The sequence below is a fragment of the Dipteris shenzhenensis genome, chromosome 29 (genome assembly GCF_047967505.1).
Source record: "Dipteris shenzhenensis isolate YYH24624 ecotype China chromosome 29, Dip_SZ_1.0, whole genome shotgun sequence".
NCBI lineage: Eukaryota > Viridiplantae > Streptophyta > Polypodiopsida > Gleicheniales > Dipteridaceae > Dipteris > Dipteris shenzhenensis.
In genome coordinates this window covers 49062421-49191518 of record NC_141624.1, presented here as the reverse complement: position 1 = coordinate 49191518, position 129098 = coordinate 49062421, and the positions used below count along the sequence as shown (strand labels likewise).

Here is a 129098-nt window from a genome sequence, read left to right as displayed (position 1 = left end):
AAAAGTGGTGGTGACAACTCCCTTCTGTACTAGCCTAGAGTCAGAAGCAACATATTAAATGATCCTTTAGCGAGGGCGAGGTAGCTAAAGACACAGTGCGTTTATCAGGAATCATCAAACTCACCTGTTTGTCCATGATAACACAAACAATAACTCTCCTTTATCTTGCGAGGGCACCTCCACTAAACGGCATTGGATGCATATATGCCGGCGCTCGTCATTAGGAAAGGCTAGCACTCAAAACAAAAAAAAGAATTCATGAGTTGAAAACGAATGAAACATGGCTACTAATGTTGAATCACCCAAATCAATGGACTACAATACTTACATGTCCTTATCTCGGTCATCCACCATGTGTGGCGATGGTTCCCTTCCCAAATATAAAATAAGAATTTTGACAAGAACGCCCACTCTCTGTTGAACCGCACTGCATGGATGGTCGGTCCATAGCACACCCATTGCCAAGAAATTGAGTTAGAGAATGTTGACTGTGTCTCTTTGATTGCGTGTTATAATCTTCTCTCGTTTGGTGTAGGAAAAATGAACAACAACATTCTAGCTATTGGAATGTCTGCTACTGGGTTGGGAACCTTAGCCTATTTCTTTTGCAAAAGGTTCCCCATTCTTTTGAAGCAATGTGAATGTGTGGCGTACTACATGATAGCGGGGCCCGAAATGACGAGACTCTTTTTCCACATGGGCATGCAATAGATGGTAGTCACAATAAAAAAAAGTCTCAAGTGCCCTCCTTCATGGCCCAGGCATCTTCCTTACGGGGATAATGAGTTGATGGCAATGGTTGAGGAGTTGGAGCCTCTTGTCCAAAGGCACAGGTAAACCATACAGGGCCAACCCAATGGCAATTACATACAAATGTGTTTTCTTTACATTCTTAGAAGCAACATAATGCTTAGTCGAATGGACAACTTGGCTTAGGTTCAAGCACATGGTACATGGTGCTCGCACTAAAAGTGATGAAGGAATGGAGTCCAGGTTCTTGAAGCTGAAGCAAATATGAGCTTACAAATTTTTCCATGGGAGCCTCTTCCCCGATCAAGCGGTCGATGATGAAAGCAGATGCTTTATCTTCAAGATGTCAACAACAGGGCCTGCTTCGGGGTAAGATCTGGTGAACCACATGCACCGCACTAGTGGTGAAGATCTACAAAATAGCTGGATATGTTTTGACCATGTATGGCACATATGCGGGTGGACAATGATGACTGCTCACGTATATGATCCGAGGTAAGGCAAATGCTAGTATTCTTACATTCCCTCCAGCACCGAAAGGATGATGCTTATGCCTAACTTTAGTTGTATGATGCAGCTATTGGAGCACTGAAAGGAAAGAGTAGAGTTGACACAAAATCAGAATACTTGCTTATAGAATGAAGAAGAAAGAGGTCCTTAAGTAGGCACCTCATACGAGGTCACTGACATCACTGATGACCTCAAAGCTCCACAATCATCTCCTCAATCTGCTCCTAGATTCACTTAATCATCCTATGTGGCTTTTCCACCACCTAACTGTGCTTGTGGGCACCTAACTGTGCCTCTAGTACTCACACATAGAAACATAAGAAACATAAGGTGTGCCTGAGGCATACACCTTGAGATATCCCAACAAACCTCCCCTCAAGGAAATGCCTCAGGCTATGTCAAGGATACATCTAGTCTCATAGTTTCTCATGCCATCTCATGGTGGTCAAGGATAAATCTATGGCTAGGTTCTCATGCTAGCAAGGGTTCCCTTGGGTGTAAGGTAAACAAAAAAGGGATACAAAAAGACCTTCCAATGGTTATCTCCCTTGCATGTACATGCACACAATGTCTGCAGGAGGTACCATGGAACAAAACATACACATGGCCTACATCATAAGGTGACCAGAGGTGTTTACAAAACACACAACACACAATAGTTTATTTTCATTCATTTTGGAGGACTATCCAGGCTGAGTACCTTGACATAAAAAGAGAGATCTGGAGCATACATAGAGATGATTTAAAATGCATAATCTTCAAAGGATGCCTCATCTTGTGGAGGCTCATTAACTGTAAGTAGATTTGCATTTTCTGTCTTTGCTTTGGCTCTGCAAAACTTCTCATGATGGTTGTTCTTGCCACAGTGCTTGCATGGATTAACTTTGAAACAGTCCTTTGAAAGGTGATTTGTCTTTCCACAGTGATTGCAAGGAGTATACTTGCCCTTCTGGAATTTCATAACATAAGCAGTGTCATTGCCTTTCCTTAGCTCCATATGTCTTTCTTCTTCTTGGAGAGCTGAGATAATGCCTTCAAGGTTAGGATTGGGAAGATTCTTCAAAGTGCTAACAATGTGATCAAAACTTTCAGGCATACTCTTAAGTAAGACTGCCATAGCATCATCAGGGGTGATAGGAGAGTTGATAGAAGCTAATTGAGTCATAAGACTCCGCATATAGTTGACATGAGCAGCTAAAGTAGTATCACTTGCCATCTTTAATTCAAAGAAAGAGATTTTAAGTGATAGTTTAGATATGTGAGAGCTTGCACCAAAAATCAAGTCTAGCTTCTGCCAAGCTTCTGCCAAGCTTCTGATGGGGACTCCAAGTCAGAGATATGATGTATGTAATCATCACCCAAAGCTAAAGCAATTATACCATATGCTTTTTCTTCTCTTGCTGGATCCCTTGCCGGTCGTGTCGGAGTTGAAGATTGTCCAGCATTTGGGGCCGTAGAAGAAGCGGTAGGAGTAGGTTTGACAAGTCCCCATAAGTTCTCCCGCATCAATGCAAATTTTACCTTCATTTGCCATGTATGGAAGCCCTTTCCATTGAACTTCTCAAGATTATATAAGGTAGCCATGAGAGGGTCTAACCCAGATATTGGGCAGTGTCTATCTCTCTTACAAGGCAAAAAAAAAAAACTGAAATACTTCCAAAGGATGAGCACTTGATGTAGCAAATAGTAGTGACTAGATTTTAAACAATGATGCTTCCTTTTACATGCTTCATAAAAGTGGATGAAATAAACACTTTCCAATCATAACCACGTCTAGCAAGTCAAAACAAAACTGAAGCAACACTTGTAGTGAAGTTATTGAAAACTTCAAAAGACCAGAAATGCTAGAGTAGCATTTTATGTAGCATCATTTTCAAAAGCATGTCAAAACTGTCAAAACTAGAGAGCTGAACTTGGAGGGCTCATAGCACACTCTTCAAAGCAAAAGAAAGGGGGCTTTCTGAGGCAAAAGAAAGCTGGTATACCACAGTAGATCCTCTGGGAAGAAGAGGCGAAAATATGCGTCAGGTCGCCTTCACCTTCTTGAACAAAGTCGACTGGTTTTTCTCTGTTTTCTCCTGTAATATGCAGCCATTGCTGCTCAGATTTCAGCACAAGGTAGCCCTAGGTATGGAGAAGCTTGCCCTAAAAGGAATTAGACAAAGACGGAGCAAGCGTAGAGAAATCGCAGGAAGAAGAATCGACGACTTTCGTGCAATGGCGACCAGCAGAGTGCATAGTTCTTCAATTGCTTACAGCCCGAAATTCGCCCCAACAAGAGGGATCTCCAGCAGAAAGGGCGTGGGAAATGGGTGAGAATCGGAGGAGAACAAGCTCAAGCAAATTTTTGGAAAAAGAGGGAGAGATGGTGAAGAAGAAGAAGAGGAAGAAGATGATGATGTGGCAGAAATGGGCTCAAGGGGGATCAAATGGCTCTGATACCTTGTTGGAGCACTGAAAGGAAAGAGTAGAGTTGACACAAAATCAGAATACTTGCTTATAGAATGAAGAAGAAAGAGGTCCTTAAGTAGGCACCTCATACAAGGTCACTGACATCACTGATGACCTCAAAGCTCCACAATCATCTCCTCAATCTGCTCCTAGATTCACTCAATCATCCTATGTGGCTTTTCCACCACCTAACTGTGCTTGTGGGCACCTAACTGTGCCTCTAGCACTCACACATAGAAACATAAGAAACATAAGGTGTGCCTGAGGCATACACCTTGAGATATCCCAACAGCAGCGTCCAAGAGTTGATGATTGTTGTCATGTGTGAGATGAAAGAGGACACTAAGGCTCATATCATATTCTGTTCGAAGCTAAATTATGTCATGGAGAAGTGTGGGCACCCCATTGCGGACTTTAAAGGCTTCATGGCAAACAAGGCTGGCACGAACTGGAGGGAAGTATGAACAATGTTCAATAATGGACCAAAGAACGTGATGCATGGCCAGGAAAGGTCTTGCCTTTTCCATTGGGAGCAAAGCCTATAAATCCACACCTCCCAGTACATGCATAGGAGCTTCCAACAGGAGCACAAATTCTTGTGCTGATTGTGGAGGTGTGCATCGACAGAGGAGGATGCAACACAGTAAAGGTACATTCGGGCTGGGTGGGCCACAGGAAAGGTTCTAATTCGAACATCCCTATGATGGATTGTTGGCTAAGCTAGTGGCATGTTTGATATCTGCGTTGGCGGAAGCACTTTGTTGGTGTGAGTATCCATTCACAAATACAAAAGTTTATTTTCCCATCAAATTTTGCAAAAGAACCATTCACTGTACTTCACTCTTGATAGGACGCGGACATATCGCACGTGCCCATGACAAATCCTTCTGAGTCTGTACATGCAAGTTGGTTGGCTATTGAAGGATTCAAGAGGACGTTGAATCTATATGATGCATGTGTCAGTGACTTGGCCAATGCGTTGTTGCAAAGCACCAAGAGACACACATTCATTGAAGGGAAGTACCATGATGGCGGCCCTAGTGCAGAGAACCTTGCAAGGCGAGCTTAGCAAGGGAAAAGCCCAACCCCTGTAGCAATGTCGAGGATGGTGGAGGGTGTCATGAGCGGCACTCCTATGCATCAAGAGCCTGAATTTAGGGGCGACAACATTATAGTGGCTCGTAAGCATAAAAGCATCAATAAGGTGACAACAGAGGAGAAAAATGCCACTCATAGGCCAGAATTTGTGGCAATAAACTAGCCTCGGACGAGAGGAGCAAGACAACTCAACTTTGAAAGCGCAGCAAAACAAGTGGAAACAGAGCCCACGATGGTCGATACATCTTTAGAGACGGTGGTGGAGATTGAAGTTCACAATACCATATGGGCAATTAGAAGGATTCCACCACGCAGCAGAGTGCAATGTCAAGGACGGCTAGGGGCACGATAGAGGAAGTGCAAGAAAAATATCAAGAACACATCAGTAGGAGTGCCAGCTCCATCCTTTTGCGGGATGATTGAGTGGTCCACCTCGCAAGGGCAACCAAGCAATCAAGCGGGCTCGCAAAGGCAATACATGTGGTTCTACAATGACCACATGGACTATAGTTGGAATATATGCTCCTGGATCAAAACTTTCCCGCCTAGAGTTCCGCAAGTATGGCCAGTAGCTCGTGGAACAAATCTCACTGAGAATGAGATAAAGTCCCTAGAGACGAGAGGATTTGTTCTACACAAGGCACCGATAGAGTGTCATTCGAATGCATCTACATCAAGATATCGACCGAGAGTCTTGGAAGCTGCATCTACAAGGATCGATTCCGCCCTTGCTCTAAAAGCAACAGTACAAGACCATACAGTATTGAAAGCCTTGAAACATGAAGTTTTCAAGATAGAGATTGAAAACTCTAGAGTGATGGGGGGAAGTTATAATGTCGACTTTGCCAAGAGCCCATGTAGTTGTTGGGATTTCATGGATCGAGTGACAGAGGGAAGGCATTCCTTGCATGCAAGCATTTGTATTTTGTGTACCTCCGTGTGTTTGGGATGGATGCTAATGCGAACATGTTCATACACCAACCCATGCTTTCATATGACAATTTGCAAGTCATTTTCAGCAACAGGAAAACATTTCCCGAAACCCCAAATATGTAGCAAAAGTATTTATTTTCTTTTTTCCTTGGAACATAATTCCAGGGGCAATTATGTATCATACACCAATATGGTGAGAAATTTAGAGTATTGTGTCCTTTGTAATGTTACCAAAAAAATGTGTGATGAGCATGGAATTGAATGCATTGCTTGTTCTTCTTTTGTAGAAGTATTGTTGTTCTTAATGGTTTCTTCTTCATACACAAATCTGGAGTAGAAACCTTAAACTTATCACAGGACACATTATGGAGAGACTACGTAGAGTATATCAGGCAAGGTCTGGGCTATAGAGGCTTCCGGATAGGTTATGTTGTGGAGTAGAAGCGCAACCAGTCCACCACCTAGAAGCATGCCAAGTGTGTTTGTAGGACAGCAGAGACGGAAATAAACCCGTTTGAAGCAAAACTCATAAGAGGTCACCGTAAATGCATGCAGGGTTGAACATCGATGCTTCATACCGGGGGTTACTTGTGGCTCGAGCTTGTATATTGCTAATCAAGGCCGCAGCAAGAGCATCAGAAGCCAAGGAGCGAAGGACTACACCTACGTGAGAATCCATGGAACGAGCAAAGGGAACACCATGTAGGCAACACACGATGAAGGCCATGCAACAAAGGGATGTGCAGCACCGAAGGGCCATGTACGAGTAGCAAGATCTAGCAAGGCTACGCCTGAGAAGGCTCAGTTACCACCGCATCTGTTTTATTGTGCACACGTAAAGGACTTGGACTATGTAAAAACAACCGTACCTGACAGGCCGCCATCGTGTCGATTGAATTCCCGGTGGAGGAGGGGAGTATGCCGAGCAGCAAAGGTTTTTTCTTTCTGGAGAGTAACCTGGCCAGGCAGAAACAGAAACTCTCATTGCTGATGTTCTTTTATCAAGAGTAGACTAGGATGGAGAGGCTTGCCAACACCGAGAGACCAGTTAGAGGGCAGGGAAAGTAGGTCACCAGGAAGAAGAGAAGGCAACCAACTCGCCACCATTCTAGGTAGAGCTCCACCAAAAAATGTTAATGCCGAATCTTATCACCTGATCGACTTATTCTATTCATACCATGTCATTCCGGTAGTAACATTAGCATTCGGTTGCATCATGTATAAAAATTACCAGACCATACTAAAAGAGTCGAGGCATTAGATTATATATTCAGAGCAAGTAACTTCCAAACAATTGTATATACGATCGAGTACACAAAGCTAGACAATTAATTATGAATTTAAAATATATACTCTAGAATTGTAAAGCATAGTACCAAGTGAGGAGGTCATCATAATAGTATTATTTGGGAGATCCCCAATTGTATCCTCAAATATCCCATGAAGAGTCCCCAAGGAAAATTGCAGTAGTTGAAATGAAACCAAGGATGACTTTTAATACATATGAAGTCCATCATATAGGTAGAGAGACCATAATGACTTTTTTTGCTTAAATGCTCATGAGCACTACCTCAAAGATTTATTACAATTTAAGACCCACACCCAAATTAAGTAATGAAAACACAATGAAACCAAGGATGACTTTGAATACATATGAAGTCCATCATACACGTAGAGAGACCATAATGATTTTTTTGGCTTAAATGTTCATGAGTACTACCTCAAAGATTTATTACAATTCAAAACCCACACCCAAATTAAGTAATGAAAACACACCACTCAACCATAGAATGTCACAACACTACGTCAGAAAGAGACAATCCATACTAAACCAAAGTAAATGTGATAATTTTCCTTACATAAGTCATGTAGACGGCAACCCTTCTTCATGTATGATCTCTCATTAGATCATTCTTCCCCCAAATTAGTGGTACCCTACATTAACCATAGAATGAACACCATGCTATAAGTGTGAGTATGAGTCATCAGTACGCATATTACAAATAAGGGGCTACAAGCATTGTATAAATGAATTATATAGGTATTAGCAAGCAGTGCCAGTGTGAAGATGATGTGTGTGTGTGTGTGAGAGAGAGAGAGAGAGAGAGTGTGTGTATGTGCATGCGTGCATATGTGAGTGAGTGTGTGTGTGTGTGAGTAAGTGTGAGTATGTAAAAGCATGTGTGTACATGTATGTGTGTGAGCATGTGTATGTAAGGGTACACATAGATGTTAATCGGGAGCTTCAAACAATTATGGAAAGACATGAAGAAATCATTAGTATCAAATAGTTTACCAGCACAAGGGATAGGGAGGAAAGGGTTTAAGACTCATGAAAAACTTTTAAGACTAAAACCAAACAACCAACCAAAAAAAACCTTAACAAGCAAAGCAATAAAAATTACACTGAAAAGAATTAGAACAAGGAAAAGAAATGTTAAATTAGCGAACACCGACCATAACGGGTAGATACACTAATTAGTAAAAAGGCTCAACAGAGGACAGGAGGCTCAAAAAGCACTTAATGACCAAGGTCAACCAAATGGTTGACTCTTAGAAAAAACGGATGGTCACAAGGTAAGTAAAAGTAGCATAAGGTGCTAACCAATCTACAAACTATGAAGTAGAGAGAGAATGAAACCGTGCACATTATCAAGTACAGTGACGTCCGAGTAGCTAAAGTCCAAGCAATGGATCATTTATGAAAATTTAACATAAAAAGGAGAGCTATCGAAACTTGGAATGAAGAAGGTCGCTAAAACAGAGCTCGTTGTCATCAATTAAGGGTAGACAAAAAGTAGGTGTAGCCCAAGCAACTAAAAGCGATGCGAAAGTCAGTGCCAAGGTCTCTAAAACTAATTACTCTGAAGCACGACATAGCTTATATTAAGGAAATGTAGCACAAAAGCCAGCAATGCACAATAAAAGGTGTGTCAACCAGTCCCAATTAATAACCGTGAATGCGAAGGGATGTGGAATATGAGTAGCTACAATGAGCCAAGAAGAAAAGCAAGAGGACTATCATCACTCAGACCCATAACTAAGTACGACAACAATATGTAGCAAAGGGGAGAGTATGTCTTAGTTTAGAAGGAGGGAGCAGGTACAAATCTTAAAGTACTGACTAGGGAGGTCGTAGAAGCCATTGCACAGTGAGGAAAAGAGGGATATGAAGCAAGCGAGGAGGAGACCAACAAACACCACGAAGGGGAAGAGAGGCACGACAATATGAGCAAAATAAGCAAGCCATGTGAATATAAGAAGGTTGCAGGACAAGAAAGAAGTGGCAAACATGGGCGATAAATCTAGAGAAATGGTTCTAAGGTAAGGGACCAGGCTGTTAAATGCAAGGTAACGTTGAATTAGAAGGGAGGTATGGTTTATGGGGAAAATGAGTTAGTGAGTGTAATAGTTTAAGCTAAATATTCTCCTTAGTTACAAGCGAGCTAGTTAGTAGCTTACCGTAATGAGGTACAAAGAAACTTACATGTAAGTATTAAGTCATAAACCAATAGGAACAAAGTTTGAGTGAAAATTTTATAAAAAATATGCTAGTTTTTTTTAAATATTAGTAGCTAAATGGGAATATTATAGGGGAGAAGTCCATAGTGTATAACTAAATAACTATATCAATAAATGGCATTAAAAAAAAGGGGGGAAACCAAAAGTATTATAAAAAAAAAACATGGTTAACTTATGTTATAAGGGGGAAAAAAAGAAAACACTGAAAGCTTGTTGTCGAATTACATCTATAATACCATGGGTCCTAGCAGAATTGCGTAATAATTGTCCTAAAAAACTATATCTTAGAGAGGACCAATAAATAGAAAATTAAAGGTTAACTAAAGAAAAATTGTATGTATAAAACAAGACAATTAAGTTAGGAAAGCACCTAAACAAGGGAGACATACCAAGAAAGGTCAATTATTTATTTATTTATCCAAGATAAATAATTCTTAAACAAAGGGAACTCGAGCAATTATTATAACACATAAGAAAGGCAAGGGGATAAGACTATTTATATTAGTGCAATGTCCAAGGTAATGCAAAAATAGTTATGTAAGCCACTAAGTTTAAAACAAAAACTGAAGCATCTATAAGAATTGATCACACTCAAAAAATTGGATCCATGTATAAGCTTTCAATCTTCCATCAAAGTTTAAGTTCCCATAATCACGAACAAAGCAGAATCCATGATCTTGATAGCTATAAGAACTCAATCATCCATCAGAGAGATAGTTCCCTGCACACATAACCAGAACCGGTTGAGAAGAAATTGTTAAAAGGTTTTGTGGACAATGTGTTTATGCACCAAATGCTTGTGCAAGTGTGTGTGTTTGTGTGAAGAGCACTAAATTTGTGTGTGTGTGTGTGTGTGTGTGTGTGTGTGATTTCAAGACAAACATTATCCATCTTAGACTTATCAATCAAGACAATTTGTGATAAGATAATCTCTACAACGAAAGTTTATGAAAAAATCATGTAATTTTGCTCAATTATTAATACCGAATGATATTGAAGGAGCTCCACTCACCTGCATCCATCCACAACAGGGACGAGTTAGAACAAGAACCCTTATTTGTTGTGGGACTATAGGCTTCAATGCACAGCTCCACTTGTTATCGATGTCACAATATCATAGGTTATTCTAATATAGCAAAATTGAATCAACCTTGGATGGTGGTGCACTCTGCGGCACCTCAATATTTGAGTCACAGGCATCTAGATGCTCCATGTGTATGGTGTGAGCTTTTCACACTTTCTGAAACACATTTTTACAAATTACCCCAGGAAAAGGGTTGGAAGAAATTTTAGTCTTGACTGATATCAAGAAAGTTTTATCTCCATTGAAGCTACAAACAAGATTCTTATAGAGACCAAGGATTTAGTCATATAGATTACCACTTAATGACATCTAGTAATATACATCCAGTGGTACCGATTCATGTCTATAGGAATATGACAATAATATGCCTAGTGAAAAAATCATCATACCTTTAGAATATTAGACAACAAGGCTAGCCCCTCAGGCCAGAAGTAAAGTATGACTTTCTTGAGTCTCCACCAACTCACGTTTGGGATCCAAGTGAATCCCTGATTATTTTCCATTTTTGGAACAAGAAAATGTCATTTATGTATATACACATGAAAAAATGGTATATGTTTAGGAACTATATTGGCATTATACTCACTATTACCATGTTTTAAGTGGTGTAAAGCATTGAGTGTTCCACCCTATCATTAGTGTAAAAATTCATGCTATTTGAGATGGTAGTTACCTCTTACTGGCTTGAGTGCTCCGACCAAGGTTTGAAAATCCAATTATAGTAAGCGTACTTGTCATGTGAGCATCAATTTTGACCACCAACTAGCCCTTATAAAGCTTCACCAGGGTCCAAACAGTAATGATAATCGACAGTAGGTCATTAGATTATTAGATCATGAGATCACATACAACCATAAAAGAGTTAAGTATAGATTTGAAAAGGAACTCCTATTGGTCTCTAGATTACCCCTTATAGTCAGTCAACAATTGTGTTGATAAGCATGCATAGATCATCATATCTTGGAGCGCAGATCATGATAACTGGCGTTGGTAGCACAGATCGTCATATCTTGGAGTGGTGATTGGGCACAAAGTAGTTGGTTGTGATTGTGTACTCCTCGTGACTCTGAAACGTAACTTTGTAGATGCTTGGAGTATCTTTGCACACCCACCTTTCATGTTGAAGACTCTAGTGGCCAACTCTTGAGATCGTATGTGATACCTCTTATGTGTAGCTATCATGCTTAAACTGTAGCAAGGGAGCATCAATATGACTCACATATGGCTTCTATGCATTAACTAGCTTGCAAGCTTCTTTAAAATATGACAATTAGTGTGCCACTTCTCTCAGATCATGCACATTTTTACAAGGTAGACAACCAGTAAGAATACATGTTCCTGGCATAGCTTTTTGGGTGTCAATCAATGTATACCTGGCTTGCTTCCATCGTAGAAACCTTCCATCAACAACATGTAGTCTTCAGGCCTTTAGATGCGCCGCTAGATCTTTCCATGCTTTTGTAGTAAACTGGCACACAATTTGATCGTTCAGCCACCTTCTTATCCTATCCCTATGCAAAGCAGGATAGCATGATTTCTACGTACACGGCTCAAGGCAGAGTTACTTTCAACATCGAATATGTCTTCGTGCAATGAAGATAAGATAACTACCAGCTAAGATCAGAGAGCGTATATGAGCCGTGTCTCATCCCTGGATTGTGTCAGGATCAGAGCCTCCCTACGCTCATAAGAGCTAAGAGGTCTCATGGATGTCTACATCAGCAGCTCTTTGCCTTACAATGAGTATACGTAGCTTGCCTCTTCTGTTATGAATGAATAAGAGTACTGGAGGTAGTATAGCTCAGAAGCTATCATATGAGAGAGTGAAACGACCAAGCATTGTGCTCTATCCCAGGGTATTAAAGTTGCACCTTGAGTCGCTATGGTTTGAGTGGGAGGCTTACATAGCCATCGATGCATTCAGGCCGACCCAGTCGGTCTATATTCATGCAACGTTTTATCTCCCATGCGCATTTCCATGCAAAGTCCCACGAGTAATTATTAAAAAACATTATCTTTTAATAGCAGTTTCTCAAGGACTAGCCGATGTTTGAACAAGGAAAGATTAAAGTCATGGTCTAGCTTTGATGGTAAGTCCAGGATTTAATATTTCTAAAAAAGCATACACGTGTGTGTGTGTGTGTGTGTGTGCACGTGCACGCATGCATTTGCACTATGTGTGTGTGTGTGTTCCATACAATCTATTTTTTCCTTCTGTCTACTCTTTACATGACAATCCATCATAAAAATGACTAAGTCAAATATAGTGCATAGTAAACAAATCAACTCTTTTGTAGGAGTTATGTAACCATGCAACAAGTCATGTCTATATTATTCCTCTAATGCAATTAATTCATTCCTTACACTTCATTGACCACCAAGTGTATACATCATTGTCTTAGTTCGCAAAGTTGGGAGGACTGATCCTTCTTAATTCATGCTATGGTTTTTCTCATTGCTTGTGGTCCAAATTTTAGTCATGTTGTGTCAATCTTCTAGAGAATATCCCCTCTACATATAAACACCACCTTAAAACTTGCAATAATCAAAAAATACAAAAACACCATCATATTACAGCTCAAAACAACGTCAAGGTTTCCCCTAGTTGCACATAGCCCATATAGTAAAATGTTAAATAGGAAATGTACTATAATCATATTGTTAATGTCCTTGAAAGAGCTTGCGAGTCTATGAGAGAGAGAGAGAGAGAGAGAGAGAGAGAGAGGGGGGGAAGAGAGAGAGAAAGAGAGAGAGAGAGAGAGAGAGAGAGAGAGAGAGAGAGAGAGAGAGAGAGGGAGATGGCAAAAACAATGAGAGAGAGAGAGAGAGAGAGAGAGAGAGAGAGAGAGAGAGAGAGAAACAATTTCCAAAGTAAAAACAATAAATATAAAAATATTTAAATTAAAAGCATTTTTAAGGGCAATGCCCATTTTGTAAAGTACACTTCTAAGGTCATTTTTACATTTTCAGTTTCCCACTTTTGAGTAACCTTGCATTCCATAGCCTCCTCTTTCATCTTCTTGAGCATCCTCCTACACTCATGGCTTCCCCTAGAGAGGCTTTTGATCAGTGATTTCATTCGTTGATCATGGAGCACTAACTAGCACTTAAGGAATAGTTTATAGTACTTCTAGACCACATAGAAGTACTTAAGGACCACTTAATAGTATTTTTAGACCACATAGTAGTACTTAAGGACCACTTAATAGCATTACGAGACCACTAAGTAGTACACTTAAGGACTCATTTCTAAACCACCTATAAGTGATTAAGGACCACTTAGTAGTACTTCTAGACCCTGCACTTAACAGTACTTCTGTATAGGATAGATAGATAGGGAATGGGATAGCATTCAACTGAAGATCATAAGTCATGAAAACCACAGTGCCTTCCAAAGTTGAATGATGATGTCATGGAAGGGATGCTTTCTTTTTGTTTCTTTGAATCCTCTTTAGCTTGATGTTGTAGTGACAAATGATCTTTAGTTGGAATATGAGACTTGAATTTTTATGGGATATGGGACCTAAAGTACCTCATGGCTTTTGCAAAGTCCTTTAGGATTAGATATATGTACTTCAGACCACATTGTAGAACTTCAAGGTCACCTTGAAAATCATACATGTCGATGTAGAGGCTAATGTGCATGTAAGAAGTGGATTTGTATCGCTGAGGCTCAAAATTGTATGATACTTGCATCAAAATGTGTGTGTGATATGAGAGCACATAGGCCATGAAAAATCAAGCGTTTTTCCTCTTTGGAGCACCCTCAAATTCTTCCTAGATCAAGAGATACGGCTTGATATAGGTGGAGGGGCAAAAAGGATGCAAATGATGATGTGGCAAGGTGATGTGGCCACTATGTTCACATGGAGAAGTGTGCTTGCCAAGGGGAGTGCCAAGGGAACCTTGATGAGGTGTCACTTGTGTGCACATGCAATGCTTGGCAAGAGGTAAGTGTGCGTCCCAAGGGACAGTGTGCCACATGGCAGGTGAGGTGGTAATCTCATGTGGTAGATGACATGGCTACGTATGTGGCAATGGTGGCGTGTTACTATGACTTGTCAATTGATGGTGTGGATGATGTGGTTGCTGATGTGGTAGGTGGCTACCACGTGGCAGTTAGTGATTACATGATGGCAACCAGGTCAGAGTGCTGACGTGGCATCGGTGCCTTAGACAAAGTGACATGGCAAGATAAGGTTGCCATGCATTAAGAACTTAACCAACCCTACCATGTGGATACCAATCTACCAACTATCACAAGATAGACCAACCTTCCAAGGTTTCGTTGACCAATCCTATCCTCAAGAGATGATGCCACGTGTTAGAAGGAGATGCTCCAAAATCTTTTGCAGATGCTAATGGAATCTTTCAGATTTTGTTGTCTTTTCCTTCCTCACCAATGCTTCTATTTGAGGTCTCGCCTCTTATAGCAGACTTTGGAGTCATTGAAGGTAGGTCCATGTCATGATGTTGCTTGCAATTTGCTTGCTTGTTGTGGTCAATGGTGGCTACTTGGCATCGTTTGCAGCTTGTTTGCTTTGTTGCTTTGCTTGCATCATGTGGTTGGGTCGCTACTATGTGCATTGTGTGGCTTTTTCCTAAGTTCACTTTTGCTGCATGTGTTTCTGTCGAGTAGATGTTGTAGAGCCACTTGTTGTTGCTAGGTGCTTGTTGTAATGATTGTGTTTGGCATTGTCAGTTGTTGCTTGCTATGCTGATTGTGTTTGGTGCTGTCAGTTGTTGCTTGCTATGTTGATTGTCACATTGCTTGCTAGGAGTCTTGCTTTTGGTCATTTGCATAGGTGCTTGTTGTTGCTGCAGTCATCTATGATGTGTTTGTCCATCATTGAAACTATAGTTATAGATTCTACTCTGCAAAGTCACGTTTGCTAGGTGAGAGTGTAGATTGCTTGTAGACAAATGCATGTAGAGTAGTTTCTCATAAGTTGTTTTCTTGTCTGAGTCACGAACACCTGTGAATTGTTGTTGCTTTGTAGTTGTAGGATTCTATGCAAAGTCCCCTCTTATCTTGTTGTAGAGTGGAGTCGAATAGCAACTCTCAAAATGGATAGGATAGTAGAGAACATCTCTCTTTGCACAAGGAGAAGAACTTCTCTAAGATATCTCTTAATAAACTAAGGAACACACAAAGGTCTCTCTCTCACACGAGGGATCTATCTCTCACAAGGGATCTCAAAGAAAAAATCTCTCTCACACAAGGGATCTATCTCTCACAAGGGATCTCAAATCTCTCTCTCTCTCTCTCATAAGGGATCTCAAAGCAGAAATCTCTCAAGGGAATACAGAGAATGAACAAAAATCTCTCAAAAGAAATAATGAACGTCACGTAGTATTCTCAAAGAATGAAAAATGATGGATGAAAATCTCTCTCAAATGGGCAAAAATCCTTCACTCAACAGAAGTGAACAGAATGAAAGAATATCTCTCAATCAACAAGGATCGTGATGCCTCAGTGGAAGGCAACAGTGCTCTGATACCATGAACAAATATGGAGAGAGGAGAGGAGAAGAGAAATTGAGGAGAACGAACCTCCTGAACCTCCTCCATGACCATAAAGAAACCTATGGGTTTGGTCTAGTTGATATGTGCTCTAGATGCCTCTCAATAAATGGTGAGATCCTCCCTGACCACCTAAAGGCTCGCTTTGGTCCCTCTACAAATAGAGTTGTTTCGTTCACAGACTCTGCATCTAGTAGCTCATCCTCCTATCAGATCGAGAGCTGCATGCCTGAAATGCCTACAGCCTGGGAGTGTAGAAAATAACCCATGGCCTCTGCCACAAAGAGGAAAAGAAATGGGGCAAGAGGGAAACCCTCTTCAACCAAGTAGGATCGAGGAAATGCCTCTCCTATGGGGAAACCAATCGTCACCTAAGTGGAACTCCCTTTATAGAGGGCTAAGGCCTCTCGGGTCCATCTCTCTGAAAAGTCAGACATCTCTAAACCTATGATTTTGATGGGGGATTAGAGGGAGAGTAGTCAATGTCAGTGTGCCTATGAACTAGAGTCGCAACACCCACCTTCTGAGCCCACTGCATCATAAAGGAAAAGTATGCCCCAAATGCCTTCGCGCACTACTGTAGCATCCAACGCTGCTACATCAGATGAATCTTCAAGTGGGACAACCAAATCACCCCTACTACCAGCAGACCGAGAGCCTGGCCACTTTAGAATGAAACCAAGCTTAAAGAAAGGTAATAAGTTGTAGGTGAGCCACAGGTCCAAACCATACGGCCCCATCCATTCATCCATCATACGAGATTGCTGCTCCTCTATCATGTCATTGAACATATCCGACATCCACTTCTCCTCTCTTGTGGAGGCAAATTAGATGAAGCCAATCATACTGAATGAACCCCTCTTTTGGCGAGGCTGCAAAATGAGGACAGTCAGCTCAAGAGACATAGGATAAGAGTCCAGAATCACAAGATAGTTCCCAACCGCCCAAACTCCCTTAGCAAGGGACATCTAGTTCAAAGCTTTGGGTCCAAAGCTTGAGTAGAAGACCTATTGTCCGTTGACTCTTGTCATGAGTCTCGGGTCCTTTGAGGGGGGATCCCACCTGCTACTCCAGAGGAGGAGCTGGGTTCAAAGCCAAGCCCTTGCCCTTGCTCGAGGCTGAGGGGCAAGAGGGATTTGGGAAGAGGAGGGGCCAGCTAACTCAGTTGTAGAGGGTGGAGCAAGGGACAAGGACAGAGGGAAGTGGGGGGGGGAAGGGGGGAAGGGGAAAGGGGGGCAAGGATCTAGAGGCTGGGGAGCACAGGGGGAAGGCTCCACTGAAGAAGATGAGGATGCATGTTGCTATGCTAGGGCCTACTCTATCGGCATTGTTGCTCCCTCCTCAATCTCCTAGGAGGGTCTCTCTTGGGGAGCCTCTATTATCAAAAAATTTGATGCATGCTGTTGTGGTGTGGGCTGTGGCTACCTAGATGCTCAACGCTCAAAGGGTCCATCATTGCTGGAGTAGGAACCCTCGCTGTCACCCCTGACGGGGAGGGATGCCTTGTGGGTGGGTCCGCTGACTATTACTCCTCTATCTGCTCCCTTGTCCTATGTCTGGCCCTCTATCTCTGATTCGTCCACGTCTACTTGCTCACCTTCTTCTTTCCTTTTACCAGGATCCACCTACCCTCCAAGGGCATCACCCATGATGTGCTAGTCCCTCTCCTCACATGTCTTGTGCTACTGACTTTGTCAAACCTATGAAGGGGAGGGTGACAAAGTGAGGGGTCAAGGAGGATCATAACACCATGAGAGAGACATAAGGTAGACAACAATCGATCTATTGCAATCTCTATCATCAACAATACATAATAGGCTTCTTTATATAGAGAGAACCCTTTGAATAGTCAACACATGTGGGATCCTCTAATCCACATCTCTCCTTGTGGATATCCTCAATCCACATCTCCACATCATGTAGTCCACATCCTAGGGTGGCTACTTTGATTCTTTCCTTAGCACCTACCTTAGCCTCTAATTATGTGCTCATGGCACCACAACTCTCAACAGAGGGAGGGGGTTGTGCTTGGCCTCTAGGGTAGTCTTGGGCTAGGTACCCCAGCTGCCTGCACCACCAAAGGCACTGTCCAAGGAGCCGAGAGATCTCTACCCTCTATTGAAGTGTGCCCCCATCCAGGGTCTTGAGAAGAATCTCTGGATGGAGCTCCAAGTTCTCCACAACTATGTTGAGCCTGGGAACCACATCATCAACTACTACTAAAGCTATTGTCCCTAGAGGGGACTCCAACACCATGCCAAAGTCCCCCCCTATCGAAGAAAGAATGGGCATGTACTCCCTCGAGAGCCTCAAAAAGCACAGCATCATCAAGAAGCGGGGGACATGATGTGTCGTATCCATACCCTCCACTATAAAACTGTGGTACCAAGCGATAAGGTAAACCAAGTGCAGTCCCATGGAGATCAAACTCTACTCCACAAGGGGTTGTGATGTGGCTGGGACAACTCAGCTATAGAACAAAAACACCCCTACCATAGATAGTAACCTCCTAAATATGATCACCATCTAGTGCTAAAACTCACCTAAAGCCACTTTCAAATCTGCCTCCTCAAAGGTGTCAGACCCATGATCTATCCTACCACTGCTTAGCCTTGAAGAGATTGCACTACATACTAAACCTATTGCTTGTCTGAGGGGGAGAGGCATATCTTAAACACTTTGGGAGTCAAGGATGCTACCATGGGAGCTCCTTTGGCAAGACTGAGAGGTCACCATCAAGACTCTTCTCCCCAAAAAACAAACACTAATGCTCTGCTACCAAAGGAAGGAGGGAAGGAATGACCAAAGTAGACCAACTTGCCAGAGGAATGCAAGCTGCAGTCCAAAAAAATAGAAGTTTTAGCCTGGCTTTAGGGAAAGACCAATGATCTGGTTTTTGTCTCACTGATGTGAGCTTGGAGTGATCTCTTCGTGCAAAACACACAATGTTGGTTCCTACTGAGGGCTAGGAGCCCTTACCAATGCTATCACAGTCGAAAGACCCATGGGGGGGGGGCTACTCCTTTCCCTTTCAATTGTTCGGATAGCAAAGAGAGAGATCTATATGCTGCACTTCCCTTCTTGGCTAGTAAAGAGGCCTGCCATGCCAAACCTATGCCATCATATGACCAGCTAGGAGCAAGGGTTGGTTTGCACCTAGTTGCTTGAGATTCCAACACGAGATGAGGAGCCTGTGGCTCCTCACAGCCTTTGTTGTGAGCTTTAGGCTACGAGCTAAGGTGCCACTTTGGGACAAGGGCCCTACAGACTACATGGATGCACACTGAATGCTGGTGGGAGAGTATGGGTGACTTCACTGAGCTAGAAACAAGCTGAGCAATAGCCGAGACAGGGAAGGTCTGCAACGTGAAGTTTAGGGAGATAGAGGGTATGAGTGGCACTAGAGATGATGAGAAGAAGAGAATGTGTGAAGGGGTGGGGCTATGAAAACAATTTGCCACAAGCATCAACATGCATTTGTTCAAAGTGACAAGGTGTCGGGGGCATTAAATGTTTATATAATTCATGTTATGGTGTTGTTCTTGTTCAAAAAAAAAAAATCACAAGCATCAACATGAATTTGTTCAAAGTGACCTCATGTGTATGTTTGGATTCTACATGTATAGATGTGCATTTGTATGGAAATTAGGTGGACCATAATTGTGTGTCTTTTAAATGTGGACTTATGTGTGTCTAGCTTTAAGCATGCAAAGTATTTGCATCTTGCATCCTACATCACATAGAAGTAACAAGTATTAATTTCATGGATGCATAATCTTTGCCATGGGGATCTTTGCAACCTCACATCCTTGCCTCTTTATCCATAAGCATGTCATAAGAAGAGCAACCTCTACATCTGCGTGGAGAGGGACAAAAGGTCTAGGAAGTAGCAAGGGTCTATTGACACAAGAGAAGGTGCCTAAGAAGGAGATATGTGCCATGCAAGCACCATTAAGAAGGCAATTGAGAACGAAAGATGTGATGAAAAAACACACCATAATTCAAAGAAATGCAAAGAGTTGCAACTACAAATCCTAAAATATACCAAAATTTCATTAGTCACACATTTGAATATGCAAATCCTTTAGGTTTACAATTTAGCTTGCATAATTTATTCAATTTCATAATTAATTATTTTGTCAAATGGAGAGCTTACTCTATGAGTATTGACTTGTCAAGTATGCATTAGAAGGATGTCAACAAACTTGTTACAAAGTAAGAGCTATTAGTGATATGGCCTTTAGAGCTTGAGCATGATGAAACAAGAAGCCAAAGTGGCCTTAAAGAAAAAGAAGACTTCAAAGGGATGAGAGGGAGCAAGGCTTACCCTCAAGCCAATCAATGTTTGAACAGAGGATAGTACATTTCATTAAGGGCATCTGTCTAGACTACTCCTGGAATAAGGGTTTGCCCAAAGGTGACTATCAATCAATCACATTTATCATAGAGAAATTGAATGGAGCATGAGGATCTCTAAAGTAATAAGTAGCCTAGCTGCAAGCCACAAAATACAAAATGACTGAAGTAGAGATAATGCTTTCAAGGTAGGGTTGACCGTTATGCACAAAGAACAATTATTGCACATAAGATGTAGCCAATGACACTACATGGATTGAATGCATGATTGTGACAAGAGGACCTTGACATACATGTAGCATTGATCTAGGATTGGGTCCAAATATGGACCTAGAAATGTGTTGGCACCGCTTAGCATGACCTCATGTAGTTCAACCCATTGTGTTAGAGAGCTTGGATAGCTTGCAGGTGCTCAATGCCTAATTTACTAGTGCCTTTTTCTAACATTGTAATTATTATGCCTTGCCATGCCACCATAGATTCCATATTTATCTCTTATTTTGGTTACTTGCATAGGACCTATATATGCTCCATTTATAGATATTTGATTATGGAAGCAATATATATGGTCTTGGCTTAAGAGAAATATACCTTAGCCTTTGAGCTTATTGACACGGACCATGTAAGCTCTAGTACTAAACTATAGGAGCTTTATTTATTGCCATGGCCATTGAGCTTTTGCATTTATGTATTTAATTTTTTACATGCCTTATGTTGATGTTAATTTAATTCTATAAATATCAATTTGAATGCAATCATGCAATAGAAATTAACAAATAAAGCAACATAGCAACAACATCATATATCAACATAGAAAAAATGCAAAGGACATAAAGTGAGCTATTAAAATAAATCAACATAGAATGGAAGCACTTAAAGCAAATTAAATCTATACATTAATGATAACAAATGAAGATTAAAAGTAAATGTTGAAACACACAACAATTTAAAGAAATAATTACTTTTCTAGAATACTTGATTGAACATGAACAATTTCTTTTTTGCAACACTTAATTAAATAGTCAATTACTTTCTTAACAACCAATATTGGATAAACATTCCAACCATGCTTTCATAAACATTCTAACAATTACTTTCTTGCACTATTTAGAATTGCTAACCAACATTTAATTAATATAACCAAATGACACACTATCATACTATTGGCTACAAGTATCCAACATTAAGCAAATGAATAATTGACCATGAAACCAAGAGGGAAGCTATGATGGGACATTTGACTTATACAAATGGATGGGCTATTGAATCCTTTGTCCAAATTTTAATATAAAAGTCATTAATTACTCCACCTTATGAGTCCCCAACTCCTTAACCCAGGAGAATAATGCATGCATTTTCTAGCTCAAATTTGTACCTTCAAGTAGATATTCGAAACATCCAAATTTGATCCAAGTAAAATAATGTAGTACAACTGTTGATTTGAGGAGATGATGTACAAAATCTTATGATTCTTGCATTTGAGAAATGAAAAATTCATTGTATATGCATGAGATGGTGCTTCTCAACTAGATCTTCACCCTAGGGCCTAAATGATGTTTGATTTTTTTTTTTTAAAAGTTAAATCATAGGAGTTTCCTAACAATCTGGATCAAAAGATGATCATTTCATCCCAAGGCATGTGAGAACACCAATTTTTCAAACTCTTGGATGAGCCTTCCTACATATTAGGTCTCCTCTTTCATATGCACAAGATGTACATCATTTACACTTTAGTTCATTTAACCTATAACATGATAAAATTGGGTTTAGAATATATACGTGTTTGTCGATAAATCTTGCTACTTTGTTTCCAAAAAAAGAGGGCGGTAAGTGTTTAATAATTTCAAATTTTTTCTCTTTAAAAGTGCTTATTCTAAAAGCATATGTAACAAATAGAATTTTGCTTGTGACATTTGTCATAGCAATTCTACTTTTTCATATCTTAAGAAGTAAAAAGAACTAGTCTTGCTTTTTATCATACTATAGCACATCAATACAATATAAGCTATCTTACTCACAATGGTAAATTTTCTATGCTAGCAAGACCAAAATGTACAACAAAAGCAACACTTACAACGTGTCCAAGTCCAACAGTACTAGAGAAATATTCTAGAGCTTCACATTACAAGTAATGCATTTCCCTTGCATGTAATATTATGTTCTAATGTATACTAAATTAACTTTAGAGAGATAATACATGCAACTTGAACCACAAAACAAGCATAACAACAAAGAACTAGACTAGATTAGAGATAACACATGAAACTTGGAACACAAAACCAACATGCTGGACTAGACTAGATCACATATCCGAACTATGTGGACTAGAGGGAGGGATCCTTAAACAGTCATATTGTATATATACTCAATTTATCTTTATTTCAATGTGGTATATATGTTGGCTATGTGTGTGCACCTCTCTATCGCTCTTTCCCTATCTTCTAGCATGGTTTCAAAGCAATCTCCAAATTTTTTAAATGAATCCAATCTACCTTGTGTGAGGCATATTCGTATCTGTATCAAGTCATTTGTGCAGCTCAGGTTTTAAACTTTGAACCAATTTAGATAGTCCTTGGTTTTGAGCTTCATAGCTCAAGTCATGCCTTCAGGAGAATGAAGTGCTTTTGAGTTTATTGAGAGAGTTCATGCTCAGAGAGATAGAGAGAGAGAGAGAGAGAGAGAGAGAGAGAGAGGAGGGGGGGGGATGGAGGGAGGGAGAGAGAGAGAGAGAGAGAGAGAGAGAGAGAGAGAGAGGGGGGGGGGAGGGAGAGAGAGAGAGAGAGAGAGAGAGAAGAAGAAGAAGAAGAAGAAGAAAGAGGAAGAGAATTTGTAAAGGTCAAGGTAGATTTCAATCGTGTACTTCATCATAGATTTTAAAACTAAAAGCTCTCCACCCTCTATACTTTGCCTTTTCAGGGTACATTTTCCACTCAATTGCTCCTATATGTCATTCAAAGCTCTTGTTATAGCTCTCCAATCTCCTTTGTGGTCCTCATCAGTCAACATTAGCAAGATAATTTTACAGCCATGCAAGTTATTGGTAATTTCAAAAGTAGATTTTCACAATTAGTTAGAAAAGATATGAGAAGGACAACAAGGTGACCATTTTCCTTTGGACTAGAAACTAAAAGCAGAACATCATAATGAACTTGTTCTCCATGTACATTCTTCTCACATATTCATTATGCTCAGACACAAGCTACTCTAAATTTTCCTTTTCCAACCTTTCTCATTCCAAGAAATCCTTTAAAAAGTTATAAAGCACCTCTATTTGCCTAGTGGAATTTATGGAGGGTGTAAATCTCTACATGGTTTACATGTCCCAAGTGGGCCAACTTGACTTCTTTGTAACCTAGTATCAGGCTTTCAATGCAATTTCATTCCCATATAGCAAAAAAGCTTGAGCTAACTATGCAAATCAAAGATCACAGAAGTGATCTTACAAAATTTAAGACACATAAACGTAGACGTGAACGTAAAACTTGAATAGATCTAGGGAGAGCAGAAAAATGGAATCACCCCCCAGGCAGAAGGTAGGCATTAACTAACTTCAGCAACATTTGTAAACCTGCCTGATGCATATCATCAGCAGATATCCTCATGCCTAATAAATTACACAAAAGCAAAGGATCTTCATATTCAAATTACATGCAATGTTAAATAACTGCACCCTCCAAACTACCTATAACCATAACCATTCTAGATATAGTCCAGCTCATAAAGTAAGGCAGCTGATCAAAACCATACATTAAGAATCCTGACATTGTCAATGCACCCCAACAGCAAGCAACAACCAGAAAATTGTGTTCTAAGCTGCTATCAGCGGCGGCGTAGACCACGCACAACCATTGGATCAGATGGGCAATCCATCGCGATATGCCCACGCCCCCCACAGATATTGCATATAATTACTTGCAAACAGTCTCTCTTGGTGTGACCAGGTTGATTACAATTGCGGCAAAAGAGGTCAGGAAAATTCCCACCAGGTCGGCCTAGGGGAACAAGCCGCGGGCAATCTCGCGCCAAATGACCAGGCTCGCTACAATTATTGCAGACTGGGCTGTTCATACAGTCACGAGCCAGATGGCCAGACTGGCGGCAATTGTTACATGCCTTCTCATTTGGGCAATCAGCAGCCAAGTGCCCAGACCTATAGCAATTGTTACAGAGGCTGGATTTTGGCAGCCCTATTTCCCGTGCCATGCATGACTTTGCAAGGTGACCAGGCTTCCCACACAGATTACAAACAGGTTCATTGCGACAGTCACTTGCCACATGCCCTGGCTTTTTGCACTTCCGGCACAAAGGCTCTGTTGGACAAGCTGCTGCAATGTGTCTGTAAAAATGAAGCCATTATTATCAAATGGAGAACCAATGGTATTGTTTGACATACAAAAAACAGTAAAACTTGAAAAATATTAGCCTTACCCAGCCACCCCACAGTTGTTGCAGACTGCAGCATTTGGACAATCTCGAGCATAGTGTCCGGTTCGTCTACAGTTGTTGCACAGCTCTAAGGGTCTGATGCAAAACACAACAAAAATCATAAACTTCCTGAAAATGCTTAGCAGATTGACCAAACCATTAAGAAACGGTTCTAAAAGATGATTGAAACGAGTAAATAGAGGGCTCATCTCCATACAGCGAATGGTCTGGAAACCACCAGATAGATACGCAAATAGGACCAGTAGTGAGACCCCTCTATATGATTCAATGATACAGGTACAAAAGAAGCAAGAGGACTCATAATCCATACATTGGGTCCATAAAAAGGTTTCTTGAGCATATGTAAAATGAATTAGTTGACAAGTCCAGACAATTCAAGGAAAAAGAAACACCATCACCAATTGAACAATGAAGCAAGAGGGTGTAAATCAGCAAATAGGCGTGCATGCCCTTATCAACACATGAGCAAACTCAGTTACTCACAAACCTCTCCACAAAATTCAAGAGATAAAGGGTTAACTAAGACATGATGAAGGCTTGCTTAGCTAAGCTAATCACAATTTGGTTCAGGTTCTCTTTTTAGAATGTTTAGCATCTTGTAAAAACAATTCCCACTGTCCCCCCCCCCCTCTCCTCTCTCTCTCTCTCTCCACACCAGAACGAGTGACATTATGGCCATTTAGAGAAAGGGAGTTTTGTTCCGTAATTATCTAGATCTTAAGGTTGAAACTGACAAAAGGAAGAGCAAGAATTGAGAAAAACTGATTTGCAGGAGGAAACAGCTCATGTACTGATTTATTGCAACAACTAGGTGCACACCAGAAGCAACTTTGATATCCATCACCCCTGACTTCTAAATCTCTATAATCTTAATTGGCAATAATAGACATGCCAGCTATCTTCTGTTCACAAGTCTGCCAATGTTTAACTGAGGGCTAACTGTACAAAATCTCACGTGTGATGAGCGCAAAATCACACGAATACACACCTGGGAACGAGGGTACAAGCACACATGACTGGGAACAACCAGCCCCCCTCTGTAGAGTACTTCTGAATAGCTGAGCCAAAATGAAGAATAGTTACGACTGCCCATAGGCTGACTGCTCCTTCTAGAGAGGATGAAGGCACTGGCTTAAGTGGACAGAGGCAGATTGCTCCTCCTCTCATACTCCCTGCTCATACTGCTTGAGGGATGGGATTGAGCTGCAGCTGATCATGGATGATATGACTCAGGGGTGAGGGCCCTTTTTATAGGCTCCCCTCCTTGCTCCAGACCGACTTTGGAACAGACTGCTGGTCTGTCTCAGCCACACTTGAGGCAGACTAAGGCCCTGCCTGCACGGCAGCTCTACGCAAACTGCCTCGCTGGCTTGGGCACTTATGCTCTGCTGTGGCTATGCCTTGGCCTTGTTGGAGTGGTTGGATCACTGCCCCACCTGTGAGCCCCCATGTGAGTATGGAAAGGAAGGGGGGCAGGACATCTGCATCGGATATTGTGTCAGAGAGGCTACCATGTGGGTACACTATATTGGTGACACAGGCAAATCTAGGAGGAAAGAACAATGGCCTGTCGTGTGGGTAGCATATGGATCAGCCACATGAGCTATTTATGAAGCTATATGCTTGGCCCAGCAAGAAGGGCCAGTAGGCATGCATAAAGACAGCCCTGGAGCAGTTGGCCACGCTAATAGTGGTAAGAGAGCCCAGTCGTGCTAATAGTGGTAAGAGACCACACACTGCTTAGTCCTGCTAGATCTGGCAAATCTCCCACCAAGACTGAAGGATGAGGGGGAATCGTGGAGAGGTTATGTAACGTAGAAGACACCCAAGGTGTCCTACTTTCTATGCCCTACCCCCTACTTCATCTCACAAACTTTATGCTAGCTAACATAAATTGACGGTTTGATAGCATAACATGAATTGTCATAAGATAGTTGCTCTGAGACTCTATGCTAGCTACTAGCTTTATGTTAGACACTTGGTAATCACCAATGGACCACTCAATACACTGGAAGCTTCCCTCAATGAAGGGGAGGGAGTACAACATCTAGATTCTCAAAGAGGAGAGACTAGAACTGACTATGCAGGCGAGGGTTTATTGCTCATGATGGAATCTGGCTATAGCTCATGGCTGAAAAGTCCCTCCATATAAGCACCAGATATGTAGAGGCCATGGCGGCTCAAGGGGCTGTTGGAGAGGGGCTGATCGCAGTTGAGGCTGCTTGCCGAAGTGCTGCACTAGATGATGCTAGAAGAATGACGCTTTCGCCTACATTTAAAGCCCTTGAAGGCTCTTGTAACTGTAACTTCACAGACTGCTATGTAACTGCCGTTCACAGACTATCAAGCCCAAAGGATTGCAGCCTCAATATCTATAATCCATGTTCCTACCCTCCTCAAATGATAAGGTTCCTAGTCTCATGCCTCTTCATTTGCGTGAAGGTGTCTCCATGTCCCAAAAGACCTATATGGGCTACTGCCTCGTTAATGAGGGTTTGTCTACCATGTTAACCAATCATATCAATACAACGTTTCATCTAAACTACATCTGCAAGATGGGAAACAAAGCAAGCAGATTGGGCATTAAGCGGTACAAAATTAAAATGGGTAGTTGACTCAAACATGTCAATACGGTACTAAATAGAAACATAGCAAAAAGAACAAACCCTGCCTTCTCCCCCACCCTGCTCACCTTCCCCCATCTCCTCCTCCGCCTCTCCCTGCCTTCTCCCCCACTCACGCTTTCCCCGTCTTCTCCTCTGCCTCTCCCCACCTTCTCATCTGCCTCTCCATGCCTTCTTGTCCGCTCTACACATATTCTCCTCCGCCTTCTCCTCCACCACCTCCTCCGGCCTCTGCTCCACCTCCCCCGCCTTCTATCTGTGTTCTCTGTCTCTGCTCCGCCTCCCCCCCTGTGCCTCCCCTCTGTTTGCTGCTGTGCTGCTTCACGGCAGTCATCTTGGCAGCTGCAGCCCCCCCAGCCTGGGTTGCACTATAGCCTGGTCACAAGGGGTTTTTTCACCCCCTCCTGCCAGCAAAGTTCCTCGTGGCTGCTGCTTTTCAGGCTTCGGATGTTCTTTTTGTGGCCCTGCTGGTCCCACGTCAGCCCCTCCTTTATCCCCCTCCCCCGCCTTTTCCCTCTCTTTTCTCCTCTTTCTTCCCTTCACCACCTCTCCTTCCTCCTGCTAGCAAGCTTAGCGCTTATTTTTCTTGATCCAAGGTAACGTAATCACCGATTGGTGGTGATCGTTTGGTCTGGCAAGAGGGGCTCACATGGCAGCTCCCTCGACTCCCACAGCCGTTTGGATTGCACTTTCCCCAAAGAATATGCAAGATATGCCCAATAGGTAAAGTGAAAACAAACCACATGAGACTGTCCCTGATTGCACTCCCTGCTAGCCCCCCCCCCCTCCTCCTCCTCTGCCCCTGCTCGCCTTCCCCCATCTCCTCCTCCACCTCTCCCTCCCTTCTCCCCCACACCCGCTTTCTCCCATCTTCTCCTCTGCCTCTCCACCCCTTCTCATCCACTCTACACATATTCACCTCCGCCTTCTCCTCCACCTCCTCCAGCTTCTGCACCGCCTCCCCCGCCTTCTATCTGTGTTCTCTGTCTCTGTCTCTGCTCCGCCTCCCCCCCTGTCTCCCCTCTGTTTGCTGCTGTGCTGCTTCACGGCAGTCCTCTTGGCAGCTGCACACAGCAGCTGCAGCCCCCCCAGCCTGGGTTGCACTATAGCCTGGTCACAGGGGGGTTTTCCACCCCCTGCCTGCCAGCAAAGCTCCTCTTGGCTGCTGCTTTTTGTGCTTCGGATGTTCTTTTTGTGGCCCTGCTGGTCGCACGTCAGCCCCTCCTTTCCCCCCTTCCTTGCCTTTTCCCTCTCTTTTCTCCTCTTTCTTCCCTTTTTCACCACCTCTCCTTCCTCTTGCTAGCAAGCTTAGCGTTTTTGTTTCTTGATCCAAGGGAACGTAATCGCCGATTGGTGGTGATCATTTCGTCTGGCAAGAGGGGCTCACATGGCAGCTCCCTCGACTCCCACAGCCATTTGGATTAATCATTACACTTTCCCTGAAGGACAGGCAACGGACGAAGATTGCATTTCTGACACGACCCTAGCACTCCTAAAACCTCTGCTCTGCAAGCAAACACAAGGACACACCAAACATGAGGAATCTGAGCAGGCTGCTCACAAGTCACCACCCAACCATGACATCTATGAGATGCGATCCCGAATCAAGAGATGTCCCCTTCGAGCCACGAGCTGAGCTAATGGCACGAACTCCCAACCAGATCCTAACCAGCCCGGTGCCCCATAACACCAAGTGGCACCTAGAGGCTTGGGATCTGCTGTTGGGCCTTGGGCTACACTAAGATGCAGGCGCACATCCGCGACTCAATCTAGGATCAGACCTAGCACCTGGGAACGAGACTTGCTCCCATCGGCTCTCTGAGAATTGAACCTCTGGGTCCCTTATATAGACTCGGTCCCAATGCACCAAAAATAGCGAAGACCTCTAACTGATTCGTATCCTTGCCACTCAACCCGAGAATCAAGCCTGCCTAGCCCTAAGCCTCCCTAGGCTACCTAAGCTAGTCTTGTGTACCCAGTACACGTCAAATACCAATCCATGCACATGACACTTTCAATTCCTCCAAGACAAAGAATTGGTGGGCCGTATTGTTGGTCTCATTCCTGAAAGGAGATAGGTTCGTGATTGGATCCAATCTTGCTTGGCCTTAGGGTGACCATTTTCGCGATGCCTCCATCTATGGGAGAGGTGTCTTTCTTCTCTAGCTGAGCTCCCCCCCGTCACCACCCAGGCCTTGGTGGAGCAGAGTCCCATTTTTCTCACACTGCATCTAGTGTTCGTATACCGTGGTATTGTGGGTTTACAATTGACGACATGGACATGACGCACCACGTGCCACGATTCCTTGCTTCTCTGGGCTCCTACACGAGTATCATTCCATAAAGTCCTCCATCGGATATTGCATTGATGTAATGCTGGAGTCCCCACCCACTAATGTAGCCTTGGTTCTTACATATGACGGGGTTCTGCAACTCACCATGATCACAAAGTACTCGAAAATCCTATCAAGGAGATGAGACTAGAATGGGGGGAGCTTTGACAAAGGGTCAAGGTCTCTAGCCTCGCAAGACACTGTCAATTGTTGCAAGCAAATGGGACACTTGGCGAGGGCTCGCCATCTTGGGGTAGCTCAGACCCCACCCACCAATAGCTCGCCTGAGCCAACAAGTGACAACAAGGCCGGGACAACAATAGAGACAACCGAGAAAGAGGGCAAAGCTCGAGCATACAAACAGGTGGTGAGAAACAAAAAGATATTATCTTTTAAAAGTAAGCAACAACTCGAAAGTTTCAAGTTGCTAAAACAAAACCCCATGAAGTTTTTTCAAAAATTACATGGCAACACACCTCAAGAGAGGAAAGCAAGATGCGAAATTATGATACCATTTTTTTTCAAAGACTTCTATGAAAGGGGGGAAGAGAAAGCAAATCACGACTTCTCCATCAAGGTAGCAAATAACATCATAACAGAAGAGGACGAAAGGAAAGGGATGAAAAGGCTAGCAAATGGGAAGGCTCCAAACACACAAGGGCTAGTAGCGGAGATGCTCACATAAGGAAGGAACGAACACAAAGAAAATGCTCACCAATCTATGAATATGGCCCTAGTAGAAGGATTTCCCCCAGAATTGTAACTCACTCGAATTGCACCAGACAGCAAGATGGCAAAGAACTCCCGCACAATCATGGTGAACAGCCTAATGGCCTAGCTGTACGGCCGTACTATCCTAAGTAAAAAGTCAGTAAATGGGCGTACACACAGGGGGTCCCAACACAATCCAAGGCCCAAACACTCAACAATAGACCAGAGCCAAGCATAAAAAAGAGGTGGTATTTTGTTGCTTTTGTATACTTCCAGAAACCCTTCAACACAGTCCCACACAAAAAAGTATGGGAAAGACTTGAACAGCTTCAGTCCCCCATGGGCTCAAAGAGGCTACATACCGTTTAAAGTATTAGCTGAGCTAGCACAACTACTTGTGGATGGATCATGCTCTAAAGGTAAAGCTGTCATAAGCAGTGACATAGGGGCCAAACAGGGCTGCCCCCTCTCGCCAACTCTTTTTGGTCTTTTTATCGATGATCTGGAAGATTGGATGAGAGTACACAGCAAATATGGTGTCCAAATTGCAAGATATGCTCTACCATCACTTATCTACGTAGATTTGCAAAAAGCAAACAAAAGGTACAACCACATTTGAATGCACTAAGTGACTTCTGCAAACACTCAGGAATGCAGGTCAACATAGCCAAGACAAAAGTCATGGTGACTGGGAGTCGCAACAAACAGATTGATGCCAATTTCGAAGGGAAGCCTTTAAAACCAGTCAGCTCATATAAATATCTAGGGCTGGAGTTTGCAGACAACTACAAGTGGAATGCATGTGTAGAAAGAAGAACACCTATGAGAGAGTTTGTATACACTATGCTTGTACAAACAGAAATCCTTTACAGCTTCCAGCATGGGCTCCTGGGCTCACGCAAGAGGAGAGTTGAGGGTCAAGGCTCAAACACTCTACCCCATCCTACTGGCTAAGATGGGTATGATACCTCTTGAAAGGGCCAGAAGCTACACAAACCACTGGATGACACCGAGATGGGATGAAATGGATGGAATTATGTGGTATGACAGATGCTGATATACTAGAGCAAGCGTGTGAGATCAGGGAGTCACTGACATAGAAGATGCCACAAAAATTATGGCAAGACCCAGGTGCAATACACAGGAAATTAATCCAATGGACAACTATGGGATGCAAAAAACACCTTAGGGAACACATATCAATGTTTGAAAGGAATCTGATATGCAAATTGAGAACCAGCTCGAGGTGAAGAAGGTGGGCAAGATCTAGCGTCCCAAAAGAAGAAAGAATATGTAAGATCGGGAGGTGGAAAATGAGCAACATGTGCTCCTATGTTGGGCCTATGCACACATCAGAGAAAGGTACAATGACAAGAGAGGCAACCTGAAAAATCTATTAGAACACCCAGGTACTGTCACAAGCTAGCCCAACAAGTACTAACCACATAGCAAGTCTATAGTATTTTCTTTCAACAGATGCAAAAGATAACTCTTTGTTTGATAATGATCACCAGTCCCATAGATATCATTATCATCTCTCTCTCTCTCTCTAGGTACTGCTTCTGGATCATGGACAGGAAGCGAAGTCCGAGGGATGCCCAAGTACAAACTTTGCACAACTTACACATGGCTCGATTTGTGCAATGACAACAGTTTTAATGCAATCCCGCCTTGAGGATCATGGTAGGGGCTGGTTTCAGCAATTGCAAGTGCCTCTGCTCTCCTGCACAAGGTAGCGTCAACCAACAACAAGGCTTGACACCTACAGGATATACCTTTGTAAGACTAGAATATATCCAATCCTACAAATTTAGGATTTTGTTGAATATAAATTGTGCCACATGGGTACATGTAGGGGTTTTGAGAGAGGCTGCCACATGGGCAGCAGACCGGCTGCAACGGGGTTTTTAAGTCCCGTAGCCAGCCCTAATGTTGGCTTATTCACAGCCCTACGCCAGGACCGGAAGAAAACCACTTTGTTGGTCCACGTGGCTGCCCCTGAAGGACATAACGATTGCTGACTAGCCATAGGCCCATCTAGAGGGCAAGGGGTGCCTTCATGGCATGGCCATTGGGATGGACCTGACAGGTCAGCAGAGGTCACAGTATGGCGGCAGTAGCAGACTGTCAGTCGTCAGGCTTCCAGCAGGGCCGAACCAGCAGCAGACTTCCACCTGGCAGCAGGGCCGGTCAGCCAGCAGCAGCAGGTAACATACACACTGGATCGGCCCAGTCTGTGCCAGGTCAGCAATACCTGCATCTGGTCAGCTAGATCGACAGTCTGCAGACGTCAGTCAGACTGGAAGGCTACAAAGCTTATAAAGGGCCCCCTTGGTGGGGCATTCATTAGTAGATGTGCTATGTCACAGGCAAGTGTAGGTTTGTTTTCCAACACTGCGTGCGTGCGTGTAAGTGTGCGTGCACGCACGCGTGCATACACATCTTTAAATCTGGAGCAGGATTATAGTCACAGCTCATCTGGTATTTGGGGGGGTGGGGGGCGCACACATACACATCTTTAGACCTGGAGCAGCGTTATAGTCACAGCTCATCTGGTATTGATGTATCATGTAAAGGGTCTGAAAAATACCCCTTCAGGCCATAGCGATACATGTACCCGACATGTATAATCTATCAAAAGGCAGTCTAAATCCACCGTATGTTGCCCCATTAATCCTCACGGATCTTCGAATGATATTGATAAGACACAACAATTAAATTGCAGAAGCAAGAGTTTCAAGCAAATATGCTAGCGCTATGACACGAGTGGAAATATCAGCTGCAACAACATGGAGATCGCTACTAAGCTATATAAATTTCTTAACTTCTTAATATTCCCCCACAAATTGCAATTCCATCAAGCCCCTCTTAAATGATATCACCGCGAAGCACAACTATACTTACGTCTAGCCATCTCCTTCACTACCGTCAAGTCTGCCTAAAAAACTTCAAAATAATTGAAGTACAACAAAGGGAGATACGTGATCTGCCAGGGCAATGCATCTTTTTGTCATCCTTCACAGGCCCATTAGTTGCAGTTCTCTAGCAGCCTACTATTGTGACAAACTTGAATTCCCTGCATTTCCACCTGGGTAAGATTATCCTTCAACTCAAACACAAAGGACACCCTCATTAATAAAATCCACTTCTATACCAACGCAATACCACGATGACAGAATTGGTGTAAAAATCCTTTGTTGAAGGAGGATGGCGAAACACAAAGGAGATACCACAGAATATGACTGACTCGAGATCTTCTTATGGTAGACAGGGCCAATAAATGTAGCCGATACTTGAAAGACCAGATTCGTATGTAAAGTGTATCATCGAAAAAAACATGTTTCCCTACCAACCACAGAGCATGACTGACTCGACATCTTTCCATGTATTTGAAAGACAAGATTCTAACACATGGAAAGTGTATCATCGAAAAAAACATGTTTCCTGTACCAATGCGATGAACAACCCCCATAATTCAAACCCGCACCATGTAGACACGGCAGGAAAGCAGCCTTATTTATGTTGAAAATTCCAGATAATCCTCGGTCCTCGAACAGTGCGTCCCCATTGAGAGGGACCAAAAGTTTCATCCGTCAGCAAATCAAACGCCTCTTCATAGCCTTCCCCTCTCACTTCCCGCTGCCACAGTTCTCCTTTATGATACACCCACATTGACATCCTTCCAAACTCCTAAAGTCTTCACGTCAACCCCTCCTCCCAATTATATTCCCTTCAAATAGACACCAACATGAACCGCTTCTATACTTCTTGATTCCAACTGCGAAATGCAATGCTCCTCCCCCTCTCCTTCCCTACTCCTCCCACGAGCACCACACAAACTCCAACTTCCTCCGCACCAATTGAAGGCAGCAGTTCAAATGATCACCTGGAATCACGGGCATAACCCCTATCACGAGGAAAGGGCTTGTAAGGGAAACTGCGACGGAATCCTCGTTTACCCACAATGCCGCTTTGGATGCGTCGTCCCCTTTGGGACGCCAGGTCGTCAAGCGTCATGCTGAGCTTCTCCTGCGTGGCAATCTCATGTCCAGAGTAAGACAACAGTTAACTTCACGGTCTCCTCTTCGAATCTCTCCGTCTAGAAATAATATAAGAAGAGAAAAGGCAGGATTGACCATAGACTGCAAAATCTGCGCGAAAGTAGATTCAAAATGCTCCGATCCTTCTCTAACCTCCTCCTCCACAGGCCCTATTTGTCTCCAGCAAAATTATTACATGATACAAGATGAAGCACTGCAGATACAGCAAATTTATCAACCATGAACAAAAACGGAAATGTATGGTTTGCTATACCTCTTTAGGCTGTCAATTGGTGGTTTTACTCCTCCAAATTACGAAGGCTTCCGGCGCTGCAGCTAGCGAGATAAATAGAGGGCGGATGATGAGGCCAAGAAACGGAACCGCTTGACACCATTTAGGGTTTTGTTTCTAGTTAGTGCTTTGTATTTTAATTGAGCTTGGTTTGAGTGACATGATTAAGAGCAAATTTGTTACTTTGTCTCTTCAAAGTTTTGGAAGCTTCCAAATTCCTTCATCCAAATTTTAATGGGATCATATGTCAATGGCTTTTATCAAATGCAACTATTTACTTGTAACTTCCATTAAGCATCCAAGGATCGAAGAATGTAGGGTTGATCGGGATTGTACTTCGTTTAGTGAACAAAGCCAAAAGATCACAACTTCAACGAACACCATCACTTCAAACCACTCCTGAAGACCTATCGGTGGAACAACTCCATGGTTGCAGTAACTTACTACCAAAGAATTATCAAAACAACCTAGATTTACCCCAAAAAAGTAACAATGTCCAACTCTACTACCCAAGATTAATTATAAGACCAACTGTACAACTGTCATTAAGGAAACCCAAATATTCTCATTTGTCTTGAAAGTACAGATGGATAACCACCAACACTATCATTAGAGGGTTCCAAACATGGCAATATCCAACTCTACTTCCCAAGATTATTTGTAAGACCAACTATACAACTATCATTAAGGAAACCCAAATATTGAAACATGAACTTGAAAGTATAGATGGATTACCAACAATATCATTAGAGGGTTCCAAATGTAATCATAAGAGAGAATATAAGCTAGGAATTGACGCATGGTGTGTAAGTGCAAAAACGTAATGATATATTATCAAGGACCCAAAAAACAAATCCATAAAACAATTTAAGAGATCGTATAATTTCTATGAATAGTATTATTTGGCTTTTCGAATAAGCTAGGAATCAACTCATGGTATGTAAGTGAAAAAACTAGTAATGATATCTTATCAGGAATCAAAGAAACAAATCTATAAAACAATATAAGAGACAATATAAATTCCATGCATCATACTAAACCAATAGCATCATTTGGCTTTTCCAATAAGCAACTCATGGTATGTAATTGAAAAAACCAGTAATGATATGTTATCAGGGATCGAAAAAACAAATCTATAGAACTTACAATAACCAATGACATGTAACATTAACTATCATCAAAGCAGTTCAAAAGAGAGCCTTCCATATCTGCTTGATAGGAGAAGCACGAAGAAGAAGTGGCATTAAATTAGTTCATTGTTAGAGGATCAATTCATAGTAGCACTCAAAACATTTACCTATAGAGTTGCAACATCAATTGTCAACACCATTTACTGGATAAAAACATATGATAAATCAAGAAACATAGTGTATTATTACCACCATTAAAAAAAACCATCATTAACCTTGCCAAAGCATATATATAATTTTTAGCAAGGCCACAATCTCACTTGAATATGAAAGGGGATTTTGACATGTATCCAAGCTAGGAAATGCTTTGTATCCAATCATAGGATGCAATAATATATTAGGTTTTTAATGTATCAAAGCCTTGTAGATGTGACAAAATAGTCCAACAATACCTGCTATGGACCTCTGAAATGAGCATAAGTGAGTTTTTGCACCATGGTAGTACTAAACAATCATAATCCATCTAATATGGTAAAAATAAAAATCATGGAGAAAGGAATCAATTCAACACGGCTGCCTCGGTAGCTCTAAAATGAGTTATAATAAATACACTTCAAAAAATTAAGGCAATATAATGCATGATGGATAGGATAACCTTTGTATTGACAGCACAGGTAAAAATAAAAAAGGGAGACAAAGGTGTGAATGTGAAAGAAAAAGGAAGAAGTGTTAAAAAAGAAATGTCTACTTCTTGAGGGGACAAATTATAAGGGGAGAATTAGCTAAAAGATGTGGGTAGAGGGAGTGGGAAACCTTCATTGATCGAATTGTGTGTGTGCATATATGCGTGCGTGTGTGTGTGTGTGTGTGTGGAAGACTCTTAAGACAACAACCCCTTTTGCATAGTGAAAAGACAAAAGAGTCAAGGTAAAGAAAAGAAAGAGAACATTATAGAATTAAGGAAGAGTTTCAGTATGTAGATAAAGCACCTACGAAATTACATAAAAAGTATATAAGAGCTTTGATAAGAAATGACAATAATGTTTTTGCAAAAAAAAATAGAGCTTGGTGAAGTCCTAATAAGCATCTCTTTATTGAAGAGAAGAGTCTGCATACCTACCACCATCCAACAAGAAAACATGGTAAGAACCAGCTTAACTTCAATTGGGAAGATAGATGTCATAAACACGCCTCCCTTGTTATTTAGGGTCACAATAAAATAGTGGCTTAAACACATACTTAGACACCTTGATGTGGACTTTAAAGGTGTAAAAAAGGGGCCTAGAGAGAATTTGCAAAAAAGGAAAAAGAATTTAAAAAGTTAGTTTTAAAAATTTAATAAAGGGAAATCAAGTGGAATTAGGGAAAATTATGGGGAAGGAAGAGGAAAACATGGGGAAGAAAATAGGAGAAATTTGGTTAAAGATGTAGGGAAGGGGGGGGGTGAGATAATATTTTAGAGCTTTAAGAAAGAAATTGAAAAAAAATAGGAGGAATCAGGAAAAATTAGGGATTGTTTGTGAGATAGAAGGAAAAAGAATTAGAAAAAATAGGAAAAGGGAAAATTAAGAAATTAAGTGGATGCAAAAGAAAAAGGAGAATAGTAAGTATGTGTGTGTGTATACCCATTTTTGCCCCAATAGGATACAACACACTAGGTGAGACAATAGGTCATCACCTAGTGTGATGACCTACTGTCTACGCGAAAAGGACTAGTAATGTTTTGGGAGTGTCAAATAAGCCATGGAAAAAGAGTAAAAACTCCATAGTCTTGAAACTCCTCTACTCCTGAGAGAATATCACTCATTATATCATCGTGCATGATTTCCATAATTCCATAGTTACTTGGTTTGACTCCAAGAACTTTATTAGTATCCATGAAGCCATCCATGCTTGTTGATTCTTCACTTTTGACATCTTTGCCCAAGTTCTCAATGTGCATGAACTCATCCACCCCAGATAAGGCATCACTCGTGAAATCTTTTTCTTTCTTGGTACTAATGAACTCATTAACTCTTGATAAGATGTCAGTGCTATAGTTGAGTGCATTGGAATCATCCATCTCTGAAGGAATAGAGCTTGACACATTGGCATATTCTTTCAATTCTTTGATGTTGTAGTATACATTATGTTTATCATTAAAAACCACAGGCCGAGTCTTTTCAATCTTTAAAAATTGCATGCTCCATCTCAAATCCTTATCTACCTCATAGTAGGGACCATCCAATGAGATTGAGTTATCATCCATACCATCATTAGTAACTTTTTGAATTCTCATATGGGCAAATGTCCACTGTTCCACTTGTTCAAATCCCAAGACTTGACCTTCTGCTACGTTCTTATTTGCAAATGATAACATTTGTAAAACCTAAAATCCAAAGATATGCACTTTGTATTCCTGATGACATGTGTTGGATAAGTCTCATCTTTGTCCCATGCAATAAATACTTTGTTGGAAGTCATATAGGGCATAACATCTCCAAGGATTTCCATATCCCCACACTTATGCTTTAGCTCAACATGTGTAATAAGAATCCTTGATACGATAACCGCCACCTTATCTTTGCCAAGTCTTCTAAAGTGACAAATAGAATTTGGATCACTTTCACGGATTGTAGCAAATACAACTACTTCTCTTTTGCAACATAGAATCACCTATGTTCCCGGAATAAGTTTTGTAGCCATCTCCTTTGTGAGTTTCCTTTGCAAACAAGCTGTAACAACCATTATAAAGAACATTAGTCTCTTCTCAATAATCTACTTTATTAATTATTTAGAAATCTAGATCTTGTTTTAAAAATATGGGAGGTCTTATTTAGAAATCCGTGTTTTCAATAAAAAATTTAAGATTAAGCAATTAGCAATTTGCTAATCCCAAACACTCTAAACCCTAATCCTTGCTCTTTAAACCCTAAACCCTAATCTTACCTCCCTAAACCCTAAATTCTAAACCCTGACCCCTAATCCCTAAACCCTAAACCCTAATTCTAGCCCTCAAAACCACAAATCCTAAATCCTAAACCCTAACCCCTTAAAACTTAACACCTAATCCCTAAAACCTAAGCCCTAAACCCTAAACCCTAAATCTTAAACCCTAACCTAGAACCCCTAACCCCTAGCCCCTAAACCCTAAACCCTAATTCTAGCCCTCAAAACCATAAACCCTAAATCCTAACCCCTTAACTCTTTACCCTAAACCCCTAAACCCTAAACTTTAAACCCTAAACCCTAAATCCTAAACCCTAAATCTTAAACCCTAACCCCCTAATTCTTAAACCCTAAATCCTAATCCTAGCCCTCAAAACCCTAAATTTTATACCCTAACCCCTAATTCCTAAACCCTAACCCTTAAACCCTAAACCCTAATCCCTAAACCTAAATCCTAAACCCCTAAATCCTAATCCATAAACCCCAACCCCTAATCACTAATCCTAAAACCCTAATTCTTAACCCTTAAACGCTAGATCCTAAACCCTAACCCCTAAACAAAAATCCTAAACCTCTAAATCCTAATTCGTAAATCCTAAGCCCTAATCGCTAATCCCAAAACCCTAAACCCTAACTCCTAATTCCTAAACCCTTAATCCTTATCCTAAACCTCTAACCCCTAAACCTTAAACCCTAATCTTGGCCCTCTAAACCTTAAACCCTAAACCCTAACTCCCAAACCCTAAATCATAAGCCCTAACCCTGAATCCCTACATCTTAATCCCTAATCTCGAAACCCTAAACCCTAAATCCTAAACCCTAACCCCTAAACTCTAATCCCTAATTCCTAAACCATAAATTTTAATCTTGACCCTCTAAACCCTAAACCCTAACCCATAAAAACTAACCCCTAATCTCTAAACTCTAAATCCTAACTCCCAAACCCTAAACCCTAATCCCCAAACCCTAAACCCAAACCCTAAATCCTAATCCCTAAACCCTAACTCCCAAACCCTAAACCCTATCCCCCAAACCCTAAACCCTAAACCCAAACCCCCAAACCCTAAACCCAAACCACCAAACCCTAAACCTTAAACCCTATGATTGATTTCAGTAATATCATTCATTTAAGTAATAGTTTTCATTAGGATTCATAAGTGGGAGTGGAATTGACAGTAGGAATGTGGGAATGGGAGTGGGAGGTGAGAGGGTGGGAGTGGTTGAAAGGAAGAGTGGGGGTGTGGAAGTGGGAGTGGGAGTAGGAGAGGGGAGGTGGGCGTGGGAGTGGGAGAGGGAGTGGGAATGGGGGAGGTGGGGGTGGGGGTGGGGGTGGGAGGATGGGAGTGGGAGTGGGAGTGGGGGAGGTGGGGGTGGGGGTGGGGGTGGGAGGATGGGAGTGGGAGTGGGTAGGAGAGGGAGAGGTAACTTGGATGGAGGGACAAATAAAAGAGAAGATAATGTGATGGAGAGGCCAATGGGAGAGGAGACAATGATATATAAGGACCAATGAGAGAGAAGCACCTAAAACCCTACCTTTTCTTATATATACTCTCCTCCTCTCATTGTTTCTCTCATTCCAACAAGGAAGAGCAAGAGGAGAAGCAAAAGGAGGAGCAAGAGCAAAAGCAAGCACAAGCATACATCTCAACTTTCTTCCAGGTAGTTTTTTTAAATTTTATCCTTTGAATTTTTAGTATAGAGACAAAACTTAGAGAGAGAAAGAAGAGGGAGAGAGAGAAAGGTGGAGGGGAGACATTTAGAGAGAGAGAGAGAGAGGAAGAGAGAGAAAGTGCTACTATCTCTTCAACGAGAGAGAGAGAGAGAGGGAGAGAGAGAGGTGAAGAGAGAGAGAGAGAGAGGGAGAGAGGGAGAGGGAGAGATGAAGGAAGAGAGACACACTACTGCGGTAGCGAGAGAGAGAGAGAGAGGTGAAGGACGAGAGGTGCGCTACTGCAGCAGCACGCGTGTGTGCGAGAGAGAGAGAGAGAGAGAGAGAGAGAGAGAGAGAGAGAGAGAGAGAAAGAGAGGTGATGAAAGAGAGGCGTGCTGCTACGACGCACGCACGCACGAGAGAGAGAGAGAGAGAGAGAGAGAGGCATGTTGTCGTGGCAACGAGAGAGAGAGAGAGGTGAAGGAAGAGAGGCGCGCTACCACGGCACAGAGAGAAAGAGAGAGGTGTTACACGAGAGAGAGAGAGAGAGAGAGAGAGAGGCAATGCACGTGCAAGAGAGAGAGACAGAGAGAGGTGAAGGAAGAGACGCACGCTCCCACGGCAATGCGCGAGAGAGAGAGAGAGAGGTCAACGAAGAGAGGTGCATTGCCGTGGCATGAGAGAGAGAGAGAGAGAGAGAGAGAGAGAGAGAGGTGCACTGCCGCCACGACAGCGCGTGCGAGAGAGAGAGAGAGAGAGAGAGAGAGAGAGAGAGAGAGGGGTGAAGGAAGAGAGGCACACGCATGAGAGAGAGAGAGAGAGAGAGAGAGAGAGAGAGGTGAAGGAAGAGAGGCATGCGAGAGAGAGAGAGAGAGAGAGAGAGAGAGAGAGAGAGAGAGAGAGAGTAAATGAAGACGAGAGGAAACGAAGAGGAGAGGGGAGAGGAAATGAAGTGGAGAGAGAGAGAGAGAGAGAGAGAGAGAGAGATGAGAGATGAAAATTTAGAGAGAAAGGGAGTGAGAGAGAGTACGAGAGAGAGGGAGCGAGAGAGTAAGAATAAAAGAGATAGAAAATCTTACCAATGAGGAGCAGAAAGGAGTGCACGACGATCAAGGAGGGATAGAGGAGAGATATTTTGATGGAGGGATGTGGGAGCTACGATCAATGAGGGATATTAGAGGAGAGATAGTGAAGGAGAATGTAAACATGTGGAAACTTGCAAACAAAACTATCTACCTTGGTGTGTGATTTAGTCGAAACTTAAATAAACAAAACTATGAACCTTGGTGTTTGAAAAGAGAAACATGTGGAAACTTGAATTTTAAATTTCTTGCCTTTTTTTAAACTATGAACCCTTGTGTCTGAAAAGACAAACATGTGGAAACTTGAAAGGTGTGTGAAAAGACAAACGTGTGGAAACTTGAAAAGTGTGTCAAAAGACAAACTTGTGGAAAATTGAATTTTAAAATTCTCTTTTTTTTAAAATTTAAAATGAGTTTCACTTGCATTTTCAATTTAGTAGTTTAATTTCTCAATTAAAATTTTTGGAATATAGTAGAAAAAAATGTATTTTGTATTGGAATATAGAAAGTATAATTTTGAATTTCCCACCTTTTTGAAAATTTAAAAGTAGTTTAACTTACATTAGTATATTATTAGTTTAATTTGTTTCCTTTTAGGGAGAATTAATATATTCTTCTACGTAAATATTGAATTTTTTATTTTAAGTCTTATTTTCTTAATTTAATGTTTAAATTTTTGAATTTTTTCATAAACTTTGAGTTAAATTAAATTTATTTATATTTCAAATTTTGTGATTCAAACTAATAAGAATTTACTTTGTCAAAATTTAAACTTCTTATTAATGTGAATTTAAAATTCTTATTGGTTTTAAGTTAAATTAAGTTGAATTAAAAAAGGGTTTGGGGGTTTGGGTTTAAGGTTTGGGGATTGGGGGTTTAGGGTTTAGGGCTTAGGGTTTAGGCTTAAGGGTTTACGGTTTAGGATTAGGGTTTAGGGGGATAGGGTTTGGGTTTGAGGTTAGTGTTTAGGGGGTTAGGGATTAGGATTTGGGGGTTAGGGTTTAGGGTTTGGGGTTTGGGGTTTAGGGTTTAGGGATTAGGGTTTAAGGTTTGGGGGTTTGGGTTTAGGGTTTAGGATTTAGGGTTTAGGGTTCGGGGGTTTAGGTTTAAGGTTTACGAGTTAGGTTTTAGGGTTTGAGGGTTTGGGTTTAGGATTTAGGGTTTGGGAGTTTGGGTTTAGGATTTAGAGTTTAGGGTTTAGGGGTTTGGGTTTAGCGTTTGGGGTTTGGGAGTTAGGTTTTAGGGTTTGAGGGTCTAGGGGTTAGGGGTTAGGGTTTTGGGAGTTTGGGTTTAGGGTCTAGGGATTAGGGTTTGGGGTTTAGGGCTTAGGGTTTGGGGGTTTGGGTTAACGGTTTAGGGTTTAGGGGTTACGTTTTAGGATTTGAGGGTTTGGGTTTTGAGGTTGGGGGTTAGGGTAAAATTTAGGGTTTGGGATTTTGGGTTTAGAAATTGGAGTCAATTTGAATTTTTAGTTTTTATTATTTTTCATAAAGTCAAATTTAAATTTATTAAGATTTTAACTTCTTATTAATGTGATTGTTAAATTCTTATGAGTTGTAAATAAATTAGTTTTTGTAAAGAAAAATATTCTCATTTTTTAAATTGTTTGTCTCAATAGTAATTGTCTTTTTTAAACTCACAACCTGAGTATATTAAAAAGAATAATGGAAAAGAGATTATTTATTGCTTTTAACTTGCAACCTAAGCATATTAAAAAGTACAATGGAAAAGAAATTATTTCTTGCTTTTATTCGCTTCGATGATTGGTGTGGTCTAAATTAGCATAGATTAGTTTATTCTTAGAGGAGAGAACTCCAAAAAAACCAATCAAAGCCATGCTTAAAATTTCTCGACTAGTTCCTAATCGGAGTTAGTCCATTCGTTCACATGTAGTTTCACACTCACAACAACCCTACCATTTAAGTAACGGTCAAGGTTTTAAAACTTTCAAGACGATTGGAAGTTGTATCAGTGGACGAAACAGATTATAGTTGTATCAGTTATGGGAGTGGACAGAGCAGATTATATTTGTACCAGTTGTGGGAGTTGACAGAGCATATTGCACTTGTATCAAACAGACTTTAGATTTGTATTCGATTGTACTTTATTTCATTTTACACTATTCACGAGTTCATTGTAAATCCTTATTTTTTTTCACATTTATGCATGTATCTAAGTCTTGTAAAGCCTTTTGGGCTATTCCCAAAGCATGAAATTGACACTTATACCATTGGGAAGAATGAAACTTGAGGTGTATCAATGGGACTCATTGTACTTTTGATTTATCAAAGTAATTGTAGTTTTCATGCAAATATATTATATTATTTGTACCTAAAATTTTTGTTATGCTTTAATATAGGATGGATCTTGAGGCTACAGCATTTGTCAATGGTATGACACTGAAACACAATGAAAGGATTTATGCCCCAAAGGACTTCACAAACTGGACCGTTGTTGACACCACAAAGAAAGCATGGTCCTTGGTACTGAGTAAAGGAAATCTCATTCTAGTGATGATAAAGAGAGAGTTGGAGAAAGATGAGCAGGCATCAGATGTATCTTTCTCAAAGAGCAATTTGATTCAAGGGGGCACCTTACTAGGAATAAAAATTGAAAAAGATAGCAATACAATGATGATTTACACAAAGTCAAGAATGAGCAATAGATTGTTTCTTCTTTTAAAGAAAGATGCAATGCACTTTGTGATGCCGTCGCCAAAAGCACATAGATTTCTTGAACTGGTTCTTACATTGGAGATCCTCCAACATGTGTGGAAGGAATTTCCCATTGAGGAAGCAAGAAAAATGCAGTCAAAGATAATCCTTGAATACTTTCAGGGTGTCATTGAATAAGTTTCAACTTCATTGGGGGACCTAAGGTGCAAGAATCCACACATGAGAAAGGAAGTGATGAGACACACCATGTAGACTTGGTTCAGAGTAATACAAATGAGAGAGGAACTAGAGTGGATGAGACAAAAAACATTGTAGCATTGGATGAGGGTCTTGTACACGTGGATGCTTATAAGGAATCTACATTTGAGACATGAATTGAATTGGCTGAGACACGACATGCATCAGATGAGACAAGACATGCACATGCATCTGAGACAAGAATTGAATTGGCTGAGATGGGACATGCATCAGATGAGACAGGACATGCACATGCATCTCTCATTCATGGTATTATTACTCACTTAGATGGTGCAACTCATGAAGTTGATGGAATAACAGAACAAATGTGGCCCTTGAGTATACTTGAAGTGGAGGCAATAAAAGAAGAAGTAGGGTGATCTAAAGCAGTTCACATAGAGCCCCTAAAAAATAAACCCTGACGTCAAATGCAAAAGGTGAGTACTTCATGAGCTACAGTTCCAAGTTCTATAACTTGAAAAAGAGGTCGTTCATCTATAAAAAAGAGCAAAGAAGAGAAGAGAAAGAACAAGAAGAGGATGCAGAGGGTCTTGAAATGGACTCAGATTTAGAAGCAGAAATGTTATCATTGAAGAACCTAAATCTTCACTTGAATGAGGCAGTGACAGATGAGGATCTAGGATATATATGGGGCCAGAAGACTCAAGTTATACATGCTTCAATGGTGGTCAAAGTAGGCATCTTCACCAATAGCAGGACCTTAGATACAGTCTATGCTGAAAAGATTTTTCAGGCTTTGATTGATGGGAAAAACCCAATTGTTTCTAATTTGGTAATCCATCCAAGGGCATTTTGGCTAGTCAAAGGACATTTTAGTCAATCCATCAAATTTTTTCAGCTTATAGATTTTGAGATGCAATTCACTAAGTTCCTTGAAAAACAAGTTCCCTCACTTTAGGAAGGACAGAGTTCACAGTGAATGATCTAGAACGACATATAAAGGATACCAAGAGAAATTTCTTAGCTCATTGCACATTTGAGGCAATAGATAGTCAACACTATGCATATGCTTGTAATGACATTCTAGAGAGACATACAACAAAGGAGAAATTACTTATCAAACCTTCGTGAGTGTGCCTTAATTCCACTACTATTCTGCACGCATTTGTATCTTCAAGAACGAGAAAAAATATTTGATTGAGTTGGAAAGACATAATTATGACATTCATGCACTATGAAAGATCACCTCCACTTCAAAGATGTTGCTCAAAGGTAGGATCATATGGAGAACTTTTAACTCTCTTGTGACCACTCTCAAAAGAACTGCAACTAAAGTGGAAGCACATAATCTTGTTGACTTCTACACATGCTTGAGTGCCATTGTACCAAGGGGAAAGCAGGAAAGAACAGAGGTGATTACAAGCTTTAAGATAGTAAGGGACAAGTATCAAGACTACAAAAGCATACTTTTCTGTAGTAATGAAGTTTTTCATCAGATAAAAGAAGTGTGTCTTGCATGTGAAAATGGAGATGTCACATATGAGGCTCCATCATTGATTAAAGACAAGGCAAAGAAGATCGAGAAAAAAGAGATAATAGCTCGGATGCGAAGGCCTCTAAGAAACTTGCTAGACAAATACGCAAGTCTTGCTGCAGAGAAATTAATGTCCAAAGAATGGTTTTTTGGCAAAAAGGATAAAGGTCATTGCATGGAAGATTGCATCATCTAGTAGGTCAAGCATGATGTAGTAAAGAGTGCAATTGAATATTTGCCGTAGAAAAAAATATTCCAATTAGCCAATGTAAAGTTGATCATAGCATTGTGAGGCAGATGGCATCAGCTTTACTGTCGGCTAAACAAAAGGCTTGGGTACACAACTGGGTGAAGGTAGAAGATGATGAATCTGAAATTACTCCTTTTATGGCAAGTGACATTCCGGAAAATGTGCTTGCATATGCACAAAAAGTCATTAATAAGCACACTCTTAGAAAAGCAAAATCTTTGAACAAGGGCTTTTTTTCATACATGAGATCATTTTAGAGTCTGGAAAGAGTGTTGAGTGCAAGGGAGTTTCATTGAATGATTTCTTATCCGACGACACTGCTTGGGAGAGGCCTCAACTTTTCTTTGTCTATGAAATATCACCAGATGACATTCGTTAACTCCTTGATAGAATATTACATACCACCATTGGTAGAGTGGGACTATGTAACATAGTCATATTTGTTGATAAAGATGACAAGGAAAAAATGTCTGCTACGCTAGAAAAACAATATGGCAATGAGCTTAAGATTTACAATGGTATATACTCAAGAAAGAGGGATAAGAGAGAATGCGGTCTCAAGATACAGAGTCTTGAAACCTTTTTCTTGTGCATGAAGAGCCCTTACGATGATCACTCCTTACAGAACAACATAAGAGGGAATGCAAAGAGATTGCAACTAGTGCTAGAAGAGCATGAAGCTCCAAGTCCCCTCCATCATAATGCCAATCACTATGAAAGGCTAGCAAAAAGTGCCGATCTTTTAATTAGTATGATGGAATTTTTACTGCCGCCTAGATGGGAAGTCACATTGTGTCGAATGGGACATTTGTTTAAAGCTCTTATAAGAAAAGGACACCATGTAAATATTATTTAGAGCCCTACTTGCTTGGAATACCTTGATACCGTGGCTTCTCTCACAATGAAGTATGATAAGAAAGGTTCGATCTCACATGAAGAGGATGCTGACATAGAGATGGCCATGTATGATGAGAGCAAGAAAGAGGATGAAAATGCTGAAAGCTCTGGATATGATAGTAAGGACACCAGCGATAGTGAGGAAGCTGAAGGAGATGGATATGACATTGACCTTGCCTCAGAAGGTTACATAAAAAGACCACGAAGATATCTAGAGGTATGAAAACTTATCCTTAATTTTTTTAATTTATTTAAAATCCTTTTTTTAATTATAATTGATTAAAATTTTGAATCTCATAATTATTTTATCCTTTTATAGGAGGAGGAAAAGGAGGAGGATGAGGAGGACATAGCTGGAGTAGAGAATATAGGAAGCTCATCCCAAGAAAGCAAAGCTGCTCTCGCTATCCATCGGATGAGTCTAGAAAATAATCATACCTTGTAGCAGATGGAGAAGTCATTTCAAGTTAGATTTTAAGTTCGAGAATAACCTCTTACTTTTCTATTCGATGAACAGGACATTTCAATCCTTTTAAACTCTAAGAAAGAGGTTAATGACAATGTCATAATAGCCATCCTCAGGTTTGACACAAGCTTTTTCTTGACTTTATGCTTTTGTATTTCCATTAGATCAAATGAACTAATATTCTTTTCTTTTTATTGCAGTATGATTTTAGAACAACTTCCCCTATATATACAGAGATGTGCATACATGCTAGATCCTCTTATTTCTAATGTACTTAGCAATAAGCAAAAGACCATAGATGATGTTTTTAAGTGGTTACAACCTGTTGATTTGACTGTGGCGCGAGTTATCTTTACTGCATATCACAAGGAGTGAGTATCAATCCTTACTTAGCTTATCTCTTACATTGTGGAGGATTATGTCAAATAATAATTATTCTTAATTGATAATGCAGCTCGCATTGGAGCTTGATGATTGTGGACATCTTAGCCAAGCAATGTTTCTTTGTCAATTCAATAGCATCTATCTATGGCAGTGTGTCAGAGTAAGTATAACCTACATGTGTCACAATTACTTCAATGAGATGCATCCTATGCAATGCGCACATTCGTTTATGTTATCTATTTTGATGTGTAGATGGTAGAAGTTGGTAGGTGCTATAGATGCACTTATGCAAATGGAAGGTGACTTAGAAGATCAAATAGAGTATGTAACATGCCCCATAGTGAAGTAGAATGATGGCCATAATTGTGGGTGAAGAGTCGATATATAAGTGCTTTTTGCTCCTTACTTAAATTTTTAATTTAAGTGGCAGTGAAACCTCATTGTCAACATATACAGACTTGCATCTACATGCATTTATGTCATCTACCATTAAGGCATTTATTGATAATGTGGTGGAGCATCCAGAGGAAACATTGGTTGCTACACGCATAGGTTGTCCTAATATAACCGCTGTATTGGATGAAATGGGGAGCTCTTTTGAGGTCAGGGTTATCATTATCAAGCGACCTCATATTCTGACATTTGGTAGCGAGGAAGTTACAATCCTCTCCGACCCTTTGAAAGAGGCTAATGACAAAGTCATGATGGCCATCCTCAGGTTTGATATGAACATCTCTTGGCTTGATACTTCAATCATTTGATTCAATCTGCTTCTAGCATTTGTTTATTTATTGCTACAGTACGGTTATATCACTTTCCTAGATCAGTATAGAATCATGTGTGTATGCTTAATTCTCTCCTTTCAGCTGTACTTAGTGATACCAAGAAGATGGTGGATTTTGTTCAATGCTACAACCTTTAGACTTGAATGGCATGCTAGTCATCTTTATGCCATATTATGAGAAGTAAGTATCATCTCAACCTTTCTTTTACTCTTTTATTGAGAAGTAAGTATCATCTCAACCTTTCTTTTACTCTTTTATTTGTAATATTGTGTCAATTAGTCCTTAATATTGTGATAAATCTCATTGCTCTTTATTGGTGATGTAGCTCACATTGGAGCCTAATAGTATGGGATCTTAATGACAACCATTGTTGGTTTGTCAATTCATTTATAGGCTTTCACGGGGTGTTCAAGGAAGTGTTCTTTTATCATATAATTATGAACATGCATCTTACTATTTAGTACACAAATTCACTTTGTCATATGTCATGATGGACAGGTCTGCAAACAAGTTAGTATCTGTGATTATAAAAATCAAGGAGCATCCAAACCAACCAAATTTCCAGACACACCTCGTAGAGGAGTAGAAAGACGAGTTTAGTAGCGGGTGGAGAGTTGCCTACAACTTAATGTTGTTCCTCAATGAAATTTTTGAACATGTCTCAATAGAAGCATATACAAAGCTTGAGCTACAAGATTTTATGGCTAAGATTGTTTACTACCTAACTGCTACCATTGGGAAACACCATGATGTCAATAAAGAACCTGAGGGAGCCAAAGAAAAACAAGAGATAATTCAGTCTCCTTCTACATCACAACCTCAAGCAGAGAATGAGTCTATAGTAAAAGCATTACAGTCTCCACTTGAATTAGAGACTCAATGCATTCTTCCTACATAAGAAGTAGAGACTCAATGTGCATCTACAACATCACATCTTGCAAAGGAGGAAGAGATTGAGTCTATCTCGATTGCACCAGAAGTAGAAACTCAATGTACACCATCTACACAAGAAGTAGAGACTCGATGTACTCTTAGAGCATCATAGCCCAAGAGGATTCATCAGACTCTATTCTGTTGTAAAGCATGTAGAAAGAAACATGAGTCCTTGAATATTTTTATCTTGTTGTGTTGACTAATGATAGTGTTTTTTTTACTTATGTTAAATGTTACAATACATAAGAGAAAATAGATTTGCCTTCTAGTGAGAGGCTTATTGTAAATTTTGGTGTTTGTCAACACCTTTATAAATATTGTGAGAGTTTGCTACTTCTACTTGTAACTTTTGAAGGTGTTTCCTAAACACCATTATAAATATTAAGAGAGTTTACAACTACTGAATCTTATTTTTTGGTGTAACTTATCTTAGGCTTATTGTAACTTTTGGTGTTTGTCAACACCTTTATAAATATTGTGACAGTTTCTTTATAAATATTGTGAGAGTTTCCTAAATAGTGTAACTTTTGAAGGTGTTTGTTAACATCATTATAAATATTAAAAGAGTTTACAACTGCTGAATCTTATTTTTTTCGTGTAACTTATCTAGGCTGTGTTAAATTTTATAATTTTAGTTTCATCTCCTTTAAAAATATCAAAAAAATGCTTGTTTTTATGTTATCATATGTGCTTTGAAGATTTGGTTTTTTCTTAAATTTTATCCGAAAACTAGTCCAAAAGTATATGTAAAAATGAATTTGTACATTGACAAGTCCAGAATTAATGAAATAAGTGTTGTGTGTAATACAATGACTCGTTCAGCAATAAACTACATGTGCTTCTTCTCATCATCTCTCTTTTGCGTTTGTGTTTTTGCATCTTTTGCCGATGGAGGTAACCACGAAATGTGAGTTCTCTATTGAGTCTATGGAGATTGACAATATGACGTTCCAAAAAGGTCACTTTCTAAGCTCTATACTTTGATTGTTGCTATCGATGCTAATTGAATATCTGCATCAGATTTGGAGAAGAAATTTGGTGCATGTGATGGGGGAAACGAGGACAAAGGAAACTCCAGTTTCTAAGTTGGATGCTTGTCTTTGGAACATTGTGGTATTTTTTGCTTTGACACTTTGCTTTTTGTCATGTAGGGTTTGCGTGTGAGCCAAAGAATGAATAATTTTAGAGGCATTCAATGTCAGTGCAAAGACCTTGAAGAAATCCAGTGGTGAAGGTAGATGCATCTACCTCATTTGTTACCACTACATGTCACAATGGGAATATGTTTCAACTGGGTAGGCCACTTGAATGAAATTTACCTTGTTTCAAAGTTGTCTATAGTAGGCTCCTCACTCCTTTACCCATAGCACCAAATATCTACTATTATATAGTTTATTTACTCATAGATCTTCATAGATTTCTAGAATCAAACATACATTGGGTATTAGCCTACAACAAGGTTATGTGGTATTCAAGTTCCATGACCCACTTCAAGCCTATTTATTGCAATTATTGGCAAATGAGTAGGCTGGCTTCCCACCTTATTAACATTTATTCATACATACATTCATATTTCCTTGCTTAATGGCATGTATACGTATGTACATACATACATACATACATTTACATATTCACATACAAACACATGTGTGCACATGCATGCGTGCATGCACTTGGCCCTCTCCTCATTCATCCATGTTGATTCCTATGACCCCCAAACATCTACATGGCCAACCACTCTATCTAGCCCTTCCCAACTCCTTTGCTTCCTCCTTTTCTGTTGCCTTTTTGTTTTTGTAACCACGACATGACGTATGTGAATACGAGACTGGGAGTAAACATATGACGAGAATTCAAGAATCCAAATGTGTCTGTTGCAAAGTCATAAGACTGAATAAACGCATTACACATTTGGATGTCCACTAGCAGAAGTGTGACACCATCAAACTCCGTGAGGGACTTGGCGGGCTATCTCATCGGGAGACAGAATGCTAGACCGCTTGAGTGTGGGATCAAGGAAAGGTTTGAAAACGACTCGAATGATCAAGGAGGATGAAGTAGGGACTGGAAGGTCGCCAGCTGTACTTTGTTGGGCCAAATCACCATCACCAGTACTGCGCCCATTGGATGCCTTGGATGTTGTCTTGATAGTACCTGTGGAGGGCAAATAGTTAAAGCCTCCATGATGTGAATCAGTGGAACTCAAAAAAGGGGATAGGTCCTCATCTAATATGATAGTGATCATGTTGGAGGGAGGTGAATCTGCAGCTACTCTAGGGCATTTGGAAGTGCTGTGTGGTGTAGACCCAGCACCCTGGTCATTTGTGGTGCATTTGCCGGGTGATGCCATGGAGGGTGGTCCTAATCTTGTTTTGCAGGCTACTCGAGCCAAATGAAAGTCCACAAATAGAGCGTCTCAGGGTAATTTGGGTTTGTACTTGTGGCGAGGGGCACAGGCAAGCATGAACAATGGCGCCATATAGAGAGGCAAAGGTGTCGATGTCGAGGTCTAGAGTGGCAAGGAGTGAAGAGGGGGTGGTGATGTCGAGTCCAACAAGATAGGAGCCTGGTGGCCGGAAGGGCCTAATGCTACTTGGGAGAGGAGTGTGACAAGTTGCCTGGAGAGTGGGGGAGTAAAGGGAGAGGGAGGAAGGAGTAGGTAGCCGTGTGGAGAGGTAGAGGGAGGGGGCGGATGTAGAGGTATAGGGAGGGAGGGGTGTAGAGAGAGCTAGAAGGGAACGTAGAGGGTAGGGAGGGAGGTGGGCTGTGCTGAGGGAGAGGAGTGGGAGGAGGGGTGATGTAGAGGATAGAGAGAGAGAGAGGTGGGCAAAGTTGAGGGAGGAATGGGAGGCGGGGGCAACGTAGAGGGTAGGAAGGGAGGTGGACTACGCTAAGAGAGGAGTGGGAGGGGGTGTTGCACTAAGGGAGGGGGGGTGCGTGAGGGGGATGTAGAAGGTGGTAGGAGGGCATGTGTAGAGGGCTGCACAGATGGTGGTGGGTAGGGGGTGTAGAGGATAGGGGGATGTAGAAGGTGGCAGGAGAGGGTAGGGGGACATAGAAGGTGGGTGGCGGGTGAGGGGGACATAGATGGGTACGTAGAGGGGGCTGCCTTGAGGGTAGGGGAGGTAGTGAGGAGGGGGGGTAGAGCTACGTAGAAGTTGTGGGGAGGGAGGAGAGGGAGGTGAAGGCTGCTGCGTAGAAGGTGTAGGGAGGGAGGAGAGGGGGGGTTGGTTGCATAGAAGCTATAGGAAGGGAGGAGAGGGAGGGGCTAGCTACGTAGAAGTTGTAGGGAGGGAGGAGAGGGAGGCATGTGGAAGGAGGGGGAGGCTGTTGCGATGAGGAAGGAGGGGGGGCTTGCGTTGAGGAGGGGGAGTTGTGTGGAGAGGGAGAGAGTTCGTGCATAGAGAGGCTATGAGGGTGCAGGGAGAGGAGCAGGAGAGGAGCTGACGAGGGAGAGGAGTGGGAGAGGAGCTGATGATGGAGAGGAGCTAAAGATGGAGATGAGAGAGGATGCACAAAGAAGCTGAAGGAGGGAGAGCTAGTTGACCAGGTGGGCTGGCAAGGATAGTTCGTAGAGGCTGAAGCAAGAGTTAGAAGCCAAGAGGACTCTAGAGATTCTGTTGGGATGGAGAGGCTGGTTGAAGAGAGGGCCTAGAAGGAAGTAGAGGCCCAAGGAGGAGATGACGGAAGGCCCAAGGATGGCTAGAGCTGGAGCAAGAGATGCGTTAGAGGAGATGGCGCTAGTAGGAGGCGTGCAAGGCTAGAGTGGATAGAGGTGACAGAAAAAAGGGCGATATATATAGGGGGGAGGGTTGTCAAAAAACAAGAGAAAAGTTGACAAAAAAGCAAGAAAGCTAAAATTAGCAAATAGTGCTTTTGAGTGTAATGTGTAAAAGGGTGGAGAGAACCGATGGAGGGGAGAGAGCCAAAAAGCAAAACCGCTAATTTTAATCGAATCCACCAAAAATAGCATGTTTGCCAAATTTAGCATATCCTCCAAATTTTACAAAGTGCTAAAAATTAGTTGGAAGTGCATCGCAAGGATGATGGAAGATGGAAAGAGAAGGTTTTGGTAAGAGAGAGAGATGAGTGTTTATTAGGGTGGAGAGAGAAAGTATTGGTAGGAGAGAGGTGGGGGAGTGACTTAGGGTGGAGAGAGAATGTGTTTGTAAGATAGAGGTAGAGGTGGTTAGAGGGTGGAAAGGGAATGAGTTTGTAAGAGAGAGGTAGAGGTGGATAGAGGGTGGAAAGAGAAGGTGTTTATAAGAGAGAGGTAGAGGGTTGACATAGGGTGCAAAGGGAAGGAATTTGTAAGAGAGAGGTAAGGGGTGGACATCGAGTGGAGAGAGAAGGTGTTTGTAAGAGAGAGGTAGGGGGTTGGACATAGGGTGCAAAGAGAAGGTGTTTGTAAGAAAGAGGTGGGTGGGCAGAGAGTGGAAAGGGAAGGGTTTTGTAAGAGAGAGGTGAGGGTTGGTGGAAAGAGAAGGGTTTTGTAAGAGACAGGTAGGGGCAGACAGAGGGTGGAAAGAGAAGGTGTTTGTAAGAGACAGGTAGGGGGTTGGACATGGGTGGAAAGAGAAGGTGTTTGTAAGAGAGAGATGGGGGATGGACAGGGGGTGGAAAGGGAAGGGTTTTGTAAGAGAGAGGTGGGGGTTGGACATAGGGTGAAAAGAGAAGGGTTTTGTAAGAGAGAGGTAGGGGATGGACAGAGGGTGGAAAGGAAAGGGTTTTGTAAGAGAGAGGTAGAGGTGGACAAAGAGTGGAAAGAGAAGGGGTTTGTAAGAGAGAGGTGGGGGGTTGGACATAGGGTGGAAAGAGAAGGTGTCTGTAAGAGAGAGGTGGGGGTTGGACATAGGGTGGAAAGAGGACTTTGTTAGAGAGAGGTAGGGGTTGGACAGAGGGTGGAAAGAGGAGTTTGTAAGAGAAGGTAAGGGATGGACATAGAGTGGAAAGGGAAGGAGTTTTTAAGAGAGAGGTAGGGGTTGGACATAGGGTGGAAGGAGAAGGGTTTTGTAAGAGAGAGGTGGGAATTGGACATGGAGTGGAAAGAGAAAGGTTTTATAAGAGAGAGGTAGGGGGTGGACAAAGGGTGGAAAGGGAAGGGTTTTGTAAGAGAGAGGTAGAGGTGGACAGAGGGTGGAAAGGGAAGGGTTTTGTAAGAAAGAGGTGGGGGTTGGACATAGGGTGGAAAGAAAAGGTGTTTGTAAGAGAGAGGTAGGGGTTGGACAAAGGGTGGAAAGAGAAGGTGTTTTAAAGAGAGAGGTAGGGGGTTGGACAGAGGGTGGAAAGAGAAGGTGTTTGTAAGAGAGAGGTGGGGGTTGGACATAGGGTGGAAAGAGAAGGTGTTTGGAAGAGAGAGAGAGGTGGACAGAGGGTGGAAAGGGAAGGTGTTTGTAAGAGAGAGGTAGGGGGTGGACATAGGGTGGAAAGAGAAGGTGTTTGTAAGAGAGAGGTGGGGGTTGGACATAGGGTGGAAAGAGAAGGTGTTTGTAAGAGAGAGGTAGGGGGTTGGACATAGGGTGGAAAGAGAGGTGTTTGTAAGAGAGAGATACGGGGTTGGTGGGCAGAGGGTAGAAAGAGAAGTTTGTAAGAGAGAGGTGGGGTTGGACATAGGGTGGAAAGAGAAGGTGTTTGTAAGAAAGAGGTAGAGGTGGACAGAGGGTGGCAAGGGAAGGTGTTTGTAAGAGAGAGGTAGGGGGTTGGACATAGGGTGAAAAAAGAAGGTGTTTGTAAGAGAGAGGTAGGGGGTGGACATAGGGTGAAAAGGAAAGGAGTTTGTAAGAGAGAGGTGGGGGGTGGACATAGGGTGGAGAGAGAAGGAGTTTGTAAGAGAGAGGTGGGGGTGGACATAGGGTGGAGAGAGAAGGAGTTTGTAAGAGAGAGCTCCCATTAAGATGGAAAAGGTGACACTCAAAAAGGGAAGCCCCTCTAGAAAGAGAAGTTACTACCTGTGTGGAAGGTGAGTACTCTGTTATAGAGAGAAAGTGACACCAAGGTGGAGAGGGCAGTTTCTAGTTAGAGAGAGAAGGTGACACAGGGTGGGGTGAAATGTGAGTCCGCACTCAAGAGAGAGGTTCAACATGACAGTGGGAGAAGGCCTCACTTAGAGAGAGAAAGTAATCCGGGATGAAAAGAGGAGGCCACACTTAGAGAGAGAAAGTGACATGCAATGAAAAGGGGAGGTCGCACTTAGAGAGAGAAAGTGACACGGGATGAAAAGGAGAGGCCGTACTGAGAGAGAGAATGTGACAGTATGAAAAGGGGAGGCCACACTTAGAGAGAGAAAGTAACATGGGATGAAAAGGGGAGGCCTTACTTAGAGAGAGAAAGTGACACATGGTGAAAATGAGAGGCCTCATGTAGAGAGAGAAAGTGACACATGGTGAAAAGGGGAGGCTTCACTGGGAGAGAGAAAGTGGCACGAGATGAAAAGGGGAGATTTCACTTAGAGAGAGAAAATGGCACAGGATGAAAAGGAAAGGTTTCACTTAGAGAGAGAAAGTAACATGGGGTGAAAAGGAGAGGCCTCACTAAGAGAGAGAAAGTGACACAGGGTGAAAAGGGAGGCTTCACTTAGAGAGAGAAACTAACATTGGGTGAAAAGGGGAGGCCTCACTTAGAGAGAGAACAAAAAAGAAGGGGGGGGCACCAAAAAAGGGGCATAGGGGGGAGATACAATATATATGTGCAGGTGGTGATCATCAGAGACCAATCATAGAGGGGCCGTCAAAGGGGAGGCCGGGAAAAACCCTGCGATAGATGATTGGCCTCTGACGTCACGCGGCCTAGTCGAGCTCGGTCGTCGAGGGCGACGGGTGGCCCTGTGGATGAGGGCAACAGTAACCCTGGTGGGGCAGGCAGAGAGCAGAGACGAGATGTCATGGACTCGGATGTGTGAGTCTGTCCGCTGGCATAGCTGTCATGGCTCTGGCTCTCGCTCACATCCACGTCGTTAGCTAGACTGAGGAGAGGTATCCTGTGACTAGAAGAAATCAGTGATGGGCTGCTGGGTGTCCTCACGCTATGTGTGCTGCACGTGTCATCATGCTCGGAGAGAGGTCTCTCGGTGGCGAGTCATCTCATGTAAGAAAGCGGCTAGGCATCGCTGATCCGAGAACTACAGCATGTGTGGGAGGGGGCCAAATCCGTCACGGAAGAGGCAATGGTACCGGCCTCGAATGGCATAATAGATAGGACATCTGAAAGCAAAGTGCTCCTCCGACTCGATCTCCTGCAAGTCGCAAAGTGGGCAAAGGTGACCCTCTCATGGGATACCCTTTGCGCGTCCGCTCTCGATCCGTAATCAGTGTGACGAAACCCTAAATTGACTGAGGGAGATCCAGAGCACATGTGGTAGATGAAGTTATGTGTAACCCGGAGGTGTGATGAAGCCCTCCTGTGAGATCTGGAGGTAGTGGTCGAGCTTCACAGGAAGCTCGGAGTGAAGAAACCATGTTCGCCAGGTGTGGAGCTGGAGCAAATCCGCTCGAATGAGCCAGTTGACCTCCTGGTTAGTGGGGGAGAGGTGAGATGGTGGAGCGTCGAGACTATACTGAAAAGGAGGCAACCGGTCTAAGTCGAGGCCCAGTCGGGTGAACCAACTGGAAAGACAACTATACCAACATCGATGGTCCCCATCAACAGATAAGGCCATAGAGGAGGATAGGGCTAGCCAAGGTAGGCACAGGCGACCGTCGGTGGAGGAGCTGAAATCCCTGACTCTGTGGAGATAAGTGATAACCTGAAAAGCCGCATCAAGCTGTAGGGGTGAGGCGCCGAACTCTGCTAGAATGATCTGGTGTGGTACCGATGGTTTGCTGTGGATCATCCGAGCAAACATTAGTATCTGTAGGCACTCGACTCGAGCCCACTCTGTGTCTGAAAGGTCGGCAGACCAAAGAATCAAAAAGGAGAGACTTGGTCCGCGGGTCCTGGAAGTGGGAGTGGTAGCACTGTCGCTCCAGCCTGGCAAGAGCGGCGTAGCCCGGGCTGATCCTGGCCTACATGGCCGGGCGCATCATGAAGATCGGGCCTAAGAAGACAACGCCCAAGTATGTGTAAGAGTCAACTATCTCAATAGGGTCGCCGGTGAAGAGAAACTGCTCTCGGTGCATAGCGGGTCTGGAAGTGTTGAAGATCATCACCTTGGTTTTCCCAAGGTTGACCTTCAAGTCATGTGTATCACAGAAGACTTGAAGTCCATCCAGGTGTCGCTGAAGACCAGTAGCAGAAGAGGATAGCAGTACTACATCATCTGCGTATAGGAGAATCTGGATGACAGCCTCCGCAAGAGAGCAGCCTGCACCTCCGAGTGTACTGATGGTGGTCTCGAGCTCGTCGATGTAGAGGCCAAATAGAGTCAGTGACAAGGGACATCCTTGTTTGACTCCGATAGTGCTCGTGATCTCTGGGGTCCAGCTAGTGCCAATCCTGACCTGGCCCGTCACCCGCTTATAGAGAGCTACTACTACCTAGATAACCCTCTGAGTCATAGCTTAACTTCTGTAGGCGTCTAATGAGTCGAGCGCGGGGAACGGTGTCGAATGCCTTGCGGAAATCCACAAAGCAACAATATACTCTCTGTCTCCTGTGTCTGGCCTCCTCAATGATCCCTCTAAGTGTAAAAATGTGGTCGTAAGTCGAGTAATCCGCCCTGAAGCAGGCCTTTTCGGATGCATTGAGCCCCTGTACCTCTGTGCGAGCACTGACCTTGCCATCTAACACTGATACATAGATCTTGGACATAACATGTCCAATCATGATGGTCCTATAATTCCCTAGATCCATGGGATCTCCTGCTTTGTGGATGGGTGTGATAGTGTTCAGGGTCCAGGCTCTGGGGAACCCGCTCTGGGGAACCCATGGCAGACAGCTTCATTGAACAACATTGCTAGGATGGGGGCTAGAGTTTTGATGCCATTGTGCATAAGCCCTCATGATCCTTAGCTCGGCCGTTGTGAAGCTTAAGCGCTACGTGGGTGACTCCATGGGTTGTGAAGAGGGTGCAAGAAGTGGGGCAGGGGGTGGCTGAGAGGTCGGGAGGAGGCTGATCAGGGATATCATAGAGTGTACGTGCGTAGGAGTGCCAGAGGGAAGTGTCTGTGAGGGGGGAGGGGGATCGGCGTTCTAGGAATTTCCTCCAGAAATCCTTGGAGTTGCTACTAAACAGAATGTTCAGTAGCATATCCTCATTCTGGCGCAGGAAGGCTAGCTTCTTGCGATGGACTAGTCGACGATAATCCCTGGTGAGATGTGGGTTGGCCCTAGCATTTCATTGGGTCGTGAGTCAGAGTATGCGGCATAATGCTTTACACTCATCATCATACCAGCTATTGCAAGGGGTGGAGCCAGCGGGTGGAGGGCGGGTGGACCGAGTAGTGGAAGGAAAAATGTGGCAAGCTACATTGTGAAGGGAGTGGGTGATAAGGGTGGCTCGGTGATCTAGAGAGCGTATTGTGTCTATGTGTCTGAGGAGGGAGGCTAGGTGGGCTGAGTAATCAGGTGAGAGGTTATGATCCAAGTGTATATCATGATAGGTAGTGTAGTACGGGGTGTGGCTGGGAGGGGCTCGAGGCACAAGGATATGAAAGAACAGGTAAGTGTGGTCGGCTCCTGGGGGTAAGGGTGCAGTGCAGAAGTTAGTGATCTGTGGGGCTAAAGCAGGAGATCCCAAAATGTAGTCGACGACACTGGCTCCTCCGCCATGTGGGAAACATGTGAAACCAGAGGAGGTAGGCCACCGGTCTAGTCCATTGTAGATGACCAAATCATGTATACGTCCAAGGTCCAAAAGAGCCTACCCATACGCAGTAACGAGAGCGCAACTGTCAGCCGAGGAGCGAGGGAAGCCCAAGTCCTCTATGTCCATCTCAGGTAATAGGACCGGATCTAAGTGGAAGTCCAAGAGTGATGTCTGATGTGCACCTGTCCTTGTGTTGAAATCCCAAACTAGGAGGACCTCTCCGCATCTGGAGAACTCCACAATGTCTGAGTAGAGATCTAGATAGGGGGATACCCCCGTATCCTCACGTAGCATCCATGCGAAATGTGATGTCTTAGGAGGAAAGTAGCAGATTGCAATAAAGAGGTCGTGTGTGGAGGGGCATCGAAATCGGAGCCATAGGTAACGGGCATGGACATCCCGTCTAACCATGGATATCAAGCTCGTGAGCGCTGAACGAAGGAGTACTGCAACTCCGCTTGATCCTCGGACCCCCCCAGTATATCTGGTCTCCTCACGGAATACTGACTCCCAGGTATAGCCACTGACCAAGGGGAGAGGGCGCTCGGGGCTCTGATGTGTCTCTGTATAGAAAACGATGTCGCGTCCAGTGTATGACTTTGAGAAGTTCCCAGGGTCAGACCATAGGGTACCATTACAGTTCCATATGGTGCATGCCAAGGGTACTGTGTGCTGAGTCTGAATCTCATAGACCATGTCTCCCTATTTGGGGGGGGAGTCTGCTACCGTGTCTGGAGTACCTAGTGGGGCTTGGCGGCGAGGGCCAACTAATAGGCGGCCATCTCGAACGATAGCCCACTTCCCCTCCTGACAGGCTATATCTCGCTGCTGAAGCAAGGTGCGCCGCTCTTCCACCTGCATAGATGTGAGATCCTCATCCATGAAGATAGTAGGGTAGTCCCGTAGTGTAGCACGCTGCCTGAGTGCTGCAAATCGAGCCTGAGTATCCTTGAATCGGATGATGAGTGGCTGTGGGCGCGTGGGGTCCCGTCCTGTGCGCCATGCATGCTCGATCCCATGCTCGACGAGGCCGAGGGTAGAGGTCATGAAAGCAGTCGTGTCTGCTAAGGGGGTGAGCGGGGGATACCTCGTACTCGGATGTTGAGAGCTTTACTGGCCCTCTGTTCCTGCTCGGCGATGGTGGCTGAGAATACTGCTTTCGGTGTCCGTCTCACAACGTCCACCCATCTGGTAGTCTCCGCAATAGCAGTCTGGATGGTAGCGATTCGCTCCTCCACCTCTGGTGTAGTGCGTGGGGCCACTGTGACTGTAGCAGTGAGAGAGACAACCTCCTGATGGAGGTGAGTGATCTCCTGGCACATGCTCTGAATAAGCTGATCTTGTGCTATGGTATGATCCCGTAGTCAATGTAGCTCCGTAAAGATGTAATCTATCATCTCAGGTGGGACCCGGGGCGGTGCGAACTGGGACATGGCGTATGTCTGAGGGGGCATGGGAGATAGGCTGGCTGTATATGGCAGGGGAGTGGAGAAAGGCTGCTAGGTGAGGGGAAGGGGGGACATAAGAGTGGTGGAGACAGAAGGGAGCTGTGTGGGGGGTGAGGAACTATGACCCTCTCCTGTGGGGGGCAGGCTGAGTGGTACACTGGTGGGGGAGGCAGTGGTCGGAGTAGAGATGATGGCTGCGGGAGAAGGAACTGCATTGGTGCCCATTGCACCCGATGTTTTCAGGACTGGTTGGCTATCTATTGCTAATCTACTCCTAGAGATGCGCTTTGTGATCTCTCCCACAATTGGCTTCGGAGACTGTTTAGGTTTGTGGGCCATTGTAGGACTTGTTCAGGTGCATGATTTCCTGTAGAGACAGATCTTGTTCAGCATTGCTGTAGGGGTGCGCAGGCCTGCACAAGGCCAGTGGCAAGCCAAGGCTTGCAGTTGACAAGGGCCCTCAGACCACGGGACAGTAGGCCAAGTGCAAGCGAGAGTAGGCAGCAGGTCCCTACCGAGGCTGCGAGAGGGGGAGTGGGGCGGAGAGGCTACTAGAGGGGGGGGTGGCGCATAGGCTACGGGAGGGGGGGGCAGAGTGGAGAGGCTACGGTAGGGGGGGCAGAGCAGAGAGAGGGGGAGCGGGGAGAGGTTGCGAGAGGGGGAGGGAGAGCAAGCGGCAGGGAGCGGCTGCGAGAGGGGGAGGGGGGATGGAGAGGCTGCGAAAGGGGGGGCGGGGAGAGGCTGCGAGAGGGGGAGGGGGAGCGGGGAGCGGAGAGGCTGCGAGAGGGGGGGCGGGGAGAGGCTTCGAGAGGGGGAGCGGGGCAGAGAGGCTGCGAGAAGGGGGGGGTGGCGCCAGTGGGAGCGGGGCAGAGAGGCTGCGAGAGGGGAGCGGGGAGAGAAAGTGATACATGGTAGAAAGAGAAGGTGTCACCAGGGAGGGAGGGCTAGAGTGTATATACAAGGACTAGGAGGGTGTTTCCTCATTGAACATGGTACCTCTTGATGTGTTACACGTTCACTGGTGCAAGTAGGAGTCTGCCTTCCAAAGTGACCAAGTAGACTCCTGCACTTGGGATAAGCTTTGTAATGAAAAGTGGGCCTCTCCAACCACTTTCAAACTTAGGTTTGTGTTTGAGAAACTTACTGGAATACAAGAGTACTAAATCACCAACTTTGAAATCCCTCTTCCTGAGGTTTTGGTCATGCCATGCTTTCTGTCGTTTCTGCCACACTTCTTAAGCGAAGACTGCTTCACATTGATGCTCTACTAGTGCCACACTTCTTAAGCGAAGACTGCTTCACATTGATGCTCTACTAGTGCCTCCAAATCCCACAAGCGTTCCATTGTGCAGGCTTCAAAGTTGCAAATTTTGTCCGGAAGCACCCTATGGGTGTCAAGATGAAATTCATAAGGCATGACAGCTCGAAGGGTGAATACCCCCAGTACTCGCCTTGTAAGCAGCTCGGTAGGCGAATAAAGCAGCTGGAAGTATGTCATCCCAATTTGTTAAACAATTGAGGCAAAGACGAGGCATGATCCCACACATTGTGCGATTTGAGCTCTCAGCTAGACCATTGGCACATGGGTAATAGGGAGGGAGATGAAAATTTGTGAACTATTCGTAACATGTGAGCCAGTGCAACAATGATGCCATTGAGAAAGTGAGATCCTCTATCACTCATCAACTCAACACAACAGCCAAACCAAGATATGATTTGGTCATATGGAAATGTGGCTACCACCTGGGCTATACAGTTCTTAACTGCCTTGGCTTCGACCCATTTGGTTCTATAGTCGGTGGCAAGCAGAGCATACTCGTTCCCTTAGCATGTGGCTGGAGAGATGGGCCCAATGAAATCCAATCCCCAACAATATAAGGGGGGCATTGAAGTGAATGGTTGGAGAGGAAGGTACTCGCGCCTTGTAGGCTTGGAGCCTGCTCGTTGTGACATGAATCACATCGGGTCACATGAACATGGCAGTTGTAGAAGACCTTTGGCCACCAGAACCCCGCACGCATGATCCTCCGAGTAGTAGCATTTGAGGCCATATGTCCTCCACCTATGCCAACGTGTGCCTCTTCAAGAATGGATTGTGTCTTGTAAGGAAGCACACATCGTCTCAAGATCTCGTCCTTCCCGAGCTTGTACAATTGGCCTACAATCAATTTAAAAGAGGAAGCTTGAAGGATCTTTGCATTTCTCTGTTGGAGTCAGATCTGGAGGAAAGCCACCTATAGACAAGAGGTGTACTATGTTGGCATACCATGGTGGGAAGCAGTTCACCACAAACATGCATTCATTGGGTAGTTCCATCACCTCGAAAAGGCCTGCATCGGGTAATTGATCTTTGATACCATTGGGTGGTTCCCTGGAATGTAACTTGGACAAGTGATCTGCAGGTTGATGCAGTCTGCCAACCCTCACCACAATGTCAAATTCAAATCCTTGAAAAAGAAGAATCCATCTACTTAACCGGCCACCAAGAGTAGGCTTATTCAATAAATACTTAAGAGCTTGATGATCAGCGATCATCACAAACTTATCATAAACCATGCCGAGACCCTCCCTTTTTGTAAATACTGTAATTGCGTTCTGCTCCATTGAGTTGTCGACTGGCGAATGGTATCCTAGTTAGGTTGAGCCAATATAGCACCTACTACCCACCCACTAGCATCCACATGGACATGAAAAATGACATACCAATCTCGCTGCTTGAGGATGGGGGCCTTCATGAGGCGATGCTTCAGATCATCAAAGGCTAGTTGTTGTGGGGTGGCCCAAATAAAAGATCGGTCTTGATATAAGACTTCTGTCAGTGCAACAGTAATGTCGGCATAAAAACGTATGAACCTTCGGTAATAGCCTACATGCCCTAAGAAAGATTTCACCTCTTTGGGTGTATGAGGGATAGGCAATGAGATAATCACCTCTACCTTGGCGGGGTCAGTAGTCATGCCCTCAGCAAAAACAATATGACCAAGGAGAACACCTCGGAGTGCGAGAAAGAATCGTTTGTCAGGGTTCAAACACAATTGCACTTCTTTGCACTTATCAAAGACCCATCTCAACTTATGTAGATGATCATTTTGTATGGCCGGATCAAGATGGGAGGCAGTTTTACCATTAAAAACAAAGAGGTCATCTAGAAATACCTCAAGAAACTTGCTGATATTCTCCTGAAAGAGTTTGGTGACAAGTCGTTGAAATGTTGCAGGGGCATTACATAATCCAAAGGGCATCATTCGATAGGCGTACATTCCCCATTGAGTGACAAAGGTAGTCTTGGGCTGATCCTGTTCTTTCACTCGGACTTGGTTGTACCCACTATATCCATCCATGAATGAGTATAAAGCATGTCCTGCCACTGAACCTATCACATCGTGTTGCAGCATTCAAACTCCGATAGTCAACACATATTCTCAGTTTGTCAATCTCTCTTTTGGATACAATGATAATTTCGCTCACCCAATCCGAGTAATCCACTGGGTAGATTAATCCTGCTTGCTCCATTTTCTGATCTTCTTGTTGGCATAGTTCCACCATGTTGACGGCTAAGGAGCCCAGGTCTCCCATGCAATGCAAAATGACACCTTCCTCGTCTTCTTGATCAGCTCGATCCAACAAGTAGGTCAAACTTTCGAATCCTTCCAAGGTTTTCTCCTCAATGTTATCTTGGTCACCACCCACGGGCCACCAGTCCCCACAAGCCCAATGCTCCTCTTCGGCTCGGCTTATTCTTCAAAATCCCCCTCTCCCAATTCTATTGGTATGTGCTTGCTTGTCCTGTGACCATATCGATTTCAAGGGATGTGGATCCCAGAGGCAACCGAACTTCATCAATTGACCAATCCTGAATGGCCTTTGCGGACCGCAACCATGGCCTATCAAGACAGAGAGGGCAAATCTATTCATTTTCGGTCATATCAAGGACAATAAAATTGGAGAGAAAAGTTACTCCGCCAATCTTCATGTGAACACCTTTGACTGGACCCATTGGTTTTACTTTGCGATGATCAGCCATGCGTACTTGAAAGTGAACATCACTTGTCAACTTCAACTCCAGTTTTTGGAGTGTACCTTTCAACATAATGTTCACGGCCGCCCCACCATCAAGGAAGACGTCCTTCAGCTCTGCTCCATGAATCTCCACTGCGAGCTTGGGACTCTGTTCACAAGTGAGGGCAATGTAGGTAGAGAAGTGGTCTGGTGTAGACCCATGCTGAGCCGTCAAGTGTTGGCTCACTCGGAGTGGATCCCTTATGTCAACCTCCTGGAAGGAGGTTGAGAAATGTAATGGTCTGATGTGCTTGATTTGGGGGGACAACCGACAAAGTTGTCGTAGAGTGATGTTGGGCTTGAAACTCATAAGATCTTCAAACAGGGAGCATTGCTGGACACTAGTATTAGCCTTGTGCGACCTCATCCTCCTAGCCTTTGGTCAAGGGTCGAAGCTTACACAAGGATGTGGATGTACGTCTGAACTGTGAGTCATTGTCTCCTATGGTGTCTCTTCCATCACCCCTTTTCCTTTTGGCTAGGCAAGACCAGGTCTTTTCCCCATCGCCCCTTCTCTGTTGAGTGCGGTTGGGGAAAAAGTGGAAGGACCTACTTGTGCCTCATTTTCCTTGTGTTGTCCGAGGGTTGTCACTTCTGTTGCAAACCTCACAGTTCTGGACTTGCGGGACGGAAACTGAGGTGTGCTACCTTCAACTTCAGAACTTGTTTGAAGATCTCTCGTGACTGTCTTTACCACCTTCTGATACATCAAAGGCAAAGAGTGATCATCCGAGGATGAGTCACTTCCGAAGTTAGTGGTTGACCTTAATAGCTGTGTGCCCTTCAAGTTCATTTCTGAATCACTATCACGAGCAAGGGTGGTCTATTCCTAGGCGTACTGTGTACCTTGGAGGGGGAGAATGACCTTGGTGGGAAAACACTTGTCAAACTAATTGGTGCTGAGGTCTCCAGTCTTGACTCTGAGTCATCCTTATGTTTGTCACCTTTTGTTTATGATCGTGTTACAACATCCAACACTCCGCTGAACAAATGGAGGTTGTTGCCCTCCCCCTCCACTACTACATCAATCATATTCACTTGGGATGCGGGTTCCGCTCTTCCATTGGGACAATCTCTGGTGTAGTGGTCGCTTGTGTTGCACTGTGTACAAGAGGGTCCCCTGAATGGCTGTGTACAATCATCTTGGTAGTGGCCACACTCACCACATCTGTAACACATGATGGGTCTTCTAAAGTTTGTACCTTTGCCTGCACCTCCATGTCCACCTCGGAAACCACCCCTTTGATCACATTGATAAGGGGGTCCATAGCCACCTCCTGACATACGTGGTTGGTACGGTGCATAGTAAGGATGAGGATAGAAATAAGGGGCACCAATTGAATTGGATGTAGGAGCTTGGAGCAAAGGGGGAGTCGGAAGCAATGGAGGCAGCATGACAGAAGGAGGACGTGGCTTAGATGCTCATGCAAGAGGGGGAGCAGGAGGTAGTGGTGCTAGGCTAGAAGTTATGGGTACCATTATGTTGACTGTAGCAACTAGAGGTTCCCCCAAAGTATACTATAGGAGAAGCTTCCTTAATCCTTTGAGGTACCTACACTAAGAGACATCATATCCATGGATCTCACAAAATGTACAAAATGAGGTAGAAGTAGGTACCTTACGCTTGGAGGGACACTCCCAGTAACCATGGTTAAAACCCTTGCATTCTGTGCACTTCGAATCTGGGCCTCAAAGGACGACTGGCCATCCACCTTTATTTGATTTTTCACGCCTTCTTTGATTTCTTCTAACTCCTTCAGTTGCTACCATGCGGATGATCCCTCCTCTTTTGGGAGTTGGGTGTTCGTAGTCGTTGATGAGGCAAAACTTAACTGTGACCACTCCATCTTGACAGCTTCCTCTTGAAGTGAGGCATGTTCAAGGAGTTTACCAACCAGCCTTATAGCAATGGTAGGGGGTAATGCTTTCAAAAGCCATCCCTTCATGACAGCATCATTAGGTGGCACAGACATCTTCACCACCAAGACCCTCATCCTTGTGTACATCTCATAGATGCTTTCTCCAGGCTTCATGGTGTCAATGGAAAACTCCTAGACAATCATATGTTCAAACTTCTCCAATTTGAAAGTCTGTAGAAACTCCTCCCTTAGAGCTGTCCAAGTTTTTTTTTTTTCAAGAAAAGTACTTCATTAAGTATGAATAAAAACCACAGAGCAAGCTCAAGTGCGGGACTACATCATGTCAAGCATGAGAATAAACAACTCAGAATGAGCAAACAAAAATCCCGGGTGGTGGCTGAAAATGCCACCTCATCCCTAAAGGAGAGTCAGAGAAGAAAGGACAATCCTTCTAGACTCTGAGAAAAGAAACCCTCCTAGCAGTAGCAGTCTTGGAGGTTCCCTGGACGTTCACCCAAATGGCCATCAAAGTGTGTATAGTATTTGCCCAAATACTGGCCATAGTCTGAGAAGGGTGACCCTGGGAGTCTTCCAAAGCCTCTGTACATCTGGTTCTCCAAATATGCCATGCTGTGATACTAGCCAAAATCTCCCAAGATGCATCTACAAAAGCGTGGGGATCTCTGAATGGAGTAAACGGAAGATCCCGGAGGGAGCATGACTCCACAAATGTCGTCAAACAAAGAAAGTTGTATCCATGTCATGTCCCTCAAAGAAAGCCTGTGGACCAGTGAGTGAAAACCAAGCAACTGATCCCCAAGTCATGAAGAAGGGTGCTCTATGAAAAGTGCAAAGTATCCTGGCAACACCCTTCCAAACAGTCCTCGCCTGAGTGCACTCCCAAAGGCAGTGCTACACTGACTCAACTGTTGAGTGGCATCGAGGACATGTAGGGTCAGCCCCGAACCTGGATCTCCACAGGTTCACTGCAATCCCTCCATGAAGAGTAAGCCAGATGAATAACGTGTTTTTCCTATTCCTAAGGGATTTCCAAAGCCTCCTCCAAAAGTTTTTCTGCATCTCTGCAGAAATCTGAAAGTATCCCAATGAGGAGCTCTAGAGGGCCTCCAGCCCCTACAACTAAGCTGGAATCTCCTCGCATTTCTGACCGTGTAACGAAAGAAGAGGATGCTCTTCTCTCGGTGCCCTGCAACTATCCACTCCCATTCCCCTGGATCCCACTGCAAGGATCTAATAGGTAAACCTCCATATAGCCAAATCCTCCAAGATCCAATAGTCAAGAGAACAAGGTCTGGATTAAGATACCACTTTGAGTCTCTACCCATCTCCATGTATCCTGCAATCCTGATAGGCTGAAAAGGAGCCTCCAAAAGAATATCCTTTGAAGATCTGTGGAGTCTGTCTCCTACATGAACTTGAAAGACAAGGGTATCCTCATGTGCATCCTGCAAGGCTATAACCTGCAGAGGGATATCTGTCCTCGAAAAAGCCCCCAACCAAGTGGACTCAGAAATAGGCAAATGGTTTGTATCCATCCACTCCACTAGTATGGCTGCGTCTATCTGTTGCATCCTGGCTGCACTTCCTCTGAGGTGACTAACTGAATGAGCTCTCTGATCCTTTGGAAGCATCCTCAAAGCTTTCCAAGCACCCACCATGGATGCAGGTCCCAACTCCCATCTAAACCACTCCATATAATGTGACATGCCCAGTGATCTACCATGCTTATCTAGTATGCAATCATTCCACATGACGGGCTGCCTGTCAATTTCTTCACGAAAAAAGAAGTTGTCCAAGTTTGAAAATGGTCAGCCAAAAATTGGCTATACCATACATCCGCTACATCCTCCAATGACGAAGGAAAGATGTGTAGGAAGGCATGCTCATTTTCCACACCCTTGGCTTTGCATGCTATGAGAAACTTCCTCACATGAGTTTCCACATCCTCATGTAGGTGACCTTTGAAATTCTGAGTCTTCACATGGACTTTGTTGAATAACTCAAGAAGTCTTGCTTTTTCTCCAGGACTGACAGGAGTGAGAACCACCGTACTCACCCCGGGAGCTGAGATGGAAGGAAGAGCAGAATGGCCTGCCGATGGAGTAGTACTCAATGTGGGTACTAAGGAGACATATGGTGGAGTGGATGATGAGACAACACCCCGTGCAGGAGACCACACTGGTGCAGTTTTACTACTGATGTAGCCATAGTAGAGATAGATGGTACTGCATATGCTGCAGGCGCTACCGTTGCGAAAGTAGATGGTGAAGACATGGGGAATGTGGGGGTCAATAGGGATGCGGAGGTAGTTGGGAAGGAGAAGGAAGGGGTCGAAGCCATGTAGAATGGATAAGGAGGGAAGGGTAGAGATAATGGCAACAGTAGGGACGTCGGAGCAAAAGGTGAACCCATGCGTGTCACAGATGTAGAAACTAGACTCGAAGGACCAGGGTTATGCATGGCAGATGTCAAGTCTGATGCCGAAGTGGGTACTACTCCCGTTGAAGTGGCTGCTGATGAAGACATCGTTGCAACAAGAGCTAAGGAACTGTCTTGACCTTGATGCATGTCCGAGGAGCCCTCGTCCTTAGTACTTTCTTCTTTCACTTATTCCCCGCTTTGAACTTCGTTTTCTCCGGAGTCGGGATCTCTGACCACCACCGATCTTGTTGGTCCAAATCCATGAGAGTCTCGATGAAGTTACTTGCTCTAGCTACAACTCCAATAGGTTCACTTTATGCTCTTCCTAAGGACTTTGTGAACTTCCGTCTCATGTAATGCTTTTTGTATCTAGTTTGGTCAGTCGAAAGTCTCCTCTCCACTCTCCTTAAGTACCTCCTAGTTCTCTCACTCACTCCTTCAAGGGTATCAAAACTACTCGGCATAAGAACTCTCTCCTCTAGGACCCTAGAACTCCACTTCCCTCTTGCTACTCAACACCAGCAATGCCCCACCGTGATCGCCATAAATTGTCTGAGGGGAGGGGTTCCTATCCTTCTGGAGCTGTTACCGGAGACCAAAGGCCGTTGGCGTGATAACCTCTTGGAAGGGGAAGGAAAGACGGGGCTAGGAGCATGGCTCTAATACCACATGAAGGCACATGGTAGGAGGAATGGAATGGAAAAGAAATGGAAGAATTAGAAAGCAATGAAAGGAAATGGAAAGTACAAAGCAATGATAACCAAAATACTCACATGATAGAAAAGCTTGATGTGACACTAGACAAGTACAACACTATAGAGTGTGACACTAGACTCTAGAAAGCCAAAGTGTACATATGGTATAACTCCCAATATGACACGTGGCATGTATAGGACTCACTAGACTATAAAAACACACCTAGAACACTCTTTGACTTCATGTTCCAATAGATGTGTCATCACTAATGTTGATCTAGATCATCTTGGTTACGCGCTACAACTATATGTTTTCTGTTCTATACCCTAGATTATACCATCTAGATGATGACCTTTTGCATGATTCAGAAATTAGACTATGAAGGCTGTAGGGTTATGCTTGCTATCTTAGGGTTTACAATACAGATAGGTATTGGAGGTTTGATATTTGAAGGTGTGAATGTTTTGTCATTGTGAATTTTTTTGCTTTAGGGGGGGTGTGAGAGAATTGAATTTTGAAAACCACAAATTCTAAATCACAACCAAATAACCTTGAATTTCAGTCGAGACAACTGAATGGAAGTTGAAGCACAAATATGTGAGAAAGTTGAGGGACAAATAATTCACTGCTACAAATGCTCCTTTGCATGAGATTAGTCAACACTACAATTGATCTTTCTCACTTCAATATGGTGTATAGCTTCCGAACGCCATATGGGCTGCCTTCCGCTCCTAACAATAGCAATGTACTCTCCATCTTTCAGCATCCCACATTTCTGGAGAAACCACATCCAACATCAGATAGAATCAGATATTTTCAAAAATGATCTAGGGAATACATATTTTGAGCATACCGTGACATATGAGTATACTGTGACATATGATGATTTTCTGGATCGTTTTCTTAGGGACCATATCAATGTAGAAACCATCACACTTTTAACTAACTTCTGTTATTGTAAGAGTAACAGCATCACATGCCCCCTTCCCCAATCCATGATTCATGCATCTTTTCACTGACTTGGGATGCGTGTGCATTCTGGAAAGATCATTCACCCAAATGGGTGATTTATTTATCCTCAATATCATGAATGGGTTTCAAACAAAACTACTTCATGTGCAGCAAAGAAAGACATCACAATTGATAGTACTATCAGCTTGATTTGGTTTTGATTTCCAAAAATGAAACAGATCTGTGAATACTCAAAATAATCCCTGCAAACTCATGCATTTGCTTTACAAGCCCTGTATGTAAATACGTTACCTAATTGTGCTGAGTTGTGAAACCAATGACCTGAGCAAAGACGGATCATCCTACTATGACACAGAGCTTCTTCCTCCCAGCCCCCATTGTCCTCCTCCCTGCTCTTTTTGCTCCCTCCTCAGCTTGCCTCTCCCTCCGAATTCTTCCCTCAACCTGTGACAGCTGTTTTGCCAGCCCATTTTCCCTTTCCTTTGGGGTTTTCCTGGCATTCACTTGGGCTTTTCCCCTCCTTCCGGCATTCCTCCCCTCAGTCCTTTTCATCTTCCCGCTCCTTCCTGCCCTTCACCTCTCTGTCTGGCCTTATCTTTTCTTCCTTGAAAAAGACTTCTATTAACTATGAAGAAACGGCCAGGAGCCAAGAACTGAAAGCACAGATACATCATAGGCATGAGAAATGAAATCCTGAGAGAAACGAGGATTGCGGCTGAAATTGCCACACCATGCAAGTAAGAGGCTCAGAGAAAAAGGACTGCCTCTCCACTCTCTTAAATAATTTGTTCTCGTAGCTGAAGCAGATCATGAAGACACCTGCATCTGAGATCAGTTGGCTGTTGGAGCCCCAGAAGGGCCCACATGTCAATGGGTAGATGCACCATGTGTGGGGGTCCCAATCCCCATCCCATAGCCATGCGTAGCCTCTTAGAGTCCCCAAAAAGTCCCAGAAGATATGCTCTGGATGGCTCTCTCGCCCATATATATATTCAAGACCATCATGGCCTTTCAATTGTATGTGGGATGAAGTCCTGGGAGGTATACTCTAGAGGGTCTTCTCTTGCACATATATATATTCAAGCCCACCATGGCCTCTTAAGAGCCCCCAAAAAGTCATGGGAGGTATGCTCTAGAGGGTCTCTTGCCCATATGTATATTCAAGGTCACCATGGCCTCCCAATGGGACTGAGGGGGGAAGGCCACCACCCATGGTTAAATCCTCTTAAGTGGTGCATTCTGGTCAACTCCACATCTACAAGGAGTACACAACTCCCGCAATCACAACATATGGGACCATCAATAGATACATCAGCCACCACTAGAATCTGACCACTCACAAGGTACAGGCTCAACTGCCGTTGCCATTAGCAGGTTGTTGTCAGCCATCAACTGCTGCACCCCGAGTTATAGCTTCTTGTGGTATAATGCATAGGCACAGTGGCAGTAGAGGATTCACAAGTGCAAGGGGTACAGGCTATAGGAGGCAACTTGCTTGACACAAGACCTTAGAATAATGCTTGAGGAACAATCACTAACCCTTTTTTATTGAGTGCCCCCCACTGATAATCAGTCTCCAATGTTGCACAAAAATGCTTACTAAATCAGGATTATCAATACCTCCTTTCTAGTATAAAGGAAAGGATACCTCTAGCATGTTTTGAGGAGGAGGAATTGGATAATGTTTTCACCATCTCCTTGCAAGAGGCCCTTGAAGCCAGCTCCTGCACCACCAGGTCTCCCACTTGTTACCTCACCCTTGATACTCTTACCTAGTGAAAGGTTTGGAATCACTCAAGGATCAAAGCATGAAGCACCGCTTGAGGAATATGGCAAGCTGATTAACATGACTGTGTGGTCACAGTTACCATCACTCACTTGGCATGCAAAAATTACAATAGCCCTTTCATTCACTGGGACAATGAATGATAGTGTCAAGGAAGATGTTATAGGGTATTTGGAAGGTTATTTTCCTTGTACAAAGATGACCTAAAGACCTCCAGGTACAAGAGAGGAATCGAAGACCCTGACCACAAGGGATAACTTGAAGACCTAACAAGAAGAGACCATGACCCATGGAATAAGAAGAGACCTTGTACAAGGAATGGCATATGACCCATGGAACAAGCATGGCTTTAGAAGGGATTCAGTGATGGTCTCTTATACAGCTAGGTGACTTTTGTACTTGACCAAGACACCATATGGTCACTAGGACATTAAAGATGAAGACCAATAAGGTTGCTGACATTTCAGGGGATCAGATGTGGAGACCACTTGGTCTACCTCAATACAAGACACAACCACTAGGAGGTTGCACCATGGAGGAGTTATGACGCCACCAAATGGTCAGAGGATGATGAGACTTCGATGCAGTTGAATATTCGAAGTCATTGGAGACTGAGCTATAGAAAAGTTGAGGAAGAGGGATCAAATTCATAGTGGTTCCTTGACCCAAACCCCCGGCTTCTCTCCACTAGATCTTGGAGACTTTGGCTCTACGGGGGAGTTCCCATTAGGTATTTGCAGTGGGACCCTGGAGAGTGGGAGTGGATTGACGCAGGGCATCGAGAGAAGAGCATTCCCTTCTTTCACTACACGGTCAGTAATGCCAGGAGATTTCAGCTCAGTAGTAGAGGTTGGAGACCTTCCAGAGTTCCTCATTGGGAGGCATTTGATATCACTGCGGATTTGCAGAGGTGCTTCTGGAAGAGACTCTGGAAATCCCACAGGAATAGAAAGATCACTCTTTTCTTTTGGCTTTCTATCCATGGTGGGATTGCAGTGAACCTTTGGAGATCCAGATTCGGAGCCGACCCTACTTGCCCTCATTGCCTCTCTGCTTTTGAGACGATTCAGCATTGCTTATGAGATTGTAGACGGGCAAGGATGATTTGGATGGGGGTAGCCAGGATTTTTAATCACTTTGCCCACTCCCCATTCTTTATGACATGGGGCTCAGTGGCTCGGCTTTCTCTTACGGGGCCTCAGGTCTTCTATGAGAGACTTGACTCTTCTCGGGCCATTTCAATTCGACGTCATCAGGTCGAGTCCTGTTCTTTGGATGTGGTACCACACATTCCTTTTGCAGCTGTACATGCCTCTGTGGATACCTCTTGGGAGATTTTGGCGAGCATAGCAGCCTGGCATATCTAGAGAGCCAGACGCACAGAGGCATTGGAGGGAACTCAGGTTCATCCCTCACACACATTGGCTAGTATCTGGACAGACATCATACATACCTTGATGGCCATATGGACGAGTATGCAGGGAGACTCCCATGCAGCCTCAGCTAGGAGGGCTTCTTTCTTCAGAGAATGGAAGGATTCTCCTTTCTTCTCTAAGACTCTTACAGGGTTGAGGTGGCACTTTCAGCCTTAGCCTTGGTTGTTTTCCACCTCATTTTGAGGGGGTTTATTTATCCTCATGGTTTCATGATGTATTCCGCTTTGAGCTTCCTCTCGCGGGTTTTTTCTCTTACTTAATAGAAGTCTCTTTCTTGCAAAAAAAACCATTCATCCTCCGATGTAGTTGTTCCATGGGATCTCTTGTACATTCGTCCTGAGTACCTTCTATGTATTTGTACTGCAGCACTTGTAATATACTCGCACCATGAGCATATGTATGCCTCTCATGTTGAACCACATCACTTTCCATTCCTTCGTGTCTTGAAGTAAGAAATGCATCTCCTTGTACAGTGGTATTAGACCTGCAGTCCTACTTTTGGAAGAGAATGAGACCCCACCTCAGACAACGGTGATCAGGATAGTATGACTGTCGTATGTCTATACGGTCAGTCATACAACAAATATAGACAAGAGACAGAGGATGGCGAGGGTTGGCAGCAAGGAGAGGCTGGAATGGAGGGCAAACAAGCCAGGGAATGCTGGCAGGCCTGTACGGCCTCAACTCCCTTCAGTGGAAATTAATCGTTTACTTCAGTGGAAACGGTCATCTACTTCTCAGCTTCAGCCCGGTTGTTTTCTTGATTGCCGCTTTTTTCTTTTCTAGTTCTGTATGGTGTCCTTGCCGTTTTCTGTCTGCTGTGTACTTCTGTAATCTCAAACCCTTCTAAGCCTGATACTCATTTGACTTTCCTCCTTTCTAGTTCTTGTTTTGTGCTTTCGATTCATAAACTGTCATATTCCTTGCTGTCCCATCCCCTACCCCACCTCCCTCCCTCTCTCTCTCTCTCTCTCTCTCTCTCTCTCTCTTCCAATCCTTTCCTCATCCCACTCACCCATACTCATTCATGCTATGACAGCCCCAGAATCTCCGTCACGCTTTTCATTCACCCTCATTCATGTATGATTCCTAATATGCCTTGCTACTAACAAAAGGAGGCTGAATTTGTTCATTCTAGAGTGCAATCAAGATTGTATAATCCAAGGAAGGCTGTTGCAATATAAGGTTAAAATGCAAGTGCATGAAAACAGTTGCTATTCTTATCAAAATGGCCTTCAGGTTGGGAGTGGAATTGTTCAGTACAAAAATTAGAGTAAGTGTTAAGCTCCTCCTAATATTGTGGAAACTATATTCCAGTTCTAAAGATAGATGTATGTATGCCATATCAAATAATGGCTCGAAGCAGGCATCACATGCGCTCCACCTTATATGTCCTTCAATTCTTTCTTGAAGAATTATGTTAAAAAATGTAATTCGTGCATACAAACAGTCTGAAAAAAAAAGCTGAATGCTTCACCTGCAACAACAATATAGCTTCAGAAAATGTTTCTTCAGCGTCATCGGAAAAGGACATGTATACTGGCCTGATTCCATGGTACAATGCCAACCTTCTCTGCACCTTTCTACTGCAAAGGTCAAACAAACAGGCTTATTACATGAACTTGATTCACAAAAGAAGACTACCCTTGCAAGATTTATCCTGGGTGAAACACATGAAAAGTATGCCATTAACAGCCATTTGTAGAGATGCAACTGGTAATCTTTGCTGTAGGACTTCAATAATATTAAATCCTCTCTCTCTCTCTATATATATATATATATATAATGGCCAAAGCCACAAAGCCCACACACAAGACAGAGACAAACCAAAGCATGCATGATGGAGGTCCAGTCTATCCCAGCTCTTCTAAGAGGTGACCATCAGTGTCAAGGTATCAATCTTGAGATAGCCTAACGGATATAGAGATCATGGTGGCCACGCCCCCCACCACAACAAGAGATGAACCGACACAGGCAGATACGAGATGTCTTTATATCCCACTGGATAAAGAGAATCATAGTCAAGGTATCACTCTTGAGATGGCCCACCGAATACAAAGATCACGGAGGCTATGGCCCCAACCATAGCGAGAAGCGACCCAATAGAGGCAGATACAAGATATCTTTATATCCCATCGGAGGATTGCAGAGGCACTAGGATCCTAGTTAACACGTCTCCTAATTTCTCTCAGGATTTTTGAGGTTTTTTTTTCAGGAAAGAAACTCCAAGAGTGGAGCTAGATATATGCCATGCAAGGCATGAGTAAAACACCCTAAGTGGGCAAAAAGCGTGCTCGTCAAAGAGAGCTAGAAAAGCACCAAAGTATATGAAAGAACCCCAAGAGCAGAGCTACAGATACATCATGCAAGGCATGAGAAAAAACATCCTCAATGGGCAAAAAGCATGCTCACCAAAGAGCTAGAAAAGCACCAAAGTTTGAGGCTGAAAGTGCCACCTCAACTTGACTTCATGTTCTAACAAACCTTGTGGTGGACTTGAGAAAAATAGGGAGCCACTCCACTCCCTGATGAAAATTGTCCTCTTGGTAGAAGCCACTTTGGTGCATACAAAATCTGTTCAAATGCTACCCAACGCGTGATAGGGCTGAATTTGGGAGCCATCCAAAGCCTCTATGCATTTGGAACTCCAAATATTCCATGATGAAATGCTTGTCAGAATCTCCCAAAAAGTATCCACTACGGCATGTGCACGTCTGTAAGGAAATCCAGGAACATATATACATGTGCATGTGCAGAACTACAAGGAAAGCTCGAAACGTCATCCGAAGAGCATGACTCAACCAAATGTTGTCTAGCTAGAAGAATCATGCCTCTCATAAAATATCTGAGGCCCCAAAAACGAGAGAGCTAGGCCACCAAACCCCAAGTCATGAAGAGGGGAGAAGGAACAAAAGTGCTCAAAAGAATGGCAATCCCCTTCCAAATGATCCTCTCGTGTTTGCAATCCCATAGACAATGCTGAATAGACTCCTCAATACAAAGGCAACAAGGGCAAGTAACGGCTGCCCCAAATATTTGATGATCATGGCAGACCTCTTGGTACTTCTAGTTACATACAGTGGTCGAGATGGAAGAGAGGACCCGCTTCCTCTATGGGCTCTTGAATGTATTTCAAAAAACTTTTGGATGATCATAAGCTTTAGTTAGAAAGTCACGCGAAAAAAGAATTGAGCTGATTGATGCAGCCCTACCCTTGAACAGGGTTCTCACATATGGCAAGCCTTACCAGCGCTCTATCCAAGGATGAGATCCTTTTGTTTTTTACCCTATCAGAGTTTTGGGTCATTCTTGACTTCAAGTTGGTACAAACCCGGATCACATTCCCTTGGGCTAGATTTGGCTTTATGGAGGTGTATTTGGAGTGAAACCCTAGGGAGGGGGAGTGGATTGATGCAAGGAACCATGAGAAGAGATTCCCTTCTTTCGATACAACATTCGCAATGCCATCAGATTTCAGCTCAGTCTTAGGGTCTAGAAGCCCACCAGAGCTCTTCATTGGGAGAATCCTCGAATTTCCTATAGTTTTCTCAAAATCTTTTTGGAGATGGCTCTGGAAGTCCCTAGGGAATAGAAAAGTAACTATTTTCTTTTGGCTTTCTCTTCATGGAGGGATTGCAAAAAACCTATGGAGGTGAAGGTTTGGATAAGCCCCTACTTGCTCTCGCTGCCAATTTGTTGAGGAGTCCATTTAGCATTGTTCATGGAATTGCAGACAGGCAAGGTTAATTTGGAAGGGGATTGCTAGACTTTTGAGTACTTTTGCCCACTCCTTTTTCATGACCTAGGGCTTCGTGATTCAACGACACTTAGTTGAGTCATGCTCTCTGGAGGATGTTCCCCCTTCACCTTATAGACCTGCACATGCCTCGATGGATAATTTTTGGGAGATCTTAGCGAGTGTTTCAGCATGGTGCATATGGAGACCCAGATGCACAAAGGTACTTGATGAATCCCAAGTCCACCCTTGGCCACTATTTGTATAGACACGATACACACTCTAATGACCATTTGGTTGAGCATGTAGGGGTCATCCTGGGCAGCCACTGCCACAAGGCCTATCTTCCCCCTCATCGGGGAGTGGACTGGATCCCCATTTTTCTCATAGCCCACCATAGGTGTGACTCGTGAGATGGAATTTTCATCATCAAACTTGGTGCAATTGGTGCTTTGCTAGCTCTTCTTGAAGAGCAGGTTAGTAACCAACTCAAGGTATATTATTTTGCATGATATACTTTTGCCATGAGTGTTGCTCTCGGGGATTTTTTCATACTCAATAGAAGTCTTTTCATTAAGAAGGGGGGGGGGCTCTATATGATAATATATGCAGTCTTGTAAAACAAAGAATTTTGGAGAGACGAAGCATACTCATTTGTGAAAGCAAATATTGTGCCAGTTGGCCGGTAATGACTCAACAGCATAGCCATGAATCCCGTTTGTGTGAACACCAAGACTGATGTGCCAAGGGTGTTGGATATCATCATGGTATGAAAAGCAAATATCTCACTCATAGGATCCTGAAAAATCCCGAAGACAAAAGACTATAAGGTAGCAGTAGAAATTGCACATGAATTTAAAAGTAGAAACAGAGCAAGTAATTTCCAGCAGGCAGGATATCAGGAAGATTATTCTCTTTAAAGTACATCAGACTAGCTTAAAAGTTTGACAAATGCATTACCACAAAAGCTTGACCAAGGTTCACCAAACATGACTCTTTAAAAATCGTTGATTCTGTCTGCAGTGCCACCGTATGCATTACCTTTACAGCTTTCAGGGGATACCTATAAAAAATCCAGAATAAACATATTAGAAATTTTCAATGTGCAACTCCAAATAAATACATTTTTTATGGCTACAAGAAACGTACTTTCCATGTGCAGTTTCTCCAGACAACATGATAGCATCCGCCACTTTACGTACTGAAATTGCAATGTCAGACACCTCTGCTCGTGTTGGTGTTGGATGGTTTATCATGCTCTCTAGCATATTAGTTGCCACTATAACTGGCTTTCCCCAACTTTGACACGTTTTTATGATTTTCTCCTAAAACAGTAAAGACTTCAGTAAGACTCTTTCTTCATTAAGGAGCCAAGTGCTCAGATAATATCTGAGCAGCACTATGACATAATCAACGATATTTCTTACTTGAAGCAATGGAACCTCTTCAATGGGAAGTTCTGCTCCAAGGTCACCTCTAGCTACCATTACCTGCAAGCACAATAAGCACCATGGAGCTGATTTTCTATACCACTCTGAATTCCAAACATCCTGTAATATGTTGGGTTTATTTGTTACATGTTCTTCACTCAGTTTATAAATTTGAAAAAGTCATTGTTTATAATGGAAGTAAGAGAACATAAAAATACAAAGTAAAAATAAAAATCTTCATGCAGTAGACTTCTATTAAGTATGAAAGAAACATCCGAGAAAAGAAACTCAGGTCATAAACACAGCATGAGAATCCTCTGATAAAATATCACGCATAGAATGTGAACACATAAAAACTAGATAAAAACCAGGATTGTGGCTGTAAGTGCTGATGGTCTCAAACAGTCTCTCCACTCTCTAAGAAAAACCCTCCTCAAGGCCAAGGCAGACCGAGTACCCATCAGCGTATGTACAGTATCTAGCTAACAGCTAATCAAGGTATGAGCTGGGTGGACTTGGGTGTCATCATTAACCTCTATGCACCTAGATCTCCAAAAGTGTTAAGCAGTAATACTCAGTAAGACCTCCCAACAAGAGTCCCCTGAAGTACATTCAAGTCTGTACCGAGAGAAAGAGATGGCCTAAAGTCTGCAAAACTGCACCTTGATGCTGCATCAAGATAGGCCACGAGGAGTCTTGACTCCCATTAAAAATCTGAGGTGCAATAAGAGAGAAAGCATACAACTGAATGTGCAGCAACTATATGGCAAAGGCACAATGAGTGATGTCCCTCAAAAAACACATGAGGGCCAGTAAGAGATAACCATGCCATTGATCCCCAAGTCATGACGAAGGGTGCTCTATGAAATATGCAAAGAATCCTTGCAACACCCTTCCAAATCGTCCTCGCATGTTTGCACTTCCAGAGGCAATGCTGAACTGACTCAATTGTTGTGTGGCATCGAGAACAAGTAGGGTCAGACCCAAAACTGGATCTCCACAAGTTCACTGCAATCCCTCCATGAATAGAAAGCCAAAAAAAGAGAGTGATCTTTCTATTTTTGAGGGCTTTCTAGAGCCTCCTTCAAAATTTTTTCTGCACCTCCCAATGAGGATCTCTAGAGGACCTCCAACCTCTATTGCTAAGCTGAAATCTCCTGGCATTTCTAACTGTGTAACGAAAGAAGGGGATGCTCTTCTCTTGGTGCCCTTCATCAACCCATTCCTACTCCCATGGGTCCCACTGCAAGAACTTGATGGGGGAACCACCATATAACCAGAGTCTCCAAGACCCCAGTGCTAGGAGAATAGGGTTAGGATCAAGATACCACTGTGAGTCCATGCCCCATTCCATGTAACCTGCAATCCTAAGAGGATGGAAGGCAACCTCCAAAAGAATATCATCTGAAGATCTGAGAAGTCTGCCTCCCGACTAAACATCAAAGACAAGGATCTCCTCAAGAGTAGGAAAAAGTGGCAAAATTACAAGAATGCCAACAACGGGAACACAAGCTCAAGTGAACACGAGCATATAACAAATTTGACTCAGAACCCTAAGGAGCCCAACCCCCCACCGCCAACTCAGCAGCCAATAGCAACTTCAGGGCAGATGCCTCTCCAAGGCAATAACCTATAAGGGAACACCCGTCCCCATAAAAGCTCCCATCCAAGTGGACTCTCTGATCGGCATGTCTGTTGGTATGGCTGCCTCCATCTGTTGCATCCTGACTGCACTCCCTTTGAGGTGGCCAACTGATAAGAGTGTTTGATCCTCTGGAAGCTTTCTAAAACTCTTCTAGGCACCTATAGTGGAAGCAGGTCCCCTCTCCCATCTAGACCACTGCATATAATGTCTCACTCCTAGTGATTTGCCATGCTCATTCAACAAGATTCATTCCACATGACTGGCTACCTGTCTATTCTTTGTGAGAGGAGGGTGTAACTCTCCGAAGAGTGTCTCTGAAGCTGCCCCAAGCTTTTAGAATGGAAGCCATGAGAGGGGAAGAGGAAGATCTAAGATGGGCTCAAGTAAAAATCCATCTCAAGCTATCCATCCAATCTTCCCTGTGAGAAGGTGTACAAGATTGAATGTTGTGTAAGAAAAAATCTTTCCAAGACTCCTGTCCAGGCATCGATCTTCTCACTACAAACTTGCAGAGGAAGGCCATACACTACAAGTTCGGATCAATAATATTGAGACCTCCTTCCCTGGTGGGGAGAATGAGAGTCTCCCAAGCGACTCTGGCTACAATATTTGAGGTGCCATCTAACCCACTCCAAAGGAAGTTCATGATAGGTCTCATGAGCTGAGATGTACAACCTCTAAACTGCACCAACATGAGCAAACGAACCAGGCAGTAGCCAATGATACCTGGTTCACAACCACTACTCTAGATGTAAGGTCAAGTCTGGCAGAACTCCAAAAAATGAGTTTCCTTATGATGCTCTCCAACACGGGAGTAAACTGTTGTGCTAGAGAAATGCCCAACCCAACTTGGCATCCTCATGGAAACACCCCTCTGAATCCAAGTGAATCCTATGTCAATCCCCCAGTTTGGAGTGTCCTCATCACCAATTCAAAAGCCATTGGATTTGTTCCAATTAATATGAGCCCTTGCTGCAGTGCAAAACAAATCCAAAGCTGTCCCGAACCTGGTGAGTGTCTGTGTTGTCGCATCCAATTTAAAAAAAAAGTTATGATCTGCCAACTCACTATCCAATAGCTCATCCTCCTGCCTCAACAGAAGACTCAACCCTATAATATCATCTTGAGATCTAAAGTAATAGCTCATAGCTTCGGCCACAAATGAAAAGAGAAAGGGGGCTAAAGGGAATCCATTCTGGTAATCTGAAACCTGCCTTCCCTGACTCCACCAAAGAGAACCTGGCTATGGGCGGATTTGTAGAGAGCTGGCACCCCTCTGATCCATGCATTTGTGAATCCAAAGCGAGCAAGGGTACCCTCTAGAAAGCCCCAATCTACTCTGTGATAAGCTTTCTCAAAGTCTAAGAGTAGAATGGCAAGCCTATGGCCATTATGCATGGCCCAGTCAGAAGCCTCCCAAAATGAGAAGATGTTATTGAAGATGCTCCTACCATGCACAAATCCCATCTGCATATCATGTATAAGATCTGGAAGAAAGGGTTGCAGACGTGGGCTGATTGCTTTTGCTAATATTTTGTACAAGGTACCCAATAAAGTAATTGGTCTCCACTGAGACACGAAATTCCTGCAATCCCCTTTTGGGATAAGATGAATGAGGCCCTCCGTAAGTGAGTTTGGCATCTCACCTGAGTCCTAAATGCTCTGCAGGGCTGAGGTAATATGATCCCCAAAATGAAATAAAGAAAGAGGGTGTAAGCCCATCTGAACCAGGGCACTTGTCCTTGTAAAGGCTAGAGAGAGCAGTCCTGAACTCTATGTCGGTGAATGGTGCATCAAGTGAGACTATCATATCTCCAGTCACCAACATAGATAAGTGCTGCCAAATAACAACTCGAGCATCATCTCGAGCATGTGTGTCAGGATCTGCTATAAGAAGGGAGGCATAGAAATTTGTGGCGACGGCATCTAGATGTGTCTATAAAACTCCGTCTGAGTCAACAAGCTGTGAAACATTCTCCTTACTATGTCTGGGGCCAAGAATAGAGAAGAACTTCCTGTTGACCCTACCTCCCGCCTGAGTCCAAAATGACTCTTTGGCATGAAAGGCATACTCTGCTCTCTAATCTAACAATGACTACTATTGAAGCCTATAAGAGATTACAAAGATATGAAGTTGTAGGCATAAAGTCAACCCTATGGTTGACCAATAGTACTTGGGTACTATATATACTAAGTACTTGTATTGTTTTATTTGAACATTTCTATTGGAGCTTTCTTGTGTGTGCACTCTTGCTCACTTGTGTTCACAACCTGTCTCCACTTTGTTCCTACATTTGGTATCAGAGCGCTTCCGTGTCTAGAGCCCATTCCCGCACTTGCTTCTAGACTCCCGCAAGCTTGGTGCTCCAATGCGCGTTCCTGGTTCTCACATTCAGCTCCAACAGTCCAGCAGCTATTTTTTGACCTTTTGAGGTCCGATTTCAACATTTTTCAAAATTTCTGAGGTGCCCGCATACAAACAAGCCTGTCCGCACCACTTTGTTCCTACAAAGCCCTTGCTGCAACAAGGCGCTCTTGAACCCAAGCATCTGTAGGCCTCTTCTGCTCTTCCCTCTGAAGAGCAGCCAACTGTAGGCAGATACCTATCTCTTGCATGAGGATCTCACCTCTCCTGATACGAGCAACTGAGTGATAAAAAGTTGCTAATATCTGAGAGGGCTGCAGCTATATCTGATGGGGAAAGCTGCCCATCGTGCATGTGAGATACCCAAGTCCGCAAGACTACCTCTGTGAGGCCCTCCTCTGTGTAGAAGGCATCTGGAATCCTGATACTAGCATGACTCCTCACATGAGGATCTGAAACAAACAGAACAACTGAAAAATGATATGAAGTGGACACCCAAGGTGTAATGCATACTGTCCCACCTCTATCCAAAGCTCAATCATCCACATAAAATATGTCAATCCGTGCATGGATAGGCATCTGCAACCTCCTATTCGACCAAGAAAACAGGAGTGACTGCGGTTGAGTGTGGAAAGCATCATCATGCCAAGCATCGCTACCACTGTACCAAAAAAAGAAGGCATCCCAGGCTGCTCTCTCTAGGGAATGGATACCACCTCCCCTACCTCCTCTTTTATCTATGTGCATTTCAATCATGTTGAAATCACCCCCAATGATCAAAGACTCTGCAATGCAAGACCAAGAAAGCAGCTCCTTCTATAGAAGGACACGGTCCCCTCTTGAATTGGGGGCATAGAGGTTTAAGAAACCAACCTTACGTCCACCAATCAAAAGAATGATCCATTGAGCTCTAGAGGGAGCTACGATCCCATGTCCAATCACCAAGGGTAGCATTGAAGAAGAAACAAAAATGCAAGTACCTCCCCTGGTGCCCAAGGCGGTTGACCAAAGCAATGGCCTGAGAGAAGCTTACTCAACTTGGCACAATCCTTGACATCCAGTTTGTGTTTCTGAATCATGAGAATATCAATGGGGTCCTCAGTAACACCTGGATGAAGTTGGTTATGAATCAACTACCTATGACGACAGTGGCGTACACCTCTGAGGCCCTGAACGTTCCAACTGACAATCCTCATTGGCAAGAGGAAAAGGCCAGATGAAAAATCTTACCAGACCTGGTAGTGGAGATATCCCTCTCCTGGGAAAAATTCCTCCTATCAAGAGGAGGGAAGTCAAGTGGGGAAAGCACTCTCACACATGCAAAAGGGGAAGCTCTATCCACGGTGATCTGAACAAGCTGCTCCCCAAGGGTAGAGGGTAAAAACTTCTCCTCTAACTCAAACTCTGCCATCTCAGCTATAAGCTGACCTCTTGTATCTTGTTCTCGAAGTAATATAATTAGAACTGTTTTTTCGGCAAAAAAAAAAACTCTGCCATCTCTGCCAGAATTGCAAAAGAATTCCTAAATGATGCTTTTGGTGCAGGAGTGCAGAGGATCCTTGTGGATGGTGGAGTAGAAGTGATAATCCCTTGCCTCTATCAAGAGGTGAAGAAAGAGGAGCAAAAGAGAAAGGGAGCTACTGATGGAGCTCGGCCTGGCGTTGATGAAGCTCGGCCAAACAAGTATCATTAGCATGGAGTATGGCACGGGTTTCGGCAACAAATTGCTCCATAGAAGGAAGCTCCTTCACATGAATATCTGATGGGACAAGAGCAACCACATCAGCAAGGGCGGGAATATCTCCTATTTACAAGGGTCCATGGTGCCATCAGTAGCATCCTGAGGTGGAACAGGCTCAACAACTCTGACTGGCACCCAATGGGGGACGACTGGAATAGGACGTGCTAACGGTCTTGGTCGCACAGTAGCAGAAGGTCCAAGATGAGAGGTTATAGTCAAATGGTCCTAGGCGAGAGGTGGAAGGTCCAGCAGCAGGAGAAGTGGTAGGATGTGCAGTAGATCGTGAAGGAGGTCCAGTCAAGGTGGTGTTATGAGGTGCTACACCCGTGGACCTTTTGGGCCTTTTATTTTTTCTCTTCCTTGGGTAATCTCTAGCAAAGTGCCCAGCGGTCCTGCAAATCCTACACTGATCCTATCTCCCAACGATCTCAACGGGGGTAGGGGACAGGGGTGGAGATAGCGGGGTTAGGGGAGGGGGTAGGGAGGCGGGAAGGGGGTTGAGGGAGGTGGGAGAGGGGAGGCAGGGAGGGGGCTGAGGGGAGGGAGGAGAGAGGGGAGGGGAAGAGAGGCAGGGAGAGGCTGAGAGAGGGCAGCAAGGGGAAGGTGAGGAGCAGCGGCAGCTCTCCGGCACACGTGGCACGATCACTTTTCTGCTATTTGTGTTGGATAAATCATAGTCAAGAGTGTGTTCTACTGTATACTAGAAACTAGTTTTATGAGTCGTTGTGTGAGGTGGCATATTGGGAGTTATCCCATATACATATGATACTTGAGTGTGTGTGTCCACTCTATACGAGTATTGTACCTTCACTTGTCACATCAATCAACCCGGTGGAGGTTTTGGTCATTCATTTTGGTTCTTGCCTTTCCTTCCATTTCATTTCATTCAAGTTCTAGTTATGCTTCCTTCCTTCTAGCTCCCTTGTCTCCTTTCCTCCTTCTTCCAGTTCCTTCATGTGGCATCATGTCCCCTTTCTATCTTTTCCTTCCTTTGGCAAACCTTAGGAGTAACGTAGCCCGGAAATGCAACCCCAACTTAATGCTGCTGCCATGAAATGGTGGCTCTTGAGTCCATGGCCTTCCTCCATTATAGTAGGACTTGGTGACAAACTTCCTGAGGAAGTCTTGCAAGGAAGTTGTGAAAATGGAACAATCTGAGTTAAGTTTTGAAACACTATAACTCCCTATCACCGGGTTTCCAACTAAGGTGGAATCACATGTACATACATACATACATACATACATATATATACATATATATATATATATACATGTATATACTATACATATGTATATACATGTGTATATATGTACACATGTATATACATATATATATATATATATATATATATATATATATATACACATATGTATAGTATATACATGTATATATACATATGTATGTATGTATGTATGTGTATACATACATACATACATACATACATGTATGTGCATGCATACATACATACATACATATATGTATGTGCATGCATACATACATACATACATATATGTATGTATGTGTGTACATACATACATACATACATATGTATGTATGATGCATGCATACATACATACATACATACATACATATATATATGTATATATATGTATATAAAAAGAGAGAGAGAGAGTTGCATCGCCTCTATAGATCAGCCCACAACCAGGTGCTTATCAAAGGGGATAGGGGAGAGAGATTTTGGATTTATAGAAGATCTTGGCCAATACTTGGACAGATACGATACACACTCTGATGGCCATTTGGGCGACCATGCAAGGATCATCTCGAGCAGCCTCCTCCAGGAGAGTTACTTTTCTCAGAGATTGGAGAGACTCTCCCTTCTTTGCTGATACTTCTACAGGGTTGAGATGGCATTTTCAGCCTCAGCCTTGGTTTCTTTCTACCTCATTCCTCTAAGGTGTTTTTATTACATGCTTAGCATGGTGTATTTCCGCACAGAGCTTGCTCTAGCGGGTTTCTTTCTTACTTAATAGAAGTCTTTTTTTTTAGGGAAAAAAAAAAACAGTAGTGTCATCAACAAGCTCATTGTCCAAGGAAAGTCTCAGCCCAATAGCATCAGCCTGAGATCTCAAGCAGATGCTCATTGCTTCAAAATAGAGGTAAAGGGGCAACATGGCATATGTGCCAAACTTAGAGAAGGGTGAACCTGAGAACCCTCCAAAGCCTCAGTGCACCTGGCTCTCCAAATGTGCCATGATGCAATGCTAGCTAGGATCTCCCATGGAGAGTCGACCGAGGAGTGACCAGCCCTGAAAAGAGTGGCCGGAACATCCTCTAGAGAGCACGACTCCACAAGGTGTCGTCGGATGTGAAGAGCCCAAGAGGAGTCAAGTCTCTCAAACAATACTTGGGGCCCTGAAAGAGTAAGCCAAGCCACTGATCCCCAGGTCATATAGAAAGGTAGGCGAACAAAAGTGCTGAAATGTCTTGCAATCCCCTTCCATATGATTCTCGCCTATCTGCAATCCCATAGGCAGTGCTGTATTGTCTCCAAAGCAGAAAGGCAGCGAGGGCAAGAAGGGTCAGCTCCGAACTTGGACCTCCAATGGTTCACTACTATCCCACCATGAATAAAAAGCCAAAAGAAGAGAGTGATTTTTCTATTCCGCTGGGATTTCCAGAGCCTCTGCCAAAAAATTCTCTACAAGTCAGCAGAAATCTGAAAGTTCTCCCAATGAGGAGCTCTGGTAGGCTTCTAACCCCTAGAGCTGAGCTGGAATTTCCTAGCATTATTGACCGTGTAACGAAAGAAGGGGATGCCCTTCTCTCGGTGCCCTTTATCTATCCATTCCCATTCCCCAGGGTCCCACTCCAAAAACTTCATTGGGACACCTCCATAGAGCCACAGCCTCCATGAGCCAAGGGCGAGGAGAAGCGGGTCAGGATCCAAGTACCACTGTGAAAGAGAGCCATGCTCCGTGAAGCCCACTATCCTGACTGGCTGAAACGGTACCTCCAACAAGATTTCGTCTGAGGATCTGGACAGCCTGCCCCCCGAAGAAACATCAAATACTAAGGCATCCTCATGTGGATCAAGAAAAGCAATCACCTGTAAAGGAACTCCCAATCTGGAAAATGCTCCCATCCAGGTGGAGCAAGTAATAGGCATGTCATCTGTGTCCACCCAATCCAAGGGCAAGGCTGCATCAATCTGCTGGACTCTCCCTGCACTCCCTCTGAGATTAAGAACCATCTAGGCCTGTTGGTCTGCAGGAAGCTTCCTGAAGGCTTTCCATGCTCCCACTGTAGATGCAGGGCCCCTCTCCCATCTTGGCCACTGCATGTAAGGAGAAGCTCCAAGTGGTCTGCCAAGCTCATCCAAAATCCTATCATTCCACATGCTAGGCTGCCTTTCAATCTCTTCACAGGTGGATGGGGAAATCCTGCGAAGAGTACTCCTGAAGCTGGCCCATGCTTTCAGGATAGCAACCATAAGAGGGGAAGAGGGAGACCTGAGGTGGGCTATGGTGAAAACCCATCTAGTACTGTGTGTCCAATCCTCTCCTGAAGTGGGCGTGCGAGACTCTATGCATCTGATAAAAAGATCCTTCCAAGGCTCTTGTCCTGGCATAAGCCCTCTCACAACGAACTTGCAGAGTAAAGCTCTGGCACTGTAGATCTGGGTCGATGATATTCAAACCCCCTTCTCTTGTAGGAAGAATCAAGGTCTCCCAAGCCACCCTGGCTGTAACATCAATTGTGCCATCTAGACCACTCCATAAAAAGTTTCGTACAGGCCTCTTAAGCTGAGTGATACAATCCCTAGAGTGGCACCAACAAGAGCATACAAACCATGTTGTGGCTAGAAGAACCTGGTTAACCACCACCACCCTGGAGGCCAAGTCAAGTTTGGATGAGCTCTAGAAAAGGAGCTTTCTTCTGATGCTTTCCAACACCGGAGCAAACTGTTGTGAGGGAGAGATGCCCACCCCAACCTGGCAGCCCAAATGTCTGACGGAGAAGCCCCTCTGTACCCAAGTGAAGCCAATATCATTACCCCAATCCAGGGTGTCATCCTCGCAAATCCAAAAACCACTAGATTTATGCCAATTAATGTGTGCACCTGCAGCCGTGCAAAACAAATCCAAGGCTGTCTGGAAGGAAGTGAGTGTCCTGGAGGAGGCAGCCAAAAAAACAGCCGTGTCATCTACCAACTCACTATCCAGGAGCTCTTCTTCCCGGCAGATAGGAAGCCTCAGCCCATAAATATCAGCTTGATATCTAATGTAGATACTCATAGCCTCCGCCACAAACAAAAAAAGAAACGAGGCAAGAGGACATCCCTGGCAAGGATCTCGAAATCTGAAACCTGTCCCCTCTTACCCCCCAATGAGCAACTGGCTATGGGCTGATCTGTAGAGAGAGGATACTCCTCTAATCCATGCATCTGAAAAACCAAAGCGAGATAGAGTGCCCTCAAAGAAATCCCAGTCTACTCTGTCGTAAGCTTTCTCAAAGTCCAAGAGTAGAATGGCCAATCTCTGGCGGCTCTGCATGGCCAATTCTGAGGCCTCCCAAAATGAGAAAATATTATCAAAAATACTTCTGCCATGCACAAACCCTGTCTGCGTGTCATGAATCAAATCTGGAAGAAAAACCTGTAACCGCAGACTAATGGCTTTCACTAGAATCTTGTAAAAAGTGCTCAAAAGAGTGATGGGTCTCCATTGAGACACAAGATTCCTATTATCCCCCTTTGGGATGAGATGAATGAGACCATCTGTGAGTGAGTCCGGCATCTCACCAGAGTCCCACACGCCCTGCAGGGCTGATGTAATGTGATCACCAATCTGCTCCCAAAAAGTAATAAAAAAGAAGGGGTTAAGTCCATCTGAACCTGGGCACTTGCCCTTGTGAAGGGCAAGTAATGCAGTCTTGAATTCTCCATTGGTAAAAGGTGCATCCAGAGAAACATACATCTCATCCTTCACCAATACAGGGATACACTGCCAAATAACCTCTCTCGCATCATCAATGGCCTATGTGCCTCGATCTGCAGTAAGAAGGGATGCAAAAAAATCTGAAGCTACACTCATGATAGCATCAGGATCTGACTGTAACACCCCGTCTGAGTCAACAAGCTGCGAAACACACTCTCTACTATGTCTAGGCCCATGAGTAGAGAAAAAGTGTTTGTTGACCCTGCCACCCATCTGAATCCAAAAGGATTCCCGTGCATGAAAGGCATACTCTGCTCTCTGATTCAACAATGTCTACAAATGAGCCCTTGCTGCAAGGCGCTCCTAAATCCAAGCATCTGTGGGCCTCTTCTGCTCTTCCCTCTCAAGGGATGCTAACTGCTGGCGCATACCAATCTCACATCTGAGAATCTCACGTCTCCTAGAATCAGCGACTGAATGATAATAGTCACTAATTCCGGATAAGGCTGCAGCTATCTGAGATGGATGGACAGCTCCACCCTGTATGTGAGAAACCCAAATCTGTAAAATATCCTCCGTGAGGCTCTCCTCTTAAAAAGCATCCGGAATCCTGACACTGGCAGAGCGTCCTCTCCGATGAGACTCAAGAATCTGCAACACCATTGGAAAATGATCTGAGGTGGAAACCCCAGTAGAAATGCATACAGATCCTCCTCTGTTAAGTGCCCAATCTTCTACATAAAATCTGTCAATCCGTGCATGAATGGGCATGTGTATTCTCCTGTTCGACCCAGAGTACAGAAGTGACTGTGGCATAATATGAAAGGCATCATCCAACCAAGTGTCTCTGCCACTGAACTGAAAGAGAAAGGCATCCTAGGCTGCCCTCTCCAAAGAATGAATTCCACCTGTCTGCCTCCCTTTTTGTCTGAAGGCAACTCAACCATGTTGAAGTCGCCACCAATGATCCAAGAATTTGCAATGGGGGCCCAAGAGAGTAACTCCTTCCAAAAGGAGATCTGCTCCCCTCTGTTGTTGGGAGCATAAAGATTGAGAAGACTAATCTTACGCCCTCCAATCAAAATAATGATCCATTGAGCTCTAGAAGAGGAGATAATACCATGACCAGCAACCAAGGGGAGAATAGAAAGAGAGACCCAAATGCAAGTACCTCCCGTTGTGCCCATAGCAGGCAACCAAAAGGTATGTCCTGAAAGCAGTTTGCCAGACTTAGAGCAATCACTCGCATCCAGCTTGTGTTCCTGGATAAAAAGGATATCAATAGCACCTCCAATGACGCCTGGATGAACCTGGTTCTGGATTAGGTGCCTACGGCGACGGTGTGGAACTCCGCCTAGGCCTTGTATGTTCCAGCTGACTATCCTCATTGACAGGAGGATGTTGGATGGAAAGGCTTACCAGACCTAGTAGAGGAGACCAGCTTTTGGGCCGAAACACGCCTGCTGAGGGCAGGAAACTCAATAGGTGAAAGGATCCCCACACCTGTTGATAGCGAGGCCCTGTTAGAAGAAATCCCAATGACCGGGACCCCTAAGGTGGAGGGCACAAACTCCTCATCATCCATGAAAGTCGCCGAATCTGCCAGTGCCGAAAAAGAATTCCTGATAAGCAAGTCTGGCCGAGGAGTGCGAAGAAGACCTGCAATCGTGAAAGATGGAGGAGAAGAACCTACCAGGCCTCTATCAGCAGAACTGGACCTGGGGGTTGAGGAGGCCTGTGGCTGGGGTGAAGAGGAATCAGGAGCCCTCATCTGCGCCTGCACTTTCTCGGTTGTCCTGACTGTGGCAGGAACAGTCTGCAGGGAAGAAGTACATGTAGTCCCCTCGTGGTCAGAAACCAAGGGGTCAGAGACCAAAGTGACTCGGGCTGGTGGATCTAAAGGCCCCTCCTGATGTGGAACTGTAGTATCTGGGGCTGCAGCAACATCCACCTCTGGAGTCTGGAAGGCGTCTGTCTGAACAGGATCAAAAGTCTCCTCCTGAGATAAGGGAGCCGCTCTGATAGCTCTCCATCGTGGTACTGGGTGTGCTGCAGGCATTGGGCGCCCTGCTGTCCCTAGTGGTCCTGGGGTGCGCGAAGCAGGGTGCCCTATTGCTCTTGGTGGTCCTGGAGTGCGTGGTACAGGGTGCTGGGGAGGTGCAGTCGTGGTAGTACGTGAAGAAGCCGCACCAAAAGACCTCTTGGGTTTTTTTCTCTTCCTTGGGCAGTCTCTAGCAAAGTGCCCAAGGGTCCTGCAAATCCTGCACTGGTCCTGTCTACCTGAAATCTCGACTCTCTGTCGAAAGAGAGAGCCGTCTGGACGCTGAAGCATAATGTGGTCATCTGAGATGTTAGGGCCAGAGACAATGACCCTAACACGAGGTACCCCGTCTGCACTGACTGCCTCTGCCAAGGAAGAAGGCATGCCAGGAAGGGAGGGGATCTCCGTGACCACTCTGAATGTGGCTCCGATAGTGGCAAGGAGTCGATGGTAGACCTGAGGAAGACCAGGAAACCTAATGAACAATGATGTGACTTGCCTGTCCTCCTCGACCGGATCGAAGCCCAAGGTGTAGGGCAAAAGAAAGATCCTCCTCAAACCCAAAGCCAAGGGATTAGCTTTGAGAACAAGGGCTGTGGACTCGTGGGAGTCGAAAACCACTTGAAAGAATCCACGTCCCAAAAATCGAATATCCCTGAGGTGAGGGGCGAGGTCTCCTGGTAACGCCGCCAACATCTTGTCTCTAGCCTGTGATCTAGAAGGGTGTGACCCAAAGATACGGGCGAAAAGTGATGTGGAGCCCTCTAATTCCACATCTTTCTTGAGCTGCTGCAGCTCGTCTTCTGAAAAAATGACGGTTCTCGTGGCCGGTGGAGGTGGATGGAAATTGGCTAAATGGGGATCCATTCGCCAATCGATGTGAAAAGGCCGATTCCAACACTGATAAAGCTCCGTCCATGAAACTACTACCCAGGACGCCCTGAATGCGGGCGCAGGAAGAAGGAGAAAGAGAGGGTAGGAGAGAGGGGAAGGGAAGGGAAAGAGAGGGGCAGGAAGAAGGAGAAAGAGAGGGGAGACAGAGGTAGGCTGAGGGGGAGGCGTGGGGAGCTGAGATAGGGAGGAAGGGGGTGGGGAGGGAGAGGGAGGAGTTTTTTTTTTTTTTTTCTCCCCGGGGGGGGGGGAGTAAGGGAGGGAGGGGGGCAAGGGAGGAGAAGGGGGCAGGGGGGCTGGCGGGGGAGAGGGAGGGCGGAGGAGAAGGGGGCAGCGGGGAGGGGGAGAGCAGCGGGGGGGGAGAGGGAGGGCAAGGGGGGGGGGCAGGGGGGCTGGCAGGGGAGAGGGAGGGCAGAGGAGAAGGGGGCAGCGGGGAGGGGGGCAGCGGGGGAGGGGGGAGGAGAAAGGGGCAGCAGGGAGGGGGGCAGCGGGGGGGGAGCTGGCGAGGGAGAGGGATGATGGGGGAGGGGACGGGGGAGGAGAAGGGGGGCGGGGGGGCTGACGGGTGGGGGAGAGGTTGGGTGGGGAGGGAGAGGTAGGGGGTAGCGGGGGGGGGGAGAGGGAGGGCGGAGAGGAGGAAGGGGAGAGGGAGGGAGAGGGAGGAGGGAGAGGGGGCTGGCAAGAGGGGAGGGAGAGGAGGAGCAGCGAGGGGGGGAGAGGGGGGGGCAGCGAGGGAGAGGGAGAGGGAGAGGGGGCTGGCTGAGAGAGGGAGAGGGGAGGGCAGTAGCTCACGGGGAGGAGCAGCAGCTCCGCTTGCTCTTGCAAGTGTGTTGACAGTTTTTTTACCACGGGACCTCTATGATGAGTGTACTAGTCACTCCAGAGAGATGATGCATTGGTATATGCATGGACTCGTGTGCTCTCCTGACTACTGTTTTTTGGTATGCTACTTCACAGAATCTCACTTCCATCAGGGCAGCCTTGGATTTTATTTTGTTTTGTAGCATGTACACAAATTAATTGGAATAAATCCAATGGATTTTAGATTAGCGACAAGAAAACTCCAGATTGGAGGGCTGATTTCAGTTTTACTTGGATTCAAGGGGATATTTCTACATACTTAATAGAAATCTTCTTCATGGAAAAAAAAGGGTGTATTTTGGTGGACACTTGTGCTGCTAGGTCGGCATCGGTGTCTCCCCCTCGCAGCTCTTGTGTTGGAGAGAAACACGAGAAAACCCCTCTTTTGGAGTCCCACCTAACTTTATCTTGCTTTGAGGGTGGTGGTTGTCAACTAGGTATTGTTGGCCATAGCATGGCTTGCTTGCTCTTGTTAATGCCATTCATGAGATTGCACCACCCAGCTCGAAAGGCCTATAAGAATCTTTAAGGAGTGGGCTAGATGGTTTAGTAGACACTAGAGCCAAGGTGCTTGGAAGACCTTCATCCTCCCTGTTGTGAGGACAGGGGGGCTCAATATCATTGATCCAGACTTGCAGTGCATGGCCTTGCTGTGCCGAGGGGCTTTGCTGCCAGGACAGGAACCTTGAAATACTTTTTCATTCAATGCATACAATCATATTATCCTTCCATGGATAGGGATTGGATGGACAACTCTAGATGGATTTATAAGTCAATTGATCTAAAGGTTCCTCCCTGCCCTCTTATGGCTGCTATCCTAAAACCTTGGGGCAGCTTCAAGGGTACTCTTTGAACAGTTTCTCCTACCTCTCTGGAAGAAATTGATAGGCAGCTTGTCATGTGGAATGATAGTATACTTGATGATTATGGCAGACCACTTGGTACTTCTCATTATATGCAATGGTCTAGTTGGGAGAAGAATTTAAAACACCTTCTAAATGATCGTAAATTTCAATTAGTGAGTTTGAAGAAACATGTGGAGTGGGGGAGTACCACTCTAGCTCTAGGAACGGAAAGGAAAAATGGAAGGCATAATGGAAAATGAAAAGAAAGTAGAAGTGCAAGGCAATAACCAAAATACTCACATGTAGATACAGCTTGATGTTGACTGATCTAAATGACTCAAGACAAGTACAATACTATATAGTGTGACACTAGACTCTAGAAAGTCATAGTGTATATGGGATGACTCCCAATATGACACGTGGCATGTCTAGGACTCACTAGACTTAAAACACCCCCTAGACACCTCGTACACTCATTTTTTACTCATTTTGGCTTCATATTCCAACAACCCCCCATGAAGGCAAGGTGAGAGAATAGAGGAGAGAAGCCACACCCATGACAACATCCAACTATTAGCCTATGCAATCTCAGAGGCATGGCTCAGAGGCCCAGCATGCATGGATGCAAAAGACTAAGAGAGGCTGGAGAGCATGGCACAATAGGCTTAGAGGCTGGAGAGCATGGCACACTCAGAGGCTCTACCAAGCATGGCTCAGAGGCTCAACAATGGAGAACTCGTCAATGGAAGGACTCCTTCCAATACATCCCCCCATGGCTTCATAACATGAAGTGGTAGGAAGCCCCACACAAATAAACAGGAAAACTAATACATCTTGTTAGGAGGACTGTCCAAGGCAGAGAACCTTTATTGCCCAACACACACCACAATTTATTTCATTCTTTTTATGCATAATGCAAGGGCAGATTACCCAACCTTCAGGAACCAAATAAAAGTTCCATTTTGTTCCACAATCCATGTGCAGTGGAACCGAAATCCAGATGGTGAATAACTCGATCAGCCAAGGTCAAACCGATGAGGGCAAGAGCTTTGTTGTTGAGATATTCCCAAGTTACAATTTCCTCTTCTTCATCAGAGGATGGTTCCTTGTCTTTTCCTCTTACCAAATTCCATACTCCTTCTTTGATGAGAAGAAGCCTCATCTTGTTTTGCCAAATGAGAAAGTTCTGACCAATAAGCTAAGTTGTTCTTAGAGAAATCCATGGCAGCAAACTGACTTTGGGTAGGTTCAGCACTTGAACAATTGAAGCGCGGGAAAGAGCTCGAAGTTAAAGCTGAATGAATCTGTTGAAGGTGCAATGATTGGAGCAGAACCTTGCAGCTTCTCCGACCTTGAATCTTCGACTTCTATCTATTTAGAAGGCCAGCAAGCAATGGCCTTGAAATGCTGCTTGCAAGCGCACTCGATCCAGGAGTGTTAGATATCAATGCTCCACTCTCGGGTAATTACGCGGGAACCAGCTAACTCTACTTGTAAGGCCCCCATATGAGGAGAAGGCATTTGAGTAGCTCGGTTATCCGATAGGTCTTGGTTTGGACACCAGATGGGGATCATGTGTGGCCTGATGGCTGGATGGCTTTAGATAGAGTTGGCACACTACCAATGAGGCTACATGCAAGTGCGGGAAGGCATCCCATGACTGACCGCACTGAGGGTAGACGGAGCATTTCTCAAGGCAGCCCGCTCTCGGGCTACGGGGCCCGTTTGGAGCCCCAGATGATCCCGGATGGCTCTGGGCCAAATGCGTCCCATAGGTTAGCTGCTCTATTCTGCGCCACGGTTCTAACGTGTGGTCGGTGGCCTATTTCGGGACCAACCTCCAGTCAGCCATTTTGGGCCGACTGGGTTGGTCTCCCAATTGGGTCTAACCGACTACGACTGGTGGCTATATAAGAGCAAGCCCATGAAGCCCATCATCATCACTGGCTATTGCAACCCTAATTCCTTAGTATCCAGCCTCCGTCCTCTACTGTTTCTAGCACGCCATCGAAGCTTCGCACACAGGAGCACACGGCTGGGAGGCAGCACCATCTATTGTATCAGTTTTATAGTAATCAAATTTTTAATTCTCCATACTATCTGTTTTTCTCTCTTGCATACGAGATCCTGTTATCTGTTAAGCACAGACGTTGTATTGTTTTCTTACATGGTATCAGAGCTTGGGCTCTAGTAAGAAGATCTGGTAGTGTGTTTCTATTTGCGAGCAGATTGTGAGAGATGGCCCAGCCTGCAAGACTGCGAATCCCACCGTTCGGCGAAAGCGGAAAGTTGGACGGCACTAACTATCCACTCTGGAAGTTTAAAATGAAGACCATCCTAAGCGCATACGAGCTTTGGGATACTGCTACTAGGATGGATGTGAAGCCGGTTGTGAGACCGAATCTAGCTAATGCGGGACAATAGATAGTACCAACTGCGGATCAGATTCTCGCGTGGACAAGAAGAAATGCAGATGCGCTGTGTTCTATTGTCTGCAGTGTAAGTGATTCTATCATGGCGTTAATTCAACATGTCACCACAGCGGAGGAGGCATGGACGGTCTTGAAAAATCATTACAAGACCACGAATCAGACGCGGATTCAGAATTTGGAGACTCAACTTGCGAATGAGAAACTGTATGAGTCTGAAACGGCAGAGAAGTTCATCACCAGGGTGAAGAATCTATGCAATCAGATGAATGCGATTGGCATCACCATCACTAGCGAGAATCTAGCACGACGGATTCTCCCACCAAAGTACAACCGTCTTGTTACGGCGCTGAATACGCAGAACAGAAATCCGCCCCTCAACTTTGATATCTGCGCAATGCTTCTGGAGGACGAGATGCGTCAAAAGACGAGGACTGTCGGCTTTCTCGATTGGATCAAAGAAAGGTAAGGGTAAGGACTCTGGTAACCCATCTTCTTCTGATGATAAAAAGAGAAAGAAGATCGAGTGCTTCTATTGCAACAAGGCAGGGCACAAGCAGAATGAGTGCCGGAAGAAGATTGCAGATGAGAAGAACGGAGTAAAGAAAGAGTCCAGCAACAGCTCGCAGGCAGCACCAATAGAGCTGTTCGTAGCAATTGAGGAGATTTGCACGGAGGCAGTTCATGCACCTGCGGATGAACCTTGGATTATTGACAGTGGTGCATTGCACCACATGACCAGTCGGAAGGATTGGTATACCTCTCTACATCCGGTAGGAAATGACGTCCTAGTAGCAGTCAGCAATGATGCAAAATGTCCAGCAAAAGAAAAAGGTACGATTGCTCTAAAGTCAGATGGAGTTGTAAAACAGTTGTCCGATGTTCTTTATGTGCCAGATATCAAGAGGAACTTGTTGTTCATTTTTGCGATCACAGATCGGGACCTCAAAGTTCACTTCGATAAAAATGGCGCACAGATTTTGGATCTTCAAGGGAAGGTCATTGGTAAAGGTACATGGCGCAACAACATCTACGAACTCTCAGCTTTCAGTGCTCGAGCCGATGTGAGCAACACTAAGCTATGGCATGAGAGGTTTGGTCATCTAAACCTTAGTTCTTTAAAGGAGATGCATAAAAGTGGAATGATTGCAGACCTACCAAAAATTACAGATTTGCCCGATGTATGTGAAGCTTGCATGATGCGCAAGCAGCATCGACAGCCCTTTCCTAAAGAGGCCAGTAGGGCAAAGGCTCCTCTAGAGCTCGTTCACACGGACCTCTGCGGAAAGATGGAGACGGAAGCTTTGGGTGGTTCCTACTACTTCATGACGCTGATCAACGGCTACAGTAGAAGGATATGGATATACTTCCTGAAGACTAAAGATGAGACTTTTAGTAAGTTCAAAGAATGGCATGTAATGGTCAAGAAAGAAACAGAGAGGAAGGTGAAGAAGTTGAGATCAGACAGAGGTGGTGAGTTCACATCAAGTGAATTCGAAAGTTACTGCAAAAGTCACGGGATCAAGAGGCAGAAACCCCCGCCACATACATCACAGCAAAATGAAGTAGCAGAGCGCAAGATGCACGTCATCTGCGAAATGGGCAGGAGTATGATGAAAGGGAAAGATTTGCCAAAGACTTTCTGAGCTGAAGCATGTAACACGGTAGTTTACATTCTGAATCGTAGCTACACGAAGGCTGTGAACGGGATGACTCCACTGCAGGTCTTTTCTGGTAAGAAACCTTCAGCTGCATATTTCAGAGTTTTTGGATGTCACTATTTTGTGCATGTCCCTAATGCTAACAGGACCAAATGGGAACCAAAGAGCCGGAAGTGTATTTTCTTGGGCTACAGTGAAGAGGCGAAGGGTTACTGTCTCTATAATCCTGTTACCAAGAAGGTAATCGTAAGTCACGATGTGGTCTTCTCAGAATAGCCGCATCAACTGGAGGAGGATGCTTCCTTTCCAAACAACCAGGACCAAGATATCCATCCAGTACAACCACCAACAGCAGACCGAACTCCCCCAACGGTGCTTGGGAGGATTCAAGATAAAGAAGAGGAAGAAGAGCCTGCAGAACCACAACGGCAACGGCCATTCCCGAAGTGGGTAAAGCAGCTTTTGGACGGCAGAGAACCTCCAGCCATTGAGGAGAAACCATCCGAACACCGCCGGTCCAAGACATTAGAGGAGCAAAGAAGGACGCAAGAGCACTTGGTCAACTACGCTTTGATGACAGAGGTGATCCGTGCTGAAGAACCCAAGTGTCTTGAAGAAGCACAGCGTGATGATAGGTGGATGGAGGCTATGCAGTCAGAGTATGGCTCCATAATGAAGAACAACACTTGGAACCTTGTGGATCGACCATCAAAATGCAAGGTAATCGGCACCAAGTGGGTGTACAAGATGAAGTACAAGTCCGATGGCACGTTGGATAAGTACAAGGCTCTTGGCTTGTGGTGGCAAAAGGATTCGCACATGTGCATGGTTTTTATTATCAGGATACATTTACTCCCACAGCTCAACTAACCACAATTCGCAGTGTTTTGACTTTAACAGCACAAGAAAGTTGGCCCGTGTTTTAAATGGATGTAAAATCCACCTTTCTGAATGGAGATCTCAAGGAGGAGGTATACATGGAACAACCATCAGGTTTTGTGATCCACGGTTCAGAAGGTAAAGTCTGTAAACTGAAGAAGGCAATTTACGGGCTGAAACAAGCCCCACGAGCATGGTACCAACGGATTGATGCCTACTTTCTGCAAAACAGGTTCAAGAGGAGCCCATCTGATGCAAATTTGTATATCTACATAGAAGGAGGCAGGTGTATGATCGTGGTCCTTTATGTGGACGACCTTGTCATAACAGGGAATCATGAAGAGAAGATCTCGCATACAAAGCATTTGCTAGGAAGAGAGTTTGAAATGACAAACCTCGGACTTATGCATTTCTGTTTGGGGATTAAAGTTTGGCAAGAGCCAAAATAGATCTTCATTTCACAGCTGAAGTATGCTGGAGAGATACTGAAGGCATTTGGCATGGCTGAGTGCAAGACAGTTGGCACTCCTATGGAGGTTGACGTGAAGCTCTCAAACAAGGATTCATCACCACTGAAGGACGAAGCGAAGTATAGAAGGCTTGTGGGTAGTTTGATTTACTTGTGCAATACACGGTCGGACATCAGTTTTGCAACTGGTGTACTAGCAGGTTTTCCAATAAGCCCCGGGAGAACCATTGGAGGACAGGGATGCGGGTGCTGAAATACATCAAAGGCACACTTGATTATGACATCACCTATACCAAGGGCAACACCTTGACCGGATGCTGTGACTCGGATTGGGCAGGAGACGTGGACAGTAGGAGATCAGTGACAAGTTACTGTTTCTCACTTGGATCTGGAGTTGTGTCATGGGTCAGCAAGAAGCAACCCACAGTTGCTCTTTCTTCTACCGAGGTTGAGTACAAATCAGCATGTTTTGCTTCTTGTGAGGTAGTGTGGTTGAGGAGGATTTTAGGAGACATGGTTGCAGTGCAGAACAAGCCTACGCAGTTATCATGTGACAATCAGAGTTGCATGGCAATTGCCAAGAACCCTGTGTACCACGCTCGCACAAAACACATTGAGATTCAATATCACTTTGTACGCAAGCTCATCATGGATGGAGAGGTCGACTTGGTGTACTGTCTGACTACAGAGAATGCTGCGGACATCTTCACGAAGGCTCTTGGAAGAGACTTGCTGGAGAGGCATCTTCATCGACTTGGCACTGGGCTGAAAAAGTAGTTCACTTACGGGTGTACATTGAGGGGGGGTGTTAGATATCAATGCTCCACTCTCGGGTAACTACGTGGGAACCAGCTAACTCTACTTGTAAGCCCCCCATATGAGGAGAAGGCATTTGAGTAGCTCGGTTATCCGCGGTAGGTCCTAGTTTGAACACCAAATGGGGGCCATGTGTGGCCTGATGGCTGGACGGCTTCAGATAGAGTTGGCACACTGCCAACTAGGCTACATGCAAGTGCGGGAAGGCATCCCATGACTGACCGCACTGAGAGTAGACGGAGCATTTCCCGAGGCAGCCCACTCTTAGATTGCGGGACCTGTTTGGAGCCCTAGATGATCCCAGATGGCTCTGGGCCGAACAATAACCATAGGTCAGTTGCTCTATTCTGCGCCACGGTTCTAACGTGTGGTCGGTGGCCTATTTCGGGACCGACCTTCAGTCGGCCGTTTTGGGCCGACTGGGTTGGTCTCCCAATTGGGTCTAACCGACTACGACTGGTGGCTATATAAGAGCAAGCCCGTGAAGCCCATCATAATCACTCGCTATAGCAACCCTGATTCCTTAGCATCCAGCCTCCGTCCTCTACTGTTTCCAGCACGCCATCGAAGCTTCGCACACAAGAGCGCACAGTTGGGAGGCAGCGCCATCTATTGTATCAGTTTTACAGTAATCAAATTTTTGATTCTCCATACTATCTGCTTTTCTCTCTTGCATACGAGATCATGTTATCTGTTGAGGACAGACGTTGTATTGTTTTCTTACAAGGAGGTAGGCGTTGCAGATAAGTTGGAGCCAACGTGGATGTACGGTGGGTCAGTGCAGCAACAAGGAGCCAACGTGGGCTGGCGTCAAGGCTGTTGCTGGCAGCGGGTGGGGAGCTAAGCAAATTGCGGGTGTAGCATGTGGTTACTTGCAACAAAGAAGGACATCGGAACATAGGAGAAGAGCTGCAAGCAACAGCAGCAGTTGCGCGGGCAAAAAGCTCAGAGAATGGCGGCTATTTGCAAAAGATGGAGGACAAAAATGCAGAGAAATGGCGGGTTGAGAGAGAGTAGCTGTAAATGGCGGGTTGAGAAAGAGTAGCTGGCTGAAGTGTTGCAGCCCGTTGAAGAAGCCAATGTCAAACTCATTGTTGCAGAAGATCGAGGACACCCAATGTTGATGAAGATGTCGGTGAAGCTCATGTTGGTGAAGTCCTTTCTTCAAGATCTTCAACAGTGAGGCTCAAGTAAAGGAGAAGAGCTCAAGGAGCTCACAAGGAGCTCACAAGGAGCTAGAGTGGAGGAGCTAGCCTTTCCATAGGTCTGAGATGGGCTTCAAGGCCTCCTCATTCCTTGAGGACAACTAGCTCTGATACCAAATGAAAAAACATGTGGATTGGGAGAGTACCACTCTAGCTGTAGGAACGGAAAGGAAAAATGGAAGGCATAATGGAAAATGGAAAGAAAGTACAAGTGCAAGGCAATAACCGAAATGCTCACATGTAGATAAAGCTTGATATTGACTGATCTAAATGACTAAAGACAAGTACAATACTATATAGTGTGACACTAGACTCTAGAAAGTCATAGTGTATATGGGATAGCTCCCAATATGACACGTGGCATGTCTAGGACTCACTAGACTGCAAAACAACCCCTAGACACCTAGTACACTCATTTTTGACTCACTTTGGCTTCATATTCCAACAAAGTCACCTCAGAGAAAGTGCAAGAAGAATAGAGCAGATTAATGCAGCCATTCCCTTGAATTGGGTTGATATAGATGACAGACCTCACCATTGCTCTACTTGTTGGCTTGGGGCTTTTATGCAATCTATATCCCACTTCAGGTCATAACACTACGACAAGGTCCACATAGGGATGCCTTGGTTATTTATGTTGATTTTGGGGCAGGTTGTCCACATCTAGAGACGAGGATATTCGTAATGGACGTTGTTTTTGAGCCTATCAGGATTCAATGTCATGTGGAGCAGTGTTTCTTCGCCTTAAGATGGTATTAGGACCTAACCCGGATTACATTCCCTAAGGTTCATGGAGGATTTATCTCTATGGAGGTGTCCCCATAAAGTATTTGCAGTGGGACCCCGAGGAGTGGGAGTGGATTGTAGGATATTGAGTCCCCTTCTTTCGCTACATGGTCAGTAATGCCAAGAGATTACAGCTCAATCTTAGATGTTGGAAACCCACGAGAGCTTCTTATTGGGAGAATTTTTAGTTTTTTGCTGATTTTCAGAAATCCTTTTGAAAGAGTCTCTGGAAATTCCTTAGGAATAGAAAAATCCCTCTTTACTTTTGGCTTTCTTTTCACGGAGGTTGCAATGAACCAGAGGAGGACCAAGTTTGGTGTGGCCTCTACTTGTCCTCGTTGCCTTTTCGCTAAGGATTCTATTCAGTATTGTCTATGGGATTGCAAACACGTGAGGATCATCAGGAAGGGGCTTGCTAGTCTCTTGAGCACCTTTGTTTCTTCTCCTTTCTTCATGACCTATGTTCGGTAGCTTGGCTCTCTCTTTTCAGTCCTTAGGTCTTTTATGAGAACATGACTCTTCTTGGGCTCTCTTTTAGTTCGACAACATTTAGTTGAGTCATCCTCTTTGGATGATGTTCCCCAATCTCCTTACAGACCTGCACATGCTTAAAAAGACTGGAGATCCAGATGCATAGAGGCTTTAGATGGCACCCAGATACACCTTCCACACACATTGGCTGGCATTTAGATCGATACTATACATACTTTGACGGTCATCTGGGTGAGCATGCAGGGGTCTTTCCGGGCGGCTTCTGTTAAGAGGACACTTTTCCTCGGGGACTGGAGTGGCTCCTTGTTTTTCTCGGAGATCATGGCAGGGTTGAGGTGGCACTTCAGCCTCGACATTTGAGTTTTTCTAGCTCTATCTTATGAGCACACTACTTTCCTATTTAGAGTGTCTCGTTTCTCATGTTTTGCACGAGCTTTGCTCTTGGGGTTTCTTTATACTTAATAGAAGTCTTTTTATTAAAAAAACAAGTGAAACATGTTTTTTGTGACCATACACATTGGTAGTCCAATGCTTAGAGGATTGGGATACTTACAAGGTTGTCCATAATTTGTTTGGGATCTGTTTACCTTTACTACAGCTCAGCCTCTGATATCACCACTACTTCCTTCATTCTAGATTGGGTGACTAGGCATGTTTTTGTGGTCACAATGTGAAAGAATTCATGAGCTGTGTGATGTGGATGTACAAACGGGGAAATGATGATACATTATATTTTTATGAGCTGTGTGATGTGAACGTACAAAGGGGGCAATGATGATGCCTTATTCTTGCAATCGTCCTTAGGATCTGGCTGCCATTTGTCACTCACCTGTATAATTTCTGTTGTTTCTTATTGTGACTAAGCTCAACTCTAAAGTTTCAACTCACTTTTGCTTGATCATGTATGGCTCTTTGACTAGGACTATTTATACAGAAGCTGCTCATCAAGTGACTTTAAAGATGCTTTTTTGTTTTTGAAAAATAAGTGACACAATAAACATTGAGTTCCATGGTTCCAAGAATATCCCAGTAGTAAAATGCTGAGCTTTGTGACACCTGTTTGCTCCAATAGCCTTGTTATAGAACGTGCTCTGCGGTACCACTTTGTGAGAGGAATTCCAGAGAGCTCTCACCTATTGGAGCTCTAAATGTGTAGTAGCAACTTACCCACCCTTGTTGAGTTTCATATATTGGCACAGGTGCAGCTCGGCTGAAAATTTTTGAGGCCTACATGCTTCATGTATGTAGAAGTTTTTATGATTTTTCCGCATCAGTGTTTTGGGTTTGCCTATCATCAAAGTTTTGTTTCTTTGAGTGTCGTTTGTATGAATTTGCCTGGTTGAGTGTAGCTATCTTGTGAATCCTGGGAATGGTTTTCCACCCTTATTTTTAAACAATGTTTACCTTTTCATAATATTTGTGTGAAACACTGACTCAAACTTGTAATCCATACTTTTTGAAAAGTAATGAAACTGACCCCATCTGATGCACTGATAATAGAGTCAAGGTTTGTAATTGAATCAGCACTTTCTATCTTTGCAATGACATGAATTTCTGCTCCGTAACCTGTTAGAAAGATGCCAAACTTTTAACTTTGCAAGTTCCAAAGCATCACATAGGGCAGGTAAAGAAGAAAGCTGCACTTCTAGAAGAAACTATTGTGCAGGTGTCTTTCAAATTTCAAAATCTTATCAAATAAAAAAAAGAAAATGGACACCTGCAAATATTTTACAGCAGGGAGGCATTAATGACATGAGTGCATGAAAACATGCACAACATGCTTGAACCAAGTATAAAAACATGATCGACAACACCCACAACATGCTTGAACAGAAAAGGCTTGAACCAAGTAGAGACAAATTCTTGCAAATACATTTGCATGATTAAGAATGTGGGTATATAGCATTGCACACAATTAATATAAACCTGATATGACGTACACACTAGGAGCTTAACTTGTACATACCACCATTTTATATCCACTAAACAATCATGCAATAAGTTTGCATGATTTCAGTATGGGAAACGTGCTGACTCATAGAGCTAGAACTCCTAGTTGGCATTCACAATAGACTTGTAAGTGCTACTTAGAACTCACAGAGAAGATGCAGTTACTCGCAAGTAATTTGTAAGTGCTATAAGTGCGACTTAATAGTAGAGCTACAAGTGCTACTCACTATAGAGTTTCAAGTGCTAGATGGCACGCACAATAGAGTTGTAAGTGCTAGTAATCACTCTCAAAGATCTTGTCCATGGTTTTGGAGGCTCTCTCTTGTGATGTGGATTTGAGTCTCATTGAGGGTATATTCATGTATGAATTAGAATTTGGTGGTGATTTTTAGGGAACTACACTTTTCTCTTGTACACATTGGAGCCATGAGCCAGTGAGAGCCATGTGCCCACGTCCTAATGGGGCCCAACCCATGTGCCCATGTATGGTTTGTTGAGGTGCTACATTCCATTCTACATTGTGTGAATGAGTGGATTGAGGGTCAATTCTTGGAACTAGAATCCACAAGTTAAAAGGAATGTTACAAGAAGCTTGAGGACTCAACGTCTTGGGTGTTTGACAGTGAACGAGTGTTGTTGTGGGCTCGCCAGCAAGCACGAGCGCTTCAAGGCTTGGTGTAACCCTTTTGAGCACAAGTAAAACTTGGGTCGCATTGGATGTACATCTCTTTCCATTCCTCTCCATCCTGTATGTTCTTGTGAGTGATAAAGTAGGAACTCATGAGTACATTGGTTGCATACACATGCGTAGCTTTACAAGTGTATAGCTTTAAGGAAGGTCTACTCATTTCTAGGCCTTCCTTAGGTGTACCATCGACTGCTACATTCCATTGGAGCCGCCTTTGGAGTGGTTACTGAGATCCCCCCTCTCCCTGAGATGCCTACGTCAGCAGCAGAGGCAGTCAGGTCTGATGGGGTACCGCGTATTAGGGTCATTGTCTCTGACCCTAACATCTCGGATGACCACATTATGCTTCAGCGTCCAAATGGCTCCTTCTTTAGACAGAGAGTCGAGATTGCAGGGAGACAGGATCAGTGTAGGATTTGTAGGACCCTTGGGCACTTTGCCAGAAAGAAAGAAAGAAAGAAATTTTATTAGAGTCTTTGGAAGACCGATGGGTCTATGAGACTTGAAAGAAAACCTGATACAAATCACAGTAAGGGTGGAGCTACTGAAACGAGCATCATCACCCATGCTGAATCCTAAGTCTGATCATACATAATCAAATACATCTAGATAAGGAAAAAGAAAAGACCAAAAAGATCCACGGGTGCGTCTCATAGCTTCACCCGACCTAGACCTTCTTCATGACCAATTCCTACTACCTCACGCGCTGCTAGACCTTCGACTTCACAGCCAGGACTATCAGCCTCTCGTCTTGGTACTTCTACAACGTGGACAGGACAGTCAGCACGTCTTGCTTCTGCCTGTCGGAGTTGGTGAGCTAGTAACTTAGGCTACCACTGACGGGGCCATGGACCCGTCTCTTCAAGCAGGGGACATCCCTGTCCTAGTTCCATGTGCAGATGAGACTACTCTTGACCCTGTTCAAATGCCGCTTACAGAGTCCACTTGGTTGGGGAGCATTCTTAGGGACGGCCATTCCGTTACACATCATTGCATTGCAGAATGCACATGAGGATACCCTTGTCTTTGATGTTCAGTCGGGAGGCAAACTTATCAAATCTTCTGATGATTTTCTTTTAAATTTGCATTTCAGCCTATCAGGATTGCAGGATTCATGGAGTGGGGCAGGGATTCACAGTGTTATCTTGACCCTGATCCTATTCTCCTTGCGCCGGGGTCTTGGAGACTCAAGCTGTATGGTGGTTCCCATATTAGGTTCTTGCAGTGGGACCCAGGGGAGTGGGAATGGATTGATGAGGGGCACCAAGGAAAGAGCTTTCCCTTCTTTCGCTACACAATTAGAAATGCCCGAAGGTTTCAGCTTAGCATTAGAGGTTGGAGGCCCTCCAGAGCGCCACATTGGGATAGTTTTCGGATTTCCACAACTGTGCGGAAGAGCTTTTAGCGTAGGCTCTTGAAATCCCTCGGAAATAGAAAGATCACTCTTTTCTTTTGGCTTTCTATTCATGGAGCGATTGCTGTGAACCTGTGGAGATCCAAGTTCGGGGCTGACCCTACTTGTCCTCGTTGTCACATGGCAGTTGAGTCAGTACAGCATTGCCTTTGGGAGTGCAGACAGTCAAGGACGATCTGGAAAGGTGTTGCTAGGATTTTCAGCATCTTTCATTCAACACCTTTCTACATGACCTAGGGTTCAGTGGCTTGGTTATCTCTTACTGGCCCACAGGTGTTTTTCGAGGGACATGATCCAGATCCAACTTTCAATGTACGGCGACACTCAGTGGAGTCTTGTTCCCTCCAGGATGTTCCCCTCACTCCTTTCAGAGCTGCACACACACATAGGATAACTCCCAATGTGACACGTGGCATCCGTAGGACATACTAGACTAGAACTCACACTAGAACACACTAGAACACACCAAACTGACTCAACTTGGCTTCATATTCTAACAGTGTATTCAGCCACTGATAAATTTCTCCGACGAAGGTTTCTATACTGATCCCAAGCTCGGGATGCTTCGTCAGGAGGCAAGAAGTGTTTTCCAAATTCTTTCTTGAACCCCTCCCAAGTAGTGGATGCCACTCCACCCTCTACTGTTTTATCCACCATCTATCCACTACCTCATTAAACATGTGGGTGGCCTCGCGGATTTTCTTCACGTCATTCCTAATTACACAAGTGTTTTCTAAATTCTTTCTTGAACCCCTCCCAAGTAGTGGATGCTACTCTACCCTTTGCTGTTTTATCCAGCATCTATCCGCTACCTCATTAAACATGTGGGTGGCCTCGCGGATTTTCTTCATGTCATTCCTGATTACACAAATGCAAAAGCCTCTTCCCATTTGTGCAATCAGGTTTCTGTGACATCAGAACTATGGTCAAACATCTGACCATAATACTTTTCTTGCCTATAATTAACAGTATTAGGTACCTTAGCCCTCCTAGGCTTGACCGTATGAACACTGGTTTCAGGCTCCATTGGAGCTTTACCTTTTTTTTCATGATATGTTCTAGTAGACATACTATGAACCATTTTCCTAAGCTCGGATTGCCCTCCATTTACTTGCAGTTGCTGAGCCAGAATCTGTTGTAAGGCGTCCTCTAATAAAGAAATTCTACCAGACAATGTATGGGCCGTTGGGCGTGACACCTACGGGATCCTCGGCCAGATCCCCGACTCTACGGGATCCACCCTTGAAGCTTCTTTTTCAACTTTCATTGCTATAGCTTTGCCTTTTTCAATAGAATCTTATGTTAAAAAAGATTTAACCCTGCCTGGGTTGATAAGAGTCTAGTGTCACACTATATAGTGTTGTACTTGTCTATTGTCTATTACAACAGTCAACATCAAGCTAGCAATACATTGTGAGTATTTTGGTTATTGCCTTGCATTTGTACTTTCTTTCCTTTCCATTCTAACTTTCATTATGCTTTCCATATTTCCATTCCGTTCCTAGCTAGCTTCCATGTCTCTTCATATGGTATCAAAGCCTTCCTTCCTAGCCCTTCCCTTCCTCCTTGCTTCTCCATGAGGTAGAGGGTGGCCGGAAAGAGAAGCTGCCCTCTCTTCTCTTGGAGGAGCTCCCCTTCCCTACTCCTCTCCATTGAAGGCTTCATCAACATTGGGATTCTCCTCCAACGTTGTCTTCTCCAACTTGAGCTTCTGCCACCTCTGTTCCCTTTCCTTGGTGAGCTCTTCTCCTTCCTTCAGCTACAAAGATGTCCTGGAGTTGTGCTGTTTCTCTTGCTCTCTCTGTGACCTGCGGACGATGTGACGCTTCTATCTAGATCTAGAAGCAGAATCATGACTTTGTCTTCAGGAAAGTTGTAAAGGACCTTGAGTACTACAATTTTCGTTTTTACATCATTGCAATCCGAGTTTTCTATGAAAAGATATAGCTCTTGCAAAAAGTGATGAAAATTATTCTTGCGCGCGGATTTTATTCTTGAGTTCACGGGATGATGGTTTTCAGCCTACTGTCACTATCTTCATCTCCACCTCCATCTTTTGTTGCTCCAATTGGTGCCCACGAAGCTAAGCTATAGCTGCTCACACAGCTTCTCTTACTGCCCATGTAGCTATCCTCTCTGCCCGCCATCTAGCTGCACACGTTGGTTCTGGCTGCCCACGCTGCTGCTCACCATGAAGGCAATCTTATAATTATATTAGATAACTTCTTTTCCTTTTGCAAAAAAGAGAATTTCATTAAGTATGAACAAACCCACGAGAGCAAGCTCAAAGTAGAAATACATTATGCAATGGATGAGAAAAAATTTCTCCGAAAGAGGTGAGAAACAACCAACATTGAGGCTGAAAATGCCATCTCAACCTTGTAGTAGACTCAGAGAAGAAGGGGGAACCCCTCCACTCTCTAAAGAACGCAGCTATCTTAGTAGAAACTGCGCGAAAGGACCCCTACATGCTCACCCAAATGGCCATTAGTGTATGTATAGTGTCAGTCCATATACTTGGCAAAGTGTAAGATGCAGTCTATGCATCTAGCTCTCCACATATGCCACGCTGCAATAGTTGCCAATATCGCCCATGAAGACTCCACAAACACATGCACAGCTTTAAATGGTGAGGTAGGAATATCATCCAGAGAGTATGACTCAACTAAGTGGCATTGAATCAATAAAGCCCAAGAGGAGTCATGTCTCATAAAAGACCTGGGCCCCAAAAGAGAGAGCTAAGCAACTGAGCCCCAAGTCATGAAGAAGGCGGAACGAACAAAAGTACTAAGAATATTTTATATATTATTTTCAAGAAAATTACTTCATTAAGTATGAATGAAAACCGCGAGAGCAAGCTCAAATGCGGGAGTACATCATGCAATGCATGAGGAAAAAACAGCTCAAAGTGAACTAATAAAGAACCAAGGCGGAGGCTGAAAATGCCATCTTAACCCTGAAGGAAACTTAGAGAAGAAAGGAGATCCCCTCCAAACTCTGACAAAAGTAACTCTCCTGGCAGTGGCTGCTCTGGATGATCCCTGCATGCTCGCCCAAATGGCCATCAGAGTGTGTACTGTGTCAGTCCAAATACTGGCCATAATCTGGGAAAAGTGAACCTGGATACCCTCCATCGCCTCTGTACACCTGGCTCTCCAAATATGCCAAGCTACAATGCTAGCCAAAATCTCCCAAGACGTGTCTACTGAGGCATGAGTAGCTCTGAAAGGAGTGAGGGGAAAATCCTAGAGGGAACAAGACTCCATTGAGTCTCACCGTACAATGAAAGCTGGATCTGGATCATGTCCCTCAAAAAACACATGTGGGCCAATAAGAGATAACCAAGCCATTGAACCCAAGGTCATATAGAAAGGTGTTGTATGAAAGATGCTGAAAATCCTAGCAACATCTTTCTAGATCGTCCTCGCCTGTCTGCACTCCCAAAGGCAATGCTGTACTAACTCAACTGCCATGTGACAACAAGGACAAGTAGGGTCAGACCTGAACCTGGATCTCCACAGGTTCATTACAATCCCTCCATGAATAGAAAGCCAAAAGAAAAGAGTGATCTTTCTATTCCTCAGGGATTTCCAGAGCCTATGCCAAAAGTTCTTCCACACAGCAGTGGAAATCTGAAAACTATCCCAATGTGGCACTCTGGAGAGCTTCCAACCTCTACTGCTGAGCTGAAACCTCCGGGCATTTCTAACTGTGTAGCGAAAGAAGGAAAGCTCTTCTCTCGGTGCCACTCATCAATCCATTCCCACTCCCCTGGGTCCCACTGCAAGAACCTAATAGGGGAACCACCATATAGCTAGAGTCTCCAAGACCCCGGCGCAAGGAGAATAGGATCAGGGTCAAGATACCATTGTGTGAATCCCTGCCGCACTCCATGAATCCTACAATCTTGATAGGCTGAAATGCAACCTCCAAAAGAATATCATCAGAAGATTTGATAAGTATGCCTCCCGACTGAACATCAAAGACAAGGGTATCCTCATGTGCATCCTGCAATGCAATAATCTGTAACGAAATGCCCGTCCCTGAGAACGCTCCCCACCAAGTGGACTCTGTAAGCGGCATGCCATCTGTGTCAATCCACTCTGGCGGAATGGCTGTTGTATCTTGAGTGCACTCCCTCTGAGGTGGTCAACTGCTAAAGTCTCTGATCCTTTGGAAGTCTCATAAAGGCGTGCCAAGCGCCTATAGTAGAGGCAGGTCCCCTCTCCCATCTAGACCACTGCATATAATGTGACACTCCAAGTGGCATACTAAGAATATTGGCTATCCCCCTCCAAATAGTCCCCACCTGTCTGCAATCCAATAACCAATGCTAACCTAACTCCATAACAAAAGAGCAACGAGGACAAGTAGGGTTAGCTCTGAACATGGGGCTCCATAGATTCACTACAACCCCACCATGAACAAAAGCCAAAAGAGAAGAATGATTTTTCTATTCCTGAGGGATTTCCAGAGTCTTTTCCAAGAGATCTTTTCTAAGTCAGCAGAAATCTCAAAATGCTCCCAATGGGGGGCTCTGGATGGCCTCCAACCTTTACAACTCAACTAAAATCTCTTGGCATTGCTAAGAGTGTAACGAAAGAAGGGGAGGCTCTTCTCTCGGTGCCCTTCATCAATCCACTCCCATTCCCCAGGATCCCATTGTAAAAACTTTATGGGAAACCCCATAAAGCCACAATCTCCATGCACCCATGTAATGAGATGCAGGTAAGGGTCTATGTACCACTTTGAGTCTAAACCATGATCCACAAGACCAACAATCCTGATAGGCTGAAATGCAACCTCTAATAAAACATCATGCGTGGATCTAGACAGCCTGCCTCGCGCAAGGACATCAAAAACGATGGCATCCTCATCTGCACCAAGAAAAGCACTAACCTATGGAGGAAGGCCCACTCTTGTGAAAGCTCCCATCCAATTGAAACATGAAATAGGTGTATCATGTGTATCCATCCAATCCACCTAGAATGGTTGTATCAATTTGCTTTATTCTACCTGCACTCCTTTTGCTTACTAACTGAGCCTTACGGTCCTCTGGAACTTTTTGAAAGCTTTTTTAGGATCCCACAGTAGAGGCAGGGCCCCTCTCCCACCCAGACCACTACGTGTAGTGAGAGGTGCCATGTGGTCTACCATGCTCATCAAGTATGCCATCAATATGAGCAAATTACATAGGAGGGGTTTAAAAATACTACTCTCTCTCCATAAATAGCATGTAAGTCCACTAAATTAAAAAATGTCTTCCATTAGGTAACCTACTATCTTATGTGTTGTATAGTGTGATGACCCTCGGACTCCTTACTACCTAGTTTGATAGGAAACTACGAGTGAAAGACTTGTTCAAATTGTATTGATGGTCTAGGGAAAGACTATGAGCAGTTTGTGACTGCAATAATCACAAGAGATGCTCCACCAACTTTTGAAGTCATGTCTGACATGCTTATGCAAGAGCAGATGCGGAGGCTTTCCACTTCAAATTCCACAAGTCATGAACATGCATTTTTGGCTAAGATAGAGGTTTTCAAAGAGATCAAGGTGGAAATTGATACAATGCTGGCATAAGAAATCATCAAGCAACAAGTAACCCTTCACATAGTCCTGATAGACGTTCTAAGAATCATAAAGCAGCAGCATCTTCAACACAGCCGTATGTCCTTCCAATCAGAAGAGGACATGGAATTTTAGAAACAAAGGTAACTCCAAGAGAGGGGATTATCAATTTAATGCTCCAAAAAGAATATGGTATGTCAGGTCATTAGGAACCTGAATGCATGAAAAAGCAGAGAGACATCGCAAGTGGAGCTCACCCAGCCGTATTTATACCAGCCCGATAAGGACTTATTTAGTAAACAAAAACAATAACTTAAATCACAGATCTGATTTTCCTTCATGATTCATTTGGAAAATAGCAACATGAACAACATGAATTCGTCTCCTGTACAGTAGTAAAACAGTCACTAAGCAGCCGACTTTACCTTTAAGGTAGTCTTTTAATTCATTGACTACCTGTGCATCCTTTACAAAAGAGACTGCATAAAAGTCCACATCATTTTCAATTCCGAACCTGATGTCTTCCCAATCCTTCTCTGCATAATAGAAGAATTTCATCAACGATAATATGTTAAATATATATTTTTTCGCATCAATGGCTTTAAAAAAAGTGCTGCGTCATCTCAAAACAAGGATACTTCAACTGTGAGTTTCACTGTCTGATAACAATAAATGTCTTGTTAGATAAGCACGACTCTTACAGAACAAAGATTCCTCTTGCTATATTTCATACAAGAAACCAATTCAAGGGATTTTAGTAATAATAAATTGGAGGAAAGGCAATGATATTTTCCTACTGAACAACAGCCTTTACAGAAAGTTTATCTTCTCCAGAAAAAAAACAAAATCTCCGTTACAAAGATTAATACACTTTCACTAGAATGATCATGTCTACCATTTTGGTGTGTATAATCTCATAGGAATAAAAACATTTAAATAATGAATGATTATATCTCTTGAGAAATTCCAGGAGTACTATATATCATGCAGCAAAGGGAATTTGAGTGATGAAACTCAGGCTTCACTCAGAACCTCCAGCAATTCATACAAATGCATCCCACAATCAGCTTTAGTGTCCATAAACAGGGAAGGTCGTGAATGAAAATGCCCAGAATCAAAAGTATGTACACATGACAAAAATAAGGAGACATTTTGTTGAGCCTTTCGACTCCAGATAAAATGTGTATATTGCAGAAATTGGAGTGAAAATGTGGAATAGCTCCAAACACTCAGAGTTATACAGATGTTCTGATTTGGCTAGAACAGTATGGTTGGCCATGGATCACGTTCTGGAGGACATGATTGAGCAACACAATCTTTTAATTTGTAGATTGCTTTCTTTTCTCAAGATGTCCCTTCCCTACATTTAGAGGTTTGACATGACAATGCAGCAATTATATTCAACGAAGCATCTTACACCTTGCCATGGTTTTGTGAGAGCGGTATAGTGCAGAAGCAAACATGAGAGAGAGAGAGAGAGAGAGAGAGAGAGAGAGCCTCGACACAAAGATGAGGCAATGGCAACTGTATATACAACAAGAGAATACACCAAAAGAGGAGAGAAATGTTCCAGCTGAAATGCCAACAATGGAGAGGGCAGGGCTATTTACAGCCTGCCAAATAGGCCGACCCAGGGCCAGAAAATAGGCTGACCCCAGGGTCAGAACCGACCAGCCTGGTCAGTTGACCCAACCTGCAGGTTGGGTTGACGCAACCAGGGTCAAGGCCAAAAGAGGCCTGACCCGCCAGCCCTAGAGGCTGAGCTACAGCCCCCCCAACAGCCTTGGAAAAGGCATCTGTCCACACATAATTCTATCTTGAAAAGGGCGGGTGCCCACAATAAGCCCTCCCTCACTATGAGGTGCATATAACTCCAATACCCTCCCTGCAGCTCAAAGTGAGCATATAATCTAGTGAAAAAAGTCGATGAAGATGCAACCATGGACCCTCTTGCACCGGCATACAGGATTCACCTTGGTAACAGCACCAACTAACCTGGAGCCTCGAACAAAGAATGCCACCTCGACCAGAAAACAAATATTCCTCAATTGTAATTTCCCAAGCCAATCACACTGGGTTTCTAATGGGGTATAATAATCTATGGTACACACCATGACCTATATTCTCTAGTGGCCAGGGACTCTGGACTTTGAACGCCAATACACACTAGGTCGGTAGTCTTTGCGCCACCAAGCAGTGAACCTTGAACTCATCTGGTCCATAGTTCCACACTATTACCTTGCCTGCCAGAATTCCAACTGACTAGGGCCAGAAGCAGCCCACACCCCCTCTCACAAGCCCTCATGGGTACGTTTGCAAAGCTCTTTCCTCTTGTAAAACTCCCTACAAGCTTTGTATGCACCCACGTGTACCCATGCTTACACAAAAGAGAGCTTGGGCACACTTGCTTTCAATTACATAATTTTTTATGTTATGTTGTGATCTCTAGTAGATATTTGTGTTTAGCAATGGCTCTCATACAATAGAAAGGCCTTTGCATCATTTTCGCACACGTTGCTCAAGCTTCACCTTGGAATTTGTTCTTCATATGATGCTTGCCTCGTAGGTGTAGAGACCAAGTAGGCCCTTGCATCCCATTAGGATGTTATCATACTTCTAACTCCCAGATATCCTTCCATGCTCACAAATGAGTACTACATGTGTGGCCATGTGCATCTATTTGCCATACTTCTTTCTTGCGCATATTTGAAATGTAACATAAAGAAGATTCCATTAAGGTACAAGTGATTTGAGAAAAGTTCTAAACATTTGAATTGAGAACTTGAAGCAACTAATTCAAGCCATAGCACAAGATCATATAAAATGCAGTTGTTTTGCCGATGTGGTTGGTTCATGTGCTAGCATGGAAGCAACACAACTCAAAAGCTATTGTTATCATCAGACTTTGCCTCGATAATACTTTGATTCACCACATCGACTTCAAATCAAAGGCTAAGGAAATACGGGCGCATCTCGAGAATTTTTTCGGTAACAAAATCACAAACTCAAAGGTTTTCTTGAAGTTGCAATTTTACAATTTGAAAATGGAGGATAGTGATACCTTGAGTGGACATTTAGCAAAAATGCAATCTCTTGTGCAACAACTTTCCAGCTTGAAGTGTCCCCCACACGACGAGGACAAAATGGCTGTCCTCATGAAGAGTATGGAAGGAGTCACTCGCTTTGAGCATACTCTTGAAATACTTAGGCTTGCCACGACTACCTTTGATGATATGGTGACTCTTCTTCTCGAAAAAGATCGCCAAAACAAAGATTCTCCGATCTCTTTTTCAGATCCTATAGAGGTGCTTGCCTCCACTAGCAAATGGAAGCCCAGGCCTACACCAGCACATGGCAAGTCAAAGCCATTCAAGCCTCTCAAGTGCACCTTTTGTAACAGCTTGGTCATACTCCCCCCTTCTCCAACCTTGCAACACCTCCTCTTCCCTCTCCTCCGCCATTCTTCTTCTTTTTCTCCCCCAACCCTTTTGCTCTTACAAATTCCTTCTCTCCCACTCCTACGCTTCCTCTGAACCCTGAGCCTCTAGTTTAGTTTCTCAATACTTATCCTCCAACATCTATGAGGGAGACGAGTTCTCCAACATGTACTCTATTCTAAACCCTGGAGCCTTCTTTTGAACTCTGGAATTTCTAAACCTTGAACTCCAAAAGATCTTGCTAGGGAGAAGTTCACCCTTCACGCCTCTACCTGCGAGCTCACCTCCCGCCACCCCCTCCCTTGTGCGCCCCGCCCTTCTTCTGCATCGCAATGGCTTGTTGCCTTTGTAGTGGACTACAGGGTAGGGGCACACTAATCCCGCGGCCCCTCCCTTTGTGTCTCTTTTGCCACAACCATCGTACGGACTCTAGCACCATACTGTCCAAGCCCAAGGCACTTCCTCGCTATTGGTCTCTGCCAGCATCATGTTGCTGCTTTCGCGCCTACTCTTGATCCTCGCCAACAACTCGTTGCTGCCCGTACGACACTCCTAGCCACCTGTAGCAGCTCGACTGCTATCTCCTACAGCTTTGCTACTGCTTGGCACTACCTCTCCAATCCGGTCCCTCCTGTGACTGGCGCATCACCCTCGCCACTCAGCTCTGGTATAGCAGCTCGTGAACATGTAGAAAACCCATGGCCCATCATGGGGCAACTGGTTCTCCCTTTGGCGCTCTTCGATTGCAAACTTCTTCACCCAAAGGAGAGTTCTGACACTAGGGACTGGCAGTATATACTCATTGTCCTTTTCCATTGCTTGACTAACTCCCCCAAGAAGTACATGGGAAGTTGCTCCTGAGCTAGTGGAAACAATGTGGCTGTTAATGATGTGAATGCTAAGATAGTTACAGCTTACTGCCCTTTAGTTTTTTTTGAAGAAAAAACAGTGCTAATTATATTACTTCGAGAACAAGATACAAAAGGTCAGCTTGTAGCTGACGGGCTGCGTTCACAAATCGGACACAGCCCTAAAAGGTAACAGAATAAATCATACTCTCACGGAGGGATAAGACGAGTGTGAATGAACAGCCATCGGGGTGGTGAGTAGTGCCACCGAAGGCCCTGCGAAGTCTGCTCAAAGAAGAGGCCCTGTGTGTCCCAAGCCCGGAGGAAGCGTCTCCGCTTCTCCTGACCGGCCCGGGAATCTCCCTGAATCTGGTCCCACTGGCCTCTGAGGGTATGAATAATCTCGCTCCAAATCTCCGTCGTGATCTGGGCAGTCGATAAGGAGGTGCCACCGAGGATCTGCGCGCAGCGCGAGGTCCAGATGTGCCACCCTGCAATGCTGCTAATAATCTCCCAGACTGACTGTCTCTCCCGAACTCCTGTATCTATCAGCCTCTGCTAGGTGCTGCGGGATACCCTCGAGCGGCCCCCATGTCCCCTGTGTGATAAGGAAAGTGGGGTCCTGCTGGCATGCCTCGAATAAGTGATGAAGACCAGGTGCGGTGCTGCACCAACAGAACGCGCCCCAAGTGATCAATCCTAGCTCTGGTGCTGCGCGAGTAAGAATCCCGAAAGTCCACCTCCACACTTCCTGGGCGCGAGTGCAGCTCCACAGGCAGTGTTTTGGTGACTCCTCATCCTCATGGCAAATCTGGCAGCATCCGTCCTGGCCTATCTGCCGCAACCAGCTCCCCACTGGAAGACCTTTGTGGGCAAGAAGCCACAGGAAGTATGAGATCTTCCGCGGCCGCCAGCTCTCCCATAAGGCCTTCCAGAATGCCTGCAAAAAGAACCTGGAAATACCCTGTGCATACCAGCTGGGCCGCTGGGTGGGGGGGCGGCTCTGCATCCTCCCAAGAACTCGCCTGCCCAGAGTCGTGCTGTAGGCGAAGAAGGAAGTCGGCCCCTATCCTGTCACAATCTCTGGCCACCACCACTCTCCTGGGTCCCAATCAAGCTCTGCCAAGGCCCGCCCCTCCCAGAGCCAGAGACGCCAAAGCTGCATCTGGTCTTGCTCGATGCTAGGATCGGTATGCCAGACCTTCCCCAAAAGGCCTACGACCCGAACCCTCTGCCATGGGAGTAGGGGGTCGATGAGCGCTTCCTCTCTCCTGAGTCGTCCATCCCCAACAACCGCGAAGAAGGAGATAGAGGAGTCATCCATACGTCCTGCGATCACCAGTGGGATGCCACGGGGGGTGAACTGTCCCAGCCAGCGGGCGTCACCAGGCATGAGGACCTGAGGCTCAGGTGGAACCAACAAATCAGCTGGGATTGCGCCGTCGATCTCCGTGCGTCTCGCCTGGGCTCCACGTGCACCTCCAGCTGCGTCTGCAAGATCAGCCGTCTCCAGATGTCTGTACGTATCCCTCCAAACTCGAAGGGACCGGGCTGGCCCCCTCATCCAGCCATCCCACCTGATATGTGATCTCTCCCCCAACTGAAGGCCCTCGGCATCTCTGACCTGACCGTTCCAGATAAGCGGCTGGCGATCGATCTCCTCCTGACAGCTAGGAGGGGACTGAATGAGACTGAGGCGGAGCCGCCTCCAAACCATGAGGAGGCTACGAACGAGTGGGGAACGGGGCTGAGTGAGCGGGGCGGAAGTGAAGATCCACCTGAGGGACGCTAGCCACTCTCCACCTCGACGCGGGACACAAGAACCGGCTCCCTGCTGAAATAACATCTTCCACGTCTGCCAACCCGGGGTCAAACCGCGGATGACAAGCTTGCCTAACAAGGCCTGACTCTGAAGCTCTGGATCGATGACCCCCAGGCCACCCTCAGCCTGCGGAAGAATGACTGTCTGCCAAGCAACCCTGGCTCTGGTATCTCTAAGACCATCCTCCCCGGACCAAAGGAAGTTCCGAACCAGTCTCCTGAGCTGTGCCACGCTGGATCTCGAGAAACACCAGCAGGAAGCCACATACCAAGCCGTGGCTAGGAGGACCTGGTTAACTACCAGGGCACGACCTGCAAGGGAAAGCTTAGCAGTGCTCCAGAAAGCCAGCTTCCGTCGGATGGAGTCTAGCACCGGGAGAAACTGCTGAGCTGGCGTGATGTCTAGGCCAACCTGAAAACCAAGGTATCTAGCGGTCTGTCCCCGTGGAATCCATCTGAAACCCAAAAACCTCCCCCACTGAGAACATGCCCCGGGGTCTGTGAGAAAACCAACTGATTTGTTCCAATTGATTTTCGCACCAGCGGCCGAGCAGAAGACCTCCAGGGCCATCCGCACCCTCTCTAGCATCCTCTCATCGTCCTGGACATACAGGGCTGTATCATCTGCGTACTCCGAGTCCAAAAGCTCCGTGTCCTCCCGGAGTGGAAGGCGAATACCCCTGATCCCTGTAGACCTCGCCCGAAGGTAGTAAGTCATAGCCTCAGCGAAGAAGAGAAACAGGTAAGGAGCAAGGGGGCAGCCCTGACGCACTGATCTCTCCAAGCTAAAGCGCTCACCCATCCTGCCTCCAATGATGACCCTGCTAGAAGCTGTCCTGTACAAAGCTGAGATACCCTGAATCCAACCCGCTGGGAAACCTAGCCGCTCCAGAGTCCCCTCCAAAAAGGACCAGTCCACTCGATCGTAGGCCTTCTCAAAGTCGAGAAGTAGAATGGCAAGGTGTGATCCGCTGTGCTGAGCCCACTCCGCCGCCTCTGAGAAGGTGAAGACATTATCCAGGATACTGCGATTCTGGACAAAGCCTGTCTGAGTGTCATGGATGAGGTATGGGAGTAGAGGCCGAACTCTGGCGCTGATCATCTTGGCGAGGATTTTGTAGGCAGTGGTAAGGAGAGTGATCGGGCGCCACTGACGGATCTCATGTCTATCTCCTCCCTTCGGGTTGAGGCAAATCAGTCCCGAGGAAAGGCTCTCTGGCATCTGACCGCTGCTGAAAATCCTCTGCAGAGCTGCAAGGAGGGGCTGATGGATCTGGTCCCAAAAGGAGGTGAAGAATGCCCGGGATAGCCCATCCTCACCTGGGCATTTCTCTCCATCGATGGCCATCAAGGCCTCCACCATCTCGTCCATGGTGAACGGTGCCAACAACGTCGCCTGCATGCTAGGCTGGACCCTGGAATGTGCCTCCACACCTCCTCACGGTCACGTCGAGTACGAGGGGCAAGCAGCTCCTGCTGGAAGAGGGTCCTGTAGAAGTCAGTGGCCAACCCCAAGACCTCCCCCGGATCCGTAACGATGTGACCATCCGCTGTCCTGAGACTCTGAAGCTGATCACCTGCAGCTCTCTGGCCATGCGTCCTGAAGAACTCCCTGCACATCCGGTCACCCTTCCGGGCCCAGAAGGAGAGAGAGGCGTGATAGAAAAACTCTGAGCGACGCTGGAGTGTCTCCTCCAGAAGGGCTCTGGCTCGAAGGGCCTGGATCCGAAGCTCCTCCGAGCCCGGGGAAGCCTGCTGGAGTCGCTGAATGGAGGCGAGGTCCCTCCGAAGAGCTCTCTCTCTGCCCTACCAATCCTGTCGAACCTGTAGGGCTGCGAGCTGGCAGATCTGGCTGGACTCCTGCAAAGCCTGCGCCACCAAGCCAACCAGATCCACGCACTCGCCCCAATCTCTGTCCCAAAGACTGCAAATACTGATGCGCACATCCTCCCTCGAGAAAATGGAGTCAGGAATCCGGCATGAGCGGGGGGGAAGGGACTGAGCTGCCGAATCTAATGATAAGAACACAGGCGCATGGTCGGACAGTGTCGTCCCTGGAACTATACCCGCCTGACCGCCTCTGCCGATGGCCCAATCACTAACATAAAATCTATCCAGCCTCTCCAGGAGTCTGCCTCCTTCCCTGCGGAAGCCCCACGAAAAGTCCAAGCTCCCGTGCCAGCGTCGGAAGGACGGGTCTCACCAACTGTCCCTTCCTCCTGTCGCAAAGATAAAAGAGTCCCAAGCTAACTGCTCTGCCTGAGACATACCTGTAAACTCCGGTCCTCTGCCCTGCTGGTCCTCCAAGGTCTCCAGATTGTTGAAGTCACCTCCAACAATCCAGGAATCCATGTCTGGGAGAATCCCTGTAAGTGTCCTCCAGAAGGTGGCTCTACAACGGAGATCTGTGGGAGCATAAATGTTGAGGACTCCAACTCTGGATCCCTCCAGTTCCAGGCCTACCCAAAGGGCACAGCCTGGAATCAGCGTGCCATGACCGAAAACTCCCTGGGCTAGCTGCTCGCCCACGGAGGTACAAACACCACCACTCCTCCCCAGTGCGCCAATCGAGGGCTCCCAATAAGTGTGAGAACGTCCAGGGAGAATCTTCCCGCATCTGCGGGAGTGAGCCGCAGAAAGCTTGTGCTCCTGGAGCAGAAGTACATCCAAACGACCTATCACTGCTGGCTGAAGTTCCTGTCTCAAAATGAGCTTCCTAGGACCACGGGTTCCCGAAGAGTGAAACCCGTTCACATTCCAGGAAACGAGGTGTAGGCTCATGGTGAGGGCTGGGAGGCTGCGAACAGCTGTCTGCTCGCGGTCGAAGTCAAAGAAGAAGCTGACATCTCGGAGTGGAGACGCTGACGCTTATGGGAAGGTTTGGAGGGGGAGGCGGGGTCATCCTGCCCGTCCTTCAACACCTTCAGCAAAGGCGAGAGGCCTTTGGTACCATGAACGAAAGCTTTCTCGAGCCAGCTCGAGATCTCTGAGGTGGTCATACCGTAGAAAGCGCGGAGTTTCTGAGGGGTCCAGGCTCTGACATCTTGGGGGAGGGGCCAAGACAGGGGGGGCCTGAGGATCACAATCAGTCTGAAGCGTTTGGCGGTGCAACGCCACCGCAGGCGCACGTCACCCTCGGACCACTGAGTCTCGAGAAGCTGCCCACCGGACGGGCCTATCCAGGAGCAAACCTGAGCATGTGTCTGCTCCCTGAGAGCCTCCCATACCGAGTCGTCTGTCCAGGTCTCGGTGCCGTCGCTAAGGAACGTGAAAGCAAAGCTAGGGCCATCCCTGGGGGCCAAGGCGGCTATCTTCCCATCCGCCCCTTTGCGGAGCAGGAAGATACTGATGTCGAGGCAAGCAGGGAAAGTCCCGAGGTCGGCCACATCCAAGTAGTCCCAGGGGCCAGATCTGTAAAAGTCGCGGGGGAGCTCTCTCTCTTGAAGCTGAGGCCCGTCGGAGTCTGCTACTGAGGGGCTAGCGGACAGAGAAGCCTGCTCCGGTGAAGGTGTAGACTCAGGGTGTCCTGCCAGCCGAGGGGGAGGGGGAGGAGGCTGGGGAATAGGCAACACAGACTCCTCAGGGGCGACTAGTGGAGGAGGAGGAGGAGGGGGATTGGGGGCTGCCCTCGGCTGAGGAATCGTCGGTGCAACTAGATCTGCGGGAGAGCTGAAAGAGGCGGGGGGGGGAGGGATGGGGATGCATCTGGAACTGGGGCTGAGAAGGAGGGGGAGAAGACTGAGGAGGACGAGGGGGGGGCTGAAGTTGCGGGTCGGGAGAAGTGGGGTGCAGATGGGGGATGGCCTGGGGCTGAATGGGAAGAGGCTGGGGAGAGGAGGAGAGGGGGACCTGAGTCTGTGGAGGGCGGGCTACCGTCGAAGAAGATGCTCTCCCAGGTCCCTGGGGCGGCTGCCTGTCAGGTCTCTGAGGTGCAACTGCAGGTTGGGTAACCTCAGCCTCTTTGCCTTTATCAGAAATCTTCTTGTTCTTTCCCCTTTTCCTTCTAACCTCAGTCCAGCCGCCAGCTAACTCTGGTCCGGGCTCCGGCTGCCTCTGCTCCTCCTGGCGTGGCTGCCCGGAGGGGGGGGGAGGGGGCGGAGAGGGGGGGGGCGGGGGGGGTCGAGAAGAGTTGGCGAAGTGTGGACAAACAGCCGCCAGGTGCCCGAAGCCGTGACACCTCAAACACTGCCCTGGCTGTCCGGTGACTACCATGCTCTGGGTGATGCTGCCGGCATCTGTCACGATCTCGATCACTGTCGGGAGAGTCGCAGGATCCGCCACAGCCACACGGACTCGGGGGGCTCCTGCCGTAGTCACCGCATCGGCGAAAGTATCGTGCATAACCCAGCCAAAGTGGGAGCCCAGGTCCCTGACAATCGGCCGTAGCTCAGCAGCAAGACCTGGAAAAACTAGCGTCACTGGATGACGAGGTATACGGAACCGAGCATCAAAATCCGCCGCGCTAAACCCGCGGTACCACGGGACTATCATGACAATCTTTCCATCCACAGTCGTGGGGGAGCCAGCAATCAAGTTGCTCGCCGCTTTCGCATTGGAGAGTTTGAGCCAGAAGATGCCCCTTCCCATAAGGGCCACCTCCTCAATATGGCCGTCCTCTAGCATGAGGGTGGACTGGAGCCAGTCCCTGATGGCTGATCTGGAGGGGGAATGTCCAATGACTCTGCCATAAACAGAGGTAAGGGCAAAGTCATTGGCAACCTCCTGAACCCGAGATGATTGTTGCTCTGTCAGGATGACGCGGTAGGCATCTGGAGAGGGAGGGTCCGTCTGGGCCTCCGGTTCCGGGCAAGGGGCCGCCATACCGCCAAGACAAACTGCGAGGCTTCCGATGAGGAAAAGGCTGCCACCCAAAAAGGGAGGGGGGTAGATGCGGGAGGGTGGAGCCTGGGTGTGGCGGGAAGGATGGAGGGCGGGGGGCGGAGGAAGCGGGATGGGGGGCAGGAAGCGGAGATGGCGCGGGATGGAGGAGTGGGGGCGGGGATCGGGGGCGGTGGAGAAGAGGCGGGGACGGAAGTGGGGGCGGGGGAGAGGCGGAGTGGGGCGAGAGGCGGACGGGGGGCGGGGGGAAGGGTGGAAAAAAGAAAAAAAGAAAAAAAAAAGAGCGAAGGGACGGGGGAGGCGAAAAAAAAGAAAAAAAAAAGCGACGGGCGGACAGCGGCGGAGGGAGGGGCGGTGAGGCGAAAGGGGGCGAGGGCGGGGGGCGAGAGGTGGGTGGGCGGAGCGGGAGGCGGGGGGGGGTGAGTGGAGCGGAAGCGGGGAGGGATGGAGCGGAGGGGCAAGGGGAGAGACGAAGCGGGGGGGGGGGGGTGTGCGTGGCGAGGGGGGGCGGAGCAAGGCGGGGAGGGTGAGGCGGGGTGAGCGTGGAGGGGGGGTGAGCGTGGAGGGGGTGAGCGTGGACGGAGCGGGGAGGGGGGGTGAGCGTGGACGGAGCGGGGAGGGGGGGGTGAGCGTGGAGGGGGGGTGAGCGTGGACGGAGCGGGGAGGGGGGGTGAGCGTGGCGAGGGTGAGCGGAGGAGCGAGGGGGGGTGAGACGGAGGTGAGCGGGGATGGCGAGGGAGGGGGAGGTAGAGGTACGGAGGGGGAGGGGGAAGCTCGCAGGAGCTCAGTCTAAGGTTATCTATATTCCATACGGCTAGGCTACCATCTTCTTACTGCCCTTTAGTTAACTGAAGGCTGGTTTTACTGTGAGTGGTGAGGGGAATCGCCGTTCAAGGAACCTCTGCAAAAAATCCTTGGAGTTATTGCTAAACAGAACGTTCAGTAATTCCTCCTCATTTCGACAAACAAAGTTTCGTTTCTTCCAGCAGACTAGATGACAGTACTCACATAATACTGGCTCGCTCGAGAGGCCATTTTTGGATTCGAATCAGAGTTGTCGGCAAAGAGCCTCACACTCGTCATCGTACTCAAGAGGCGGTAGGTGGTTGGAGCATGTGGTGTATGGGAAGGCGTGAAGGACAGCCTCGTGTAGTGATCAACTAATTAGAGCAGCACGATCCTTTAGAAGAGATATGTGATCAATATAGGTGAGTAACATGTAGAGTCATGCAAAGTATCTTGGTGAGAGGTTGTGATCAAAGTGTGTGTCATGATAGGTAGAGTAAGTGGGTACTGTGGTGGGTGGTGTGGCAAGGTAGCGAGTGGTGATGCTAAAGAAAAGATATGTATGATCAGCCCAGGGTGGAGGTGGTGAGATAGAGAAGTCCGTGATGTGCAATGTGAAGGCAGGGGATCCCAAGATGTAATCAACCACACTAGACCCTCCTCCATGCGGAAAGCAGGTGAAGCCACTAGAGGAGGGGCCATCGCTCAAGACCTGTATAGAGAATGAGATCATGCACCGTACCTAGATCAAGAAGTGCATATCCGTAGGAGGTAACAGGGGCCTGCCTATCAGCGGATACTTGTGATAGCGTGTCCCCGTCCTCGCATTGAAGTCTCCAACTAGGAGAACATCTCCGCAACTCGAGAAATCCATGATATTCTGGTGGAGAGGTGTGTACGGTGATGTCTCAGCCTCCTCCCGCACTACCCCAGCAAAGTGTGATGTCTCTGGTGGGAAGTAGCAGATCCCTACGAAGAGATCTCGACCAGTCATGCACCGTAATCAGATCCAAAGAAACCTAGCATCGGGTCCCTCCTGATGGAAATGGTGTAAAAAATGCCGCTCAAGCAGGTAACAAGGGGATGTACACATATATGTATGCATGTGTGTTATGCAACCGAACCTCACATACAAGTTATGAAATGATATGATACGACATTCCACCATCCTGAATCCTGGTATCCTCTCCATGCCCAATTCTCAGTTTGACGAGCAATGTTCTGCTGCTATTATGGCCAAAACCTGACACACATGGCAGAATGACTGACATGGCAACAAAAGTGTTCCACAAATTAAGGGCACCCCAGATCCTCATCCACAACTTCCAGCCCAGCACCATGGGCATCCCTGCTTACTCTTTTTCCCATTTTATTTAATCTATTAGGCTTGTTTATTTTGTCCAGTTAGGCAAGCATATTTGCTCCAAATTTTCTGTCCCACAACATTTCCACAATTATCAAAGTATAAATCCAGGAAGAGTTCACCTGTTATGGAAGGCAAAGTAGCACTTTTCCCACGCACATTTAGGTGTCGACGGGACTTCAGCTCTCCTCCATCAAGTACTACACAGAAAACTGAATCTTTTGTTTTGGACTTCACTAGCAGTGACATCATTCCTCCTGCAACATCAGTTAGACATGTCTGAGGCACGGGCTTGGGCTGGAATATCCTTGTTTCACAAACTGTTACCCACAAGGATGAAAAGAGACTAATTGTTTTCCCAGCTCTCCTGGTGTCAAAATTTGTAAAATATGAAGCCATATTATTTCAAGCATACATGCTAACATAGACAATGCCCAAGACACGCTATGTCCAGATGAATGCCAGTCAACTATCACAATGTAGGTTGATTGAGAGATATGACCTTTTTTTTTGTATCGTGTTTTCTAAGCATAGCAACAGTATTTGGGTTAGTGGCTGACTTCAGAGATAAGTTGTCTTCTAAGCATAGCAACATTATTCAGGTCAGTGGCTGCCTTCAGAGGTAAGTTTAAATGTACTGGAGCACAAATTCGTAATTCACCCTTCTCAAAGTCATTAGTTGAAGAGTGTACTTATCTGTAGAGAAAAGTGTTACGCTCTCAACTCTCATGTAAAAAGATCTGTATCTGGATCACCTTCACTATTTAAAATAATCCTCTTTACAGGCAGCTGTTAGTGCTCCAACATTCCAATGATTCAAAGCTTTATTTACCATCTACCAGAAGAGTGTCTCCTTCCTCTACATCGTCGACAAAACCATCATAGTTTACACTGACACAAGTGTCTCTGCCCACCCCCCTCTTGATTGTCAAGGTGAAATTCTGGCCTTTAACAAGTTTGACAGGTTGTGGCAAGTCCCCACTTCTCACCTCAGGACCCTGCAAAGTATCGAAATATGCATGACGAATGTAAGACTAGGAAATTTTCCCAAATCCCACAACAAAAATGTTCAATACCTCGATAAGTGACAATACATGAAATACCAAAGTTTCACAGTGTCATATATGCTTTTTCCTACACTAAGTGGGAAACTAAAGATGACAATTGAAATGAAATCCAAGCAACCTATCCATATAGAATGGAAGTACTATTCAACCTTGGTATCCAACATTATTGCAATTGCGTTGTCAGCTGACTGTGCATTATATTCCTTCACAAGATTAATAACTCTCTTGTGGGATGAATGGCTTCCATGAGACATATTTAAGCGAGCAATATTCATCCCTCTCTCTGCAAGCTCCCACACCATTTCTCGAGTGCTGGTAGAAGGGCCAATAGTGCACACGATCTTTGTCTTACGCTGAATCTTAGACATGGATTCACCATCACATTGGGAGACTGTTTCATCAGTAGGAGCGCTCACCTCTCTCTGAAAGGATAAATAATAATATTGGAAGAAGATCCAAAACGTGCATCACAGAAACCAAAAATTAATCTATCTATTAGATCTCATGGCAAATCCTCGAAAGAATAAGCAAGCGACATGCTCAACTACCATATGAGCAGTGCATATAGTGCTAAGATCTCTCACGCCAAGATATTGGTCCTACCAGCAGTAAAAGCATGTATGAATCTTTATACGTCACGAAATTATCTGCGATGTCACGTCCACTAATTTTCTATCATGCTATCGCCTCAGTATCATCTAACAGAGTCTCAAGACATGCGCTTAATCGCGCTATGCATATGCATAGCGCAATTGAACGTAAAAGTCGTCCTCCTAAAAGAACATTAAAAATAATACACTAAGGCGCACTATTGAATACTGCATTATTTACAATACTCTAGTGAAGGACGTCAAATTGGCCGTGAAAGCTACGCAAATCACCTTTGACGGCTATGCCAAAATCGAAAGAGTAAAATTCGTCACTGATCTTACTAATTGATAAACCATGCTAAACCTTGTTCCGTTCTTACCGCGAGGCCATAGGATGGAGCACGAAAGTTATACATAATACTTCGGTTTGATATATGAACGCCGCCCGATGCCAGCCTCGCAGAGCGGTGAGGCGAGCGAGCCATAGCCTCAACCATACGGATCGAGTAATTTGCATGGAGGCGTCTATCATTCAGTCTACTCTCTTTTAGGAACAATACATGTGAAACTGCACCCCTCGAGCCGGTGAACGACAGCCGATGATTTGCAACTTCCATCAACCTGCGAAGCGGGATCGTCAAATAAGCGCAGTTTCTTCCAAATTAAGGTTGCAAATTAAGTGCAGTGCAGACGACTCAGACGGAGGCTGCAAATTCACGAGTCGAGACGTCATCTGACGACGTACTGTTTGGTCCGTATGGAGTCTTATGTCTGTGGATCAAGTGAAGCTATCTCCATAAACGAATCCCATTCAGACACCTGGTCATAATAATGGTGCCCATCACTCAACAGTTTTAGGGAAGCAAGCGCTTCCTCACTTCTTTGATGATGACTTCATAGCCTACAAGCACTCAACTAGGCAGCCTAACTACTAACTCAAAATTGAACTTGAATTCTAGAATTTTATCAAATATTTTAAAGATGTGGACATGAGACACTACATGGGCTCTCTGCAAATGTCACGGGTGGTGATTTATTATTGACTTGGCCATATTGTTTGTGCACTTTGGGAGTTGAAGTCCACAAATACATGAATAAGGCGACGCTCATAGGAGCTCATAATTGATCCTGATTGCAATATTGTCACATGGACTACAATCATATGAAGGTGTCGATATATTCTGATCTTGCATCTAGCTTGGATTTCCTTGCTCCCTCGCATCGAAAACATGCATCAAAAGAGAGGAATGTTGTAAGAATTCAGATTGAAACAAGCGATTTTAAATGGACAAGCAATTAAAAATATTTGTATGATAATATATAATATATAATTATTATAACCACACAGTGTGGGCGGGGAGGTGGCCCCAAATAGTTATAATCTGAGGGAACGGGCCCTTCCCCATGCGTCGAGAATATAAGCGCGAAGAATATAAACATCGAGAATACTAGCACCGAGAATAAGTCTCGCGAATGGATAAGATCCTAGCATATTACCTGAATG

General features: G+C 44.9%; 2 protein-coding genes across 6 annotated transcripts; both read right to left on the bottom strand.

The window, feature by feature from the left end:
• Positions 1 to 23734: 23734 nt before the first annotated feature.
• On the bottom strand, positions 23735 to 34806 carry LOC147882961 (uncharacterized). Of its 4 annotated transcripts, none has more exons than XM_087400643.1 (5): positions 34656 to 34806; positions 34478 to 34551; positions 34228 to 34382; positions 24656 to 24748; positions 23735 to 24563 (listed from the first exon to the last, which is right to left on the bottom strand). In XM_087400643.1, the coding sequence occupies exons 2-5, from the start codon at positions 34478 to 34480 to the stop codon at positions 24047 to 24049; spliced, it is 768 nt and encodes a 255-aa protein (XP_087256769.1). In that variant the 5' UTR covers positions 34481 to 34551; positions 34656 to 34806; the 3' UTR covers positions 23735 to 24046. The 4 variants fall into 4 exon arrangements, with proteins under 4 accessions (XP_087256769.1, XP_087256770.1, XP_087256771.1 ...); XM_087400644.1 differs by having other exon boundaries at positions 34228 to 34370; XM_087400645.1 differs by having other exon boundaries at positions 34228 to 34551.
• A 35570-nt stretch (positions 34807 to 70376) lies between these two features.
• On the bottom strand, positions 70377 to 128447 carry LOC147882960 (pyruvate kinase isozyme G, chloroplastic-like). Of its 2 annotated transcripts, XM_087400621.1 has the most exons (13): positions 128340 to 128447; positions 127975 to 128215; positions 127154 to 127426; positions 126770 to 126935; positions 126060 to 126194; positions 113269 to 113379; positions 104698 to 104786; positions 79190 to 79252; positions 78912 to 79087; positions 78723 to 78825; positions 78413 to 78561; positions 75504 to 75612; positions 70377 to 70607 (listed from the first exon to the last, which is right to left on the bottom strand). In XM_087400621.1, the coding sequence occupies exons 2-13, from the start codon at positions 128209 to 128211 to the stop codon at positions 70485 to 70487; spliced, it is 1734 nt and encodes a 577-aa protein (XP_087256747.1). In that variant the 5' UTR covers positions 128212 to 128215; positions 128340 to 128447; the 3' UTR covers positions 70377 to 70484. The 2 variants fall into 2 exon arrangements, with proteins under 2 accessions (XP_087256747.1, XP_087256748.1); XM_087400622.1 differs by lacking the exons at positions 70377 to 70607; positions 78413 to 78561; positions 128340 to 128447 and having other exon boundaries at positions 75559 to 75612; positions 127975 to 128316.
• Between the last annotated feature and the right edge of the window lie 651 nt (positions 128448 to 129098).

Excerpts from the sequence above, each read along its gene's own strand:
- LOC147882961 (XM_087400643.1), bottom strand. Across the intron at positions 24,749-34,227 it reads GGTTATGCCCGTGATTCCAG|ACCCTTAGAGCTGTGCAACA; the intron begins GTGATCATTTGA and ends GTTTTGCATCAG. Across the intron at positions 24,564-24,655 it reads AACAACTGTGGGGTGGCTGG|ACACATTGCAGCAGCTTGTC; the intron begins GTAAGGCTAATA and ends TCATTTTTACAG.
- LOC147882960 (XM_087400621.1), bottom strand. The coding sequence starts at position 128,211 with ATGGAAGTTGCAAATCATCGGCTGTCGTTCACCGGCTCGAGGGGTGCA. Across the intron at positions 127,427-127,974 it reads CTCCATCCTATGGCCTCGCG|AGAGAGGTGAGCGCTCCTAC; the intron begins GTAAGAACGGAA and ends TTATCCTTTCAG. Across the intron at positions 70,608-75,503 it reads AAGCTATATTGTTGTTGCAG|AAATGTGGGATGCTGAAAGA; the intron begins GTGAAGCATTCA and ends TGGTTTCTCCAG.